At 37.2% G+C, this 102867-nt stretch overlaps 2 protein-coding genes across 3 annotated transcripts; one reads left to right on the top strand and one right to left on the bottom strand.

Annotated features, from left to right (window-relative positions):
* Positions 1 to 864: 864 nt before the first annotated feature.
* Positions 865 to 32285, top strand: SAV1 (salvador family WW domain containing protein 1). The gene is made up of 5 exons (XM_032344189.1): positions 865 to 983; positions 3771 to 4214; positions 21040 to 21310; positions 24507 to 24650; positions 30896 to 32285. Exons 1-5 carry the CDS (start codon positions 890 to 892, stop codon positions 31095 to 31097), a joined length of 1155 nt encoding a protein of 384 aa, XP_032200080.1. The 5' UTR covers positions 865 to 889; the 3' UTR covers positions 31098 to 32285.
* A 511-nt stretch (positions 32286 to 32796) lies between these two features.
* On the bottom strand, positions 32797 to 99972 carry ATL1 (atlastin GTPase 1). 2 transcript variants are annotated; one of them, XM_032344185.1, is made up of 14 exons: positions 99802 to 99972; positions 70467 to 70714; positions 68362 to 68496; positions 67799 to 67903; positions 65776 to 65826; positions 63596 to 63652; positions 49059 to 49151; positions 47848 to 47986; positions 40981 to 41108; positions 39834 to 39890; positions 38924 to 38995; positions 36993 to 37424; positions 35738 to 35752; positions 32797 to 33652 (listed from the first exon to the last, which is right to left on the bottom strand). In XM_032344185.1, exons 1-14 carry the CDS (start codon positions 99833 to 99835, stop codon positions 33542 to 33544), a joined length of 1677 nt encoding a protein of 558 aa, XP_032200076.1. In that variant the 5' UTR covers positions 99836 to 99972; the 3' UTR covers positions 32797 to 33541. The 2 variants fall into 2 exon arrangements, with proteins under 2 accessions (XP_032200076.1, XP_032200077.1); XM_032344186.1 differs by lacking the exon at positions 35738 to 35752.
* Positions 99973 to 102867: the final 2895 nt, after the last annotated feature.

The raw sequence follows: 102867 nt of genomic DNA, 5'->3' as shown, positions 1-102867 counted from the left end.
TACGTATTTAATTTGTACCGGACAGATTAATGTTTTCAAGAAAAAGAAGCATCTTGAGTTATTTGTCTCCGCACTAGCCTGCGGGTTGTGGTCCTTCACTCTGCTCGCATTCTGCGTTATCAGGGACCTGAGTTTACCAGTCCAAGAAACTCCGGGAGGGACGGCCTCACTCAAGGAATGACGACGGGAACGCTTCTCCGGGGGGGCGTCGTCCGCTCCCTCAAGGTCCCAGGGAAACATCTGTGGGTAGAAGGGGCTCCACTACCAGAGCGCGCGACGGCCTCCCGCACTTAGTCGGGCCGACTTGGCCCATCGTCCTCCCCCGACCACCAAGACGCGCTTCTCCTCCGAGGAGACAGAGCGGCCGGCCCGTTAGCTGACAGCGCCGCCCGGCGACCCGCAGCCCTAGCCGCGCCCCGGAGCTGGAGTGGGGGAGGGGCGGCGGCGGCGCTCGCGCAGCGTCGAGTTTCCCAGAATTCCCAGCGGTCGCGGGGAAAGTTTACGGGACGTAGGCGGCGGCGGCGGCGGCGGCAGCGGCGGTAGCGGTTACTAGGTGGCCCTCGGCGGACCATGGCCCTGGCCGGGCGTTTCTGGCCTCAGCTCACGGAGTTCTCCGGCAGCATCGCGGAGCGAGTATCTTTCCGGGAAGGAACTGACAAGCGACTGAGCTGTGGCCGGCGCGCTTAGCGCCCCGAACATGCAGCAGTCCCTGCGGGCGACCCCGGGCTGCGGAGAGGAGGAGGCGGCGGCGGCGGCGGCGGCGGCGGCGGCGGCGGCTCGGGAGGGAAGGAGGCGGCGGCGCCGGCGGAGGTGGCGGCGGGGCCGGCCGGCGCCCTTTGCGGAGCCCTAAAGAGGCTGCTTAACGCGGCCTGGGGCCTCGTCGACAAGGATGCTGTCCCGAAAGAAAACCAAAAACGAAGTGTCCAAGCCCGCCGAGGTGCAGGGCAAGTACGTGAAGAAAGAGACGTCGCCTCTGCTCCGGAGTGAGTGTCGGGCGGGGCGTACCCACACCTGGCCCGAGCGGCTGCGGGGAGCCTGGCGGGCGCGCGACGCGGCTCCCCGCGGCTTTTCTTTCCTGTTGGTCTCTGTGAAATACTGTTTTCTAAGAGTGTATTGTGCCCGAAGTGGTGGTCATTGTTTGAAAGCCGACGAAGCGTAAGAAACTTAAGAGTAGTCCTTCCCCCGTGGGCCTCCCTGAAAATAACAAACTTTCCCGTTCTCCTTGCCCCGGGGCGGAGTGTTGTTTCATTTTGAGTACTAGAAGAGGTTCTTTCGGAAACTCTTCAATTGCTGATTCCCTGATGCTACAAGAGGTGGAAGTGATCTGACTGGGGCCCACTTCTTCCTCTTCTAGATACTTAGAGATACGCCTTGTGTTTGCAAACATTTCGGGTGTCACCCGTCCGTGCAGGAAGTTGTGCGAACTCGGGTAGAATTCCTTAGCCCTTTCGCTGATGATTGTAGACGTGAGGAGGTGGTGACAGTTGACCGTCCCTTTTGTGGCCGCTCTCCAAAGCCTCATCAACAGTCTCAGATCTTAGAAAAGCGAAAATCATGTGTGTTTGGGCGTTTAAGTGAGAATTGCTTCAAATACCACCTTCCTTCCCGGACTACCCCTCCCCCCCCAAAAAAAGGCGAAGTACGCAAAAATTTCTATCGTACTTCAGGAGAAATTGCCAAAAAAGTTTTTTTTTTTTTTTTAACTTTAATAGTTTCTCGCTGCCTCCCCGCCACACTTTTCAGTTTAAGCATTTGACTCTGCTTTCTCAGCTGAATCTTTGAATTTTTAATTCTTGCTTGTGTGTTTAGAACATTTGTGAGGTAAGGAACTAATATTTAGATGTTCGTACTGCATAGCGGGCACTTTGTGTAAGTGCCCTTCTTGGAAGCTCCTACAAACCTTGTGACTTAAGCATTACTTCATTCTGTAATTGGGAAAGCTGTTCATAGAGGTTCCTAGTAATTACCCAGGATCACACAGAAAGGTGTTAAGAGCATGTTTTTTAAATAATAACTGCATCATCAGCCTTAGAGATTTATCCTTGTATTTTCAGTGCTTTCTTATAGAACAACAAGATAGATCAGTGGGTACATCAGTAATTAGCATATTAATTTTTATTTTTTAAGTTTATTTACGTAATCTCTACACCCAGTGTGGGACTCGAACTCATGACCCTGAGATCAGTAGCCCCTCATTCTTCCCACTGAACCAGCCAGGCACCCCCTGAAAGTTGATTTCTTTTTTTAAAAGATTTATTTATTTATTTGGGAGAGAGAGAGAGAGCCTGAGCAAGGGGGAGGGGTGGCGGGAGAGGGAGAGCAACAGACTCTGCTGAGTGCTGAACAGAGACTTGATCTCAGCACTCCGAGATCAGGACTGAACTCAGGAGTGAGAGGCTTAACTGACTGAGCCACTCAGGTGCCCCCTGAGAATTGATTTTTTTTATACCTTTTTTTATAAGCTTATTTTTCACATATGCTCTTAGGTTTTCAGCTAAATTTATGATAGCTTGCAGTTTGCTGCAAATAAACTTTATTAAACATTACTTAAAATCATGAAATATGTTAGCTATATATATATTTTTTTAAAGATTTATTTATTTATTTATTTGAGACAGGGAGAGAGTGAGTGCCAGTGAGCTCATGTTGGGGCAGAGGCAGAGGGAGGGGGGAGAGAGAATCTCAAGCCGACTCCCTGGTGAGCACAGAGCCCATGGTGGGGCTTGATCTCACAGCCTGTGAGATCATGACCTGAGCCAAAATCAAGAGTCCCATGCTTAACTGACTGAGCCACCCGGGCACCCCATGTAAGTCATACTTCACAGCAAATTTATTTCTTATTATTCTTATTAATAAATTTGTTCTTATTAATTCCTGTCTCATTAGCTTTTGAACCTTATTAATATCAGTGCTATCTAGTATTGTGTACTTAATAAATGAATAAAAGTTTCCAAATCTAATTTTTTTCAGGTTACGAAGTTATTTGCTTTGTAACCTGGCATGTCTAAGCCACTTAAGTTCTGTATTCAGAAGTACTATATCCTGAAGGCCATTGTTCCACTGTTATCTTCTGTTTTGAATTATAATTACTTGTTCTTAAGGGAGTGGTAGTTTCAGGTTTGGCATATTTTGAACTGATTGAACATTTATGTACCTCTTTGAAATGAGATTTTTTTATTTTTTAATTTTCATACCTAAGCTTTTTTACTTTCCAGCATTTGATTATGTACTGGTATTACATAATTCTGAGGGGAAGTCAGATTATTTTAAAGTCTTTTTAAAGGAATCCACTTTTACATGTTAGGGAATAGCATTATGTTCTATTTTATATTTTAAATTGTGTTTGCTTGTAAAAGGATTTTTGGGAATTTTGAAAATGAAGTGAAATCAGCAAAAAAAAAATCTTAATTTTGTTAGGTTGTTTCTTATTTTTACACATTTATTCATGAGTATTTCATTAACCATAATTAAGCTTACTGACATTTCATCATGTTATATATAGTTTTATGCAGAATACGTTTGATTCTGACTGAGTTTACACATACCACGTTCGTGCAAATTATAAAATCATTTGCATGGGAAGGTATTAATTAGCCTTAATTCTAAAATACCCAGGTACTATCATAAATTAGAATTTTAAATTGTGTTTGCTCAAGTCCATTGAAATTTTGCATTGGGGGGGTAATAGATATAAATGAACAACTTTTGAAAAAGGTAATTATTACTTACCGAAGTGGTTATTTTACTCTTTGTTTTTTATTTTATTGTAGATCTCATGCCTTCATTTATTCGGCATGGTCCAACAATTCCAAGACGAACTGATATCTGTCTGCCAGATTCAAGTCCTAATGCCTTTTCAGCTTCTGGAGATGGAATAGTTTCAAGAAACCAGAGTTTTCTTAGGACTCCAATTCAAAGAACACCTCATGAAATAATGAGAAGAGAAAGCAACAGATTGTCTGCACCTTCTTATCTTGCCCGGAGTCTAGCAGATGTCCCTAGGGAGTATGGCTCTTCTCAGTCATTTTTAACAGAAGTTAATTTTGCTGTTGAAAATGGAGACTCTGGTTCCCGATATTATTATTCAGATAATTATTTTGATGGTCAGAGAAGGCGCCCACTTGGAGATCGTGCACATGAAGACTATAGATATTATGAATACAACCATGATCTCTTCCAAAGAATGCCACAGAATCAGGGGAGACATGCTTCAGGTAACTTAAAATTACAAATCCTACATTAGTTTAGATTTATTAACAATTAAAAAGGTGCTTTTTTTCTGGATTTTCTTGGGAACCACGCACACACTCCCAGGAAAATACTTTTCCATTTTGCCGGTTTTGCTAAGCCAGCTTACAAATAATTAGTAATCTATGTTGAGTGAAAGAATTTTGTTCCCATTTATTTTATTAACTCATTTTATAAAAATTTAGTATGCACCCAAAGATTATCTAGACTGTTAACCTTGAAAACCCAGAGAATTTAATGTCTACAGTTGGATTGAATCTAGGTTTAGTTTTGGTAAGATGGGAAGGTTAGGGTTTCAAAGAACCTGGACTTATACCAGAGAAAGGAAAGGTGGATAGGAAGAATTGGGCGTGGCAAAAAACACCATGGGGCGACTGCTTCATTCCTCAGCTACAGCCTACACTTTCTCTTAACAAAACTGTTTGCCTAGGTCAATAATTATTTCCCAGGTTTGTCAAAAAGACTCAAATGGAAGTCTGTCCTTTTGTTCTTTTAGTAATAAAAATATTAGCCATATAATTTTATTATTTATATTTTATTTTTTCTTAAAGATTTTATTTATTTATTTGACACAGATCACAAGTAGGCAGAGAGGCAGGCAGAGAGAGAGAGAGGAGGAAGCAGACTCCCCACTGAGCAGAGAGCCCAATGCGGGGCTCCATCCTAGGACCCTAGGATCAGGACCCTGGGATCAGACCCGAGCCAAAGGCAGAGGCCTCAACCCACTGAGCCACCCAGGCACCCTTGGCCATATGATTTTTAAAAATCTGTTTGCCATATTTGCTAACTTGGGAATACTTGTACAAGGAGCAGAAGAGACAGGAGAAATGGACAGTTCTACTTTATTCCCAGAGTATTGGATTACACTAGATAAACTGAAGCAAGCTGAAACTTAAACTTTTTTATCTAATTGTTTTTTTCCTGGTTAAGTTGTAGACTTTAAATCTTGGTAGGATAAGAATAAATACACTTTACTTTTTAACCCATGAAACTTAAAACAAGGTGCCTTAAAAACAGTTTGGAGGAGTGTCTGGGTTGCTCAAAGTGTTTTGGCTTGGGTCAGGATCTCAGGGTCAGGAGATGAAGCCCAGCATCAGGCTCCATGCTGGCTGTGGAGCCTGCTTAACTTTCTCTTTTTCTCCCTCCCTCCCCTCCCTCTCTCAAAACAACAACAAACAAACAAACAGTTTGGAGCAGGAGTGTAGAAAACATTCATTTAGTATTTTGGGTGGGTAGGGGGCAGAAGAAGAGGGAGAGAGAATCTTAAGTAGGCTCCATGTCCATCGTGTCCTGACCTAGGGCTTAACTGACTGAGCCACCGAAGTGCCCCCTTATTCATTTAGTATTAATCATTTATGTGTTTAGCATTTTCTCTGACATTTTTGGCGTCTGCTTTCTGGTATCTTGTTTGGGGAACAAAACCAATAGATGCACAGTAATCACAGAACACTGTTATTGACAGTAAGTGCAATAGGGAGTCAGAGGAGAGATCAGGGTAGGCTGGAATATTTAAGAATGATTCGTGAAAGAGGTAGGACTTGCTTTGAGCTTGGACTTTAGATTAATGGGGCAGAGAAAAGGCATTTAAATGAGGAATTTGGAATAGGCCAATGAAAACAGAGTGAACGTGTAAATCGAAGGAACTATGTAGTTCTACTAATATGAAGAAAGAAGATATGAGGTAGAATGGAGATTTGTGGTCCAGCAACAATCTGAAGAATTTAAACAGTTTGGAGTCAAACAGAAGCCATTGCAGATTTCAAAGACAAGTCATTTTATGAAGGCAGTATTTAAAGATTATTGGTTGTACTCAGGATAGATTGCTAGAGAAAAGATGACTTTTCGGGTACCAGTGGTATTGGAGAGGAAAGGAGAAAATGAAAATTATGGAGAAGTAAATCAGAAGTTTGGAAAATTGAGGAATAATGGAGAATAGTTGGTAAAAGCATCTTATTTTATGAAAGCTGACATTGGAATCTCTTTGGGTCATAAAAGAGGAAAGGTTTTCTAGGCATAGAGAAATGAGCATGGATGAGTGTCCCCTTTTTTTTTTTTTTTAACTTTTTTTTTCCCTTAAGTAATCTTTACGGAGTGGGGCTCGAACTCATAATGCTGAGATCAAGAGTCACATGCTCCACGGACTGAGCCAGCCAGGCACCCCAGAGCCTTTTTGTTTTTAAAGAGTGTCTAGGTTAAGGGATTAAACAGTTGCATACTTTGGTATAGTGTTTATTTTGGCTATTTATAATATTAAGTAGTTTTAAACCTCAGAAATGATTTGTTAACCAACCAAAATAGTAAGTTTTTAAAAATCATTTTTTAGAGTAATAACTGCTTGCTGTAGAAAATTTGCAAAAAACAGAAAAGTTAAGGGAAAGTGCCCATCAGGCCAGAGATTCATCGTATATGTTATTTCCTTCATCTTTCTAATGGCATTTTTTTTTTGCATTGTTATTATACTCTGTACAGTTTTATATCCCTGCTTTTTACTTGAATGAGTTTCTTAATGTTATATGCTACTTATGAGTTCCATTGACTTAATAATCTTCCATTTGGTGCATTGGTGGTTATTATTTTAAATGCTTATGAGGACCCAACTCAGGCTGCAAACATTTAGAAAGAGAAGTGGGACACATCTGTATTGATGGGACTTGGCCTCAAATGGGAAATGAGAGATAAGGAAGAGAGAAGATTCAGATAGGATTAGCATAGACATTTGCCTGTGTAAATGGTTGACTAAGTGAATGAATCCAGAGATTTCAAGTCTGGAGTCTTCAGACAGTTTTGGTGGCTGACGAGTAGCAGGAATAAAAGATTAACACAGCTTACCATAAATACAGATTGTTCTTCACACTTAACTTTTATCATGTATATTTATATTTCAGGTATCACTGATAACTCATAACACTTTTCTTCTTAAATGAAAGTATGAGGAATTAATAATGCCAAGTTAAAATATTGTTTTAAAAATTCTGGTTCACAAAGTATCATTGAGGAAATACTGCTAGAACTGAATTCCTACCAATCCTCTCTTAGAGGCAGTCTGACACTTTTTATAAGTTTAGTGACAGACTTCAAAACTTTCCAATCATGAGTTAGGGATAAATAAAATACAAGTTAATTGGATACTTTTTCAAATTAAAAAGTCATTTTAAAGAAAGATTTGCATTTATTAGAGTGGTAATATGCTTGAGAAATTTCACTTAATAGAATTACATCAGAGCATAAGATTTAATGTTTTACCTTTTAGAAAAAACCAGTTCTTTGAAGGAATCCGTTAAATGTCAGGGAAGGATTAATAACCAATAACTAACCAAGCAGAAAAGCCTATCAGCTGTCTTTTCCAGAAGGAAAAAAATCTGAATATGAAACAATAGCTGGAAGTTTCTTGAATTCATCTTGAAAAAATTTGAAACTTACCATATTTTCAAGATTAATGCTGAAGAGAATTCAAGGAATTACAGGGAATGAGAAGGAGAAAGTAAATTTGTGGGAGGGTAAAGATGTGCCATAGATTTATTTTCACAACTTTTAAATTTTGATTATTGTTACTAAGGTAGTAAACATTAAGAATATATGAAAGAAAATAGTTTGGTTATGATTTAATGCAAGTGGTATATCCTGCCAGTTACTTAGACTAAGTTACTTAGTTACTAAGTTACTTAGACTAAGTAACTGGCAGGATATACCACTTGCATTAAATCATAACCAAACAGTTTATATGATATTTCAGGGGGTTTCAGGGCCTACCGAGTTTTAGGTTTAGCTGTGAAATCTGACCTTTAACATTTTGGCCAGTGTAATGGGCAAGCACCTACTCTATGTGCCAAAGGAAGGAATTTGGCTGTTAACAGGAAGTCTTCAGTTGGAATACTAAAGGCAGAATGAATTCCTTTGTTTTGCATTTGAGTAATTTAGTTCTATACAGTTTTAAGTAATGGACTTTTAAAACTTTTATTTTTAAAGATGACTAAAGAAATCAAGTTACCAAAATCAAGCTGAAAAGTGTCAGCCTTTACAAAAACATGGAAGTAATGTTTACTCCAGGAAATGCATAATTATTTAAGGAACTCAGAATCATTTTTGAGAAGGGGTTAATAATCTTTAGGGACACAACTTTATTTGTAATATTATTTTGCAGAGGAGAAGAAAAGGTAGATCTCTTTAGATCTCTTTATCAAGCGGGGCTCCGTAGCTCGGGTTAGAGCACTGGTCTCGTAGATCTCTTTATCAACATCTTAATTGTAACATGGGCTATAGTGTTTAGCATTTATTACCCTGAAGCTTGTGGACCTTCATTAGAGTTCCAGATCCCATTTTACCATTTTATTCTCTGTAACCACTACAGAATTAGTCAACCAGAATTTTTCAGCTTTATAGGCATAGGTTTCACAGATATCTGCCTGATTGTATGAGATTAAATTCTTCAGAGATATTTCTTGGTAGAAAGACAAAATAATACTTTATCGTTGTGTTTGGGAAATAATGTATTTAGTTATGCATGCCTTACTTTATATAAATGGAAGGTGTTTGTGCAGTTAATTCCTACAAATGGAAGTTATTTTGAACATTATGAATTCCACTCATTCTTTTCTGGAACTAATTGAAAAAATGAAAAACTAATTTTTTCCCTTGTATCTCAGAAACAGGTTCCTAAATTTTTCCACTGATTGAATTCAAAATTGGTGGCTTGTTTTTTTTTTTTTTTTTTTATTAGTGACAGTCATACTTTTCTTTGAAGAATTACAGTTGATCTTTGTTTGTTGATTACTTTGTTAGTAATAATTTTGTCACTTGTATACCAGTTCTATGATTCTGGAAATAATTTACTTGAATCTTTGCTTCCTCATTTATAAATTGATAGTGATAGTATCACCTATAGGGCTCTTTTGAATATGAAATAATACATTTGGAAAAGGGGCAGGTCAGAGGAGACACTCGTAACTGTTAGTGTTCATGCCTTTTATAAGAGCATTATGTGTTCTTCTCTGCTTTTTCTAGATTTGACATGTTTGGCTATTGAAATTTCAACTTTCTGGCTGAACTTAGAGCAGAGGTCTCATGTGTTAGAGCTTGATTGAGCTTTATTTTTCCTGTCTTCTAGACCTATTTTATTACTAGGTATGTTTTGTTTTAAATCTCACTTTTAGTTTTTTTGTATTGCACATCCTCCTCTCAATAGGTTTTATAAAATTATCCCAAATAGTCTAAAAAAATAAGTGTACATGGCACTTTCGGAAAGTGAAGGTGGAGTGTATCATGGAAAGGTTAGGAATCATGGTTTTACATGGCATTGGTAAAGCTGATGAACCTATTAAGAACTTTGAGGATATCTTTGTGCCCGTATCAAATTGTTGAGGTTTAATTCTGAAAAATAAGTTTCTACAGAGAGGTCTTTGTATTTCCTCTAAATACGAATTTCACATTTTGTCTTAGTTTAAATTTGGTGTTTGGTACCTAATACTGTTTAAATGGAGAGGTGTATGTGTTTCTAGATTTAGGCAAGTTCAGTATATGGAAGTTTGGACTTTCTAAGCAGATTAATAAAACCCACAACTTTAATAATATTTAATAATTAATAATTTAATAATCTTTAATAAAGTTTGTACCTTTTTATTTATTTTTTACTATAAGAGGTTTTTTTTTAAAGATTTTATTTATTTATTTGACAGAGATCACAGGTAGGCATAGAGACAGGCAGAGAGGGGATGGGGAAGCAGGCTCCCCACTGAGCAGAGAGCCCAATGCGGGCCTTGATTCCAGGACCCTGAGATCATGACCTGAGCTGAAGGCAGAGGCCTAACTCACTGAGCCACCCAGGCACCCAAGAGTTTTTATTTTTAAAAATGTTGTATTTAGAAATCTGTTTGTATATTTTTAGGGAGACCTCTGTTGGGCAAAATATTTATGGTTTTTATGAATAAGTCAGTACGAGTACAATGAATTGACTTTAACTTTTTAAAAAATTTCTATGTTATGGCCAGTAGTACAACATTTCTAATGATGGAAGTATGAGAAAATATAAAGCCATTGCATGCTTTAAAATGTGATTTTAAAGTTATTTGCTATGTACATATCTTTAGTACATTGGCTTATTTCTTTTTTGTTTAAACATTTTTTTTTTTTAAGTACAGAAATTGCTTAAGCTACACTTATTAAATAAGCCTTCAGTTGCAGTTTGACAGAAGCCAAGGTCAGTTTCACCAAAAGGCTTGTTAGCTTTGTTTTTCTATAGTTCCCATGTTTTAGAAGTATATGCCTTTCTTTTCAAACAATACTGTGATTGTGTTTATTTTCTTTCTTGCATTTTTCTTTTTGCTAAAATAGTTCGTAGATGCTGTTGTATACATTCTGCTGCATCAGTTCCAGAGACACATAATGACTAATTTCTCTTTTTGATCCTAAAATTGATGATGGGATCAGATATCAGCACAGTTCATTCATCATGAAGTTCTCCATTGGCCTTTTTACCTGTTGATTTGATAACCATTAATGATCATTGGCTAGATCCAGTATTTTATTAGGTGTTACAGAGGGTGATACTCTAATTTCTGTCATCTCTTCTCTATTAGTTGGACTTCTATAATGAAGAACTATCTCTCATCAATTATGTGGTTGCTATTCATATAAGAAAGGATAAATACTAAATCTTTCTCTTTATTACTAGTTTTTAAGATGACGAATTGGCACCCTAGCTACCTCCAAAGGTAAACAGTGGGTTTTTATTTTTAGTGTCTCTGAAGTCAAGAATGTTTTATTAACTCCAAGGTTTATTTGGATTTCGCCAGTTTTTTCATTAATGTCAGTTTTCTGTTCCAGGATCCAATCAGAGTACTACATTGCATGCAGTTGTCATTTCTCCTTAGTGTCCTTTGTCTATGACAGTTGCTTAGTCTTTTTTTTTTTTTAAGATTTTATTTATTCATCTGACAGTGCGATCACAAGCAGGCAGAGCAGCAGGCAGAGAGAGAGAGGGAAGCAGGCTCCCTGCTGAGCAGACCGCCCAACGCGGAGCTCTATCCCAGGACCCTGAAATCACGACCTGAGCTGAAGGCAGAGGCTTAACCCACTAACCTATGGACATAAACTAAATGAATCTTTGAATTTTGGTGTGATTAGTTATATACAGTTACTATTCTTATGTGAGAATAAAACAATGCAGCCAGGTTATTCTCCCTCCCGCCCTCCCCCAAATAGCATACAGTAAACTTAAGGTTTTTTTTTTAAGGTACAGGGTTCTATGAATTTTTTTAATTTTTTATTTTTTATAAACATATGTTTTTATCCCCAGGGGTACAGGTCTGTGAATCACCAGGTTTACACACTTCACAGCACTCACCAAAGCACATACCCTCCCCAATGTCCATAATCCCACCCCCTTCTCCCAAACCCCCTCCCCCCAGCAACCCTCAGTTTGTTTTGTGAGATTAAGAGTCACTTATGGGGCGCCTGGGTGGCTCAGTGGGTTAAGCCGCTGCCTTTGGCTCAGGTCATGATCTCAGGGTCCTGGGATCGAGTCCCGCATCGGGTTCTCTGCTCCGCTGGGAGCCTGCTTCTTCCTCTCTCTCTCTCTGCCTGCCTCTCTGCCTACTTGTGATCTCTCTGTGTCAAATGAATAAATAAAATCTTTAAAAAAAAAAAAAAAAAGAGTCACTTATGGTTTGTCTCCCTCCCAATCCCATCTTGTTTCATTTATTCTTCTCCTACCCACTTAAGCCCCCATGTTGCATCACCACTTCCTCATATCAGGGAGATCATATGATAGTTGTCTTTCTCTGCTTGACTTATTTCGCTAAGCATGATACGCTCTAGTTCCATCCATGTTGTCGCAAATGGCAAGATTTCATTTCTTTTGATGGCTGCATAGTATTCCATTGTGTATATATACCACATCTTCTTGATCCATTCATCTGTTGATGGACATCTAGGTTCTTTCCATAGTTTGGCTATTGTGGACATTGCTGCTATAAACATTCGGGTGCACGTGCTCCTTTGGATCACTACGTTTGTATCTTTAGGGTAAATACCCAATAGTGCAATTGCTGGGTCATAGGGCAGTTCTATTTTCAACATTTTGAGGAACCTCCATGCTGTTTTCCAGAGTGGCTGCACCAGCTTGCATTCCCACCAAGTGTAGGAGAGTTCCCCTTTCTCCGCATCCTCGCCAGCATCTGTCATTTCCTGACTTGTTTATTTTAGCCATTCTGACTGGTGTGAGGTGATATCTCATTGTGGTTTTGATTTGTATTTCCCTGATGCCGAGTGATATGGAGCACTTTTTCATGTGTCTGTTGGCCATCTGGATGTCTTCTTTGCAGAAATGTCTGTTCATGTCCTCTGCCCATTTCTTGATTGGATTATTTGTTCTTTGGGTGTTGAGTTTGCTAAGTTCTTTATAGATTCTGGACGCTAGTCCTTTATCTGATATGTCGTTTGCAAATATCTTCTCCCATTCTGTCAGTTGTCTTTTGATTTTGTTACCTGTTTCCTTTGCTGTGCAAAGCTTTTGATCTTGATGAAATCCCAATAATTCATTTTTGCCCTTGCTTCCCTTGCCTTTGGCGTTGTTCCTAGGAAGATATTGCTGCGGCTGAGGTCGAAGAGGTTGCTGCCTGTGTTCTCCTCAAGGATTTTGATGGATTCCTTTCGCACATTGAGGTCCTTCATCCATTTTGAGTCTATTTTTGTGTGTGGTGTAAGGAAATGGTCCAATTTCATTTTTCTGCATGTGGCTGTCCAATTTTCCCAGCACCATTTATTGAAGAGGCTGTCTTTTTTCCATTGGACATTCTTTCCTGCTTTGTCGAAGATTAGTTGACTGTAGAGTTGAGGGTCTATTTCTGGGCTCTCTATTCTGTTCCATTGATCTATGTGTCTGTTTTTGTGCCAGTACCATGCTGTCTTGATGATGACAGCTTTGTAATAGAGCTTGAAGTCCGGAATTGTGATGCCACCAACGTTGGCTTTCTTTTTCAATATCCCTTTGGCTATTCGAGGTCTTTTCTGGTTCCATATAAATTTTAGAATTATTTGTTCCATTTCTTTGAAAAAGATGGATGGTACTTTGATAGGAATTGCATTAAATGTGTAGATTGCTTTAGGTAGCATAGACATTTTCACAATATTTATTCTTCCAATCCAGGAGCATGGAACATTTTTCCATTTCTTTGTGTCTTCCTCAGTTTCTTTCATGAGTACTTTATAGTTTTCTGAGTATAGATTCTGTGCCTCTTTGGTTAGGTTTATTCCTAGGTATCTTATGGTTTTGGGTGCAATTGTAAATGGGATTGACTCCTTAATTTCTCTTTCTTCTGTCTTGCTGTTGGTGTAGAGAAATGCAACTGATTTCTGTGCATTGATTTTATATCCTGACACTTTACTGAATTCCTGTACAAGTTCTAGCAGTTTTGGAGTGGAGTCTTTTGGGTTTTCCACATATAGTATCATATCATCTGTGAAGAGTGATAATTTGACTTCTTCTTTGCCGATTTGGATGCCTTTAATTTCCTTTTGTTGTCTGATTGCTGAGGCTAGGACCTCTAGTACTATGTTGAATAGCAGTGGTGATAATGGACATCCCTGCCGTGTTCCTGACCTTAGCGGAAAAGCTTTCAGTTTTTCTCCATTGAGAATATTTGCGGTGGGTTTTTCATAGATGGCTTTGATGATATTGAGGTATGTGCCCTCTATCCCTACGCTTTGAAGAGTTTTGATCAGGAAGGGATGCTGTACTTTGTCAAATGCTTTTTCAGCATCTATTGAGAGTATCATATGGTTCTTGTTCTTTCTTTTATTGATGTGTTGTATCACATTGACTGATTTGCGGATGTTGAACCAACCTTGCAGCCCTGGAATAAATCCCACTTGGTCGTGGTGAATAATCCTTTTAATGTACTGTTGAATCCTATTGGCTAGTATTTTGGTGAGTATTTTCGCATCTGTGTTCATCAAGGATATTGGTCTATAACTCTCTTTTTTGATGGGATCCTTGTCTGGTTTTGGGATCAAGGTGATGCTGGCCTCAATAAAATGAGTTTGGAAGTTTTCCTTCCATTTCTATTTTTTGGAACAGTTTCAGGAGAATAGGAATTAGTTCTTCTTTAAATGTTTGGTAGAATTCCCCCGGGAAGCCGTCTGGCCCTGGGCTTTTGTTTGTTTGGAGATTTTTAATGACTGTTTCAATCTCCTTACTGGTTATGGGTCTGTTCAGGCTTTCTATTTCTTCCTCGGTCAGTTGTGGTAGTTTATATGTTTCTAGGAATGCATCCATTTCTTCCAGATTGTCAAATTTATTGGCGTAGAGTTGCTCATAGTATGTTCTTATAATAGTTTGTATTTCTTTGGTGTTAGTTGTGATCTCTCCTCTTTCATTCATGATTTTATTTATTTGGGTCCTTTCTCTTTTCTTTTTGGTAAGTCGGGCCAGGGGCTTATCAATTTTATTAATTCTTTCAAAGAACCAGCTCCTAGTTTCATTGATTTGTTCTATTGTTTTTTTGGTTTCTATTTCACTGATTTCTGCTCTGATCTTTATGATTTCTCTTCTCCTGCTGGGCTTAGGGTTTCTTTCTTGTTCTTTCTCCAGCTCCTTTAGGTGTAGGGTTAGGTTGTGTACCTGAGACCTTTCTTGTTTCTTGAGAAAGGCTTGAACCGCTATATATTTTCCTCTCAGGACTGCCTTTGTTGTGTCCCACAGATTTTGAACCGTTGTATTTTCATTATCATTTGTTTCCATGATTTTTTTCAATTCTTTAATTTCCCGGTTGACCCATTCATTCTTTAGAAGGATGCTGTTTAATCTCCATGTATTTGGGTTCTTTTCAAACTTCCTTTTGTGGTTGAGTTCTAGCTTTAGAGCATTGTGGTCTGAAAATATGCAGGGAATGATCCCAATCTTTTGATACCGGTTGAGTCCTGCTTTAGGACCGAGGATGTGATCTATTCTGGAGAATGTTCCATGTGCACTAGAGAAGAATGTGTATTCTGTTGCTTTGGGATGAAATGTTCTGAATATATCTGTGATGTCCATCTGGTCCAGTGTGTCGTTTAAGGCCTTTATTTCCTTGCTGATCTTTTGCTTGGGTGACCTGTCCATTTCAGTGAGGGGAGTGTTAAAGTCCCCTACTATTATTGTATTATTGTTTATGTGTTTCTTTGATTTTGTTATTAATTGGTTTATAGAGTTGGCTGCTCCCACGTTGGGGGCATAGATATTTAAAATTGTTAGATCTTCTTGTTGGACAGACCCTTTGAGTATGATATAGTGTCCTTCCTCATCTCTTATTATAGTCTTTGATCTGATATAAGGATTGCCACTCCTGCTTTCTTCTGATGTCCATTAGCATGGTAAATTCTTTCCCACCCCCTCACTTTAAATCTGGAGGTGTCTTCGGGCTTAAAATGAGTTTCTTGGAGGCAACATATAGATGGGTTTTGTTTTTTTATCCATTCTGATACCCTGTGTCTTTTGACAGGGGCATTTAGCCCATTAACATTCAGGGTAACTATTGAGAGATATGAATTTAGTGCCATTGTATTGCCTGTAAGGTGACTGTTACTGTATATGGTCTCTGTTCCTTTCTGATCTACCACTTGTAGGCTCTCTCTTTGCTTAGAGGACCCCTTTCAATATTTCCTGTAGAGCTGGTTTGGTGTTTGCAAATTCTTTCAGTTTTTGTTTGTCCTGGAAGCTTTTAATCTCTCCTTCTATTTTCAATGATAGCCTGGCTGGATATAGTATTCTTGGCTGCATGTTTTTCTCGTTTAGTGCTCTGAAAATATCATGCCAGCTCTTTCTGGCCTCCCAGGTCTCTGTGGATAAGTCAGCTGCCAATCTAATATTTTTACCATTGTATGTTACAGACTTCTTTTCCCGGGCTGCTTTCAGGATTTTCTCTTTGTCACTGAGACTTGTAAATTTTACTATTAGGTGACGGGGTGTGGGCCTATTCTTATTGATTTTGAGGGGCGTTCTCTGAACCTCCTGAATTTTGATGCTCATTCCCTTTGCCATATTGGGGAAATTCTCCCCAATAATTCTCTCCAGTATACCTTCTGCTCCACTCTCTCTTTCTTCTTCTTCTGGAATCCCAATTATTCTAATGTTGTTTCGTCTTATGGTGTCACTTATCTCTCGAATTCTCCCCTCGTGGTCCAGTAGCTGTTTGTCCCTCTTTTGCTCAGCTTCTTTATTCTCTGTCATTTGGTCTTCTATATCACTAATTCTTTCTTCTGCCTCACTTATCCTAGCAGTGAGAGCCTCCATTTTTGATTGCACCTCATTAATAGCTTTTTTTATTTCAACTTGGTTAGATTTCAGTTCTTTTATTTCTCCAGAAAGGGCTTTTATATCTCTCGAGAGGGTTTCTCTAATATCTTCCATGCCTTTTTCGAGCCCGGCTAGAACCTTGAGAATTGTCATTCTGAACTCTAGATCTGACATATTACCAATGTCTGTATTGATTAGGTCCCTAGCCTTCGGTACTGCCTCTTGTTCTTTTTTTTGTGTTGAATTTTTCCTTCTTGTCATTTTGTCCAGATAAGAGTATATGAAGGAGCAAGTAAAATACTAAAAAGGTGGCAACAACCCCAGGAAAATATGCTTTAACCAAATTAGAAGAGATCCCAAATCGTGAGGGGGGAGAAAGGGGATAAAAAGAAGTTCAAAAAGGAAGAAAGAAAAAAAAAAAAGAAAAAAGAAAAAAAAAACAAATAAGAAAAATATAAAAAAGAAAAAATATATATATATTAGATAAACTGGTTAAAAAACGTTAAAAAAGAAAAAGGTAAAAGTCTAAAAAAAATTTTACCAGAAGACGAGAAAAAAAAAACAAAAAATGAAAAAGAAAAAAATTAAATTAACTGCAAGACTAAAAAAAATCACAGGGAAAAAGCCATGAGTTCCGTGCTTTGCTTTCTCCTCCTCTGGAATTCTGCTGCTCTCCTTGGTATTGAAACCGCACTCCTTGGTAGGTGAACTTGGTCTCGGCTGGATTTCTTGATGATCTTCTGGGGGAGGGGCCTGTTGTAGTGATTCTCAAGTGTGTTTGCCCCAGGCGGAATTGCACCGCACTTATCAGGGGCCGGGGTGAGTAATCCGCTCGGGTTTGCTTTCAGGAGCTTTTGTTCCCTGAGCGCTTTCCGTAGAGTTCCAGAGGACAGGGAATACAAATGGCGGCCTTCTGGTCTCCGGCCCGGAGGAGCCGAGAGCCCAGGGCCCCACTCCTCAGTGCGGAGAAGTTACAGCGCCCAGTTACTCCTGTCTGCCTGACCTCCGGCCGCGCTCCAAGCTCACTGAGCCTGCGACCGGTTCAAGGTAACACCGAGCTGTGAGCTTACTGTCGGCTCTGTCTCTGTAGCCGGCTTTCACGTTCCAATACCCTCAAGCTCGGCGACACTCAGACACCCCCGATCCTTCTGTGACCCTGCGGGACCTGAGGCCACGCTGACCCCGCGTGGGCTTCGCCCCGGTTTAGCCTCTGGAGCGATGTCCCTCAGCGGAACAGACTTTTAAAAGTCCTGATTTTGTGCGCCGTTGCTCCGCTGCTGGCCGGGAGCCGGCCCCTCCCCCTGGGGTCTATCTTCACGTCGCTTTGGATTTACTTCTCTGCCGGTCCTACCTTTCAGAAAGTGGTTGTTTTTCTGTTTCCAGAATTGCTGTTCTTCTTCTCTTCGATCTGCCGATGGATTTTAAGGTGTTTGCAATCTTTAGATAAGCTATCTAGCTGATCTCCGGCTAGCTGAAGTAGTCTCAGCCTGCTACTTCTCCGCCATCTTGACTCCTCCCTCTATGAATTTTGATATATATCTCTATCTATCTATATTGATGTAATGCCTAGACAGTTTATAGGACATTTCCTTCACTCCTAAAAATTATGTCATTGCTGTCCCTTTGTGTACTAAGTGTTCTTTGGTTTATGACAGTTGCTTAGTCTTTTCACCCTGCCCCAAATTCCTGGCAACCATAATTTTCTGTCCTAGTTGTTTTGCCTTTGCAGTAATTTCATATGAACGGAATCATACAGTTTACAGCCATTTGAGGCTGGCTCCTTTCACTCAGTGTAATGCCTCTGAGGTTATACATGCTGTTGGATATATCGATATTTAGTTCTTTTTACAGTAGATTCCACTGTATGATTGTATTAGTTTACTCATTTTCTTGAAGGACATGTGGGTTGTTTCCTTTTTCAACACTATAAACCTCCCCATACAGGTTTTTGTGTGAAGAAGCATTTTCATTTGTCTAGGTTAAATATTTGGGAATAGAATTGCTGCATCATATGGAAAACATATTTAACTTGGTAAGACCTTGCTGAAGTGTTTTCCAGAGTAGCTGAAGTATTTTGCATTTCCACCAGCAGTGTATAAGAGTTTCAGTTGCTCCATATCCTCCTCATCACAACTTGTGTTGTTAGATTTTTTTTTTCTTTTTTGGCCATTCTCATAGATGTGTATTATCCTCTCATTGTGGTTTTAATTTGTAGGGGTTTTTTAATTAGCAGTGGCCCTGATGGTTAATATGATTTGAGCATTTTTTCTCTACTCATTTACCATCTAAATATCTTCTTTGAAGTGCCTGTTCACATCTTTTGCCCATTTAAAATACTTTCCTAGTGTTTTGAGAGTTCTTTATGAATTCTAGATTAAACTCCTTTGTCTAATATGTGATTTGGAAATATTTTCTCCCAGTCTGTAGCTTGATTTTCTTTCTCTTAATAATGTCTTTCATAGGGACGCCTGGGTGGCTCAGAGGGTTAAGCCTCTGCCTTCAGCTGAGGTCATGCTCTCAGAGTCCTAAGATCAAGCCCTGCATCGGGCTCTCTGCTTGGCAGGGAGCCTGCTTCCCCTCTCTCTCTCTGCCTGCCTCCCTGCCTACTTGTGATCTCTCTGTCAAATAAATAAATAAATTTTTTTTAAAAAACAATAATGCCTTTCACAGAGCAAACATTTTTAATTATGACAAAGTCCAATTCAATATTTGTTTCATGGATTGTACTTCCAGCATCATGGTTAAGAGCTCTGCCTAATGAAAGGTCACGAAAACTTACCCTCCTTTTTCTTTTAAAAGGATTATAGTTTTTATGTTTTACATTTAGGTTTATGATCCATCTTAAGTTTATTTTTATAGAAGGAGGAAGGTATAGATTGTGATTAATTTTTTTTTGCGTATGGTTGTCCAGTTGTTCCAGCATCATTTGTTAGAAAACTACCCTTTCTCTATAGAATTGCCTTGTTACCTTTGTTAAAAATCTATTGATTGTGTATGTTTAGGTCTATTTTAGGATTCTTTGTTCAATTGATCTGTGTGTCCTTTTGTCAATACCATATTGTCTTGATTACTTCTATCTTTATAGTAAGTCTTAAAAATCATGTAGTATGAGGGGCACCTGGCTGGCTCAGTTGGTAGACCACGCGACTCTTGATCTTGGAATCATGAGTTTGTGCCCCACGTTGTGCATAGAAGTTACTTTAAAAAATCAGGTAGCGGGACGCCTGGGTGGCTCAGTTGGTTAAGCAGCTGCCTTTGGCTCGGGTTGTGATCCCAGCATCCTGGGATCGAGTCCCACATTGGGCTCCTTGCTCGGCAGGGAGCCTGCTTCTCCCTCTGCCTCTGCCTGCCGTTCTGTCTGCCTCTGCTCGCTCTCTCCCCCTCTCTCTCTCTCTGATAAATAAATAAAATCTTAAAAAAAAAAAATCAGGTAGCATGAATCCTCCAACTTTATTCTTATTTTTAAAAAAATGTTTTGGCTTCTCTAGTTCTGCCTTTCCATATACATTTTAGAGCCCAACTGTTTCTGTCTATACCATAAACTCCTGCTAGAATTTTGATTGGAATTATCTTAAACTTAAAAGTCATTTCAGGGGGCACCTGGGTGGCTCAGTGGGTTAAGCCTCTGCCTTCGGCTCAGGTCATGGTCCCAGGGTCCTGGGATCGAGCCCCACATCGGGCTCTCTGCTCTGCAGGGAGCCTGCTTCCTCCTCTCTCTCTGCCTGCCTCTCTGCCTACTTGTGATCTCTGTCAGATAAATAAAGAAAAAATCTTAAAAAAAAAAAAAAGTCATTTCAAGAAGAATTGGCATCTTAACTATGTTGAGTCTTCTAATCCTTTAATATGGTAGGTTCTTTTCATTCTTTCATCACTGTTTTATAGTTTTCAGCATACAGATTCTGTACATAATTTGTTTTCCATATTTTGTTTTATTTATATGTAAGTATTTGATTTTTTGGAGCTATAATAAGTGGTATAATTTGTTTCCAGTTGTTGTTAGTATGCATATACTTAATTGATTTTTGTATGTTAAAAATCTTATATGTTGCATCTCTGATAAAGTTACTTAATGGTTCTCGTGGACAGCTAGATTATATTTAAATTATAAACTGGACAGTTTTACAAGTTGGTTTTTATTTTTTGTTTTTTTGTTTTTTTTTTAGTTTTAGGTGAAATGTCAAATCTTAAATCTTGAATGTGGTGGAATTTTATTTTCTTCACTTTTCTTTAAGCAGTATACATATTTAGTAGCTTTGCTAATAGCTAAATGTTTGTGTAGCCTGGTGATAGCGGCATCAACCAAAACTAATTTCAGAGAGGGAGTCTTGTTCCTCCTTCGCTTTGTAATTAAATTTTAGTAATACTGGCCTAGTTTATGAAAATTCTTACTTACAATTATAAAATCTTGAATTTTAACAGAAGAGTATAATTAGGATAGTTAATTTTGTGACTATTTCACAGATACCATAATTTTTAGCTTTGAATAATTGTTCTATTTCTTCTTTTTCTATCTTTCTCTTCAGGTATTGGGAGAGTTGCTGCTACATCTTTAGGAAATTTAACTAACCATGGTTCTGAAGATTTACCTCTTCCTCCTGGCTGGTCTGTGGACTGGACAATGAGAGGGAGAAAATATTATATAGATCACAACACAAATACAACTCATTGGAGCCATCCCCTTGAGCGAGAAGGACTTCCTCCAGGATGGGAGCGAGTTGAGTCATCAGAATTCGGAACCTATTATGTAGATCACACAAATAAGAAGGCTCAATATAGGCATCCCTGTGCTCCTAGGTGTAGTATCAATTTTATTTTCAACTTTTTGTTTTGAGATTGTCTAATGTTAGATTTTGAGCTCATATTTTCATCAAAGAGAAAGGCACCCTAAAGTTTGATATTTGAAGGCTTATGACATTTTTCTTTGAATTTGTATTTAGTAATGATTTGGTAAATACATTTTAGTAATAATTAAAAAAAACTTTTTAAAACAACCTCAAAAACACAATCAGTATTCGTATGATCAGATTCTGTTTTAATATACCAGAATGTTTTTTATTGTAGATACCCAGAAATTGAAATAATTAAAAACCTCTGTCTCTTTCCATTTAAATTTCTATAAATAATACAGACCTCCCTCCTAATTTGTCAAAATATACTTCTGAATTATAGCATCTGCTTTATTCAATTTCTGACTTTTTATGTTCTGTTTCTTACTACTGCCAGGCAAGAAAGTGAAAACTGGAACTGTACAAAATATCCCAGATGTGTTCAATAAATGTAACCAGTGATCCTTTGGGCTTATCAGTAGGTCTCAGTATGTCCAGATTTTTAGCCCTGTGAATATTGTAGCCAGTTGTCATGTGTAGCTATTGAGCACCTGAAGGGTGGTTAATCCAAACTGCGGTGTGCCGTATATGTAAACGTAAAATACACAGGATTTCAAAGTACATAAAAAAACTAGTACCAGTTTAGTCATGAAATTACAAATAAATTCCTGTTAACTACCTCTGAGCCATAAGATTTAAAATAGGTAGAATATCATCAGCGTGTTGATAGGTGTTCTTAGTATCATTTAGCATAATATGATCTTCAGTTATAGCAGACTTCTGCATTTTTTAAAACCATTAAAATTGTTATGAAAATACACTTTAATATTACCACCTAGAAAACTAAGCTTTATCATTATTGTGTCATTTTATTTATTTATTTTTAAAGATTTTACTTATTATTTATTTGACAGAGATCACAAGTAGGCAGAGAGGCAGGCAGAGAGAGAGGAAGGGAAGAGAGCGCCCCATGCGGGGCTCGATCCCAAGACCCTGGGATCATGACCCGAGTTGAAGGCAGAGGCTTTAACCCACTGAGCCACCCAGGTGCCCCTATTGTGTCATTTTACATATTTGGATTTATTCATTCAACTTGGAAAAGTTTCTTTTCCCAGTGATTCCATTTAGTGGTATTCAGTCAGTGTTAATTGAACAGCTGAACTTGTCACCGTTTCGAAAGAGCCAGACCAACTTCTCTGCCTGTATTGGGCTCTGGTCTCTTTGCCTACTCTCTAAACCATTTCAGGCAAGCTGCTGGCCTCCATTTTCAGGCCTGTGACCTGGGAGTAATTTAGAGTCCTCCTCTGACCTGATCACAGTTCCCCATCAAGGGCAGGGATGAATTTCACTTATCCCTGCTGTGTCCCAGCATCCAGCACACTGGCAGATACATAGTGGGAGTGCAGCCAGGTGTTTGCTGACAAAGAATGATGGAAAATGCAAAAAGAAAAAAAAAAAAAGAACTAAACATGATTACAGATTGCTTTCACCAGGTGGCAGAAGACTTTGTGGTCCAGACAACCAGATTTGAGAGTATATCAAGCTGACTTTTCTGTTTATCATTAGTAACCTTACATTATTATAGAATTGTTATAGTTTACAAGGCGTTTTCACAATTTGCTACTCTTACCAGCTCTGTAGACATTAAACTGGAGAGAACAAACATCTTTCTTAAACTCACATAGATAATACTAATAACTATTTTTGATTGTCTCTATTATGCTGATCTTTGTACAGAACACTTGACATACTAGCCCATTTATTATTGAGAAGAATCATCTTTGGTATGAATTTATTCTAGTTTTACAAATAAGAAGTCTGAAGCTTAGAGAAGTGAAGCAGTTTTGCCCACATTCATATAACTTGTGAAGTAGCCAAGCTGAGGTTAAAAACCTCAGGCCTGTCTTCAAAGCCTCAGTTCTTTCCCACCCCTGAGTTGTGCTGTCAAAGGATATTTCACTTTGTACCTACTTAGTACTTACTTATGAAAGAAGAGATAAGTGTAAAATTGCAGTGCCATCTGGACATTGATCTTTAAAGTATTAATCACAGCCTAACAATTATTTTAATCCTAGTTTAGTATTGCAGTGACCTTTTCTGATATACACATAAATATTGATGTTTGGAGCAGGCTCTTCCGGTTTTGTGTCCTGTTCTGGAATAGATCATTTGGCCTTCCAAATTTCAGTCTTTAGGCTTTAAGTGGTTCAGTGCTTTTTTTCTTAGCATTTTCCCCATATAACTCCCTCCTCCTATTGCTATTCTCTCTGTGCTACCGGTTAGGATATTAGAACTAATTAAAAGCATGGTCTGTTTCTTTCTTTCTTTTTTTTTTTTTTATTTGCTTTAAGTCTCTGTGATTTAAAATAGGTTCTTGTCACTCTAACTCAACTCTCACTTATGCTCTCATGAGTTGGTAAAAGCAGAAAATAATTAATGTGGATAATTCAATCACAGTTCTCATTCCCAGTGTACTACATATTCCAAATCCCCTTTTCAGCCTACAGGAGGAAGAAAGCATCCATTCTCATTTTGAGAGAAACTGTCAACCTTTCCAGTATAAATTTACAGCTAATTACTAGTTATTACTGAAAATTATTATTTAAGTTTTAAGCCTCAGTATAAAGGTGATATTAGCTCCAAATTTTTTATAGCTTACTTTTAAGTTCCTTGAAAAGAATAAATACCACACAGAAGAAATCTCTTAAAAATATGTAAAGATTTTGGGCACCTGTGTGGCTCAGTTGCTTAAGTGTCTGACTTTGGCTCAAGTCATGATTTCTGGGTTCTGGGATTGAGCCCCACTTTGGGCTCCCTCCTTAGGGGCGAGTCTGCTTATCCCTCTCCCTCCTCCCCTCCTCCCAGTTGTCTTCTCTCTCTCTCAGTCTCTCAAATAAAATCTTAAAAATTTTTTTATAAATATTTAGTTTGGGTTTATATTCATCACTAGTGACCTACTAGTTTCCAGAAGAAGGTGTATTTTACTTCACCTTATGGTGTGGTTAAAAAAAAAAGTCAGACTTCTGTGTTTTTTTAAGGTGGTAGAAGGAGTTCAGTTTGGGCAAGAGGCACATTGAAAAACATTTAAATATTATTTGTTCTTTACAATTTCTTGTTTAGATTTAGAGTCTTTATCCTGATGAATGTTGATTCCTTTTTTTTAGTGTACCTCGGTATGACCAACCCCCTCCTGTCACATATCAGCCACAGCAAACCGAAAGAAATCAGTCCCTTCTGGTACCTGCAAATCCATATCACACTGCAGAAATTCCTGACTGGCTTCAGGTTTATGCTCGAGCCCCTGTGAAGTAAGTGAATTTATGACATAGTTTTGTTGAGGGGTAAGTGGAACCAAAGTCTCTGGACTGCTTAACCCACATAGCACTGTGTTTTTTCTCTTAATATTGGGCTTCTAAAAATTCTTTTACTTGAAAAAATTATCACAGCTTATAAAGTTTGAAAATCATTGACTAGAAATGTAAGTTCTGCAAACATTTACTAATTCTTCACTTTCTTTGTATGGAGACCTGTGTTATATTAGGGATATAGTAAGAAGCTTATGTCCTTGTAGGGGAGATTAACTTGTAAATAAGTGATATATACCCTGTGATAAAAGGACAGACCCAAGGAAATCCAAGATACAAGGATGAAGCAGCAGGACACAGGGGTGTTGAAATAATACAGGTAGTGGCTGCAAGTTCTGGGATGAGATGATTTGAGTTCACGGATACCTTTTAGCTGTGTATCCTTGCAGAGTGCTTAACTTGGTTTTGTCTTCTGTAAATTGGGGGTAGGAATAGTGCCTACTCTTAAGGTTATTGGAAATTCAATAAAATAGAGCATCTAAAGTATTTTTATGATAATACCTTGCACATTAAGAGAGCTAAGTAAAGATGATGGTGATGATTCTTGGGGGTAGAGGTATAGAATAGCTGTCAAGATCACTCAGGAAGGAAATGGAGTCTGATTTCTGGCTTCATCAGAATGACCTTGAGCAAGTCACTGAACTTAGATCCAAGTTTTCCTCTCTACTGAGCTATGGGGGTTAAGTGATCATGCATTTTCAAGCACATGGCATGGTGACTGCTTTGCATAAGCACTTACTAGGGCTTCTTATGATATGACTAGAGCAAGGAAAGCTCCATTGAAGAAGAAAATACGTGGGCTAGTTTTTAAAGATGACTGTGAATTTGCCAGGCTCATTGAGGATATTTACTGGGTGACATAGTAGGTGCTATTCTTGAAATACAATCATGAATAGAAAGCTGCCTTTTCTATTCTGGGAAAACAGAAGTAAATACTCAGATCAATAACCCAACATGATAAAGATTAATAACACTGGTATATACAAAGTGCCATGGTTTCAGAAAAGAGTTTTTGAAAGCAAATAGTTACTGATTATCCAGTGCTTCCTGTTTGTATCTTATGATGCTAAACTTTTACATATGTTATCTCATATAATCTTTCCAAAAGCCATTTTACAGGTTAAAAAAAATGGAAGCTCTATCTTTGCTAAGAAAATACAACTATTAAGTGGTAGATTTTGAACCTTTATCTCCAGTTTCAAGGATCATACTCTTAATTTTTGTCATTAATAACTTATTTAATAAATATATACTGAGCAGCTATTAAATTCTTTTTAAACTTTGCTAGGCATTTCATATATGAATGCATATACTTTTAACAACTTTGTAAGGTAATATTTAGTTTCTGGTTTTTGTAGCCTTACTCTTTCTTTTTAACCAAAATTAATAGCATAAAATAGCCCAAAGAAGAGTTTTAAATAGTTTAAGATGATTGGACAGTGAATTTGGGAAAAAAATTAAATCTTTGATATTAAAAAAAAAGGAATGTAAAACCTTTCATATATACTTTTTTGAAATAGTAACTCTTTTTCCATAATTTTAAAGGATGATCATTGAAACAAAATATGCAAGGGGTTAAACCAACTCTGATCTAAATTTTTTTTACCATATTATGTATTTACCAACTGTGTGTTTAAGTGGCAGGGAAAAGGCTTATGTGTATGCCTTTAGTCTAGTGATTTTAGAAGTTATCTTTCTTGCTTAGAGCCATTTGTTTTTATTAGCTTATTTTCAGGCTTTTAATTTGAATGGTTAGTTACCTCAAGGATATGTGTCATAATTATTTGATTATGATTCACTTATTTAGGCCAGATTAACATTCTTATAAAGCTAATGGTCATTTACTATAATTATTTATTAATTTTTGGCCAATGTAAACATTCTTCTCGGTCTGTAAATTCACAGTTGTTAATCTTTGGTCTGATGTGGAGACAAAACCATCTACCAGGGTTCTAGTCCCAAAGCATTGGTTTTTCTTTTCCAAGTCAAATTTAAGCCCTGACACTGTAATTTTTAAAAACATTTTAATTATAGATATTATTTTGCAAGATATAAACCATGCTTTTCAAAAGTTTCATTTTAGTTTATTTGAAATTAGGTACACATTTATCCATAGATGTTTACCTTGGTTTGGTGTCTGGGATAACCCACGGCAGCCTCTTTATTTGATCCTATCCATACAGTATGGGAATGGAGTAAGGAATGATAGCAGGTGGACTTTTCAAACCCGTTTTCCATCTCTTCCTTCACTTTTGTTGCCACTTGACTTACCAGTATTTGTAGTCTTTGTTCATATACTGATTTTATGCCATATATAATATGTATGTTTACATTTTCCTTAAATCTGGAAAAATATATGCTCAACTGTTAAATTTTCTTATTTCTGGGAGTTGGTAAGATTGAGGAAGGTTATTCTTTCTACTTTATAATCATCGTTAGAAATAACATATAAGCTTTCCTTTTTGGGGAAAAAGATCATACTTAAATGGAATTCCTTGCTGCTTATGAAAAGAACAGACTCCCAAAGATTATAGCCCTTTCCACTCTGGTTCTGTGAGCTAGCTTTAAAACTTTTTAGAAATGAGCAACTTAGTTTTTTTTCCAAATAGGTCAGGACTCTCAAAATAAGCCAGACTGAAACAAGAACAGGTACTTCTTTACTGCTTAAAAACTTAAAATGAGAGGTTTAGGTACGTGTTGCTTTTTAGTTGGTCCAAAATTTTTGTCTCTAAAGAAGGTGGAAATGGTTAATATTGTTATCAACAAAGGATGAGCTGTTATTTATGAAGTAGATTATGAAGAATCATTTACTTAACAAAAGGAAAAGTTTTAGTCAAAAAACTAGCATGTTTTTTCCTTTTGCTAAAAATTGCCAATCTTCTAAGTTCCTGAAATTTTAAAATTTTTAAATTGTCTCTTTTTGCATATACTTCCAAACTTGACTTAGATTATATTCTAAATTTTTATTTATGAATTTAATAAAGCTTAAATTTTAATGTTCCTGAAGCTTCTCACAAAAGTCTGTAATGCATCATAAAACTGTAGTCAAGCTGAACTACAGAATAAATGATAAGGTTAGTATACAACGGGGAAAAGACCATCAAGAACGTATTTATTTCATTACACACACACCCCAACATCAGTCCCCAACAGTGCTGTGGGATGGATTGTATTTTACTCCTATGGCTTGGCAGTCTTGCAGCATCACCATTACTCCAGCTCTGGGTGAAGGCAGAAAGGAAGAGTGGGCACACTGTTACAGGAGGCAGGCATGGGGAAGGGATTTAGGCTGCATCGTGATCGCTGGAGCTGGAAACAGCAGCACTTTTGGCTCCTTAAAGACCGCATCCATTGAAGGGTGAACACATTATTTGTAGGATTATAGCAGTTGATGTTTGCATATATGGGCTATTTATAAGTAGAATACTGCCCTAGGAAAAACAGCTTAAGTGCTACAATAAGCATAGGCTACTGAAATAGATTTTATAGCCTATTTTCTGAACGATTTACCTGTGCATGTATATGTGTATTTTAAAGATTTTATGTATTAGAGTGTGCACATGAGCACATGAGTGGTGGGGGGGAAGCAGACTCCCTGCTGAGCAGGGAGCCCTAGGCAGTACTCAGTCCCAGCACCCTGCGATCATGAAGGCAGATGCTTAACCAGCTGAACCACCCAGGTGCCCCACCTATATATATATATATTTCAAAGATTTATTTGAGAGAGTGAGCACATGGTGGGAGGAGCAGAGGGAGAGGGAGACAAGCAGACTCCCCACTGAGCAGGTAGCCCAACACCAGGTCTCAGTCCCAGGACCCTGAGATCATGACCTGGGCCCAAATCAAGAGTCTGATGACACTTAACCATCTGAGCCATCGAGGCGCCCCTACCTGTATATTTAAATGATAAGTGACTAAAAATTAAACCTGGGGAATCAGATGATTTGTCTAGTTAAGAGGAAAAGAATGGGAATTTTACATTTCTCCTAAAAAAGAAAACAAAACAAGCATATCAGGAAGTATTACATGAGAAGGGAAGTAATTCCGTAAAAATGGCAGGGGCAAGATTTTGGAAGGCACATGGGTACCTTTCATACTTTTCTCATCTGTGCCCTTCTAGAGCGTATTTTCTTCGTCCCAAAGGATTTTCTGTAATTTTCTGATTTTTTTGCTTCTACCCTTAATCCTATTTTTGATGCTAAGTGCTGTGCTTGGGAAGTGAGAAAATTGCCTGAAGCTTTTTTTTTTTCCTTTTTATAAAACTTGAATGCTTATACAGAATGATGTTCATATCTTAAAACAAGTATGATATTTACCAATTAATCTTCTCTCTTTTTCGTTGCTAGAAAGCACAGATGATAAATAAGCTTTAATTTTCTTATAGTTCAACTGGCATAAATTAAGCATTTTGAATCAGTTGACATTGCTGAAATGCCCATTAGCTATGGAATTCTGACTCTAGAGGATTAAGATTTTTTGCTAGGAATAAGGAACTTGTTTCAAACAAATAAGATCTTAAGCTGCATGAATAGCAGAGGTTCCAGGAAACAAAACTGTTACTTCATAAAGGCTCATTGAGTACTTCTTTTTTTTTTTTTTTAAAGATTTTATTTATTTGACAGACAGAGATCACAAGTAGGCAGAGAGGCAGGCAGAGAGAGGAGGAAGCAGGCTCTCCGCCGAGCAGAGAGCCCGATGTGGGGCTCGATCCCAGGACCCTGGGACCATGACCTGAGCCGAAGGCAGAGGCTTTAACCCACTGAGCCACCCAGGCGCCCCTCATTGAGTACTTCTTATGGCATCTCTAATTTATGTTGGAGTTTCTCACTAAAGAGAATATAAAGCTTTCTACCAAATATACCTATTAATAGGTTGTGGCACTTGAGTAATTAAGGGGGTAAATTTGGTATCCAACAAGATATATTTATCTTGTGGTCCTGCATATTGTGCTCCTGGTATTCTGGTTACATGTACCCAAGTTGTACAGAAATAGAAGTCAATGTGCCAGGCACAATCTGGCTGTTCATTGTTTGTTTACTCTTTCCCTTTTTAAAAAAAATTTTATAAAATATATTAGAGGATCCTTTTGGAATAAGATGTTAAATGAATTACCAAACAAAGGATCATGGGTAGGAAATACTATAAATGACTCTTAAAAATAAATTTACTAGAATGGGATTTGGGACCTTAAAGCTCCTGATTACATCTGTAATATTTCAGAAGGGCAGTTTCAATATCATACAGGTATATGACCTGCTGTCATTCAAGTTCTTTATCTAATCTCAGCATTCAAAACTATTACGCTGAAGTAATTTGGTCCATAACTCTGCCTTTTCATTTTTTGGTCACTGAACAGTTTTGCAAAAAATATATGGCCTCTTTAGATTTAGTTTTGTGATCTGTAAGATGGAAAAATTAGATCAGAGTTATGTCTTCAGGCCTTTCAGTTCAGAGTGTAAATTACTCCTTTTTGTTGCATACTTCCCTGTCAGTATGGGATCATCTTACCATTGAAGGAGGACTAAAAAGCCTTCTGAGATGTATGTAAATACAAGTGAGCGTGCGTCCTTCTCCACATACTTCTACAGTCTACTGACTCTCATTTTGAAAAGAACTTATTCTTCCCTTTCTGCTTGATTTTGTTGTAATAGTGTATATTCAACCTCAGGAAAAGAGCCCATGAATGATGATTCCTGTTCATTCCTCTTTTATTTAGTTCCTTGTCTGCAGTAGTGAACAGCATTCCTCAGAAAGTTTTGTCAACGCTAATAACACAAGTGACTTTGCCCATTTTTGTGTATTGTGTTTGGGGATAATAAGGTCTAAAGTATTCTTAACTTTCTGACAGTTAAACTTTAGGTGAACTTATGAATAAGCATAGAATATGTATTCTTTTAAAATTATAGAACCACAGTGGTTTGAAATCTGTGTTCATTGTTGTCTAATGTTAATATTACAATAATTGATATAGAAATTATTTTTTCAATTGAATGAAGTAGTATCAGCAGTTCTCTCCCTAAAAAAGTAGTATATTTAAGTAAGTTAACAACTCAGTTATTTTTAATTAAAGCTTTATGGTTTGTTTAGATATAATAAAATTGATCTTTATAAAAATAGATCAGTTTGTTGCTGTAAATACATATTTATGTATGTGTTGTGAACATATGCATGATTATGTTTTAAAACAGATATGACCACATTCTGAAGTGGGAACTCTTCCAGCTGGCTGACCTGGATACATACCAGGGAATGCTAAAGTTGCTTTTCATGAAAGAACTGGAACAGATTGTTAAAATGTATGAAGCCTACAGACAGGCTCTTCTCACAGAATTGGAAAACCGCAAGCAGAGACAGCAGTGGTATGCCCAACAACATGGCAAGAATTTTTAAGTTAATTTTTTAAAAATAAAATTTAAGTTTTGTAAGGGCTTTAAAATATTTTCTCAGATAAAAAACTGCAAACAAATACTTTGGTTAATAAAGGCAGCTTTTTGGAAATTATAAAATTCTAATTTTACATGTATTTTGTTATTAAAATTTTATTGAGCAAAAAAATTATCATTTTAAGAGCCAACACACCAAACACTTCTAAATGCTATATATTAGAAACTGCTTTGAATATTCTCAGTGGAGAAAAATGCAGCAAGAAATGTCTCATTATAACCAGCTATTAAATAGGAAATCATCACTTGGTAAACTTGTACAGTAGCAGTATCTTTAAAAAATGGAGAACCTATGCAGTTTTTAAAAAAAAAAAAAAAAAGATGTGTATTGCTTTCATGTGGAATAGTACCTGGAATCAGGTGGTTTAAATGTTACCATTGTGCAATTCAAAATACAAAATGGGATTTGGGACCTTAATTGTGATCAATGTAAGTATATAACGTATAGGGTTCCCTTCCAAAACAAAGAACCCCTTTAAAACGAGAACACATATTTTGGTATGAAAGGATAAAAGGCCCTTAATTTTTTAGGAACAAATACAGGCACTAAAGTCTTAGCTTATATGGGAAAGCTGTGTACAGCACTCAAAAGTTGCTGTCATTTCCTTACTTTTGACCGGGGCTCTTAACAGCATTTAGTAGCATGGCTCTAATGAGACAGTGGAGGGTTCCCAACAACGTACGGCACACTGCCATCCCAGCAGATGGGGTTGAGCTGCCAAAAATGACAATCAGGGATTCATTAAGAAATCTTGGTCATTAAATTGATTTTACGTATTTTTTATCTTCTAAGGATTTGTCACAGAACTTTAAAACCTACCATTTCCCTCCCACTTTTTTTTCTTTTAATAGTTAAGACATTGTTCATAATTAGTGCAGTACAATTGATGACAGAAAAATTTATGGCACTTTTAGCCTGTAGAATTCTGTGAATTTCAACACTATTTGAAGTAGCTCTTCAGTTACATTTACATGTATTGTAAATATGTAAATATATTTTTAGTTTAGGTAATCTTTGAAAGTACAGAGCACTCCCAGTTAGTTATCAGTGAGTTTGAATTCATAAAATGTTGAAAATGTTAAATGTTTGATTTTATATAACAAGCTTATTAAATATATTTTTGTGGAAACTAAATGCGTCATGTTTGAATCCATGTTTTTTACATAGTGTTCTAAATATCTGGTTTTTCCATTCATAAGGTCCAAAAGCAAAGGATGCAGTGTATAATGAAAGGATATTGAAAAATGAAAATAAGCTGGTAGAATTTTATCAGTTGGAAAAGTTATTTTTCAGAGCATGTAATCAAACTTTCTAGGATGTAAGCTTATATGTCTTATGAACTCTCACATACTCTTCTATCTTAATCATTCTTTCCTGTTACTTATTACCTTTGTATTACTGTTTAATTTAAACCTGGCTAAGCTATTCCTAAGGAAGTTAGAAATTACTATTTTAGAGCTCCCAGATTATAGAATGGCTGGTTTAAAAGAACTGAAAGGTACCAAAAAAGGGATTAGCGTATGCTGTTTCTTGAAGTGGAAACAGATTTGTAATGGTGTCAACACTGAAGAAAATGCATTTTTAATTTTAAAAAGAGAGATAAACCTTTATCATTCCATATCAGTACCTCCCAAACACTTCCAAATTCAGTAAGCATTTGTTTTTAATATTAGGAACCAGAGTAAACTTTAATAATAGTTCACATGTTAAAAGAATAAACCTATGAAGAATACATTTCTTTGTGTACCAAATGAAAAAATATACAATGCAGTGAAACTCAAGTACATATACAAAGTGATTTTTTTGTGTATTTTTGATCAAGAAGTTTATATTCTATATTAAATCATAATATAAAAGAAGCAGTATTTAGTTTTTGATAAAGCAACTGAAAAGCTCCCAAACGTCTTTAAAAATAAAAGCTTGTGGTATATATAAGATGATAGAGATTGAATCAAGCCTGTTGAGTCATTACGCTGTGCTTAAATGGATGACTATGTGAAATAATTTAAAAATTCTCCTGTAGAAATTAAATGAGCATACCCAAACATGGAGTAATATTACTACATGGTTTAATTATAACCCAGTAGTAGAATTTAGTAAATTCAAGCAGAACACATGTACTGTCATCATAGACAAACACTTTAAATTAAAACAGCATATTTGAAGACAAAATTAAGAAACCATACATGTTAACAAAAATGATACAACCATGCATACATACATCTGCTTATTAAACACCGAAGTAAAAGAACTAAACCATTTTGAAGTTTTCAGAGGAGCTTGGTATTTTACTCTGTCCTGATAGAAGCACTTTGAATGTTTGCATGGAGACTTAAAACTGAATATTTAACTGACAATTGGTCATGCACCTGTACTTCTAAAAATTTGGATTACATTTTCTTCTTTTCTGATTGCTCAGTAGATTCTGACTTCGGCGCAGGAAAAGCTTGATGATACAGATGTCTGTGGGTTGCTGCTGCACTGTAAAGCTTGTATAAAGCCTAGAGATACAAGAATCAAGATTATAAACACAGACGTAAAATTTTTCCTTTGAATGTAAATAGTTTATGGCACTATATAATTAGCATGCTAAACGTGGAATTTTTATATCATTAGCCTATTTAAGATATAAATTAATAGCTAAGAATCTTAGAACTCAAAACTATTTTCGCTTCCTCAATGTGTGTATGGATTGATCTTTGTGGCAAATAGTTTATTCTCAGACTACATTTCCTTTGACTTTGCACACCTTTTGGAGCAGGGCTTCCCAAACACTGTGCCCTAGGGATGTGTGAGAACTCATATCTTGATACCAGTTTTGGAGGAATTTAACTTCTGACTGCCAATAGCTACCTTATTACACAGACCACTTGCTATCTGGGCTTCCTTACAAGTTTTTCAGAATGGGACCCTTTTTCCCCCCCATTATTTCCTGATGCCAGTAAGTACATACGTTGCCCCTCCTCTTGCCACACTGGGATCATTCATTTAAACATTCTCTTCCCTTGTTTCCATTACTTGATTCGTATCTTAACAAAATGTTTTTCAGAAGTATCTCAGAAAGCCTTTTCTCATAAAGCTGTGATTGTTCTTTGTGTTGACAGTGTTTGAGTCATAGGAATTTTTATATATTACTTTACAAAAGTGTCCATAAATATTTTGGTCCTTTTCCCCCTCAAGATTGTCTCTTCTGGCTTTCATATATTGAACACTCAGTTAAAACCAGCTTTTCTGAGGTAATTCTGGAGTCTGTAAAGAGTCTGAATATTTTTAAAAGGTTGATATCCTTTAAATAGTAACCAATGCCCAGGAAATTCCATTGATTTTTATCTTTTTGAAGTCTTGATAGCTGTTTTCTTAAGTCTGAATAATACATACCATCATCAGTTCTGTGAATACACATTGATGTAACATGGTATTGCCCTAGCTGTATCATACTCCTAACATTCAACTTAGATTATTTTTACTTCTTTAATGAATTTGTTTTACTGAATTTTACATAAAATATTTCTCTATTGACTTGTATTAAATGTATCACTAGTATGGATTAGAGGACATACTCCAGTTGTATGTAACAGCAGAAACTGAGGAAAGAAGGGTGTGCTATCTCAGTAGCTGTTCGAGATCAGTTTTGCTTCCTGAAGATGACCAGAGTAACTCTACAGAGGTCAGTTTTCTTATGTAACAAAGGATTCTTTCCTCGTTTTGCCCATGTCCAGTAGGAGAAATGAACACCAATTTACAGGTCGTTCTGAGGAATGCTCAGAAAGTCACACTTCATACTGGCCTGGAACCTGCTTAACGTTGGTAAATGTAACTGTCATTCAAAAGCCTGAGTTAAAAACATCTAAAGGTTTGTAGCTCCACTTTGAGACTCTCTATGAATTAGGTTTTCTCAAGATTCATAACGCTATTTTTATCTCACTATGTAGTAGAGCAAAATGCACAATGTTGGAGCTTAAGAATTTTGGAATTTTTGGGACGCCTGGGTGGCTCAGTTGGTTAAGCAGCTGCCTTCAGCTCAGGTCATGATCCCAGCGTCCTGGGATCGAGTCCCACATCAGGCTCCTTGCTCAGCAGGGAGCCTGCTTCTCCCTCTGCCTCTGCCTGCCGTTCTGTCTGCCTGTGCTCGCTCTCTCTCTCTCTCTCTGATAAATAAATAAAATCTTAAAAAAAAAAAAAAAAAGAATTTTGGAATTTTCTACACATTCAAGAAATAAAACTTTTATAAAACAGGATATTCTTGATAATCAACTCTTATGTTTCATATGCAGATTATATCACATAAGATGTTGGGAATAAATAAAATATTTTAAAACCATATTAAAAATTCACAGCTAAAACTGTGAATCTTAGAAGAACAAAGGAGCAACTGTGCCCAAAGTTTGTTTTTTTTTTTTTAATTTAAGTTCAATTAATTAACATAATAGTGTATTACTAGTTTCAGAGGTAGAGGTCAGTGATTCATCAGTTGTATATAACACCCAGTACTCATTACATCACCAAAGATTTTCTAATCCATTAATGGCTAGTTGGTTTATAAAATAATAATGTTTCTAGCTCTCAATTAAAAAAAATTAACTCACCTCATTTGTACTTCCCTGTGGCAAAGGCAGTTTAAAAGGGAAAAAAGAAAAGTATATATCCTGTGTCATTAATAGCATTATGATAATTCAACTTTGTTTACAGTATTTCTGAGTATTTAAGAACAAATACTCCTACACATTTTTTCAGTTCAGATTACATATTGTATCTGAATCTTTCAAAGAACCCAATTCTATATTCCTCAGAGGGTTCAGCATCATATTCTAGGAAGGCTTTGGGATTTACCTCAAATAGCCCTTCTTTAGTCTTCTAAGGTTGAGGAGCTATTTGAGACAGTGGCTCAGAGGATCCAGTTTTTAATTCATGCTTTACCCACAGTGCTACCATTAGTTTATCTTAACTAGATTCTTCAAAGACATATGGTAAATTCATTAGTTAAAATTCCATTCTAAAGAGTATACATAGGTATAAATGCTTGGGGAATTGTAGCTATTACTTGCCACCTGCACAATATAAGTTGAAAAGTCTTACCTCCAAAAGTTTATGAAGAATCTCAATTTTAGCTTCACTAAAATGCCCCTAAATTTTCATGATGTAACTGAAGACACTTCCAGAATGACAGTGAGTTCATTATCGTTCTAGGTGTGTTTATAATTGTCTTCCCTATCCATCAATTATTTGAACAACGGACCGCAGTGACCCTGACTATAGGCTGTGGTTAACCGAAACACAAAAGACAACTAGCCCATGAGCAGCTGATCCAGAGGTTGACCTGGACTCGTGCTATGGCCGGTATAAACGCCTACTTCAAATAGAGACAATCTGAAATAATCAGATCTTGCTTTTTAGGAGTTTATACTAAAAGAGCTAGTGATACAACCACTTAATGCTAGTGGTTCACATACATCCCCTTCCAAAACCAACATGAATCAAATGATCGGTTGTAAGTACAAAGTAATTTAACACATAAACAAGTCGTACTCCACTCAGTAAAAACTCAGCTGTGCTTTCTCACACTTCTCTTTAACAGCTTTAACTTTTAGGATAAATAAAAGTAGAAAGCAAAACTGTCTAATCCACATATATTTGAAAACACTGAAATGTTAACTGGAAATCGGTTATGTAGGACTTCACATATCGTATTATAGTTAGTCGTTTGTATCTGGCCATCTTGACAGCTTCTAAAGCTCTTGAAGACGGGCCCAAGTCAGGTTCACCTGTTCAGTTCTGACATCTAACATTGTGTTTAGTACACAGTGTGCTGCAATCAGTTGAAGAGGATAAAAGTATTCTTACCTGGTCCCACAAGGCTGCAGCCACCTGGTCTATTACAGCCCCCAGCTCTCGGTATTCTCCAGAGTAGCGGATGTATGCCCAGGTGCACAAGGTGATCAGAGTCAGTCCCATTATCATATTGCATAGGCTAGCTATTATGTCCAAACCAATGAATCCAGTCACACCAGCAATCACGTACGTGATAAAGATGACAACAAACAGTGTGGCTGGGGTACGAGCTGCGTGGAAGATATTTTTGCTATCATTGTGCTTGATATACTGGATGTAAAGTTCATCTATTTCACTCTCCAACTGTTGAAGGTAACGCCGGCTAAATTCCTCCCCACCCATCTTCTTCACCCCTCGAAAAAGCTTCACAGATTCTTCCTTAAGCTCCAAATGTTTGGCCTGTAGGTCATTAGGTGCCAGAAATGGTTTGTCACCACCACAGATCTGTATCAGATAGAGAGAAGTGCCGTTAATGCCATGCAGAATAAAATTAGCAACTGTACCACAATCTTCCACTTAGCTAGTTGAATTTGTTCGAACACAATAATCAGAAGGAGTTTACATATATGTTTTGTCAGCCCACATCTTTGCACAGTCCATATCAGGCATGACCGTAAGTGGAACCAGTATTTTATAGATGACTTATATAAAGCCATTCTTAATTTTTATTTTCTTTTTGACCTGGGAAAGAATATCCAAGACTTAATCCAAGTTCCTCAAGATGAAAAGGCATGATTCAAAGTGAACTGCAAACTGAGTGCATTCACAGAATGAACCCCAAATCAAATTACTTATATACAAGATCCTCTGGGAAATTTATTGTAACTATACTAAAGTATTTTTGGCCAATGAGGTTTAATTTAATAGCAGTGCTATAAAACTCCAAAAAAATAAAATTAGGAAAAACATGTTCGTTGGCAGTTTCACTGATTGTGTTTGAATGGAGCCCTTTCACAATATATTCTTCAAGAGACTAAATGAAAGCATATTCAATGTTCTTGGACTAGGTTTTCAGTTTTTTCCAAAGTTACAAGGGAAATGTCAGATACCCATACCTTTCACTTTGGTTATTTGAGATTTAACTTACATAAAGCATACTCTCATTCTAGTTACCCTTTACTTATGTTGTGAACACCATTCCATAAACTGTATTACCCTTGACTCTTAAGACCACCAGTTTTGGATGTAATTTATAATATATAACACTTTCAGGAGAAAACCCTATCATATTAGTAGATTTGTACAATAATTATTAGATGCATCCTAATTCAGAACATTAAAAAGAGGAAAAGCAGTATGTAGAAGTATTAGCCCTTGAAGTCTAATTTCTTTTTTTCCTAATGGGTTTCTTGGTTTTGTTTTCTGTTTTTGAGAGAGAGTGTGTTCTGCGGGGGTTGGGGAGGTGGGGGAGGTGGGGAGAGGGCCAGAGGGAGGAGGAGGAGAGAGAATCTTAAGCAGGCTCCATGCCCAGCACAGAGCCCAACTTGGGGCTCCATCTCACAACCCTGAGATCATGACCTGAGTCAAAACCAAGAGTCAGATGCTTAAGCAATTGTGCCACCCAGGCAACCTAATGGGTTTTCAGAGTTAAGACAGAAATACTGAAATTGTTGCATGAAGGGAGGTGTAGCAAGAGGGTAGCACATGTTATTTTAGTCACTAGAGCTTATAAATAGTGGGAAGATGTGGCCAAAAAAAAAAAAAGTAATATAGAGGGAACACACTTAAAATATGTTTTAAATTGTGCATACATAGTGTTCCTTTCCTAAAAAATACTTTATGCAATAAATAGAAATGTGATATACATAAGCTGAGAAAGAGTAAGTCAAAGCCACTTCTTTGCATTTGCAGCGTAATTTGGAAGGAAAAAAAAAAAGAATGAGCTCATGGAAGAAATACCGATTTTACTTAAAACACAATTTAAAATATTATTTAATTCTTACCTCTTCCATCTTTTTGTTGTATGTATCCTTGGCAGTTGCCACGGCGGCTAAATTGTTAGCTTCTGCTGTGGCCTTTGAACAAAGTACAAAGTATAATGTAAAATGGAATTCATATTTATTAAACCTTCACAGGCAATTCTCATTTCTGAGTATCATGTGTAAGAAATGTACAAGAACACAAGGTCATGAAATAATTTGAAGTACTGAAGTATTTCCACTACATTTTAAAAAATTTATAAAATTAAAATTTTGAAATACATAAAATGGTAGTCCATAGTTATAAAAATGAATTTTCATTTGGAAGATTTTTTTCCTCTTAAATATTTTTAAGCCTCTCACCAAATTGGGGGGGGGGGGTCTATAAACCTAAACACATGGGAAATAATTCACAGTACATTTGTGTGTACTAATACATAGACATGTCTTAAGTTTAAGGACTGATACTGATAGTACAATGTATCACTGATAAAAAAAATGAACTATTAAGAACTTAAAGAAATTTTTTAATAAGTAAGGAAAAAGCTAGATTCTCCTTTCTTAAATGTTTATTTGTAGAGACCACTGGTTTTAAAACCTGGACCTGCTTTTCTACTCGGTACATGTATGAACCTAAGCCACAGTGTGAGTCTGTTTTTTAAACCAGTTTTGTACAAAGAAAATGAAAGCTGTGTTAAAAAGTGTCAGCACAAGTGAAGCTCCTCTATGTATATACAAAAGTGTTTAGCTGAACACACAAACAGTAGTTAACAGAAAAAATAATCTCCCAATAAATATTCCAATATTTTTATTTGCTAATTTTTGATGGCCAGATTGGAGCGTATCTCTAGTCTAGCAGAGCATAAAGCTAAAGAAAGCTTAGCTTTAGTGACAAGTATATTTTAAAATGTTATGCCTCCTGATTAGTAAGTACCTGTAACATGGATTTGGGATGTGGCAATTCTTCACCTTGATAGATCTTTATATAGGCCTTAAAAAAAAAAAAAGGGAAAAAAAAGAGACTCATGTTCAAGGAATTCCATTCAATATTTTTCCAATTCTGCTTAATTGTTTTCTAAGGTCTAAGGTCTTGCCAGTTTGGGAAACTATTATCTTTCTCATTTTAAATCCACCTCCCCTTTCTTAGTTGTTCCTTTTTCCTGAAGTGCCCTTTCCACACAACAATTCTTGCCAACCTTACCTTTCTTTAAAGGCTTAATTCATTGCCACCTCCTCTAAAACTTTCTCACATCCCTCTGCTAGGAGTAACCTTTCTTTTGCAGTCACTCATAGCCATTTGTACCTGCTGAAGTCTTAAGATTTATGGAAGAGATTTCTGTAAGAGTCCTTAATCTCCCACTAAATTCTAAGCTCCTCCATAATGTTAGGCACAGTAAGAATTCAAACTTTAGTAGATAAATAACATGTCATTTATTGTGAAGAGTGAAGAAGATAAATAATCACACAGGAGGTATGTGACAGTATTTTAAATTACAAAATTGTGAATTTTAAAAGTTGGTATTTTGGTCCTTGGGGCATCAATCTACAAATTAGTTTGGTAGCTGAAATTCCCCCACTATATGTGGCTGGTTTAAAAAAGCCAGTTTAAAAAAAAAAAAAAAACCAGTATTCAGTGCTACCTAAAATAAACAAGTAAATGCAAATTTAAAATAATTCCACTTCAAATCAGTCCTTAATGCAGAGAGAGAAATTGTGGAAGAATTTTCTCCAATAGGAAGGCAAAGTATAGCCCCTTGGAGAACATCTTCAGAATGAAAGTAAAATTCTATATAGCTCATAACTGAAGACTACTATATGTTATGGATCTTGAGCAACACCTTCTCCCCCAGCAACAAAAAATAGACTTTTCCAATGCCTAGATATATTCATACTCCAAAATATATTTCTCTCAAGATAAAGTTTTCTTTAAAATTTTAATTTCATTAGACTCCTCTTGGGAGTCTAATGATTTTTTTATTCTTATATATTCCTCATAACTTTGCCCCCATATTACAGAGTCTAAAATTTGTTTCAAGTAGGAATTGCATTCTAAAACAATGCTCTAGAAATGAGAGTGATACCTTGAAGTACTCCACCAGACCTCGGCAGGTGATTTTGTTCCCATTGATCTCTTTAATATCTAGGCTCTCAGGACTAAGTAGCCAAGGAATGAGTATTTTCAAGTTTTTGATGAATTCATCATCTATTTCTACAAGTAAAAGCACATTCATCATTATTTTAAAAATCCAATTCGGTCCTCCATGCCATACAACAAAACATCCTTTGATTTCCTCCATTTCTTCCCCAGTGATAAAGCCTTCACTCACTTTCCCATCATCTAAATAAACAACTCTTGCAGCCCACCATTCTTGGGTCAGTGATCCTCCTTGCCTAAACTTCTACTGCTAGTCTTCAGTTCAATTACATATTTACTTATCCTCCACCCATAAAATAGCTTTCTTGATGTTAAATGTTAAGCAAATATCTTAAACCCTATTCACGTAACCAGTATTCTGTACTTAAGTTTGTTGGTGGTTTTATAAACGGGGAAAAGGCCAGATACTTACTTATTCCCTCCAGAAAATGTATACCAAAATTGCTGTTTTTAGTGTACCCACCTTACAAAAAGTGTATAGAACTGGGTAAGGTGTAACTAGAACTCAAGTTCAGAAGGATAGTGATGGTGATGCCACCTCTGGTGGTGAAACTCACCAGTAGAAATTAACATGGCAAGAGTAGGCCATGGAGACAATCGGAGGATGTCCGAGTTCTTCCCCTATCATGTTTAGGACAACTGATTACACATTCCCATGGTATAGCATTAGGTTTAAGCTTCGCTTTACATATGTAGTAAAGTAACAGAAAATGCATCTTCAGAGGAGTCTTTTGAACACAGTGATAATTTCTGAAATCATTATTTCAAAAGACGCAGAAAAATACACCTACATAAAAAGCAAGGTATGTCCTAAAAGTAGTAAAGGCCTATAATGTTTAAAAATCTCAGTTTCAGCAGAGTCACTGAGTTTTCAGGCTTTGGAATTGGTGGTTTCTGACGTTTTAAGGATAAAGATTCAAACCATATGATTATGTGTGTTTGCATTTTCCTTGCTTGCTATTACAACCTGACTATACACTGAAATACCAGTTTACATAAGAATTCTTATTTCTCTTCTTTCCTTGCTGCTTTTATGAGATGTACAAGCATAATGCTGGAAACCCTTCAAGACTTATTTTACTTCACATTTTGTACACCTTTGAAATTTTAGTGCTCATCTTTTATGAGTACTTGTATAGTTTACTCAAATGTATTTTGCTGTTTGCATTGTACGAATTTTTTTAAAGATTAATTAATTAATTAATTAATTTGACAGACAGATCACAGGTAGGCAGAGAGGCAGGCAGAGAGAAGAAGGGAAGCAGGCTCCCCGCTGAGCAGAGAGCCTGATGTGGGGCTCTATCCCAGGACCCTGGGATCACGACCTGAGCCGAAGGCAGAGGCTTTAACCCACTGAGCCACCCAGGCGCCCCCGCATTGTACCAATTTTTACTGATAATTTTGCTTTGTATTATATTTCCATTTATTCAGATTTATTGTTGTGGGGTTTGCTCTCTAGTTAGCAACATTTGCTAATAGTACCGGTGTTTGTATGATGTTACCACCGTCTGTGTTGTGTTTTGCTGCCTGCTGCGTATCTGTGTACACTGCTACCATTAGGTTTCTTTTTTGCAATATGACTTTATGTGTTTTTTGTAGACTATTACTACATATCTAGAACATCTCAAATCTTCCTGCATTTCTGTATAAAACAAAAACCTTTCTCATTATAAAACAACCTCAAGTAACGTGATGCCCCCAGTTTTGTTTTTGTTCTTCAACATTTCCTCAGCGATTCAGGGTCTTTTCTGATTCCATACAAATTTTAGGATTATTTGCTCCAGCTCTTTGAAAAATACCGGTGGAGTTTTGATCAGAATGGCATTAAAAGTATAGACTGCTCTAGGCAGTAGAGACATTTTAACAATGTTTATTCTTCCGATCCAAGAGCATGGAATGGTCTTCCATCTTTTTGTGTCTTCTTCAATTTCTTTCATGAGTGTTCTGTAGTTCCTCGAGTACAGACCCTTTACCTCTTTGGTTAGGTTTATTCCCAGGTATCTTATGGTTCTTGGTGCTATAGTAAATAGAATTGATTCTCTAATATCCCTTTCTGTATTTTCATTGTTAGTGTATAAGAAAGCCACTGATTTCTGTACATTGACTTTGTATCCTGCCACATTACTGAATTGCTGTATGAGTTCTAGTAGTTTGGGGGGTGGAGTCTTTTGGGTTTTCCATATAAAGAATCATGTCATCTGCGAAGAGAGAGAGTTTGACTTCTTCATTGCCAATTTGGATACCTTTTATTTCTCTTTGTTTTCTGATTGCTGTTGCTAGAACTTCTAATACTATGTTGAACAAGAGTGGTGAAAGTGGGCATGTGATCACCAAGACAGCATGGTACTGGCATAAAAACAGACACATAGACCAGTGGAACAAAGTAGAGAGCCCAGATATGGACCCTCAACTCTACGGTCAAATAATCTTCGACAAAACAGGAAAAAATATACAGTGGAAAAAAGACAGTCTCTTCAATAAATGGTGCTGGGAAAACTGGACAGCTATATGTAGAAGAATGAAACTCGACCATTCTCTTACACCATACACAGAGATAAACTCAAAATGGATAAAAGACCTCAACGTGAGACAGGAATCCATCAGAATCCTAGAGGAGAACATAGGCAGTAACCTCTTCGATATCAGCCACAGCAACTTCTTTCAAGATATGTCTCCAAAGGCAAAGGAAACAAAAGCAAAAATGAACTTTTGGGACTTCATCAAGATCAAAAGCTTCTGCACAGCAAAGGAAACAGTCAACAAAACGAAGAGGCAACCCATGGAATGGGAGAAGATATTTGCAAATGACAGTAAGACAAAAGGTTGATATCCAGGATCTATAAAGAACTCCTCAAACTCAACACACACACAACAGACAATCATATAAAAAAAAAATGGGCAGAAGATATGAGCAGACACTTCTCCAATGAAGACATACAAATGGCTATCAGACACATGAAAAAATGTTCATCATCACTAGCCATCAGGGAGATTTGAATTAAAACCACATTGAGATACCACCTTACACCATTTAGAATGGCCAAAATTAGCAAGACAGGAAACAACATGTGTTGGAGAGGATGTGGAGAAAGGGGAACCCTCTTACACTGTTGGTTGGAATGCAAGTTGGTGCAGTCACTTTGGAGAACAGTGTGGAGATTCGTCAAGAAATTAAAAATAGAGCTTCCCTATGACCCTGCAATTGCACTACTGGGTATTTACCCCAAAGATACAGATGTAGTGAAAAGAAGGGTCATCTGTACCCTAATGTTCATAGCAGCAATGGCCACGGTCGCCAAACTGTGGAAAGAACCAAGATGCCCTTCAACGGATGAATGGATAAGGAAGATATGGTCCATATACACTATGGAGTATTATGCCTCCATCAGAAAGGATGAATACCTAACTTTTGTAGCAACGTGGACGGGACTGGAAGAGATTATGCTGAGTGAAATAAGTCAAGCAGAGAGAGTCAATTATCATATGGTTTCACTTATTTGTGGAGCATAACAAATAACATGGAGGACAAGGGGAGATGGAGAGGAGAAGGGAGTTGAGGGAAATTGGAAGGGGAGGTGAACCATGAGAGACTATGGACTCTGAAAAACAATCTGAGGGTTTTGAAGGGGCGGTGGGGGGGAGAGGTTGGGGGAACCAGGTGGTAGGTATTAGGGAGGGCACCGATTGCATGGAGCACTGGGTGTGGTGAAAAAATAATGAATACTGTTACGCTGAAAAGAAAAAAATTTAAAAAATAAATAAATAAAATCCTCAAAATCACTTCCATGTATTACATGTATTTCAATTCCACCCCCATTCCCTTATAAAATTGGAATGGAATAAGATACACCTGGGTGTCTAATGCAGCAGCAAATGTGGTAATGATCATTAAAGTAACAAGCATATAATCACATATTTGGATTAAAAATGTGTCCTGAAGATGGCATGAGCCACGGTCTTGGTTCTCACTGAGACTATTCCAATTTTGGATTCAGAAAGCACAAACCAGAGATTCCTAGCATACACAGGTGGTGAGCTCTTGCTAACGGTATTAGTCAACACCGTAAACACATGACCCAGAACACCTGCAGACCATTTCAGTTTACGGAGGCACACTAACTAGCTCTGGGCCTTTGCAAGAATGCAAATAAATATGTGTGGGCAGATGATTATTCGGGGTGATGTTCTGTTTCCATCATCTCTTCAATCATTTTTGCCACAAGAGTCCGACTTTGCCAGGAATCCAGGGGCTGGGCCAAAGTGGTTATCTGTCACAATCACTGGGGACGTGATAACGTACTTTATAAGAACTCTGCCTGCAGATGCACTGGTGCAGGACTGCCGTGTAATCACCCAGGGAAGATGCTTTCTCGGGATTACCTTCATTAGAAACACCTTTTTAAAAATAATTACCTTGCAGTGGTGTTTGGATCTGCTTCCTGAAGTCTAACTGAAGCTGCTAAGGATGTATCGCCACAATTTATGGTGTGGTCACTTGTCATTCTACATGGGGGACTAAACACAGAGCAACCTCAAAAAGGAAGGTAACTCCTTGTTAATTAGAAGATTTACTAAGCTAAGAGAGGTATTCAGTGGGCACTTAGAAAGAGCTGGTTGAATGGAGTATGAACAAACCTGATCCTCGCGATTTCCCATGTGGGATGTTGTTAAATTAATAGCAGTTAATTGGAATCATGGTAGTATATGTTTCATATAATATGGGAAATGGCATGATAATTTCAATGATGTGAAGGACCATGAACAATATAGTAATTATAACAATTACAAATATAGGTAGTGAGCTAGAAAGTTATTCCTATAAGTTTATGAAAGAATATGTGAGAATTACCAATGAAAAGTTTTTGCACAATTGTTTATTCAGAGACATTTCTTCCCTAGAGGGTTCAGATGTCAACCCTCTGGAATACAGCATAGCCAATGGACAAGACATCCTGGACAGAGACCACATCAACTTACAAGTTTCAGAGTGGGCTGGAAAAACAACATGGATAGGTGACTCTCAGAACTGCCCTAGGAGAAACTGAGGCTGAGATGAACACTTTGGCACACATAAATTCAGCAGGAGTCCTATGAAGCCTCATCAAAATGCATCTTTGATGGGCACCTGAAGCTGCTTTTCATTTCTTTTTCTCTCAGGCTAGCCACTTTGGTAAACTGATAATTTTGGGATGCCTATAGAGCAACTGTGTGGGTTAATATATGTGTAGACATGTGAGTAAAATTTGATGGGAAACAAATCTATTAAAAGATGAAGTTCTTTATCTCTGTGATTTGTCTTAAACTCTCTCCCTCAGCTCTTTCCCTCCACCATGTATCAGTTAATTTAAGAACTGTCGCTGAATACCACAAGAATGGAACAAGCCAGAGTACTCTTCTGTCCCAATAAAGGGCTCTTGTTGAAAGCCTGCCCCTCCCCTGCCTGTTTATGACTCCCCAACTCCAGAGAAGAAAGAGGGGCCTTGTGGGAGCCCTCTCTTTACATCATTTATTCAAATGAAGGCATTAGGTAACGATACAGTTTCAAGAAGTCTGTGCTCTTCGGAGGACTGAATTTCATAAGTGATAGTGAAATGACAGAACCCTGCAGTTCTTGCATTAATGTGTACTTACTGCTATCTGTTCTGTTATATAAAGATAATTTAAAACATGTACAGAAATAATGCTAATGACTGAGAAATGTGGGATTCTATTTATGATACTGTCATAGTTAAATGGAAGGTATCTTGAGTATAAATGCCATGGACACGGGGCAGTGGTGGGGGGTGGTGGGGAATAGGTTTGCTTTTCAAACTCGCCAGTTCCATTAAGGTGGACACATATTATGTTGTCCTTTCTTAAGAGGAATTTTAAAGTCCTTTGAGAAGAGTTCTGCTGAAAAGCTTGCAGCGTCACTCTCTCACCAACCCTGGCACAGGGCAGAAAGGCCACAGTAAATAAATGTCTAAGCTCAGTGGCATGTATATTCAATGCCAGGCTTATAAGTATAAAAGTCAGAAATGTCTTTGTACTACTTTGTATTAATCACAAAGCAAATATCTAAAGACCCAGTGATTATTTATTAGGAAATACTTGTATTTCCTCAGACCCCTACGTCCACCCCACCCCATCCCACCCCTTTTTCTAAAAAGTTGAGTTGCTTTGGAATCTTAAAATGTTAGTAATGCCTCTGTTAGGCAAGCAACTACTATCATCATACACTGTCTCAAGAACATTCTAGGGCTTTTGGGTTTTTCAGAAATGGGTCCTCATTCAGAAGAGGATTTCATTTTTAGTGAAGCTTTTAATAATTTATAATTAAATTCTTCAGTAACATTTTTAAAGAGCTTGAATTCAGAACTATGCAATGTTTCTTTTGATCTCTAATTATATAACTTATAACAATAATTATATAATTTAAAGCATTCAGATAATATAGACATCTACTTTTCTCCTCTAATGTAAATAAGGAAAATTTAACAGGAAGACTTTAAGGAGCATTTCTCAATGCACAGAAGTGAGCAGGAACCTCGGTGAAGAGGGGAGAGTCACTGCCTCCCAGGTGAAAACAGGATCTTGCCCGTTTTCTCCGTGTGTATATTAAGTACCCATAGATCCCATAGTTCACCAAGGAGGAGTTCTAGTACCAGCCCAGGATTCCCAGTTCTCTCGACAATTTTCAGCCATCAGCCTCACATAAGTGGATAATCCAAATGAGCAGCTATAAGCCCAATAGAAAAAATGACAATTTTATAAGCAGGATAAGTAATGTAAACATACTCATTAAAAGACAAACCTTTCAGTTTTCCATCAAAGTTTGGATTGGTAGCTACTTTTAAGCCAGGATGAGGTAGCAGAAAACAGGAAATTTTGGTGAAACAGGAATGGATGTGTTTTCGAACATTCTGTAGTTCTTCGTGCTGGTTCCCTGAGACCTGCAGTAAATCATTCTAAAGTTTAAACTACTTTCATCATAATTGAATTCCAAGAGAATTCTGTGACATCTATTTGCTACAGTTGTCTGGTCCCACAGTGATAAAAATGACATGACAGGGCTGATACTAAAGAAAAAATAAAGTCTTGGGTAAACGGCCATATCTAAATATAGCATACCTATGGCATTATTATTAGAATTAACAAATGTTTACCCTTATGCTAACTCAGATGGGCCTTCCCACTTTTTAGTACAAATTAGTGGGGTTTTATTCTAGCTAGTTCTTAAAATTCCAATTTTAATTTGAAGTACTCATAAGAAACATGAATAGATCATAAGATATTCCTACCTTCTTTTCAGGAGATACTCAAGACAGCCTCTTGTCACCTGGTAGGTATACATTTAGATTCTAGAAAGGCATCTGAATAGTTGGGTATTTATAAGCTAAACTGTCCCTGTTTTTTCAAATGTATTTGACAGTTAATAGTACAACTACTTAAAAATAATTATAAACCTAAAAAGACAAGATAAGAGATCCTGACTATCATGAAACCTTATTTAATCTTGATTAAAACTTTTTTCTTAATAGTTACTTGTTGTGGTATCTGTCCAATGTAAACAATTCATTCAATATTGAACTATCCTGACACTGAAAATGGAGAATCCTCTAATTTCACTTTCTGTGAACCATTAGCAAAATGTTCTAAGACTGACTTTGGGAATTTCAAAATGAGATATTTTCTGTTAAATTGACTTTTAAACCTCTACTAAAACATGAATCCAGATATTTGTACTGTCAGTCTTGAATGGATTTAATTATTCTAATTAAAAGATTTATCTTGGAATAAGTCGGTGTTTTGTAGATTATCTACACAAGAATTACCTGTGTCATAATTATTGATAATATTTAAAGCTATAACTCTGAAAGTATGTATTAAATATCAATCTTTGTAGAGACAATAGAAGGGTCAAATAAGATTGTATCTAATAAGTATCCATTCTGCAAATCATTCAACAAAAGTAATTCTAGATTACTACTGGTGAAATTTCATGCACCTTAATATCTAACCAACCTTGAGGCGTTTTTCCAAGAATTTGGAGCCACCTTCAGCTCCATATGAAAATTCGTATGGAAAGCTCCAGTCCCGAACAAGAAATATCAGACTCTAAGAAACAATAAGAAGAAAGGATTGATGAGGGGACTTTTAATGGCCTCCCTGAGCTTTATACTGAAACCAATTAAATGTATTATTATCATTTGAATAGTGTTCTACACCACACTGTGGAATTGTGAAAGCAAACATAAAACCTTTGAAAGTTTCTGAGCAATCTATTCCCTAGGAACCAATCTTCCTGTTCCCACTAAGTAAAAACAGAAAGCTGCCCCAAAACTGACTGTATTCACACACACAGCCATTCAGCCAGTTTGAGGGCACCTCTGTCTCTCATCTCTTGGTGGCATGCATTCATCTTGGCAATTTGGGGACAGCTTTTTATGAAGACTCGAGTTTTATTTGAGGAGAGTTTTATCATCCCTTTAAGTATTTTTCCTCTATTACAGTTGTCCCATTCTCTTCCTCAGGGGCTCTCAGTGTATATATACATGGTATGGATGGGTAAGAATCCAGGTTTAGTGGGGCCCAAAGCTTATACAATCCGTTGGGGGGAGGGCTCAATAGGAAAATGAATACACAATTGAGCTTCAAAGGGAATATTTATTTAGAATGAGAGAAATAACCAATTACAAATTTTTTTAAAAGCTGACAAATACACAAACACACAAACACAAATCCAGAAAAAAAAAAACAACAACTAACATACCTTTGTAATAGTTTTTTTTTCCCTACTGTTTGGCTGCAAATGATTTGATCACTTCATTGCATGATGATTTTGAAATAATCTATTAGAAAGTTATTTCTGTCTGTCCTCTAACAAGGCCACATTCTTTATCACAAACAATTATTATTGATAGTTCAGAAATGTTTCTGTTTCATAACTTATTTGTAATGCCATGTACATTTTTAGTTTCCTCATCCATTAAGTATGATGCTAATAGAACCCACCTCACAGGACTACCGAGACATGCATAAGGCCTCTCTGGAAGGTGCCTACACAGAGTTAGTGCTGTGTTGGCTATGGGAGTTTTATTTTAATGGTCACATATTTTAGCTAATGGATAGACCATAGTTTATTTTGCCATTACTAGATGTTTTTCAGTTTTTCTATTATTCTAAGAATGCACTGATAAACATCCTTGAAGCTGAATATTTGTTCACATCCAGACTGGATTTTATCAAGGACTGTGTTTCCAAAATTAGAATAATCATCAGAATCGTTTGGAAGACTTTTAAAAAGTATAGAATTCTTGGGCCTCACCCCCGACCTTTTGAAACCAAAGTAACAGCCGCTTTCCTTGAACAGCTTATTATATGCCAACCACAATGCCAGGAATTACACACATGATATTTCACGCATTCCTGCAACAGCCAAGAGATAGGTTATAATTTATGATTCTTTTCAGAAGAGATAATCTAAAAAGCCCCACCACCTGACATTAAGTGACTTGGCCAAAGGCACAGAGAGATGGCACAGCTAGCATTTAAACCCGGGCGATCTCAAAACCCCTGCGGCACGGCTCAACAGGAACATCACACATGCGTTGTAGTTTACAACCTGGGCTCTGACAAAAGCATGCTTTTTATTTTTTAAACATTTATTTACTTTAGAGAGAGTGAAAGAGTGAGAGAGAGAGAGAGCATGAGTGGGAGGGGCAGAGGAAGAGGAGAGAGATTCCCAAGTAGGCTCTGTGCTGAGCATGGAGCCAGACGTGGGGCTTAATCTCAGGACCCTGAGATCACCACCTGAGCTGAAACCAAGAGTTGAGCACTTAACTGACTGCGCCACCCTGGCGCCCCTAAAGGCATGCTTTGATATGCTTAAGACATACTGCAAATTTTAGTTTTGGAAGAAAAGTAGGACTTGGAGGGAAAAAAATCAGTAGTTTTTATGAAATTAGCGATCTTTAAATGATCTTTCTAAAAGTTTTATACCTTCTGAGCTTCTAACTGAATATTTTATTCTTGCTTATTAAAATGTGTTGATTTTTTAAAAGATTTTGTTTATTTATTTGAGAGTGAGAGCACAAGGGGGGAGAGAAGCAGACTGAGCACTGAGCAGGGAGCCCAATGTGGGGCTCAAACCCAGGACCCTGAAATCTTGACCCAAGTCAAAGTCAGACACCCAACTGACGGAACCACCCAGGCCCTTTTGCTGATATGTCTCTTAATTCTCTTTTTTTCTCTCTTAATTCTCTCTCTCTCTCTCTCTCTCTTTTTTTTAAGATTTTATTTATTTATTTGACAGACAGAGATCACAAGTAAGCAGAGAGGCTGGCAGAGAGAGAGAGAGGAGGAAGCAGGCTCCCCGCTGAGCAGAGAGCCTGATGCAGGGCTCGATCCCAGGACTCTGAGATCATGACCTGAGCTGAAGGCAGAGGCTTTAACCCACTGAGCCACCCAGGCGCCCCACTCTTAATTCTCTTTTAATCTCTGGGTTCTTCCTCCATTTCTTCTTTCCCCTTACAGTTTATCTACTAAAGAACCTAGGACTTTGACCTGTAAAAATTCCCATAACCTGGACCTTGCTGACTGCATATTCACAAGCAGTTCAGCATGCTCTCTGTCCTCTGGATTTCCTGTAAATTGGCAGCTGGGTACAGAGCCTTGATCTCAGGTCATAATTTTTTGGCGGAGTGCTCTTCTATCAGGAGGCACAGAGTTTCTGATTATCAGTCCTTTGGTGAAATTATAACATCTTTGCTTATCTAAAGTTCATTCACCAGTAGCTTTCTCATTAAGGGCTCATAAAAACAATATTCTTTGCATTCTTATGTGTTGATAAGTTTGTGACCTATTGTAGCAGTTGTGACTTTCTATTTGAAAGTCAGTTTTGCTGAAAATAAAATCCTTGGCTCACAGCTTCTCTCCCGAAGCCAGGCGGCACTTCTTGGTTTGCATCATGGATTTTTAAATTTTTTTATTTTATTTTACTTTTGTTTACTGTGTGTGTGTGTGGTGGGTATTTGTGCATTTTTGTGGGGAAAGGAGTGATTCTTATGGAGAGGAGAGTTTCAAAATACCACTAGGGCACCTGGCTGGCTAGTTGGAACAGCATGTGACTCCTAAAATTGGGGGGCTGTGAGTTTGAGCCCCACTTCGGGTATAGACATTACTTAAAAATAAAGTCTTAAAAAAAATAAAATGCCTTTATCCACTATATTAAACAGTCTGCTGTCTTTAACAGAGGCCCATTTATGTCAAAATGAAACATAATAATTTGTATTCAGAACATTTCTACCTAAATGTTTCAAAATAACATATTTTTGAAAACAGAGCTTAGCTAAGAAGTAATTTTTGCAAAATAGAGGTTCACGAACCAAGATAAATGAAACCAAGTATGTGGATTTGGCTGTATTTTGCATTTTTCATGGGGAATTTGGTTGGTCTTTTTCACTGGGCATCTTCCTAAGTTGGTATAATAAGGACCATATGAGATGGAGAGGAGAAGGGAGTTGAGGGAAAATTGGAAGGGGAGGTAAACCATGAGAGACTATGGACTCTGAAAAACAATCTGAGGGTTTTGAAGGGGCGGGGGGTGGGAGGTTGGGGGAACCAGGTGGTGGGTATTAGAGAGGGCACAGATTGCATGGAGCACAGGGTGTGGTGCAAAAACAATGAATACTGTTACGCTGAAAAGAAATAAAAAAATAATAAAATAAATAAAATAAAATAAACTGAGAAAAAAAGTCCTTAGCCTTTCACATAGTTTCCCGTGGTTAAAATCTTAATAAAGCTGTTTTCAAAAAAAAAAAAAAAAAAAAAAGGACCATATGTAGCATAGGATCAAATATCAAGTCTTATCTTCTAAAATCATTAATCTATATTCTATCTATCCATCTATCTACAGTATCAAATTCCCAAGTTCCTTGCCTAACGCTCCCATCCAGAGATGTGCTGGTAAACTGGCTCTCCCAGAAGAACAAAATGCCTTGATTTTGTAGCATTTGACCATTTCTGTGGTATAAATATGCCCACCATCGCTGATCCAAGCTACTAGCAATTTAATAGTTGGCTTATATAATTCCCAAACATTTACTAATTAGTTCTCATGAACTGGTATAAACCAGCTATGGCACACCTACTGTCCCCATCCCCTCCCAAGATAATTTGTCTACTTTATATTAAAAATGCACAGAATTCTATGAATCTCAGTCCATATGTCAAAGTCATCAGTTTTTCCACAATGCTGAATCTTGATTTGTTCATACATACGGGAAGAGATAAAAATCAAAAATATAAATTACCCTAATTTGCTCAGATGAAAATATTTCAAGTCACAAATACTTCTTTAACGAATTAATCCCAGTCTGCAAATGTGGCAAATGATGGGATCCATGCTGTCCATATCCCACCAGTGATCACATATAGTTTTTTAATCATCAGAAAATTATAACCCTTGTTAACTTCCCTTTGGGGGCTATATCCTTCAGGAAGTTATTCAAAAGGAGTGTTATAGCACTACTATGAGTGAGAGTGAAAAACAGAAAAAATCCAAATGCTCAACAACAGGAAAATGGCTACTCAAATTACGGCATATTAATATAACATATTAATGGCTATTAATATTATATATACACAGAATATATAAATACATGTGTTAATTGTGCCAGAATAAAAACTTATATGAAATAATGCAACATAACATTATGTTATTAGCAACATAATGCTAAATGTATGACCACATCCATTACAAATATGTGAAAAAAAACTCCCAAGCTCTCAGTAACAGACTAACTGTTCTACAGCCTTGTAGCAAGTAAATGACTGAACTGGTTTTTAACCACTTAATCAATTTCAGTTCTAATTTCAGTTTCAGAAAACAACTGCACACAGTTTAGAACTTGTTTTAAAGCCATCTAAGTACAACTCACTTCAATCAATAGCCCATTGAATGTCTACCCATGTGTGACAGATTCATACTTTAAAAGTCAGCTAAGTAGTGAAAGACTCACTCCAGAAGATTCACTAAGGCTGATGTCAATCCATTTCTCCCCTCCGTAGCCAACAAAAAACAAACGTTGTTGTTGTATTCCACAGCAACAAAAATTTTAAAACTGACATCAGGGGCACCTGGGTGGCTCAGAGGGTTAGCCTCTGCCTTCAGCTCAGGTCATGATCCCAGAGTGCTGGGATCGAGCCCTGCATCGGGCTCTCTGCTCAGCAGGGAGCCTACTTCCTCCTCTCTCTCTCTCTGCCTGCCTCTCTGCGTACTTGTGATCTCTCTCTCTGTCCAAGAAATAAAAAAAATCTTAAAAAAAAAAAAAAACCTGACATCAACCTGTTCTTGCCTCTGTAAACCATGTAACTTCAAAACAAATTCCTAAACCCTACATATAATTGTTAGTTTGCTCTGCTCAGCAAGGCTAAGACTCACCAACATATCTCTTATACTTAATAAAGCAATAAATTCAGCTTTGGTTTTTGTATCAGATTTTGAGTGGCGGTCTCATCCTTTGACAGTTCTGGATGCCCCTCATTTGGCAGCAGTCCCTTTGACCCTCAGACTAACAGGTGAATTCTTCTTGTCCCTTGTTCCAAAATTCCATTTGTCCTTCAAATTTACTTCCAGGTGAATGTCTCAACAATTATCTGATTTAAGTTCTGATTTGTTTCATTGAGCTCTTGTCACTGATTCATTTATCCTAGGGTTTTTGTTATAAAGACCCAATAGGTCTTCATATAAGGTCATTGGTTTTTAAGTCTTTGTATAGGGCAATTCAACCTTTAGTTTTGAAAGAGTACTCATTTGATAAGTAATTAGACCCAATTTTTGTATAAGGTTATTAGAACTTCGGGTTTGGAGGTATACCATTCAGTAAATATTTTTGCTATTATCTCTTTATGCTTTTGCTCCTTGCTTTGCTTTCATTTGCTTGGTAATTCATATAAAGTCTTGCCTCGTGTATTTTTTCTTTGTCTTGAATTGTTTCATGTCACTGAATATATGGGGAAGTGGTCCAGAAAGAACAGATAGATGCATAAACTTAGTAAATCTCCAGACCAATCAAGATGCCCCAAAGACTAATGATTGGAGGTCTGTTAAACTGGCAGCAAATTTACACAAAACTCATTAGTCAAACTTAGCCTTGGGAGCCCTACAAAACTTTTAAGGGGACACTCAGTCTTGTCAATCTGTGAGTCACTGTGTTTAGTCCAGAACACAGGATCAATGACTATTAGATTATTGATTATACAGCACTATCCTGACCTCTGCTGGCCTAAGGAACCAAGTTGCTTTTCAAAGCACACACTTTTGACCAAATTTTGCAGGCTTGTATATATCAAAGCTGGACCCTCCTCCCAGAAAAATGCTTGGTTTCTATTTGTATGGCACTATAATCCTAGCTATTGCACTTAGAAGAATAAATGAACTTTTCAAAAAAATTCAGAGTGACAGTGGTCATTATGGTGATCTTTGTACAATGTCAAAATAAATAACTAATACAGTTAAGGGGAGCTCTATAAAAATTAAGAGATAAAAATAAAATATCAAACACTCATTAGTTAGCCTCTTTAATTAGTAAACTGAGACCTCAAAACAAAAGTTGACTCCAATTTGATTCTCTTACCTCCTTGTACCTCTTTCAGTTTTCTCTTCACTTTATCCCTTCAATCCCTCCTGCTCCTTCCCCTGACCTCCTGAATGATTTCTGCAGGACTTTTTGCAGAAAGGGACTGGCCACGTTCTCCCAAACAACATCAAACTGCTAGACCAGAAGGCACTATAGAAGTTGAATTTAAACTCTGATCTAGAGTTGAGTTTCAAGAAATTTCTCTAACCCAAGAAGACAGAAATTTGTTGCATAATTCAGGATTTGTTAACTATTTACTGACCTGAACTATTAGTCCTTTCCAACTAGTTTACTTAATTGTTATCCCTCAGATAGAGAAAAAAAATTATTAAAATCAATAGGGTAAAAAAAGACCAAGAGAACATTCAAACAACCCAGCTCTTCAAAATAATAATAACAACAACAACAACAACAACCATGAAAAATTAAAACATTTAATAGCCTTTAGAGGGCAAGAAAAATAGACAAACCATCATATGAGGCCATTTCAGAAGACTTTCTCTTAGAGAATAATTGGTCAAAGATTCAAAATTGTAAACAAAATAAAGATCAATCATAGGAAACATTACAAATAGACTTCAGGAAATTTTCAAACAATCCTCTGGGTATCTAAATAGCTAAAGTAAAAACCTTGTCTTCTCTTTTCTAATGGGCTCAAGCATAAAATACAGGAATCAGAAAAAAAAAAAAAAGCTTGAATGAGAAATCGTCAATTTAAAAATCTCCAATATATAGCTGACTTTTCAGAGGGCCTTGAATAGTTAAAAAAGTAGAAATCAAAACAAATTTATGGTCCTCCAGATAAAAAGAAGAACAAAATATCCTCTATTCTCTAAGAATCAGGACCCTATCCATAGGGACACCTATAAATACAGCAAGAAAAAATCCACTTGAAAAACCAACGTCCTTTATTGGCTAAAAATACCTACAGTGCGTATGACTCAAAAAGAGACTGCCTTCATCTCGGGTCATGATCCCAGGGTGCTAGAATTGAGTCCTACATTGGGCTCCTTGCTCAGTGGGAAGGTTTGCTTCTCCTTCTGCCTGCCACTCCCCTACTTGTGCGTTCTTCTCTCACAAATAAAATCTTTAAAAAGAGAGAGGAGACTGAAGAATCCCTTTGAACAAAAATCACAAAGGACATAAGCAGAAAAGTTGGAGAAGAATCTATGAGAGTCCAGATTAGTACCTTCCAAATTATATAAATCTTTCTTTTTTACATATATAAAAAAATGAGGCCAAAGCAGGTACTAAATTACAACATGCACACATCAGTGACTCATTGCCTTTTATGGCCAATCCCCTGAGCCAGTTAGCCAAGGCTTATCCTCTTGCCTCAGAGCAGTTGCATCCTTGTCTAACTACTCAAAGCATCTTCAGACTGTGTACTAGGTACCATATACAATCACTATGGCTACCTGAAAACATCTAACATTTTTCTGTTAGTCTTAACTAATGATACGTTAGTTTTGTATTACCACCCCACACTTTTTTTTTTTTAATTAAGTAGGCTCCACATTCAGTGGGGAGCCCAATGCAGGGCTTGAACTCATGACCCTAAGATCTCAAGACCTGAGCTGAGATCAAGAGTCAGATGCTTAACCAAATGAACCACCTCAGGTGCCCCTAACAACTCATACTTTCAATTCAGAAACTCTCTACCCTTATCCACTGAAAGAGAATTTCATGATTGTGTTTCTGCAGTTCAAGAAGGGGTCATGCCCAGTACAAATATTTTGGACCCTCTCACAACAATTTGTGACTTAATACTGTTTATGGATTTTATCTTAAAAATGTAAAGGGGTAATACTAGAATGAATATGTAATAGCTCTACCAGACCTTGAATCCAGGTCTTTCAATTTGAGTCCAATGGATTTACCTGTATGTGAACTATATACAATTCCAAATAGGTATATGACAGCATCATTAGTAAACAGTAATTGAACATCTGCTGTATGAAGTTCGGTGTACTCGACTAAAAAATGTAAACTACAAAATTCCTGTTCTTAAGGTATTTATAATTTAGTGAGATGAGATGTGCACATTCAAATCTAAGACTACAAGACACAGCTGAGGAAGAGGAAGAGGAAGCCTAGGATTAGGGGGAGGAAGAGAGGCACTGAAGGGTGGTGGAGTGCTGGGGTATTGAACCTGTGGCCGACCTATCAACATAGGTTGAAGAGCAGCTCTGTGACTAGGGACAAGTTCCTCAACTACGCTGTGCCTCAGTGTTTCCTTATCAGTTAAAAAAGAGAAAGAGTAAAAAAGGAACATTATTTATTTTTATATACCTACAGTGAGTGTCATTTGAATAACATAAGAAAAATACTTAGCACATTGCCTGGCACAAATAAATGCTCAATAAATTGTTCTTGTTATACAGGCCTTCTAGACGTTTCAGATACCTAAATATGGACATTGGGAAAATCCTGCTGTATACCACTGACCTGCTTCTACATGCCGGATCAATATTTATTCTTATTCTTACAGCTTTCAGATCAGCTAAATTACTCTCTCAGCAGAACATAGGATAAGGTAGCTTTCTCAGACAGCTGTCCTTTTTCTCAGCCCTACCATCCTATCTTCTCCTTTAATTTACAGCCTGACCAGGCAAACAGCCTTTCATTTTTCTCAGTGAAGTCCCATATTTCATGGTAGGGCTAGGTGGTTACAGTCATCATAGATATTTGACCAAAATCATTTTGCTTTAAAGTGGCTGAAATCACTATGAAAGAACTATTTTATAGATGAACATTTTTAAATCATCGGAACAAAGGGTGCTTAAGTGTAAGTAACTAAACGATAGTAAAATAATTCCCAATTTTCCACATGTAGGCCCAATCTGAATGAGAAATTGTGAGAAACAGTAGGTTTGTCCTAATACAACAATACATTATTATATGCCTCCTCTACATTATTTTCCACCAATTTCAGTTTAACCATAACGCTGGCATGGACTAATCTGCTCACTAATAATTACATCTCTACCAAAAGAAACATGAAAAGTTGAGTTTCATTTTATCTCACAAAGAGGATTCTAATCTGTTTCCCCTCTAGCTTTACTGAAATGTAATTGACATACAACACTGTGTATGTTTAAGGTCTATAACATGATAATGTGACATAGATATATATTGTGAAATGATTACCACAATAGGTTAGCTAACATATCCGTCACCTCACATACTTATCATTTGTGGGTGTGGGTGTGGTGAGTCAAATCTATTTCTAAGACCTAGGTGCTGGAGGGCCTTTAAGCATATGAAAATGGTTCATAAAAATGCTATGGGAGAAAATTGGGATGAATTAACTAATCCAGAAGGTGAAGTACTTATCACTAAGGAGGTGGAAGAGCAGAGAATAAAGGTAAGTAGACCTAAAACATGTGCTGAGGACAAAATAAAGCTTCTAAGAGAAGAGAATTAAAGTTTGTGTGCAGGAATGTTTTTTAGGGTTTAATCCTTCTTATCTTCCTATTGCAGGTAAACCTTAAGTCACTAAGCCCTTGTACATACAAATGTACATAGAAATGGCATCCCATTTCTCTGCTCCCAGAAGCTCCCCTCCCATAGTTGCCCTCTGCCAGGGTGTGCCCACTGGCCAATTCAGTCCTCAAGTGTTAGGTCTTGTGATGATGGGTTCTACTTCCTGCATGTGCTAAATACTGGAGAGCTGGTTCTTATGGGCTCACAAGGAGCAGTTGCTAAAGTCGGAGGAATTTCACGAGTCAGTTGACATCACGTGGGCAGCTTGATATCAGTCATGGTAAAAGTATTTGTACCTCAGAAATCAGTAAATGCTTTGAATCAGAACCCTCCTCCCTCCTTGCCAGCCAGTTGTAAACATTTATCAGCACACCACTGGCTAAACTTTACACTTCAATACTGCTTTAAAACTGAATTCACTTCTCAACAGTTCAAAAAATATTTTACCAGAAGGCGAGAAAAAAAAAAAATGAAAAAGAAAAAAATTAAATTAACGGCTCTTTTAGTTCTCTTCTTAGAAACAATTTTATTATTATATTTATTTTTATTGTGTTATGTTAGTCACCATATAGTAGTACATCACTGGTTTTTGATGTAGCGTTCCATGATTCATTGTTTGCATATAACACCCAGTGCTCCATGCAATCTGTGCCCTCCATAAAAACAATTTAAAAATACAACAGATATTTTGTTTGTTTGATATAAATTGGCTTTGATTGATGAATCAAATTAATCTGTTAATTAGCGATTCACTTCATTTGCTAATTGCCTTTACCTTTTTTTGCCTGTGGTAGATCTTGTTCATTATTTACAATTTCACTGTTTCAGAGGTAAGAATTCTTCTATTTTAAACTTGTTAAATTTAGTTTTGAGTACAAATTATTATTTTTTAAATTTCATTACCTCCCATCTTAGTGTCTCAGGCAATGTTTAAAATTTATCCACACTTTTATCCAAATAAATCAAGCTGCTCCCTTCTGAGACAGAGGAAAAGGTTGGAAGTGGTGACCTCTAAAAATAGCTTGATGAATTAATTGAACTTCGTTTTAAAAGCTATATTTGAACTTTTTCTCTTGAGATTTTTTCTAATTTAAATGTGAATTATTTTGCAGGTAGTAAATTCTTTAACATTGGTCTTAATGATGTTTTAAAAAACGTGGGGGTGCCTGGGTGGCTCACTCGTTAAGCGTCTGCCTTTGGTTCAGGTCACGATCCCAGGGTCCTGGGATGGAGCCCTGCATTGAGCCCTGCATGGGGTTCCCTGCTCAGCAGGGAGCCTGCTTCTCCCTCTCTCACTCCCCCTGCTTGTGTTCCCTCTCTCCACTCTCTCTCTCTGTCAAATAAATAAATAAAGTCTTTTAAAAATTCAATAAATAAAACATGTGGATTATTTGGTGATATCTTAAACATTCTGAGATCTGAATACATTAGCATATTATCTTTTAATTTCATGATGTGTAGTATTTTTTGTTTTTTTTATTTGGTTGCTTGCATTTTAAATATTACTAAATATCTTTGGAAGCCACTTTTGCTGCTTAATGACATTCACATTTCAATTTCAGATACTTTGATTTACAAGTGCCAACTTGTTTAGGAGTCATTGTTGACTCCTCATTCAATCAAAAATTTTTTCATTGACATTTCAAAATGCCACCAGTTTGCCAACAAATGATAATCTTCTAAAGTTTTTTTTCCTATTGTTTGTTCTCAATTCTTTTTTTTTTTTTTTTGACCAAAAGCGGTACCTCTCCCTGTGTCTCCCTCCCCGCCTCTCTCTTTCTCTCTCTCTCTCTAATCAAAGCATAGGTTACTCGCTTTTCATATTAATGTATCTGGCAAAGTGTAAGAGGCAGTAACTTTTGCTGGTAAGATTTAAAAATTCTTTCTAGAATTTACAACAGAGTTCCCAGTCAATCCCAATGGATCTGGAGAGTAACAAGTTTAGAGAAGAGAAAAATCAAAGCTAATAGCCCAATTACTATATAATACTTCAACTTTCAACCTGACTAATTATTATCTTTTAAAGGTAACAATCTCGGGGCCCCTGTGTGGCTCTGTTGGTTAAGTGGCTGCCTTGGGCCCAGGTCATGATCTGAGGGGCTGGGACCAAGCCCCCGAATAGGGCTCCCTGTTCAGCAGAGAGCCTGCTTTCTCTCTCTCCCTCTGCTGCTCGCCCTGCTTGTGCTCTCCTCTCTCTGTCAAATAAATAAATAAAACCTTTAGAAAAAATAAAGGTAACAGAGTCTAATAGGTATTGTAAGCCCACAAGAAGATTGTAAGCAGGGACTGGTTTTATTCTACTTGGACTCTTCTTTCCACCCCCTTCCCTAGACCTCAGGGAAAGACCAACATTCCTTCACTGAAAGCACACCATCATCTCTCCATGCAAAGGCCCCTTTCTTGCTTTATCCTATGTTTCCAGATCCCCACTTCCATTCAACTGTCTGCTCTCAAACAAACTTACTCTAGTGTGTGTTATTTTTGTGTATGTAGAGCATTCTAAGTAATCATAACTAATACTGTGTTACAAATCTCAAACTTCGTTCTTACTTAATTTGTATGATTTTAACACTCTATTCATGCTTACTCCATAACAATGGGTTCACTGCCTTTGGATGTTGCAAAATATTCCAGAATGTTCTTTTCACCTATGTTGCTATCCACTCCCTGCTACTACTACTCTATCAGTGCTGCACTGGTTGTCCTTATACATTTCCCCGGCTTCACAGAATAACTCCTCCAATCTGCACCTTCACCAACAGGGCCCAAGTGCTCCTCTTTACACAAATCCTAGTTATCATTTGGTATTATCCCCATGTTCAACTTTTTGCCTATGAGTGTAAAATGGTATCTTATTGTTTTAATTTTTTTTAAAAAAATTTAAATTTAATTAAATTTATTTATTTATTTGACAGACAGAGATCACAAGTAGGCAGAGAGGCAGGCAGAGAGAGAGAGGAGGAAGCAGGTTCTCCGCAGAACAGAGAGCCCAATGTGGGGCTCAATCCCAGGACCCTGGGATCATGACCTGAGCCGAAGGCAGAGGCTTTAACCCACTGAGCCACCCAGGCACCCCTACTGTTTTAATTTTTAATCTGATTATCAATGAGACTTGACATCCTTTCAAAAAGCATTAGCCATTCAGGTTTCCTTTCTGTGAATTGTCTTTATGTCCTTTTCCTATTTTCTCTTAATGCAGTTTAACATTTTTGAATGGTTTTGTTTTAAGACTTTATTTTCCTAGGGGAGTTCTAGGTTTACAATAAAACTGAAATGATGGTACAGAGATCTGCCATATACCACCTGCCCCTACACATGCTTAGCCTCCTCCATTCTCAACGTCACTTACCAGAACAGTTATAAGACACAGCAAAAGCAAATGAGTACCAGACACAGGATACTGGGTGTGGGCAAGCTCTTCAGAGGTGCTTTTTCTCCTTCCATCCCTTCCTTCCTCCCTTCCATGTTTTATTTAGTCTAAGACTTAGCTTGAGCCCCTCTGATAAGCCTATGCTGAAGCCATCGTGCTTCAGGTGAGCAGTCATTGGTGTTTAAATCTGTACCTCCTCCAGGTTTTTAAGGCTCTTTGACTTCATTATAATCTCCTGGTTCTTGATCTATAAAGAAGGCTGGAGCAAAGGGGGCATTAGTCGCAAAATAACCTGCTTATACCACTCACTACAAGCTCAGATATTGCCCTGACATTATCCTGCTGTTCCAAGCAGAGTCTGAGCTTGTTGCTATTCTGACCCCCAGTGCAACCCCAAGTGTTGTTCACACAGGTCAATGTATAAGAAAGAAAAAAGTGGGGTGCCTAGCTGGCTCAGTCGGAGGAGCACGGGATTCTGTTGGGGTCACAAGTTTGAGTCCCACATGGGGTACAGAGATTACTTAAATAAATAAAACAGAAAGAAAGAGAGAGAGAGAGAAAGGAAGAAAGAATGGAAGAAGGAAAGAGAGAGAGAGATAGAAAGAAGGAAAAGGAAGGAAGAAAGAAAAAAACACCTTAAAAAAACTCGCCCCCACCCAGTATCCTGTCTCTGGTACTCATTTAGCTTTTGCTGCATCTTGTAACCCCTTCTATTTTCCCAGGAATCTTGTTTGTTTTTAACTTTAATGCTTGACAAATTCATCAATTTTTTAAATTTTTTGTTTTTGTGACATCTCTAGGGTTGGATTTAGGGGAGAACAGATGATACTCTTGTAGAAACCAAAATATCTAGTTCATCTTTTCATCTTCCCATTTAAAAAAAAAAGTTTGTTAATTTTTTATTTCCTTATTTTAATCTCCTACTTGGCATCAAATAGCATTAACAAAGTTATCAAAGTATGAAATAAAAAAGGAAGAAATGTGACCCTCCCAATTAATTAATATACATTTATGCTCTTCAGAAAATTTAATAAGAATTTACCATCATTTTACACTCCACTCACCTGAAATGGTTTCAGGAATATTTCCTCCATTGCCAGTCTGCCATACTCAGTGAAAAGCTAGACGGAAAATCACACACACACACAAACACCACAGAGAAAAACTTCAGTATCAGCAAAGTTCTACTTCTGTGCTTTCTTCCACTCTTTTTTCTCCCTCACTGAGACATAATACTCTACTATTAAGGTTACAATAGTCATTTTAAGGAACTAAGTATTAGGTAAAGCAGAACTACAGAAATTTTTAAATTTAAATTCAATTAATTAACATATAATGTATTATTAGTTTCAGAGGTAGAGGTCAGTGATTCATCAGTCTTATATAACACCCAGTACTCATTATATCACGTGCCCTCCTCAATGGCCATTACCCAGTCACCCCATACCCCCACCACTAACAGAACTATGGTAATTTTTAAATAAAAAATTAAGGACATAAAGTACATGTTAAAAATAAAGTTTCCACTTCAGGCTAATACCTTTATATCAAGATGTAGGACAGTTTTTTATAGGAGGATGGGGCAGAAAGTAACAGGGTAAATAACCTTTCAAAGCAGAACTTGCACAGATCAGACCAGAGAGCCATAAACTATGTTGGACAGATTTACAGAAGTTGTTGCCTGAGGAAATTTAATGGCACCATGGACTGCATTACTACATGTGCATAAAGGCACATGGCTTAAAAATATAATCAGATATACCACATTCTCTCCTTTCCAATTGCTCCCAGTTGAGAGGAACCATATCAGTTTTTGTGTTGCCAGAAATGTAAGGTTTTAGAGAACAAAGACCTGAGGGGGTGACTGTGATTAGACCTCTGATGACCATTTCATCCAGCCCAGCCCAGTGGGTTTCCCCAGCTGGTTAGTCTTCATTCACAAGAATAACAAGCCACGGCAGTTTCTCAGAGCTGGGGCGGAACTGATACAGAGGACTCCCACCCCTTGCCCATTTAGGATAGCTCCCACAGCACCACCCTGCCTCTCTTGCAGAAGGATCTAGGAAGCCAAGGGTAATTACTAATTATCTGATTAGAGTGATTCAATGAAAGTCTGGAATATCATAGCTAAAAGGCAGCTGGTCCAGAGATTAGACACTCACATTAGAATGATCTACTAATGTAACTGGAATTCACAATCTTTTCTGAGGAGGCTGAGGTGTTGTCATTTACAGGAAAAATTTTAAATGCTCTCAGAAAAAGATGACTTACTCAATATCAAAATCCAAAATCAGCCTTCTTAAGAAATCCCTAAGCTGGTATTGAACACTGTCATACCATTAGCTTGGAAAATAATTAGCTAGGTTATGACACAGGCCTAAAGCATAAATCATACTTATCATAAGAAACAATTATTCAGCATATGGCCTATTTGTCATAAATGTAATGTGATATACTAGAAATGTATTTGGGAATAGTGCTGGATATGAACTCCCAAATGTGATTTTCAACATCACAGGTTACCCTGCTTTATTATCCTTTGTTGTCTATTAAATTTGTACATGGCCCTTATTGCCAAGACAGAATATATATTTAAAGCAAAATTTTCTATAAAATATGCAGAGGGAAAATGTCAGAGAAACAATAGGTTTTGCTCTGTAACCATATAACATGCACTGAAAGACAGCAGAGAGCTGTGAACTACCTTAAGGAAATATCTCATCTTTTACTGATTTGAGATTTAAATGCTGCTCGAGAGTGGAAGGAGCACTGAGCCCATGAGATACCCAGATCTCTAGTCCCACTCTATCACTAATTAGCCACATGAGTTTAGGCAAATCATTTACTATTTTCAGCCAAATTACCTCATCTGTAAAATATGGGGGATAAATGTACTTTTTACCTCCATGAGTTATTTATTTTATAACTGGGTCATCTACACATTTTGGGTCATTTTTAAATCAAGGAGTCTTTTCTCTAATCTGCCATATATAGTCACATATATAGGGCCAACAGCAAGTAGCTTTAGAGTAACAAAGAAATTTGAAAACTGAATTAGAAAGAACATAACCATACGAGGCTGAAACAAGAAACCTGGAAATAGGACAACTTCTATTTGCTTATGTTTCTAAATATTTCTGAATTCAGTTTTCCAAGTAGAATAAGGCCCAACAAAATCTATATATCCTCAAAAGATGACCAGATATGTTAAAAAAAAAAAAAAAAAGAGTATACATATTGTTACCTGGAGGTGCTGAAGATCATCCTCCTGGACATTCTGGGATAAGTTATATACCTTAAAAAATAAAGTTAAAATGAGAAAATAATTAGCATCCTCCAAAGGACTTACTTTGTCATTTTTTATTTTTATAAATATCAATGTTCACAAAATCAAACTCTCTGAAGTGTATTCTTATATAATGGTATTTATAAGACCTTGAGAAAGTAATAAAGCTTGAAAGACAATAGACAAAGTACAATGATCATAAAATTGTTCTAGAAATATCAAAGCTACCTCTCTGGGGACTAAGCAGTCAATAAAATAATCATTCTTACAAGCATACTAGAATAAAAGCAATCTAGATCTGAATAACCCATACATAAAATTTTGCCTTAAAAATTATGTTGACCTTTTCACAATTAATTAATTTAGTTAAGCCTAATGGATAGTTCTCTCATACTGAAGTTAGGTTTCAAATATAAGGCTCATATTTTTATACATATGCATTACTGCTTCATGAATTCATGAACAGATCACAGCACTAAGATGACATTCTTTATTTTTTTGAGGGCTAACTTCAAAAAAGCTAAGGATGCTTATATGTTTATGTATTGACAAAAAGAACATACTTTGTGTACTTATTTAAATAACAGATTATTTCTAATTAATAAAAAGTCATTACTAGGGACTTAGATTTTTCAGTGAAAACATTCAATGTCTTCAGATAAAATATAAATAATAAATATTAAAAAGGCAAAGTCAATCCTATTTTAATAGGCTTGCTTATACTGCTGATTATGAAGAAATCTTTCTCTGCTCACTTATAATTCCAGCCTTGACTTATTTATCCCAACCACTTTGCCTTCCCTACCTTTTAAACTATCTCACCTCTCTTTAACCATCTGTTTCTTGGCCACTATTTCTTCCTGCTCTTTCTAATGAATAGAAAATATCTAAAAACTCTCTTAAAATCTTTCATGTTCTAAGTTCTATGACTAGAGTAAAACTCTCCAAGGACTTGCAGGACAATCTGTAAAGCCTACAATAACCTCAAAAGCAATACTTTAAAAAGACAAAGAAAGAAAAAAGGAAGGGAAGATAAAAAAAATTTTTTTAAAGATTTTATGTATTTATTTATTTGGCACAGGAGCAGAGGGACAGGCAGAGGAAGAGGGAGAGAAAGAATCCCAAGCAGACCCTGCACTAAGCATAGAGCCCAACACGGGGCTTGATGTCAGGACCCTGAGATCATAACCTGAGCCAAAATCAAGACGGGGAGGCTCAACTGACTGAGTCACCCAGTACCACAAAGATAAAAATTTTTGTAAGACATTTACTTATCTAAATGTATAATAAGTGTTTTAAAAATTTGGGCTAGCATCTAAAAACAAAAACAAAACTAAAAAACCCCACCTGGGTAGCTTAGTTGGTTAAGCATCTGACCCTTGATTTTGCCTCAGGTCATGAGCTCAGAGTCCTGAGACTGAGCCTCGCATCAGGCTCCACACTGGTGGACACTACTTGGGATTCTTTCTTTCCCTCTTCCCCTGCCTTCCCCTCCTAAGCAACCCCCGCTCCCACATCACATGCATGCACTCTCTCTCTCTCTAGAAAAGAAAAAAAACTGGGAAAGCATATGTTTTTATACTTAGAAATGTTTATACTGGCTATGTAAAAAAAATGCCTTTAAAATTCTTGTTTCAGTAAATGTAACTTACGATAGGTAGTTTCAATGTATCTATCTGCATACATTATAAAACTTAATATTATTGAGTTTATTGTAGGCTTTAAACAGGAAAAAATTATCAATAAGATAATACAAACTTTTCTGACTATAGACTGTTTGGAAATTGAACAGAAATTAGGTAACAGTAACCAAAACAATTCTACTCTTATAGAAATCCTAAGAACTTGTAAGCTAATTGAGGCAAATAACATATTACCATTTCTGTTGTTTGTCTTACTACCACATGTATGTAGGAACACATATATTCATAAATTTTGGTTAAAGAAACAGCCATCCAAATGGATTTATTTTATTCCATACCTGTATCGAGCTGATCATTGTGCTAAGTGCAAATACTGTGGCTGAATCTCTCAGAGTTGACTGACTATCAAAAGTTCCCTGAGTATCCATCAATAGCACTGCGACCTACAGGCAAGTAGAGAACGTCACTGATATTTTATAGAACAGGGGCAGTATTAGGGTTACTACAAATTTAACACCATAAGAACTAAAGCAAACCATTATCAATGAATACTTCAAAGGTAATTTTCTATATATGCCATGAGTGCCACAGAAACTAATAATATTAACTAGCTGAATACTATAATGATTAGTTTTTACTGATAATCCGACATAACAGAAACAGTACTGAAACAAAGTATAGACATTAGTTTGCTGATCTGCTGTTCTATTGTCCCTGTGATTTTGCCACCTTGATCAATAGAAAGGAAAAGATGAATGCGCAATAGGATGTTACCCACTTCCCTTTAAATTTTCATGTCAAATAGCCAAAATTGGATCTCAAAAGATCATTTTTGAGGATCCTGGAAAGTGATAACTCTTGCAAGTGAAACTCAATTTTCTTTACGAAGTTTGCATCATACCTTCTTGCCATCAGGTTTATTGATAAGGAAGATTTCACTCCATATTTGGATTCCTGTGGTCTCCCGTTCAGACCCACCTCTCCATGAAAAACCAGTCAGTGGTTCATTGTAATCTCCAACCCAGTCGACTGATTCCTATAAATTAAAAAAGTCTGTGATATGGAACTGGATATGTGGTATCGTTTTTTTGACACATCAATTCTGGTTCATATCTCTCTCCAACTATAGTCAAAAGGAAACCATATATTCACATCTACTGTATGATTCAATTACTCTATCTAAGATATTTTTACAGAGAAGCACTATCTGCTACATTTTATTTTAGGTTCTGGGAATACAAAGATATCATTCCAGACCAGAGAAAGCTCACAACCTTAAAAAAAAAGAAAGAAAGAAAGAAAGAAAAGACAGGCAGACATGCTAACAAACCAGTATGTTGCCATGTATATTAGGCATTAGGCATAAATAAAAGCATAGGAAAAGAAATAACTAACTCTTGGTCACGTAAGACTTAATAGAGAGGTGGTGTTTGTGCTAAAATTTGAAGGATGCTTGGGAATTTCCCAGGAGAGCAAACCTGGGAAGGGCGTTCTAGAAACAAAGATATAAAGATAGGTGAGAGGATATTATGTCAGGATATACACAGTCATAATACATACAAACGCTTTGGTATTGGGGAAAGAGGGAGTGAACAGCAAGAGGAGAGAAACCTAGTAGTGTTGCAGAAAAACAAAAACATAAGAAATCTGTTACACTTTAATCTGGCAAGTGCTCTTTAACACAAGCAACATGACAAGTGTTATTGAGCATTTAATTTTAATGCTTATTTCACAGTTAAAACTATGAATATGCCTAAAACTGTATAATCCCAAAGAATGGAGACTAATTTTGTTCACTTAATTTTCCCAACCGTGTTAAGTAGCATACTAACATTGATATGCTAGAAACAGAGAATGCCAAGAGTTCTGTTTGGTTTCAAAGCCTAAAATATTTTGGCAGTTCTAGTCTTGATTTGTTTGAACTGAAGCTAGAGATAGAAAATATTGAAGTTAACTTTACAAAACTATTCAAAAATACTCTAACTTGAAAGAGCAATCCCAAATAAATAATTATGGTATAAATACATAACACAAAGTTTCTTTGGGTAGTGTGTCCATTCTGCCTCCACATCCATATTCGCAACTGAATTGCTATGGGTAAAAGGGTAGAAAATATATTGGGATGCTCTCCATTCCAACCTTCTGTTCCTTGACTCTGTTATCTTCCTGCTTTTGGTTCATCCTAGATCCCTTAAAGACTCAGTTCTGTGCCACATTGTTGTCTCAAATGTTATGACACTGTTGGTTGCCTTTGGGGGTGGGGTATGATAAGAATCAAGTGGAAAAAGATAGGAAAGAATTTTCTGGGGTAACAGCAAGATATACTTGCTAGAAGCTGGGCCCATGTAGGCATATAAAATTTCAAAAAATAATAAGCAAATGTACACCTAAGATTTGTGCATGTAACTGTAATGTAAATTTTACAACAAAAGAAACCAACTAAGCATGGAAATAAATGATAATGATACAGATTGAAATATCTGTGAGGAAGTGTGCCAAAGTCAGCAATTTGCTTTGAAATGAATTTAAAAAATCAGATGCAGTGATGGGTGTAAAGAGAGAACAGTAGCTGGAGACACAGGTGATAAAGCAAGAATATGAATGATAATGGTAAAATCTAGGCAGCAGATACCTAGGTCTTCACTGTAAAATTCTTTTAACTTTGCTGTATGCTTGAAATTTGTCATAATAAATGTTGGGGAGAAAATGATTATAATAAAAAAGTTAGGATAAAAGTTATTTGATACATTTTAAACACTCTAACATGTAAAGTTTATAATCCTATCACTATGATGCATCTCATTCTAAAAGAATAAAAAAAATAAGTTCTATTCCAAGGGAAATGTGGGAAAGTGGTCCATGGAGTTTAGTGTCCAGAGCACTGAAGCTGGAACGGCTCTAGCACAGTGTATGTGAAAACGGAAGTGGGAATCCTGAGACTACTAAATAAAAACACAAAGTGACACAAACACAGAAACAAGAAAACTGTAAAGCATTTTTATGTACCTGGTTGTACATGTATCTCAACATGAAGTCCATCAGGAATGATTTTCCTTTTCTAAATGCTCCAGCAACAGATACAGCAACAACCTCCTTGTCCCTGACAGCCTCCGAGAGAAGGATCCGATTTAGTGCAGTTTCATCTAACTCAAAGGAATGGTCATCTTTGACGATAAGGACTTGCACTGGTCCTGCCTTCTTCACCGGCTCCTCCTCCTCTGAGCTCCATTCATATGTCTTTTCTGAAAACCCGCCTGTTGAATAAAATAGCAGTTTATTCAGCTAATCATCTCAAAACACCAAGAAATGTACTGATACCTCTCAATTTTCAAATATCTGAAACAGGGGCACACTGGAATGAAAGATGCTCATTTTAATGACATATATGAATGTCATTAAATGTCTCAGAAAGATTTATGTCTCAGAAAGACTTATAGCTCATCTTTCTGATTATGTGACCAAATCAAAGAGAATTTTATTCTTAAGAATACTCCAAGGCAAAGATCTGTTTGCAGAGTGAGAAAGGAAATCAAAGAAAGGATTTTACTTATGGAGCACAGGAATAAAATGACTTATCCCCTAGAAATAAGTTAAATTATTCACATAAAGGATCCTTGCAACATTTTAAAAAACTGAACATACATAGGAGGAAATACATACAGGGACTCATCACGTATTTTTGAAATTGGAATAAGTTTCTAAGCACCCAGTTTTCAGCTCCCTTCATTACATGCATCCTATCTACAAAATCCTAGGTTCTTAACTGTCTAAGACTATAACTCATAGCAATGGAATTTACAGATACTTAAATTGGATAGGGCCAGATTACAGACAACCTTCAAATTCATAGCAAAGGGGTCTAGACATAATTCGATTTAAAGAAAAATTTATTTGGTGTGAAGATCTGAAACAAAAGCTGTGTGACCCTGGGAAATTACTAAATCTCCCAACTCTTCATCTATAAAATGTAAACTACTAGTAGTACCTATTAATCGGATTGTTGTAAAGATTAAGGGAGCTACGACATGTAAAGTGCTGAGATCATTGCTTGGCACATAGTAAACTCATAAATGTTAATCACCACCATCATCATCACTACCTTGGGATTATAGATTGAACTAAGTATTCCTAGAAGAACTTTCTGCCTATTTTCAGAAATGTGGGTATGTGCGTGCATATGTATGTAAAGAATTATCATATATATGATAAAGGGTTAACATCCAAAATATATAAAGAATTGACACAACTAAATACAAAAAAACCCTTAAACAATCCAATTTAAAAATGGGCAGAGGATCTGAATAGAACTTTTTCTACAGAAGACATGCAAATGTCCAACAGACACATAACAAGATGCTCAACATCATTAAGCATCAAAAAATACAAATCAAAACCAAATACATATAACCTCATACCTGTTAGAATGGCCATTATCAAAAAGAGAAGGAACAAGTACTGGCTAGGACATAGAGAAAAAGGAATCCTTTTGCATTCCTCTGTAAATTGGTGAGAATATAAATTGGTAAGACCACTGTGGAAAACAGTATGGAAAAAATTAAAAATAAAATTACTACATGATGTAGCAATTCCACTTCTGGGTATTGATATGAAGAAAATGAAAGGACTAGCTCAAAAAGATGCGTGCACCCCTATGTTCATTATAGCATTACGTATAATACCTAAGATACAGAAACAGTCTAAGAACAACTGAAGTGTCCACTGATGAATGAAGGGATAAAGAAATTATTGTGTGTGTGTATGTACATATATGCATGCACACACACACACACACACATATACACAATGGACTATTACTCAGCCATAAAAAATAATGAAATCTTGCTCTTTGCGACAACATAGATGGACCTCAAGCACATTGTGCCAAACAGAGAAAGACAAATATGTATGGTTTCTTATATGGGGAATTAAAAACAAACAAACAAACAAACTTATAGGTACAGAGAACAGCCGCTGGTTGCCAGAATTGGGGTTCTGTGGGTAGAGAAATAGGTGAAGAGGGTCAAAAGGTAAAAACAAAAATAGAGACAAAGAAATTTTGTTCTCTTGTTAAGTCATTTTGAAACTGATGTTTAGTTTCTTCATATGTAAGAGGAAAAAAAGTTTTCCATTTAGTTGTCAGTTTTGACAGAGATCAACTTTTAGAATTAATCCTTAATATTTAAGAATTTTAGAACCCTAGACCCTGGCATTTGTGGTATATTACAAAATAACTTAAGTGTGTCAATGACACATTCTTCTATCTACTGCCTTTGTAATGTAACTTCGTAATGCCCTTCCACTTTGACTCTGGAGTCAGCCATGTGATTTGCTTTAGCAGACATGACACAGCAGAGAATTCTTAGACAAGGCCTTGTGTTTTCCATTTTGCTCTTTCACTTATGTCATTCACCCTGTGAATATTCCCAAACTAGTCTGCTGCAGGATGAGAGACACTAGGAGCAAAGGCAAACAGCCCAGTTCCCACCAAGCCCCATGGCAAACCAACCCCAAGCTATATGAGGGAGCTCAGCCAAGACCAACAGTTGCCTAACAACTATTTTAACACGTCTGATCAATAAACGCCTATTGTTCTATGCCCTTGAGGTTTTGTGGTTATTATGCAGCAAAACAGACAATAAACTACTGGTATAGCCTACAATCCCTTACTTTAGAAGGACAGTACAGTCCAGGAGTTAAAACACGGGCTCTGAGTATAGACATGAACAGACATTTCTGCAAAGAAGATATCCAGACGGCCAACAGACACATGAAAAAGTGCTCCATATCACTCAGCATCAGGGAAATACAAATCAAAACCACAATGAGATATCACCTCACACCAGTCAGAATGGCTAAAATTAACAAGTCAGGAAATGACAGATGCTGGCGAGGATGCAGAGAAAAGGGAACCCTCCTACACTGCTGGTGGGAATGCAAGCAGGTGCAGCCACTCTGGAAAACAGCATGGAGGTTCCTCAAAATGTTGAAAATAGAACTACCTTATGACCCAGCAATTGCACTACTGGGAATTTACCCTAAAGATACAAACGTAGTGATCTGAAGGGGCACGTGCACCCGAATGTTTATAGCAGCAATGTCCACAATAGCCAAACTATGGAAAGAACCTAGATGTCCATCAACAGATGAATGGATCAAGAAGATGTGGTATATATACACAATGGAATACTATGCAGCCATCAAAAGAAATGAAATCTTGCCATTTGCGATGACGTGGATGGAACTAGAGGGTATCATGCTTAGCGATATAAGTCAGTCAGAGAAAGACAACTATCATATGATCTCCCTGATATGAGAAAGTGGAGATGCAACATGGAGGGTTAAGGGGGTAGGAGAAGAATAAATGAAACAAGATGGGATTGGGAGGGAGACAAACCATAAGTGACTCTTAATCTCACAAAACAAACTGAGGGTTGCTGGAGGGAGGAGGGATTGGGAGAAGGGGGGTGGGGTTATGGACATTGGGGAGGGTATGTGCTATGGTGAATGCTGTGAAGTGTGTAAACCTGGAGATTCACAGACGTATACCCCGGGGGATAAAAACATATTATATGTTTATAAAAAATGAAAAAAAAAACACAGGCTCTGAAACCAGACTGCTGAGATTTGAATAAAGGCTTTCCCATTTCTTAGCTGAGTAACTCAGCAAGTTGTTTAACCTCTTTGTGTCTACCTCATAAGGTTGCTGTGAATTAATATATTCAGGTAACACTTAGAACAGTGGCTGGTACATCGTAAATGCTGTTAGTATTACTATGGATTTAGGAAATGAAAGCCAAAGATGTAACTGACCTTGCCAAGAAAAGGATATGGAATTTCTGTAGCAGGAAATCTATCATGGATGCTTTCTTGTGTTACTATTTATTTATTCCTTTTAATATTCCAGCAAGGTATTCATTATTATCTGTATTTTTGACACATGAGGAAATTAAGAATTGGGCAATGTAAATTTTCCAAAAGCATGCCTACTAGTAAGAGATAGATATGAGTTCACATAGTTAATAACTGTCGACCTGAGGTTAGATCCCAGGTATGTAAGCTTTCATCCCAGGCCTCTCTACTATAATATTCTGTCTCTTTAGGGAAATAAAATAACTCTTAGACACCACATAAATGGGCTCATTTGCTTTGTATCAAAAGAAGAGAAGGTCGAAACATACACCAATTAATTCTTCAGATCAGATATATGACCTAGCCTCAAATCAACTCTTTAGAGTATTAGTTTTGAATAAACTGGGCTCTTTTTAAAAAAAAAAAATTTATTTATTTATTTGACAGATCACAAGTAGGCAGAGAGGCAGGCAGAGAGAGAGGAGGAAGCAGGCTCTCTGCGGAGCAGAGAGCCGGATGCAGGGCTCGATTCCAGGACCCTGGGATCGTGACCTGAGCTGAAGGCAGAGGCTTAACCCATTGAGCCACCCAGGTGCCCCAAACTAGGCTCTTAAATAACCTTTCATTTAAATCTTTTAAAACATATTTAAATAGACATCCTCTCTTATGTTTGAAGGCATACCTTGGAGATATTGCAGATTCAGTTCCAGACCACCACCATAAAGCAAGTCATGAATTTTTGGTTTCCCAGTGCCTATACAAGTTACATTTATACAACATCATAGTCTATTAAGTGTGCAATAGCATTATGTCTAAAAGAAACAAAATATATACCTTAATTTAAAACTACTTTATTGCTAAAAAATGCTAATCATCATCTGAGTTTTTAGCAAATTGTAATCCTTTTGTTGGAAGATCTTGCCTCAGTGTTGATGGCTACTGACTGAGCAGGGTGATGGGTGCTGAAGTCTGGGATGACTGTGACAATTCCCTAAAATAAGACAACAATGAAGTTTGCTGAATTGACCAACTCTTCCTTTTGTGAATGGTTTCTCTATAGCATAGTTGTTGTTTGACAGCATTTTACCCACATAGAACTTATTTCAAATTGAAGTCAATTCTCTCAAACCCTCCGCAGCTTTACCAACTAAGTTTATGTCAGATTCTAAATCCTCTGTTGTCATTTCCAGTCTTCACAGCATCTTCACCAGGATTGATTCCACCTCAAGAAACCACTTTCTTTGCTCATCTGTAAGAAGCAACTCCTCACTCAACCAAGTTTTATCCTAAGGTTGCAGCAACTCAGTCCCATCTTCATGCTCCACTTCATGCTCCACTTCTATATCTCGCACTGTTTCCAACACATCTTCAGTTACTTCCCCCACTGAAGTCTTTCTGAACCCCTCACAGTCATCAAACTCAGAAGTCTGAAATATTGCAACAATTACTAAAATATGACACAGGCACAAAATGAGCAAATGCTGTTGGAAAAACAGCACACACACACACATACACAATGACTTTGTTTCTTTTTTTTTTTAATTTTTTTTTAATTTTTATATATTTATTTGACAGACAGAGATCACAAGTATGCAGGGAGGCAGGCAGAGAGAGAGGAGGAAACAGGCTTTCCGCGGAGCAGAGAGCCCAATGCGGGGCTCGATCCCAGGACCCTGGGATCATGACGTGAGCCGAAGGCAGAGGCTTTAACCCACTGAGCCACCCAGGCGCCCCAATGACTTTGTTTCTAATCTCTTGGTTCTGATCTATTAAATAATTTGTCTACATCAGCACCAATAGTATAATATCTTAAAACAGTTTTTTTCTGTAAGATTTTATTTATTTATTTGACAGAGAGAGAGAGCACAGAGCAGGGAGGGGCAGCAGGAGAGGGAGAAAGCGTCTCAAGCAGCACCTGTGCAGAGCTTGATCTCACAACCCTGAGATCACCACCTGAGATCACAGCCGGAGCCAAAAACCAAGAATTGGATGCCTAACCAACTGTGCCACCCAGATGCCCCTGAAATAGCTTTATAAAACGTCATTATGATCATATTCCTCTAATTATCACACCTTGGCAATTTTGACCCTTCCCATATAAATATTGGAATTAATAAGTTAGTTGAATTTGTGAAACTACATTAAATTTACAGATCGATTTGGAAAGAATCAATTTTGTTACACTGTCTTCCAACCCATAAACATGAGATATCTCTCTTCAATAAAGTTTTTATAATTTGGGGTGCTGAGGAAAGTAGGTTTTTTGGATTTATTGCTAGATACATTAGATTTTATTCCTAATTATACCTTGTTTCATTGTTGTGTTTTTAATTATGTTTTATAGCCATTGCTTGGATAAAGAAATATAACTGACTTTAATAGATCAGTCTCATATTGAAACTGCTATTCCCTATAAATTTAATTTTTAAAAATAATGAAGTGCTGTTTCTACCTTTTCAATATTTATGTATTTCTTTTCTCTTTCTTGTATTATTGGACATTCTATACAATGTTGAATAGCAGAGGGAATCCTCAACACAACTTCTGATTTTAGTGAGCATAACTTCCTGATTTTAATGGGACTGCTTCCAATATTTGAGTTCAGATTTCTTATAGTTTGGTGTGCGTTGGAAGATAACTTTATCTTATTAAGAAACTTCTCTACTGGTTTACTATGAGTTTTCAAAAATCATAAATGAAAATGAATTTTATCAAATATCTTTTCTGTATCTGTTGAGATGATCACCAGGTTTTCCACCACCACTCTGTTAATGTAGTGAATAATACAGCTTTACATTTTCTATTAAACCTAGTATTTTCAGGGTACAATATTTATATACTATTGATACATTTTGGTAAAATTTTGTTTAGGAAATGTGCATCTGTATTTACCAATGAATTGAGTCTATCATTTTCCTTTCTCATTTTTGTCTTTGGCTAGTTTAATACTCAGTTATACTAGCTTTATAAGAGGACTTAGCAATGTTTCCCTTTCTATCTTCAAAACGAGTTTGTAACAAAAAATTAGGGTGAACTGTTCTTTGAAATTTTGATAGATCTTGCTTTAAAACCATCTGAACCTGCTCTTTTCTTTGTGAGATGATTTTTAACTGTTATCTCAATTTTATTAATACTAAAGATACAATAGTAACATTAGTACTAATAAAGTTTTGTATTTCTTCAGAAATTTTTTGGTGCATTTTATCTTTCTAAGAATTTTTCTCCATTGTCTAAAATTTCAGACAAAATGTAGGCAAAGATGTAAAACATTTAGACAGTATAATTAGCCAGCCTGACCAAATTGCCATCTAATAATTACAAAATCATATAGTCTTTTAAAGTTCATATGGGATATTCACCAAATAGACCATGTACTGGTTCATATACCAATCTAAGCACATTTCAAATTTCTAAAATACTGCAAAAAGTATGTTCTCTGACAATAGAGAAATTAAACTAGAAGTATATATTTAGAAAATTCCTAAATATTTTGAAATTAAACAGTAAATTTCTAAATAACCTATAGATAAAAGAAAATATCATAATGGAAATTATAATATGTTGTAAACTAAATAATCTAATGAATCTGGTCCATTCATCAGCAACAATATACACTATCTTAATCAAACAGCTTTATGAAAAGCCATTACATGTAGTAGAGCAAGCCTGTCTCCTATATTCTAATTATTATCAGTTGGGGCAATTTTGACTCTTTCTATATAAATGTTAGAATCAGTAGGTTGGAGTGTAGTAGCTTATTTATACAGAAATAGTGAAAATATGATATAACAGAAACTTGCTTAGAAGAAATTTACAGCTTGAAATTTACAGTAGAAAAGATGTTTGAAAAAGCACAATATAAATTCATCTTAAGTGAGAAAAAGAATAACACTAAATTCAAAGAAAAGAAAAAGTAGGAATAAAGATGTCAGAAACCAATGAACTGGGAATAGAGATCAACAAGAATGATTTAATAATCTAAGACTAATAAAAGAAAATAAGAAAAAGTCACAAATCAACAATTTCAGATATGAAAAGGGGGTAAGGGAAATCACTACAGATCCTACAGATATTTAAAAGATAATATGTGGAGAATGACATCAGCATCATGGTGACATGAGTCCTTTCTTTTTTCTCTCCTCTCTGATTTACAAGTAATTGGACATCTGTAGATGTCCAAAAGAAGAAGAAGGAGGAGGAGGAGGAGAAAGAAAGAACAAAAGAACGAACAGGCCTTTCCACAGCTTACTAGGACACCCAAGAGATCCATCCATCTATGCACGGAAAAGTGGGTGGACTGGACTGCAGAGGAGGTTGCAGGGAGAGAGAAAAAGCCATGGAGCCCAGGGCTGTAGAGCCTCCAGCATCAAGTGCAGTAGCTGGGACCAAGTACAAGCCTTTAAAGAGGTGGAGGATAAAGGAAGGGAGTGGGGGTCTGCCAGGCTGGTTCTGCATTCCACAGCTGGGGGGATCTTTGCTCTCTCTGAGGTAAGACTGCAGTGAATGGGGGGAGGGAAAGGAAAGAGAAGTAGGAACTGAAGGAAAATGTCTCCTGTTGTTTGTCTCCGGCAAAAGAACCACCTAGGACCTCTGGGACCCCCACCTCCTCCATTTAAGGAGTCCCTATTGGGCTGGCCTCCAGCTATGGGCACACCCAAAACCCCAAGTGTTGAGTACCTCCCCCAACTCTAAAGCTGCCGCCCTTTTTTTATTCCCCCCAGCCAGCTTTACATATATATGTACATACACATATACATAGATAGACACAGAGATAGAGACGTCGCTGTAATGGAAACCAAAAACTTGAACTATAGTGCCACCTTCTGGAAGACAAAGGAAGACTCCTAATTACCAAACCTGTTGAACTGTTGAAATCAAAGCAAACAAAACCTTGCCTAAATGAGAAAGGTATTTGTAACTTCAAATGGAATAGCAGAGGCAGTTTTCATCAAACAGCACAAAAAAGTCATGGTCATATGGTATTATAGTAAGAAAATGACAATTTTCCAGTAACCAAACCCAAAGACATGGAATACTGTGATCTGATAAAGAATTCAAAATTGCTGTTACAGAGGTGCCTGGGAGGGTCAGTCAGTTAAGTGTCCAGCTCTTGGTTTCAGCTTAGGTCATTATCTCATGGGTGGGATCAAGCCCTGAATCGAGCCCACATCACGCCCCACGCTCAGCGGGGCGTCCGCTTGAAGATTCTCTCCCTCAGCCTTTCCCCCCCACTCGTGTTTGCTCTCTCTCTCAAATAAAATAAATCTCTAAGAAAAATTGCTTTTGTGGAGATACTCAATGAGCTACAAGAAAACTCAGAAAGGCAATATAATGATCTCAGAAATAAAATTAATGAATAGGGGCACATGGGTGGCTCAGTCAGTTAAGCATCTGCCTTCTGTTCAGGTCATGATCTCAGGGTCCTGGGATTGAACTCCACATCAGGCTCTCTGCTCAGTGGGGAGTCTACTTCTCCCCCTCACTCTCCCTCCATGTTCTCTCTCTCTCCAAATCGGTAAATAAAGTCCTTGAAAAAAAAAATGAAAAGAAGGAGTGTTTTATTTACCAAAGAGACTGAAATTCTGAAGCTGGTGAACTCAGTAAATGAAATGAAGAATGAGTTAGAATGTACTGGAAAGAGAGATCAGATGGAAGAGAGAATTAGCAAGCTAGAAGATAGGAATCTAGAGGCGATTCAGGTTGGGCACCTGGCTTGCTCAGTTGGTAGAGCATGAGGCTCTTTACTCTGGGGTCATGAGTTCAAGTGCCACATTGGGTGTAGAGCTTGGTAATGAAATCATAGCATAAAATTTTTTTTTACATCAAAAATAAGAGGAAGGATAAAAGGATGGAACTTCTAGAGGTGAATGAAGATAAATTGCTATGAGCTGAGAAAAGACTTTTTTAAATCTATGAAATATTTTATGTAAACCTCATGGTAAGCACATAACAAAATCTAAAGCAGTGATACAAAAACATAAAAAAACAACAGGAGACTGAGGAGAGCACCATGGAAAACTACCAACTTATAAAGGTAAACAGAAATAGAAGAAAGAAGAAACAGTGGAGAGAAAAATAACCAGAAGGCAAAAGATAAAATAGCCATAGTGAATCCTTGCATATCTATAATATAAATGAATTGAACTCACCAAATAAAAGGCACAGAGGGGTTAGATGGAGTAAAAAACACAACAAAATAAGACCCAACTATATGCTGCCTACAGGAAATTCCTTTCAGCTCTAAAGATACACCAGGCTCAAAGCGAAAGAATAGAAGATACTATTCCAAGCAAATGGGAAAAAAAAAGAAGGTGGGAATAGTCATGTTTACATCCAGCAAAAAGACTTCGAGTCAAAAAAAGGTTAATAAGAGACAAAGAAGGCCAATACATAAAGATAAAAAGGACAGTATATCAAATCATAAATATTTATGTTCCCAAGAACCAAGCACCAAAATTTAAGCAAATAGTTACAGATCTTAAGGAGAAATAGATAACAATAAGATCATTGTAGGGGACTTCAATATTCCACTATCAGCAATGGATAGATCATCCGGATAGAAAAACAAGAGCAGATATTGAAATAGAACACACTTTAGAACAAAAGGACTCAATAAACACACGAAATATTTTATGCAACAATAGCAGAATACACACTCTTTTCAAATGCACACAGTACAATCTCCAAGACAGCTCCTATTATAGGTCACAAAACAAACTTTAGCAAGTTTAAGAACACTGAAATCATGCCAACTATTTTCTCTGACCACAATGGTATGAAACTAGAAAACAACAACAGGAAAGTGAGAAGATTGACAAATATGTGGATACTAAACAACACACTTCTAAACAAAGCATTGGGTCAAAGAAGAAAACAAAAGGGAAATAAAGGAGAATGTGTTTGGCACGCTTGAGGAACAGGAAGGAGTGTGGTATGGGTGGAGCAGGTTGGGAAGGTGGTAAGGGGCCAGACCAACAGACTTAGACAAGCACAGATCTGAAATGATCTGCAACAGAGTAAACACTGGGGGTGAGAGAAAGAAAAAAAGACTTCAGTAGATGTTTGTATATGATTATCCTTTTCTACTCTACCTTTGTGTACTAGGTATGAATGAAACAGACAGCTCCAAACTTTTAGTTTATATCCTTCAGACTTTGGAGAGCTACATATAGACTTAATGAAGAAAAGGGAAATTATAGGGGCACCTGGGTGGCTCAGTTGGTTAAGTGTCCGCCTTTGGCTCAGGTCATGGTCCCAGGGTCCTGGGATCAATCGAGCCCTGTACTGGGCTCCCTGCTCAGCGAGAAGTCTGCTTCTCCCTCTCCCTCTGCTGCTCCCCCCCCCCCCCGTCAAATAAATAAAATCTTTTTAAAAAAAGAAAAGAAAAAGGAGATTATATAATTAATGTGATGTAAGTATGCTGTAAAATAAAACAAATATCTGAACCATGACTATAAAATAATGAAATGGTTTATGGGATGAAATCTCATTACAATGTAGGCAAAGAGGAATATCAAGTATTCCTTTTTGAAAAAAAATCATTTAAAATGTAGAAATAATTTTTTATTAAGTAACAGAATGAATAAAAAATAGAATGAATCTGTTAAATGTCTATAAATATATAGACATTAGTTTGTGTCTCATCTAAAGTTAAGAAAGGCTTCCTATCTGAAGCCAGTCATAACCATCAATCTATATATATATTTATGCTAATAAATACTGACATATAAAAATATGCATTTAGGGCGCCTGGGTGGCTCAGTGGGTTAAGCCGCTGCCTTCGGCTCAGGTCATGATCTCAGGGTCCTGGGATCGAGTCCCGCATCAGGCTCTCTGCTCCGCAGGGAGCCTGCTTCCTTCTCTCTCTCTCTCTGCCTGCCTCTCGGTATACTTGTAATTTCTCTCTGTCAAATAAATAAATAAAATCTTTAAAAAAAAATATGCATTTAGATAAGCTACAACCCAGATACCTACCAACTGATAAATTGATAAACAAAATATGATATATCCATACAATGAAATATTATTTAACAATAAAAAGAAATTCAGGATCAATGTATGCTACAACAAGGATGAATGTTGAAAACACAATGTTAAATAAAAGATGTCAGTCAGAAAAGATCACATGCTGTAGGATTCCATTTATACGAAACTCCCCAAACAGGCAAATCCATAGAAACAGAAAGTAGATAAGTGGTTGCCTAGGACTGGAGGGTTGGAGGGGTTTGGGAGGTGGTGTCTAAGAGGTGCACATTTTCTTTTTGAGGCTAATGAAATGTTCTAAAACTGGGGGATGAATGCACAACTCTAAATACCCTAAAAGTCTCTGAACTGTACATTTTAAATGGGTCGACTGTATAGTATATAATTATATCTCAATAAAACTGTTAAACTATTTAGAAAAAGTTCAGTTTCTACAAAAAAAGGTCAAATTGAAAACACAGACTAAAAATATCTAGAGAACAGAGACTGTCTTAATCATATTTATAATTCTTGAAAACACTTATAAGAATCACACACAGTAGGTACCCAATATTTACACTAATTTAATATAACTGAAAAAGTTTTGAGATGCATAGTATTATTAAGAACAAATCTTATGCGCTTGACTCATTGTTCGTAACTATATTTCAACTAAGCAATTAGCATTATCTTTGTTATAAAAGAATCCAAAAATCCTTAAAGGCATGCCAGGTTTAGCATGCATTAGAATGCTGAGATTAGCACCAGATTTCTACCTTCTTATGTATGTTTTGCTGAACTAAACTTATTTTCAACTCCCCTAACACTACGCACATTTTTAAAAGGGGAAGAAGCAGAAAACAGGTTAGATGCAAACCAGATAGGAATTAGCATTTCACTATGGATGCTACAAATGTATGGCTCACAAGGAGAGAACCAAAAAATAATATTGTTTCACCTTTTTATACACTGGATCTTATATTCAGTAAAGGGGCTTCGGGAACTTATCCATTCTATCTAGTATTCTACATCACTGGAAGCTGGTCACCCAGCTATGAATTTATATATATTGAAAGCCAATCTTCAAAAATTTTAAATATGGAGAAGACTCATTTTAATATACTAGAAATGCAATGGATATGTATTTCTAATTTTCTTAATTGTAAACTTTGAAAAAATTCATACTTCCTCTTTCCAACAAAAATTAAGCCTCACGAGCTGATGAACTATGAGTACATTTGAGCCATTATAGAGAAAAGACATGGCACCTAGGAAACTGTTTCCTGGCAACTGAAATTAAAATGATACACTATATTTTCTTAAACTATTATTTTTAAACAAACAAACTTGAAGGATGACTGAAAACATTTGTCTGAATAACTGAGAATGACTTCCAACATCACAACAAAAGGATTTATACAGAAAGGGATAAAATGAGTTAAGGAAACAAACCAAATATTAACTCATAAAAATAACTACCTTCAGAGTGTTTGAGTAAGAACAGAGATCTGAGCTACAATGAGATGAACACACAGATTAGACTTCATAACACTACTATGCAGACTCTGATTGTTCTGCTGTTAGCAATACATTGAGGAAGAGGATTACAAGGAATAATGCAGGTCCTATAACTTCAGAGTCTTGGAAGGAGTAAGTGAGTCATTTAACAGGCTGTTTATTTATATTAAATACAAAAGCACTGCATAAACTATTCAATGGGTGCCTCTAGAAGAACAATGCCATCATGATTAGGGCACTGTGTGTATATACATATACGTACATAGCAAAAATTAAATCTCGTGTGTGTGTATACACACATACACATATATATATTTCATATATGTTCATATATACGTGAAAAGGCCTAAACAGAGAGATATATAACTAATAAAAAGAAGAAATACTAATGGTTAATAGACACAGAGGGAAACGTTCAGTCTTACTAGCAACTGGAGAAATGCTAATTAAAGGAGATAAACTTTTTAGCTATCAAAACTTGCAAAGGTTAAAAAATATATACATTTGGCCCTTGAACAACATGGGGGATTAGGGGTGCCAAAAATCCACATAAAGCTTTTGACTCTCCAAAAAATTAACTACTATAGCCTACCATTGGCCAGAAGCCTTACCAATAATAACAGCAGTTGATTAACATATTTTCTATGCCTTAAGTATTATATACTGTATTCCTACAATAAAGTTAGATAGAGAAAAGATAACATAATTAAGAAAATCAGAAGGAAGAGAAAATACAATTACAGTACTATTACTAAAAACAAAAACAAAAATTTGGGGGCACCTGGGGGACTCAGTCAGTTAAGCATCTGACTCTTGAGTTTGGCTCAAATCATGATCTCAGGATTGTGGGACTGAGCCCTGCTAGAGTCTACTTAAGATTCTCTCCCTCTCTCCTTCCCCCTCCCCCAACGTGTACACACACACACTAATAGATGAATCTTTAAAAAGAAAAAAAATCTGCATATATGTGTTACTAACACATTTCAAACTTATGTTGTTCAAAGACAAACTGTATACTTAGAGTTGGAAACATTCAAAAACATTTAAAAATAAATATACCCTTTAATAAAACAATTCCATTTCCAGGAATTTATCCTAAGGAAATTACTGGGACTGTGCATATGGATTTGTCTGCAAACAGGTTCATTATAATATTATTTATAGGGTGACAAACTGCAAACAATCTAAATGCCAAGCTGTATGATACTGTAAATAAATTATGTCACAGCTACATCATGCAAAATATGGAGCCATATGAAATCACGTTATAGAAAAAAATCTAATCATAAGAATGTAAGAAAACATGTTGACATATTTTAAGAAAAAAGCAGATGGGAAGTATCATTCCCATTAAGGAAAACAAACAAATACAAATGCATTTATAGTCACTGAAAAAAGTCAATTTTAGAAGTATTTGGTTTCTAAGCAAATCCTTTAATCATCTTTTTTTTTTTTTTTTTTTTTTTTTTTAAAGATTTTATTTATTTATTTGTCAGAGAGAGGGCGAGAGCGAGCACAGGCAGACAGAGTGGAAGGCAGAGTCAGAGGGAGAGGGAGAAGCAGGCTTCCTGCGGAGCAAGGAGCCCGATGTGGGACTCGATCCCAGGACGCTGGGATCATGACCTGAGCCGAAGGCAGCTGCTTAACCAACTGAGCCACCCAGGCGTCCCTCCTTTAATCATCTTTGAGTCAGCTATTTGGAAACTGCTCGTTCCCCTTTCTGCTGAACATTGTCATGCTCAGGTCTATCTCTACTATTCTAATCTCTTCTCCATATTGCACAGACTGGAAGTGTGAGAACTATAGAACTACAATTCTTATAATCCCTTCTTAGCAGAGTTCTGATTTAGATTTTGTCCACAAAAGGCACTCATGAGCTCTGGAAGAGACAGGAAATAAACTTCTATTGTCTTCTAATACAACAGATAGATACGAGGGCAGAGAGCACCCATGAGGCTTGCAGCACAGGCCAGAAGTACTGAATTTTACAAATTCATGGACAATGGCTAACATATTGTCTAGCAGGTCATGGACTTTAAAGAAGTATGAGTCTAGACCTCCGGAATGGGCATAGAGTATAAGTATATTCAGTTTGAATATTCACCAATGAGGTTTATCCGAGGCGCGATTATTGCTAATTGAATATTCACCAGAGGACATTCACTGCAGAGGAAGCACTAAAAAATCAGATGGATAAGATGACTCATTTTGTGGATATCAGTTAGCCTCCTGCTCCAGCCACTTTTGCTCAGTAGGCCCACAAACTAAATCAGCAAAAGAAATATGAAGCATTTAGGGGCGCCTGGGTGGCTTAGTCAGTTAAGCATCTGCCTTCAATTCAGGTCATGATCCTCAGGTCCTGGAATTGAGCCCGTGTTAGGCACCCTGCTGAACAGGGAGCCTGCTTCTCCCTCTCCCTTTGACCCTTCCCCTTGCCTACACTCTCACACACACAGTCTCTCTCAAATGAATAAACAAGGAATCTTAAAAAAAAAAAAAAAAAAAAAGAAATATGAAGCATCTATATTAGTATCAAACAAAATAGACTTTGGGACAAAAAATGTTACTCCAGATACAGAGGCTCACTACATAGAAATAAAATGCTCAATTCATCAGGAAAATATAACAAGTTCACATTTGTGTGTATCTAATAATATGGCTCAGAAGTTAATATGAGCTTGATAGAAGTTCATGGTTAAATTGACAAATCCACTATCATCTTTTAAAATCTCTTCCGAATTTTAAAGTATATATCAGATATCAGTATCTGGTAGACAAAACAGTACAGAAATAAGAGTATGAAAGACATGAACAGTGCATTTAGTAAGCTTGAGCTATAGAGAATTGCTGAATCACTACTTTGTACACCTGAAACTAATATAACACTATGTCAACAATAGTGGAATTAAAATTTAAAAAGCGACTTGACAACAAGTGTAATCTTTAAGTACTTTATATTAATTTATTCATCTTTAAAATAAACCCATTCATTATTCATTCTTTTTCTGAACAAAATAGCTTGAGCTAGCAAATGTATATAGCATAGTGTATCAAAAAGTAGAAAGTATACAATGCTTTTCAGGCTTTTGTGGAATATTTATATTAACATGTACTAACTAAATAATAATAATAATAAATTTTATATATATATATATATATATATATATATAAAATAAATAAGTAAGCTTCACAGCATGGGTGCACAACATGAGTATTCTATAAACATGAACCACCCAAACCACCCAATATTGTAGCAACTAACTGCATGTGGCTGTCTAAATTAAATTGATTAAAATTAAATAAAAGTAAGTATTTGGTCCTCATCCTCATTAGCCATACTTCAGTTGCTCAAAAACATATACAGCTAGTGGCTACCATATTGGATAGTATAGATATGGACCATTTTTATGACCATAGAATGTGATCTGCTATACAATATTGACTAGAGAAAGATTAAGTATGAAACCAGTAGCAAAAATTTAGAAAAATTGATACTTTTTAAAAAATATTTTAATTTTAAGTAATCTCTACACCCAGTGTGGGGCTTGAACTCATGACCCTGAAATCAAGAGATGCATGGTCCACTGACTGAGCCAGCCAGACACTCTGAAAAATCTGTACTTTCTATATATTCATGAATAAAGGAACAAACCACTGTATACATTTAAACCACTGTATACATCTCATTTGAAACTAAATGAGAAATAATCTACTACATATCAACATATATAAGATACAGCAATATTGGTATTTAGAGAAAACCTACCCTAACTAAATACATATATCAGAAAAGGAACACAAGCTGAAAATTAATCAGCTCAGTACCCAGCTTTTTAAGTTAAAAAGAGAACATAGAATGAAACCAAAGAGGACACCTGGGTGGCTCACTGGGTTAAAGCCTCTGCCTTGGGACGCCTGGGTGGCTCAGTTGGTTAAGCAGCTGCCTTCGGCTCAGGTCATGATCCCAGCGTCCTGGGATCGAGTCCCACGTCGGGCTCCTTGCTCAGCAGGGAGCCTGCTTCTCCCTCTGCCTCTGCCTGCCATTCTGTCTGCCTGTGCTCGCTCTCTCCCCCCTCTCTCTCTGATAAATAAATAAAATATTAAAAAAAAAAAAAAAGCCTCTGCCTTCAGCTCAGGTCATGGTCCCAGGGTCCTGGGATGGAGTCCTGCATCCGGCTCTCTGCTCAGCAGGGAGCCTGCTTCCTACCCCCCTCTGCCTGCCTCTCTGTCTACTTGTGATTTCTGTCTGCCAAATATAAATAAAATCTTACAAAAAAAAAAAAAGAATGAAACCAAAAAGAATACAAAAAGGAAATAATATTGATTAAATAAAATATAAAAGAAAGAAAAAAGAGGGATTAAACAATAAAATATAACAAGGAAAACACAAAATTAAGTAGAGAAAATAACAAAAAATTAAGAACAACCTCATGCCAAGTTGATGAAATGGACAGATTCCAAGAAAAATAGAAATTACTAAAACTGACTCAAGAGGAAATAGAAAGATTTAATTGTTCCAAAACCAATATTGAAGTTGAATCAATAGTTCAAAATCTTACTATAAAGAAAAAAGCAGTTTCAGATAGTTTAAAAGACTCCTTTTCCCAAACTGGATCAGTCTAATCTTACATATTCCTTCCTGGACTTATCCCAGGAAAGCAAGATTACTTCAACATAGAAGGTATTTTATTTTACTTAAAAGATCTTATTTATTTATTTGAGAGAAAGAGAACAAGCAAAGGGGAAAGGGAAATGCAGACTCCCCACTGAGTAGGGAGCCTGACACTGGGCTCGATCCAGGACCCCGGGATCATGACCTGAGGTGAAGGCAGACACTCAACCGACTAAGCCATGTAGGCATCTCAACAAAGAAGATATTTTAATGTAATTAAACATATGAACAAATTTAAAAAGAACCAAATGAATGATTATTTCAATAAATACAGAAAAAGTATTCATTATAATTCCATATCCAGTGATGACTTTTTTAAAATTTAACATATAGTGTATTATTTGCCCCAGGGGTACAGGCCTGTGAATCATCAGGCTTACATATTTCACAGCACTTACCGCAGTCCAGTGATGACTTTTAAAAAGACTTTTATTTAGGAATAAAAGAGAACATTTTTAATCTAAGGTAAGAAAAAGACTTAAAAGATAAAGATTAAAAAGGAATGAATAAAGCTGTCATTATTGCAGGTGATATGCTTCCTTGTGTAGAAAATTCTATAGATTCAAAAGGCAGTTTATTAGAATTAATAAGAGAGTTTTATAGGGTTGCTAGATATAAGGTAAATATTAAAATTCAACTGGATTTTTCGGTGCTATTAATAGCCAGTAAAAAAATATAACATGGAAAAAAAACATAGCAACAAAATATAAGGAACATAAGAATAAACCTAACAAAGGACAGTCCTTCAAGGAAGATATTCATCTACTCATTTTTATTTACTTATTTATTTTTTTAATTTTTTAAGATTTTGTTTATTTATTTGAGTGAGAGAGAGAAAGTGAGAGAGATCACAAGCAGAGGGGAAGGGTTGAGGGAGAAGCAGACTCCCCGCTGAGCTGGGAGCCCATTTTCGGACTCAATCCCAGGACCCTGGGATCATGACCTGAGCCAAAGGCAGACACTTAACCAACTGAGCCACCCAGGCACCCCAAGGAATGTTTTTAAACTACTGAAAGACATCAAGAAGCAAATTCTAAATAAATGAAGAATATACCAGGTACATGAATAGGAATATCAGCAAATTAAAAATGTTGATTCTAATCAAATTAATCAACAAACTAAATATATTTTTTAAGATTTTATTTATTTGAGAGAGGGAGAGAGAATCCTAAGCAGACTCCCAGCTGATTGTGGAGCCCGACACAGGGCCTGATCCCAAGACCCTGAGACCACAACCTGAGTCGAAGTCAGGCACTTAAGAGAATAAGCCACCCAGGTGCCCCTTAACTGAATACAATTTTAATTAAAAAAAAAAATCTCAACGGGGCTTTCCAAAGAACTTGAAAACCTAATTCTAAAATTTTACACAGAAGCAAAAAGCCAAGAATAAAGAATAGTTCAAAGCATCCTTAAATAAGATCACAATGAAACAATCTGTTGTACCATATATAAAGACACTATGAAACTACAGTAACTAAAATCGCGTGCTATTGACACAGAGATAGACAAATCGCACTGCAGCATAATAAGAAGCACAGAAGCTGACCCACTCATATCCAGGAATAATATCTGACAATGCAGTTTGGAGATCAACGGGGGGAGAGGGTGGATTATCAATTGGATTATTCCATAATGGGCCTGGGACCTTTGGTTATCCATAAGGAAAAAAAACCAAAGAGTCTCTACACCACACTATCCATAAAAATAAAATTCAAATTGTTCCAGAGCTTAAAATGAAGTTGGGAAGACTGCAGAGTAGGAAGCACCAGGAAAATATTTACACTGGCAGATTCTATCTGATATAACTACCGGAACTCTGGAATTTATGGAAGTCTTACAACTTCCAGGGGAAGGTTTGAATGATAAAAAATGCATTTAATTTAAGTTAATTCCAACTCTGAAGTCAGCAGCAGGTACTGATCCTCCCTCCCCAGCTGTGTGGCAGTCAGGCACGTGTTCCCACAGCAGCTTACACACAACTGGCAGAAGTCAGGGTATGCAATGAGGACCCTGTCCTCCAAAAATTGGGGAATCTGTGTTCCTATCGCAGCCTCTTATCACAAAGGTGCAGACATAGAGGTGGACAGTTGTATTTTTCCCCCATTGTTGACTGCTCCTTCCTTCTAGTGAAGTGACTTCTGGGAAATTTAAAGGGCCAGTACTTTCCCCCCTTCTTCAGTTTTCACTTTTTCCTCTTTTGGGAGTCAGACATTAAAGAGTAGGGTATTCGGAAGCAACTACATAAACAGGGAAAATCAGAAACTCACCACACATGCCCAGGAAAAGGCCCAGGCCAAAAAAAGACCTGAGAAGATTTTAAGTTTACACCTCAGGCTGATGCTCAGTATAAAGCATCCTATAAATATTAAAACAAACAAACAAAAACCCAAAAAACTCCAAACCCAGAAAATCCCAGGGAAGGGAGAATCTGACTTTCTTATTTCTTATTTCATTATTAACTTCAAATATCCAGTCTTCAATAACACAAATCACAAGGCATACAAAGAAATAGGAAACTGTCCCAAAGAAAGACCAGATGGTAAGCCTACTAGACAAACACCTTACTAAAGTGACTGTCTTAAAAAATGCTCAAAGAACTAAAGGAAAATGCAGAGAAAGACAAGAAAACAATGACTGAACAAAATGGAAATATTGATAAAGAAATATGAGACCTAAAAGAAAGCAAAAAGAAATTCTAGAGCTAAAAAATACAGTAACTAAATTGAAAAGCTCACAAGAGACATTCATAGCAATATTTGAGAAGACAGAGGAAAACAATCAGCAGCTGGTGATAGGGCAATCAAAATTATCAGAGCTGCAGAAAAGAAAGAAGTCTGAAGAAAAGTGAACAGAGTCTAAGGGACCTGTGGGACACCATCTAGCAGAGCAACATACGAAATTGTAAGAGTACCAGAAGGAGAAGAGAGAGAAAGGGGTAAAGAGATTTTTCGAAGAAACAATGCCCTAAATTTCCCAAACTTGATAAAAGACATGAGTGCAAACATCTAAGGCTCAACTAACTCCAAGCAGGATAACCTTAGAGACCCACACTGAGACACATTATAACCAAACTGTTGAAAGGTAAAGACAAAGATAGAAGTTTGAAAGCAACTGACATCACGTGCAAAGAATGTTCAAGGATATCAGCAGATTTCTCATAAGAAACTTTAGAGTCTAGAATACAGTGAGTGGGCTGATATATTCAAACTGCTTTTAAAAAAAATGTCAACAAAGAATCTTCTGCTTGGCAAAATTGTCTTTCAAAAGTGAGAGAGATATTAAGGCATTCTCAAATAAACAAAAGCTGAGGAAGTTTGTTACTGCTACACTTGCCCTGCAAGAAATTTTAAAGGGAGTCCTATAGGTTGAAATGAAAGCCCACTGGACAGTAACTCGAAACCATCTGAAGAAATAAAAATCTCAGTAAACACATGGGCAATTATGGAAGCTAGTATTATTTGAACATTTCATAACTCCTTTATTTTCTACATGATTTAAGAGAAAAATATAGTACAAAAAACCCCAATTAGTCTAAAAACTAGTGTTACAACTTTTGTTTGTAGTTTCACATTTTGTTTTCTTAAAACTTAAGGAACTAATACTTTTTTTATTGAAGGATAATTGATACAGAATGTTACATTAGTTTCAGGTATACAATATAATGATTCCACAAGTGTATACATTAGGCTATGTTTACCACGAGTGTACCTACTATCAGTCACTATACAACGCTATTAGAATACCATCGACTATATTCCCTATGCTGTACCTTTTTTATCCCTATGACTTATTCGTTCCATAACTGTATGGAACAGTTCCATAACTATATGGAAGACTGTATCACTCCCACCCCTTTACCCATTTTGCTCATCTTCCCCACCCTCTTTCCCTCTGGTAACCATCAGCTTGTTCTCTATATTTATAGAACTGGTTCAGCTTTTTGTTTATTTGCTTGTTTTGTTTTTGGATTCCACATATAGTGAAATCATATGGCATTTGTCTTTCTGTCTGACTTATTTAATTTAGCATAATACCTTCTAGGTCCATTTATGTTGTTCAAATGGTAAGATCCCATCTTTTTATGGCCAAATAATATTCCAGTGTGTGGGATATTATTACACAACACACCATACATATGGAGTTAATTTTTTCATTTTCTTTGGGTAAATATCCAGTAGTGGAATTACTGGATCATACTGTATTTCTATGTTTAATTTTTTGAGGAACCTCCATACTGTTTTCGATAGTGGCTGCACCAATTTACAGTCCTACCAACTATGTGTGAGGGTTCTTTTCTCACTACATTTTTGCCAGCACTTGTTATTTCTTGTCTTTTTTATTCTACCCTTCTGACAAGTGTAAGGTGGTATGTCATTGTCATTTTGATATGCATTTCCAATGACTAGAGATGCTGAGCATCTCTTCATGTGTCTGTGGCCATCTGTAGGTCTTCTTTGGGGACTAATGCATTTTTTAAAAAACTACTAGCTTTTGTTTTTGTACACATAATGTATACAGATGTGTGTGACATCAGTAAGTAAAAGGGATGCAAATGGAGCTATAAAGGACGAGAATTTTTGTATGTTATTGAAGTTAAACTGATATAATTTCAAATTAGAGAGCTATAGCTTTAGGATATTAAATATAATCCTTATGGTAACCACAAAGAAAATAGTTCCAGAATGCCTTAGTTCAGGCTGCTATAACAAAACACCACTGGGTAGTTTATAAGTGTTGTTGTTTTAAGATTTTACTCATTTGAGAAAGAGAGAGAGCATGAGCAGGGGGAGGAGCAGAGGAAGAGGGAAAAGCAGACGCTGCACTGAGCTCCATCCCCAGATCATTACCTAATGTAAGGCAGTAGCTTAACTGACTGAGCCACCCAGGTGCCCCTGGACTGGGTAGTTTAGAAACAATGAAATTCAGTTCTCGGTTCTGGAGACTAGAGGGCCAAGATCAGGGTGCCAGCACAGTCAGGTGAGGGCCTTCCTCCAAGTCGTAGACTCCTCACTGTACCTTGTCATGGTAGAAAGAGTTAGGGAACTCTGGGGCCTCTTCTAAGAGAGTGTGGTTAGTCCCATTGATCTTATTCAGAGGGTTCCATTCTCATGACCTAAGCCATCCTCCAATGACCCCACTTCCTAATACTATCACACAGGATATTAGGATTTCAACATATGAATTTTGGAGGGTACCAATATTCAGACCATAGCACATACTATAAACAAGCAATAATTGATAAGGGAATTAAAATATTACAGGACAGAAAAGTCAACTAAACACATAAGGACAGTAACCAGGAAATGAGGGACAAAAAAATAAAAGGTACATAGAAAAAAACACAATGAGATACCATTTTCACATCCATTATAATAGATATGATAAAATGTATATTTTTATATATACATATATATTTATATATATACACATTATATATATATGTACATTTCTCATTCCTAATCATTTTTTTTAAAGATTTTATTTATTTATTTGACAGAGAGAGAGATCACAAGTAGGCAGAGAGGCAGGCAGAGAGAGGGGGAAGCAGGCTCACCGCTGAGCAGAGAGCCCGACGCAGGGCTCGATCCCAGGACCCTGAGATCATGACCTGAGCCAAAGGCAGCGGCTTAAGCCACTGAACCACCCAGGCGCCCCATTCCTGATCAATTTAAATGTATACAAAAATGATCAGGAAATGAGAAACACCAAATTTGTGAAAGTGTTTATCTTTGGGAGGGGAGTAAGGAGAGGATGCCATTAAGGAAGGACACATAGGCAGTGTCAAATACTGATAAAGTTTTATTTCTTCACTTGGGAGGGGGAATGCAGATTCTCATTCCCATTCTCCTCAAAAGTGAACATCTATGTTATATATGTTCATTTGTACAAAGATATTTTTCACAAAACTTTATATAGAAAAAGAGGAAGAGCCTCTAAATTCAAAAACACCCCAACTATTTTTTAATGACTAAATTTATCTCACAGTAGATCATTTTCCTGATGAGCACAGGTTCTATTTAGAGTCTAGTTACCGGTTCTACAGATAATAAAGGCAGCAGAGCTTGAAACAGAGCAAAGATATAACCCAGGAGTCATCAAGACAAGGTATAAGAAGATACAAAGTATAAAAAATATTTATGTATAGGAAGAATATATTTGAAAAAAGATGTAAGGAAGGTAAATTAAATTAGTGAAATCGGAGGGGAGAGTCTATAGGGAAAGTACATGTATGACTCAGTAAAAATTTTATTTTGTTTTAGGAGGAATAGATACATACAGAATGAGGCAAGTAAAAAGGGACAAATGGTCTCCATTCAAAACAAATAGAATATAGACAACTGGAAAAGAAAGAGCAGGAAGTAATTATTCTATATTCAAGATCACTTTTAATCTTACAGAAATCTAAAAATTAAACAAAAACATAAATCTAAAAATTAGTATTTTGACAAATGCCTTTTCAACAAATTGACACTCTCTACGCTTACTTAAGCTAAGATAGTTGTTTTTTTGTTTTTTTTTAAATAAGGGCATTAGAAGCTGACATACAGATTTTATTTTTCAAAAGCAACATTGCACTGAGAGTTTCTGTTACATTGTAGAAAACCCAAATTCCCATGAGTGGACTTCCAAGTTTTAAGCAGTTGTAATTAACAAAAAGAAATTAAAAAGGATACATTTCTGTTCCCTTTCTAGAGTTTGTACTTGAACTCTAAGCCCAACAATGAAAGACTGCTTTCTGGGCTACCGCCTCTGATAGTCATCCGAATCCTTTATTTTTCACACTAGTACATTCTTTGCCTTCTTTTCTAGTCCAAAGTGATCAAGTTTATGGAGCATTGATTTCTTATACTAGCTTAAGCGTAAATAGGCTTTCCACGAGACCTTTCTGGCACATTATTTTAGTTCCTTGTCTTCATCATATGGACTAGGGAAGCAAACAACCCTAAATTTAAATCTTGGATCTTATAATTTATATAAATTATGTGGCCTCTGGCACATACCCTCATGCTCTGAGCCTTGAACTCCTTTACATATTAAAATGTGAATAATAACGTCTACCTCTGAAGAATGGACTTTCAAATGCTTAAATTTATTTGTTTATTTTTTTAAAGATTTTATTTATTTATTTGACAGAGATCACAAGTAGGCAGAGAGGCAGACAGAGAGAGAGGAGGAAGCAGGCTCCCTGCTGAGCAGAGAGCCCGATGCAGGGCTGGATCCCAGGACCCTGAGATCACGACTTGAGCCGAAAGCAGCGGCTTAACCCACTGAGCCACCCAGGCGCCCCTGCTTAAATTTATTTAAACTTCTGGTTCAGGGGTGCCTGAGTGGCTCAGCTGCCTTTGGCTCAGGTCATGGCTTAGGTCATGATTGCAGGGTCCTGGGATCAGAGTCCTGCATTGGGCTCCCTGCTGTGGGGAGCCTGCTTTTCTCTCCCTCTGCTGCTACCCCCACTCATGCTCTCCTTCGCTCAATTTTTGCTCTCAAATAAATAAATAAATAAAATCTTAAAAATATATAAAAAAGATAAACTTCTGATTCAGTGCAGACTTAGGTATAGGTGTTGGGATTCTCAATTCTACTCACAGACCAGCTTCTCAGTTGTATTCTCTGGATATGATCCTCAACCACCACCCCCAATTCTGGGTGTTAGTAGAGATGACTTTCTGGTTTGTAGTTTCCATGGCCCTATTAGAACCTAACAGGTCTCTGACTACCCAAATAAAAATACTAGCTGTGATATGGTTCTACAGAATTCTTATCTGAATTTTATGTTTCCTGCACAGATTTTGTAAATCTCTCTCACCCTTTTCTTGGAAATCATCATATTTTCTAATTCTGAATAGTCTACCTTTGACCTCCACCCACTGCACTCTAACTTGTCTAAAAAGTTTTTAGCTGGATGACAAGGTTAGTTCACTGTTTTTTGTTGTTGTTGTTTTTTATTTTTTACAAGCTATCACCTGAGTTTTTCTCATCATAGACCTCTGGCTTCTATAGGAGCCTGTTTTTCTCTTACCCTCACACCATGGCCCATTATCTTACAAAACGTTCCACAGTACTGAGGCACCTGGTGCCTCAGTCTGTTAAGTGTCTGTCTTCAGCTCAGGTCCTGATATCAGGGTCCTAGGATTGAGCCTCAGGGTTCTAGAATAGAGAGAGCCCCACTTCAGGCTTCCTGCTCAGCAGGGAGTCTGCTTTTCCCTCTGCCCTTCCCACTGCTTGTGCATGCTCTTTCTCTCAAATAAATAAAATCTTTTTTTTTTAATTCCACAGTATTACGTTATAGGAAATAAACCAGAAGATAACTCTACATTCTAATTTCAGTCCTCTAACTTACTAAATATATGATTTTTACCAAGTTATTTCACCTGAGACTCAGTTTGTTTGTTTTTAATTTGCAAAAGACTATGTCTAGCCACCTGAAGAAGCTGCAGATCAAATACAATAATGCAGGTAGCTGAGCCTTGAAAAGTGCAGTTCTATATAGTGCAGAAGGTATTAACATTCAGTAAAGAGGCAGTATAGCATAGTGGTGAAGACACAAGAGTCTGAAGTCAAACTGTCAGAGTTGGAATCCTGGCTCTACCATTTTGCTTTGATATATAAACTGAGGATTATAATACCTACTTCATATAATATTAGCTCAATGACATTAGCTATTATTGTTATTATTAAATGCCCACTATGTGGTAGACATTGCACTAGGTGCTAGTAGTGAAAGGGAATCAGGACAGACACGGCTAACATCTTCATCAGAAACCTCTATTTTCTATTCTATATGCTACATTTTTCTAAGTCATTTATGTATTTATGTCTCATACTTTAGAGCAAAGAAAAACCTGAGTAGTAAAGCATTTTCATAGAGCATCAAGACTCCACAATTTCAATATTTCTTTTCTGTGAAAATGTCCATTGAACACATAGTGACTTTAGTATTTCTTTTCCTAATTTACCACTTAAGTTGAAACTCTTGATGACTTCCGGGTAAACTGTCTGGGACATGTTCCCATTAAATAGAAATAATCCAGTGCTTATCAATCACCTAAAATGCTAATTAAAAGACAGAGTCCTAGACCCTATTTCAGACCTAATGATTGAAAAGCTCTGATTGACTTGCGGCGACATGGATGGATCTTGAGTGTATTACGCTAGGCAAAATAAACCAGAGAAAGACAAAGACCATATGGTTTCATTCATATGTGGAATTTAAGAAACAAAACAAATGAACAAAGGGAAAAAAGAGAAACTAAGAAACAGACACTTAACTATAGAGAACAAATTGATGGTTCCGGGGGTTGGGGGGTGGTTGAACAGGTGATGGGAACTAAGGAGCGCACTTCTCATGATGAGCACCCCAGTATTGTATGGAAGTGTTGAATCACTACATTGTACACCTGAAACTAACATTACACTAACTGGAATTAAAATAAAAACTTTTAAAACTTAAAAATAAATAAAATAAATATAATTTAAATAAGAAAGAAAGGGGGAAAAAGCCCTAGCTGGAAGATGTGGGAATATGCATTTCTAAAAAGTCCCCAATGTGATTTTTATGCAAATCCCATTTGAGAACCATATCCCCGAGATAGAAAAAACCTCCACTATATAAGAAATCTGTACCCAAAGAAATACTGAAGAATAATGACCCAAAGCTTCACTAAGGAGAAAAATTTTAATCCTTAGAATAAATTTACACATGCGTGTCTTTTAACAGGTCTGAGTCAACAATGCACAGAGATCAAGACCAAAACTAACTTGAACATACACACCTTAACTGTGAGTGTTCAAGAAATTCCTACTCTGGAGGCCAAGGAAAAGGATGGTGGTAGGAGGACACTGAGAAAGCTTACTCATAATTTCATAAGAAGCAAAGAAAACAGTGTTACTGCAATAGTCACACTTAGTAAAACTGGGGTTTAGTAATCTCAGAAAATGGAACCGCCTTCCCTTAAATTCAGACAGCTAAAGATAGACCTCCTTGGCCAACTCCCCCCCCCACACCCCCACACCCCCACCTACCACAAATCTTGGATAATCTCTCAAATGTAAACCCTGTCTAATGGGAGTAAAGTTGGTCCTGTGACGAATCAGAAAGGCAACGAGAGATAGGGTCTTTTGATAAAAGTCAGGCAAAACCAACCAATTAAAATTTAAATTTATACCTGTTGGTCTGAAGGACAGTTATAGAAGAGATCTCACTGAGACACAGAAGACAATCAAGGAGCTCCAAACTCCTAGTGGATGTAAACTTTCCAAAATAGCAAAATACCCACCAAGGAACAGTGACCTAAGATCTGCTCTGGTTCAGATAATAAAATGCCCTGAAAGGCTTTCGTTCCTAAGATGGTAGTGGGGCTAGTACTGTGACTGGAAGAAAACGGGGGCTTAAGGCAGAAAAAGACGCCCAATCTGCCCACACGATCCGTCCTGAACCAAGTCTGGAGCAGCAGAGCGGGTGGGGCCGTGATTTCTCCCGCATCACTGCGTTCTCTCTTCCCCGCCTGCGTGAGCGCCGCCCACCCACTCGCGGCGTGAACCCACTGGGCCCAGCCTCTCCTCCCTCCTCCCCTCGGCCTGGTGCTGAATCATGAGTCCAATATCTCCAAAAGGTAAAACCAAAGAACAATGCCACCCTTAGGGCTGGCCTGAATGGGGTACCAGGTGGGGTGGAGCCGCGGCTGGAAACCACAACTTTGCTTCTCTTCCTCTCACATTCCCCACCCAAACCCCAGATTAAAACAAGTACTGCAGCGCTGGGGTACTCCCAAGCGGGCACCCCTTCTCCTGGGTTGCTCAGGTCCGCAACGCTCCCACCGGGCCCGGCGCGCTCTGCCTCATTGTTCCAGCACGCCGCCCGCTCGGGAGCCCGCGCCCTGCCAGGCGGAAGGGCTCGCAGCTCCCGAGGAAGCGGGTGGAGGTTAGGGATCCTCAACCCCTCGCCCCTCAACCCTCTCGGCCGGGTAACAACAGCCCTTGCCTACTCTCATCGCCTTCCTTCCTGCCAACCGATCGCTAAAGCGGAACCAACGAGTCCCCGGGAGGCTGCAGGCGGGTGCTGTCCAAATGCTGTGAGGAGGCGGACTGGGGGAGGAGAGTGCGGGAGAAGCCGGGGCTCCGGCCTGCGAGAAGCCGCAGCCCTCCCCAACAGCGCGATTCCGACCACCCCGGTATCACTCGGCCATGCTTTCTCCCGCCCTACAGGGAGCAGCCGGGTTGTGGCCCGTCTCCCAGCCCTGGACTCTGGCGCCGATCAGCCCTTGGCCCGCTTGTCCCCAGAAGCAGAAAGCAGAGGGCCAGTCCCCATGCAGGCTGCAGAAGTCACCATATGTTACTCACCCCAACTGTTTCTGTCCCTACGGTTCTTGGCCATGGTGGTCTGGGGACTGGTGGCGGTGAGGCGCTGTCACGGCGCTGGCTCTTCTCCCGGGCGGCAGGTTGCTGGCGGTGGGAGGTTCTGTGCCCGCGCTGGGCGCAGTTCGCTCAGATTCTGAGGATGTTGCTGTGGCGCTGGTGGGAAGGAGTGAGGAGAAGGGAGGAGAAAGCGGATGAACCAAGCTCAGCATCACAAGCCCGAGTTCACACAAATATCAGCGTCACACCCTCCCTACCTCAGCCCACCCCCAGAGCAGGAAGACAGGGACGGACGATGTACTGCAACATTTTCAATGGAAAACACACGTACAAATAAATAGCACCTCCTCACACACACTCTCAAAGAATTTAGCAGCATTCGGCAGTCACAGAAATACAAAAACCAATATACTGCATTAATCTGAATGTTCAAATACCTGTTTCCTAGAATAGTTACACATTAGTACAAATAGGCAACATTTATATAACCACAGAAATTAAAATTATCTCCATTTATCTACCAGGCATCATTTCCCCCCATTTTAAAAGCAAGGTCAGGTTGGTAAAGAGGGTATCAATGCATTTTTGTACCTGTAGAGTTAACAAGCCTGCTTTTTAAAATTAGGACAGCAAAATTTAGATCAAGATCAAGATAAATGAAAGCTGAAGATTCATCATTAATATGTAACTAACGCAATATCTAGTGGGCAAAACTTCCCACTAGATTTGCAGAGAAAAACTCTGGATTTATATTGCGAAATATTTTAAATAAAAGCATACTACATAGTTTAGGTGAGCCTTAGCAGCCACAAAGGTTGCAGACAATTTTGAATAGAAAGCAAAAGGCAATAAACACTTAAAAGAATGTTCTCAATTTCCCCCTTTCTGCTGATTTCTTCCTTCCTGCCTGCAAACTCAGTTTTCAGTATTCTAGAAACAGTCTTTTCATGCTACCTGACTCTCAGGGTACCATTATCCCATTCCTTACACAGTTTTCTCCTGCATTTTGTTGTTGCCCACACTCTGCATATCAGTTTTGCCTATAAGATTACTGCTAGCCTCTTAGTAACCAAATCTTCGGTCTCTGCTGATTCTTTATCATAAGCAACTCTTCACTCTATGTTCACTCAATGTAATTTGAGTTCATGGCTTCAGACAAGACTTCCATCCTAGTAATTCCCAAATCTATACTTCTAGCCTTAAGATCTCTTAAAGAGAGAAAATCACCATACTAGAACCAGGTTTATAACTGCCTGGGGTCATCTTCACTTTGCTTTTCTACTGACACTTCAAAATCAACATGTCAAAAACCAAACTACCTCACCCACTACTGTCTAGTCTTATGCATTCTCTATTTCAGTTAATGGTTCTAGTGACCCCAGAGTTGTGAGCACTGTAAACCAAGTTTACATTACAGTTTCAATAGAGTTGCGTTCCCCAAACACTAATGAAACATAGGAAGACAGGAATTATCTCAACCCTATACCTACAAACCAAATTCATAGGCTAAAAAGAAGTGTGTTCTGCTTTTCTTGTATATCTTAACTATAGTTCTCAACACACACTCTAGCCTGATAATCCCTTTCAGTGAATCACATTAAAAAGAACAGATTCCACAGATAGAGACACATGCACATTGTATAATTCAATATATTCTTTTTTTTTCCTCTATGTGGGTCTTTATAATATACATTCTTAACCGAAAAACACATTTTAAAAAACCTCTTTTCTTTGTAATTAATAGGTAATCTGTGGGATAATACTTGAAATTGTGACTATCTTGGCCAAGAACTTCACCCAATGGTTTTAGTATCCACTGATACCTTCGCCTGAATCAAGTTTATATTAGTGATTTTTAAATGGTCATTTTTAAGTAATTAAATTATTATAATTCTTTTACATTTCAGTTAGTAGCTGACATTCCCTCCCCTGTCTTCATTGAGAACCACTATAGATTGATGAAATCTACAGAAAAAAAAAATATATATATATAGTGTTATTTACCATCATTATTATTTCTAATCCTCAAATTGCCCTAAATTTGGCCAATGGGAACCCTTTCCAGTTAACACCTATGTGTCTTTGATCAGTTCCTTATTTTCTAGCATAAGAAAATCTTTCAAGGATGCCTGGGTGGCTCAGTGGGTTAAGCCTCTGCCTTTGGCTCAGGTCATGATCCCAGGGTCCTGGGATCGAGCCCCGCATTGGGCTCTCTGCTCAACAGGAAGCCTGCTTCCCCTCCCCACCCCCAACTCTCCCTGCCTCTCTGCCTGCTTGTGATCTCTCTGTGTCAAATAAATAAAGAAAAGAAAAAAAAGAGAAAATCTTTCAAGTTTCCCTTGTATTTTCCCTGTCTCAGAAGTAGAATTACCCAATTTCTCCAAGAAGTTCTGGCTCCTTTCAGTGAAAAAAGAAATTTAGAAACCAAGATCTGTGTGCTAGTTGTGTCATTGCTAGGAAAAGTTTCACTATTTCTAGACTCTGACAGTAGACATTGTTAGAATATATTTATTTTGGGGGCCACCTGGGTGGCTCAGTTGCTTAATCAGCTGCCTCTTGTTTTCAACTCAGGTCATGATCTCAAGGTCATGTGGCCAAGCCCCGTGTTGGGCTCCATGATAGGTTTGGAGCCTGCTTAAGACTCTCTCTCTCTGATGGATGAGGTGGCTGGGTTATGGACATTGGGGAGGGTATGTGCTATGGTGAGTGCTGTGAATTGTGTAAGACTGATGATTCACAGACTTGTACCCCTGAAGCAAATAATACATTATATGTTAATTTTTTAAAAAGAGTCTCTCTCTGCCTCTTCCCCCTATTCTAAAAAATATAATTTTTTAAAACCTTAAGTTTAATCTATTTCAAATAAATACCTCCAACCATATGAAAATACATATATACAGGTTACTTATTATAGCATCTTATGTAATTGCAAAATACTACAAACAATATGTAGGAAAGTGGTTGAGTATATTAATTATGTCTATACAATGAAATACTATGCTGCTGTAATAAAGAATAAAGAAGATCTCTATGAAAGGATACAGACTGATT

This window comes from Mustela erminea, chromosome 5, assembly GCF_009829155.1.
Source record: "Mustela erminea isolate mMusErm1 chromosome 5, mMusErm1.Pri, whole genome shotgun sequence".
Taxonomy (NCBI): Eukaryota; Metazoa; Chordata; class Mammalia; order Carnivora; family Mustelidae; genus Mustela; species Mustela erminea.
This window is presented reverse-complemented; position numbering and strand designations above follow the sequence as displayed.

Bases quoted from the DNA above. Each gene is read 5' to 3' on its own strand.
- SAV1 (XM_032344189.1), top strand. From the start codon at position 890: ATGCTGTCCCGAAAGAAAACCAAAAACGAAGTGTCCAAGCCCGCCGAG. The intron at 4,215-21,039 runs GTAACTTAAAAT...CTTTCTCTTCAG, and splicing joins TCAGGGGAGACATGCTTCAG to GTATTGGGAGAGTTGCTGCT. The intron at 21,311-24,506 runs GTGTAGTATCAA...CCTTTTTTTTAG, and splicing joins AGGCATCCCTGTGCTCCTAG to TGTACCTCGGTATGACCAAC.
- ATL1 (XM_032344185.1), bottom strand. From the start codon at position 99,835: ATGGCCAAGAACCGTAGGGACAGAAACAGTTGGG. The intron at 65,827-67,798 runs GTATGGAATAAA...TTATTTTTTAAG, and splicing joins CAATGATCAGCTCGATACAG to GTATATAACTTATCCCAGAA. The intron at 38,996-39,833 runs GTACTTACTAAT...CTTTGTTCAAAG, and splicing joins ATCCCAAATCCATGTTACAG to GCCACAGCAGAAGCTAACAA.